The sequence below is a fragment of the Hemiscyllium ocellatum genome, chromosome 26 (assembly GCF_020745735.1).
Source record: "Hemiscyllium ocellatum isolate sHemOce1 chromosome 26, sHemOce1.pat.X.cur, whole genome shotgun sequence".
Taxonomy (NCBI): domain Eukaryota; kingdom Metazoa; phylum Chordata; class Chondrichthyes; order Orectolobiformes; family Hemiscylliidae; genus Hemiscyllium; species Hemiscyllium ocellatum.
The window spans coordinates 10,073,465-10,217,643 of NC_083426.1; the positions used below are offsets into that span (position 1 = coordinate 10,073,465).

Below are 144,179 nucleotides of genomic sequence, written 5' to 3' on the forward strand. Positions count from 1 at the left end.
ACTGTGCCAACCTCAAGGGGTCTGTGATTCACTAAAACATGCAGTTACATCTGGCTAATTAATAGCATTGCAGTTAAACTTTCTGATCTTTAGCCACTGGAGCAGGAGAGAGGAATGTCAGAGAACATTGTGTAAACAGTTGCTTGTAGGTCCAGAATGAGAACGAACTGTACAGAATATCATTCTCATTGTTTGACTCCCTTTCATTGTTTGGGACACATCCAGGTGACTTTGTTGTGGAATTCCGTGAAGTCACAAAATAGGTGGTTCCCACCTTCTTAAGGACAACTCAGGATGTGCAATAAATGCTTGCCCAGCCAATGATGCCAACATCCTGTGGATAAAATTCTTTTAAAAGTAACTCTCACCCATGCTGACTTTAAGCTGGATAGCTGTAAGCATGTGTAGCTGCACGATGGTTGTGTGCATAGTGAGCAGTTAGCATTATCTTCTGGTTCCAGTGGGTGGCACGGTGGCACAGTGGTTAGCACTGCTGCCTCACAACGCCTGAGACCCGGGTTCAATTCCTGACTCAGGCGACTGACTGTGTGGAGTTTGCATGTTCTCCCCGTGTCTGCATGGGTTTCCTCCGGTGCTCCGGTTTCCTCCCACAGTCCAAAGATGTGCGGGTCAGGTGAATTGGCCATGCTAAATTGTCCGTAGTGTAAGGTAAGGGGTAAATGTAGGGGTATGGGTGGGTTGCGCTTCGGCGGGTCGGTGTGGACTTGTTGGGCTGAAGGGCCTGTTTCCACACTGTAAGTAATCTAATCTAATCTAAAGCCATTTCCCACACACAGACTGTGCAGCTGGGAAAGAATATTAGAGGGAATGCTGCTCCCAATATTCGTCAATACCTTTTACCCTGGAACATCACAAAAAACAAATTATTTGATTATTGTCACATAGCTAATTGTGAATTTTGGTGAGCACAAATTAGGTATCACATTCTAACAGTGACTACATTTCAGAGTACTTCATTAACAGTAACACAATTTGTCATGTCTAGTGGTCATCAAAGGTGCTACATAAATGCAACTTTTTAAAAATTCTAATAAATCTCTTCTGTACCCTCTTCAAAGCCTTCATAATTTCCCAAAAATGGTGCCCAGAAACCAAGAACTTTAGTATTTTATATAAATTTGGTATGATTTCCAAATCTATGGACTCCACAGTCAGAATCTTGCACCTACCCCTGTGGCAAATTTGGTGGCAGAAATCTGCATGTGGATACTGTGCCACCTTCCTGCCTCCAATCCAACTAAAGCCCATGGATGACTGTCGTTCCTGCCGATTGAGGCCCTTAGGTGGGAAATTAATGTCTATTCAAGGGCTTCATTCCTCCAATGTTGGTACTAGCCTTGTAACAGGCAGGTCCTTGGCATGTATAAATTACAAAAAAACCAACGCTAGATTCTGAGCATGGAAGTCCCTTATTCAAAGGCATTCAGTGCCTGTAATCTCGGATAGCTCAAGAACCTTTCAAGATATCAGAGCTTCACTAATCCTGACCACAGGAGCAACTCTGATTTTAACCACTCCACTCTTGCTCGTCCTCAGCTGCCTGAAAGGTCCAGTATTCGAGAATTCTCACCTTTAGGAGAAACCTGTGTGGGGGAGCTCAGAGCAGGGGTGCAGCTAAGTGGCTAGTTTTTTCTTTGTAAATCTGAAACAGTGAGTAGAGTGGGTTCTTTTTTGATTCTATGTTCTTATTGAGATCTATCTCTTGATTAAATTTTTAAAATATAAAACATAGATACTAAGTTAGCCTGGAGCAGCATTTTAAGAGCAGTATTTTCTGGGTCTGTGGATTGTTAATTTGGCAAAGATGGCCTTGAGTGGAGTGATGTGCTCCTCCTGTAGGAGGTGGGAGATTAGGGAGACCTTCCATGTTACTGATGATTACATCTTCAGGAAGTGTACTCGGTTGCAAATCCTATAAGATTGCATGGATCGGTTGGAGCGGCAGTTCGAGGCAATGTGGAATTTACAGGAGCAAGAGGGCGTGATGGATGGCAGTTGCAGGCAGGGAGAAAAACTGAAGATAGTCAGGCTGACAGGTGACCTTCAGGAAAGGTAGAAGAAGGAGGCAGGTAGTGCAGGTGTCTCCCATGGCTATCCCCATCTCACACATATATGCTGTTTTGGAAAATGTAGGGGGGTGATGGACTCTCAGGGGAATGTAGCACGAACAGCCAAGTTTCTGGTAATGAGACTTGCTCTAGTGTAACAAAGGGTATGTCAGGTTTCAAGCGATCAATTTTGAGAGGGGACTCTCTAGTCAGAGGCACAGATAGATGTTTCTGCAGCCAAAACAGTGTGAAATCAGAATGATGTATTGGCTCCCTGGTGCCAGGATCAAGGATATCTTGGAGAGGATGCAGAATATTCTCAAAGGCAAAAGGAACTTGCAGGAGGTGATTGTACACCTTGGAACTAATGACAAAGGAAAAGATAAAGACTGGATTCAGATAAGAGAATATAGTAAGTTAGTCATTAATTTAAAAAGGAGGTCTTCAAGGGAAGTAATATCTGGATTTCTCCCGTTGCCACAAGCAAGTGAGAATAGGAATAGGAGATGGATATGTGGCTCAGGAGTTAGTGCAGGGGAGAAGTATTCATATTTTTGGATCATTGGAGTAGCATGGTGGCTCAGTGGTTAGCACTGCTGCCTCACAGCACCAGGGACTCTGGTTCAATTCCAGCCTCGGGCGACTGTCTGTGTGAAGTTTGCACATTCTCCCTGTGTCTGCCCAGGTTTCCTCCAGGTGCTTCAGTTTTCTTCCATAGTCTAAAGATACATAGGCCAGGTGAATTGGCCATGCTAAATTGCCATAGTGCTAGGTGCATTAGTTAAAGAGAAGTGGGTCTGGGTGGGTTACTCTTCAGAAGATCAGTGTGGACAAAGGGCCTGTTTCCACACTGTAGGGAATCTAATTTGATCTTTTTGGGAAGAAGTGAACTGTCTAAGAAGGACAGATTGCATCTGAATTGGAAGAGGACTAATATACTGGCAGAGAGATTTACTAGAGCTGCTCAGGAGGATTTAAAATAGTTGGTTGGGTGGGTGGGTGGGTGGGGGTGGGGGTGCAGGGAGATAGTGAGGAAAGAGAGCAGACTGAGTGATACAGTTGGGAAAAGGAGAAAGTTAAACAATCAGAGCAGGCAGAAACAAAACAGAGAATGATGGTGAGATACTAAATGAGTATTTTGTTTCAGTGTTTTGGAGAAGGATATGGAAGATAGAGAACGTGAGGAAATAAATAGCGACATCTGGAAAAATATCCGAATTACAGAGGAAAAGGTGCTGGATGACTTAAAACGCATAAAAGGTGGATAAATCCCCAGGATCTGATCAAGTATACCCAAGAACTCTGTGGGAAGCTAGGGAAGTGATTGCTGGGCCCCTTGCTGAGATATTTTTATCATCGATACTCACAGGTGAGATGCCGGAAGACTGGAGATTGGCTAACGTGGTGCCACTGTTTAAGAAGGACATAAGGAAGGTGAGCAAGACGTCAGTGGTGGGCAAATTGTTGGAGGGATTCCTGAGGGACAGGGTTTACATTTGGAAAGGCAAGGACTGATTAATGATAGTCAACATGACTTTGTGCATGGGCAATCATGTCTCATTAACTCGACTGAGTTTTCTGAAGAAGTATCAAAAAGGATTGATGAGTGCAGAGCAGTGGTCATGATCTATATGGACCTCAGTAAGACATTCAACAAGATTCCTCATGTAGATAACACAGAATAGAGGAGAACTAGATATTTGGATACAGAACAGGCTTGAAGGTAGAAGACAGAGGGTGCTGATAGAGGGTTGCTTTTCAGACTGGAAGTTTGTGGCCAGTGGTATGCCACAAGGGTTAGTGCTGGGTCCACTGTTTTTTTGTCATTTATATAAATGATCTGGATATGAACACAGAAGGTATGGTTAGTAAGTTTGCAGATGACACTAAAATTGGGAGTAGTTGGGAGAAAGTGATGACTGCAGCTGCTAGAGGGTCAGAGTCAAATATGGGTGGTGCTGAAAAAGCACAGCAGATCAGGCAGCATCCAAGGAGCAGGAGAATTGACGTTTCGGGCATAGGCTCCTCCATCAGTAATCAGGCATCTCACTCCTGATGAAGGGCTTTTGTCCAAAATGTCGACTGTCCTGCTCCTCAGATGCTGCCTGACCTGCTTTACCAATGCCACTCTTTTTGACACCAAAATTGGAGGTGTAGTGGGCAGCGAAGAAGGTCATCTCAGAGTACAACTTGATCAGGTGGGCCAATGGGCTGAGGAATGGTAGATGGAGTTTAACTTAAATAAATATGAGGTGCTGCATTTTGGAAGGCAAATCAGGGTAGAACCTACCAATTAATGGTAAGGTCCTGGGGAGTGTTGCTCAACAAAGGGACCTAGGAGTGCAGGTTCGGAGTTCATTGAAAGTGGAGTTGCAGGTAGATAGGATTGTGAAGAAAGTTTTTGGAATGCTTGCCTTTATTGGTCAGTGCATTGAGTATTGGAGTTGGGAGGGCACTTTGCGGCTGTACAGGGCATTGGTTCAGCCACTTTTGGAGTATTGTGCGCAATTCTGATCTCCCTGCTAGAGGAAGGATATTGTGAAATTTGAAAGAATTCAGAAAATATTTCCGAGGATGTTGCTAGGGTTGGAAGTTTGAGCTATTGGAAAAGGCTGAATAGGCTGGGGTTATGTTCTCTGGTACATCGAAGGTTGAAGTATAAATCATGAGGGGCATGGATAGGGAAAATAGACAAGGTCTTTTTCCCGGAGTAGAAGAGACCAAAACTAGAGGGCATAGGTTTAAGGTGAGTGGGGAAAAAATATAAAAGGGACCCAAGGGGTGCCTTTTTCATGCAGAGGGTGGTGTGTTCATAGAATCAGTTGCTAGAGTAAGTGGTGGAGGCTGGTACGATTACAACATTTATAAGGCATCTGGATGGGGCATATGAATAGGAAAGATTGGAGGGAAATGGGCCAAGTGCTAGCAGATGGGATTAGATTTATATAGTTGAGAGTGTGGCGGTGGAAAACTACAGCGGGTCTGGCAGCAACCAAGGAGCAGGAGAATAGACATTTTGGGCATAAGCCCTTCATCCAGGAAAAATGCCCCAAAACATTGATTTTCCTGCTCCTCAGCTGCTGCCTGACCTGCTGTGTTTTTCCAGCACCACTCTCTCAACTCTCTCAGCACCTGCAGTCCTCACTTTCTCCTTAGATTTATATAGGCTATCTTGTCGGCATGGATGAGTTGGAACAAAGGGTCTGTTTCCATGCTGTAGATCTCTATGACTCATAACCATTCCACAATTATACTTCTTTTTCTTCCTTGAAAATGCATCTTCAAACCTCTCTTGACCATGCTATTGACTATCTTACCTGATATCATCTCACATGTGTCTTGACTGAGAGATCGCGAAGGATTTTCATCAGGGATTTCCCTGATGAAGACCACCTTATGTTAAAAGATTGGAGTGACTGGCCTTGTATACCCTTGAGTTTAGAAGACTGAGAGGGGATCTGATTGAGACATATCAGATTATTAAAGGATTGGACACTCTGGAGGCAGGAAACATGTTTCCGCTGATGGGTGGGTCCTGAACCAGAGGACACTGCTTAAAAATAAGGGGTAGGCCATTTAGGACAGAGATGAGGAGAAACTTCTTCACCCAGAGAGTGGTGGGTGTGTGGAATGCTCTGCCCCAGAAGGCAGTGGAGGCCCAGTCTCTGGATTCGTTTAAGAAAGAGTTGGATAGAGCTCTCAAGGATTGTGGAATCAAGGATTATGGAGATAAGGCAGGAACAGGATACTGATTGAGGATGATCAGCCATGGTCATAATGAATGGAGGTGCAGGCTCGAAGGGCAGAATGGCCTACTCCTGCATCTATTTTACAGGATAGATGAGGAGAGGAAGACGAGAGGGAGGGAATGGAAATGCCAGACGTGGGCATAAGAAACCTCTGCAGTCCAGGATAAAAGTGAGGTCTTTTATCTCTAGGTAAAAGTGAGGACTGCAGATGCTGGAAATCAGATTAGAGTGGTGCTGGTAAAGCACAGCAGGTGAGGCAGCATCCAAGGAGCAGGAAAATCAATGTTTAGGGCAAAAACCCTTCAGCAGGAATGTCAATTTCCCTGCTCCTCGGATGCTGCCTGACCTGCTGTGCTTTTCCAGCACCACTCTAATCTAGACTCTGATTTCTAGGATAAATTCTAGTCAGTTCACAAGGTCAATAAAGGTAACTGTTATAGCAGCAAGCTATCATATTTTAGGCAATAGAGACATATCTGCACTAAAAGCTTTTCCACAAATCTTAAGGATATCTCTTTATGCAGTTAATGGTCTGCAGTGACACCTGCATTTAGACTATTTCAGCTAGATGGATACAACAACCTGCAGTAAATTGCATTCGTGCCCAATGAAAGCTATTTTTGTGGTTAATTCCATCAGTGAAGTGATGGGAATTCACAAATAATCAAATTAAACAGCCTCTGATTGTGCAATGACATACATTGTTTTGCCATGCGGGTGACGATGATGCATAATTGCTAAGAAGGTCATTTTACAGGATCAGAAACCAAATCAAGAGAAAGACAGACTTGCTTTTATATAACTTTTTCATGACCTCCGAGTGTCTCAAAGTGCTTTTTAACCAATGGAATACTTTTAAAGTATAGTTACTGTTGCAAAGCAGAAAACACAGCAAACAATGTGCTCTCAACAAATCTCCACAAACAGCAATATGATAATGGCTGAATAATGTGTTTTTTGTGATGTTAAAAAATACTGGCCACAGCACAAGTGTTAAGGCACATAAATAGAAATTGCTGGAAAAGCTCAATGAGTCTGGCAGCAAATGTGGACAGAAATCAGAGTTAACATTTTGGGTCCAGTGACCCTTCCTTGAAACTAATGATAGCTCGGACATTTTTTAAATGCAGAAGTTAGGGTGAGGGAAGGGAATAAGGAGTAAATGATAGGTGGGATAGAGTCCAAAGAGACTAAATAACAATTAGACAGACAAAGGAGTGGATAACAATCGGGCTGGGAGGATGAATTACTATTAATGGTGACTGTTAGTGGTTAACAATGGGTTGTGTGTAATAGCAATGTTAAAACAAGGCCTGGGATGTGGGGTTGGGTCAGGACATGAGACTGCTCAAGCCTGAAAATTATTGAACTCGTTATTCTGTCCAGAAGGTTGAAGCGTTCCCAAGCTGTTCTTGCAGCTTGCGCTGAACTTCACTGGAGCACTGCAGCAAACCTGAGACAGAGATGTTGGCCAGGGAACAGGGTGGGGTGTTAAAGTGACAGGCAACTGGAAATTCAGGGTCTCTTTTGCGAACAAAACACCCAGTCTACATTTTGTTTCCCCAATGTAGAGAGGAGAGCACATTGTGAGCAGCGAATGCAGTAGGTTAGATTGAGTGAAGTGCAGGTAAAGTGCTGCTTCATCTGGAAGGTGTGTTTGGGCCCTTGGATACTGAGGTGGGAGGAATTGAACAGGTAGATGTTACATGGGGTGGTGGTTGCAAGAAGGTGATCGAAAGGCCCCTCCTTCACTTCCATCATTGATTTTACACCAGCCAAGCAGGCAGATGAGGTCTTTCTTTGACATTTTACTTGAAAGCAAGTACCAGCCAAGCACACATTCAGCCTTGATTTTTATTTTCTTTAAGTCCTGCTGTGGGAATTGAACCTGGAACATCAGAATTCAAAGTTCAACTTTCTAGAGTGTTACCATGTGAACAATGCCCGAAACCCAGTAAGCTCGCTCAGCTAAATTGTATGGGATGGAAGGCTTTGCAACCACAAATAATTTGTCGAGACCAATAGTCCAAAATCAGAGATGGCTCCTCATTCTTTGAAACTCTGAGAGGATCTTCAATTAGTCCAAAAGGAACAGAAACATCGATACCAGGAAAGATACCAAAGAATGAAAAAACGAGAATAGGGACCAGAAAGAAAGGAGAGGAGACAATGTCAGAGCCTTGAAAATTTGCAACAGACAGCATCACTTGTACTCATCAGGTCAGACTAACTGAAGATGATATAGGTAATCAAAATGAGTAATTGTTGTGGGGTTATTTATGTCACACAAAGAAGCCGGTAGATGAGACATGATGCACCTGATTGAAGGCTGACAGGATGTCACATTGTGGCTGAGCGCTCAAACAATCTTCTCAGGAGTCTTGTCACAGAAAGGTGAATTCTTTCAGAGCATCAGAAGCTTACAAAAGAATTTCACCTTAGATCAGAATTGTACAAGAGGATATTTGACTGAGGTGTTTAGAATCATGAAGAGTTTGAACAGAATAGGTAATCTAAGATGGAATTATATCACCGTTCCTTCACCATCAAAATGCTGGAACTTCTTTCCTAACATCAATGTGGTATCCTGACAATACATGGACTATAGTAGTTCTGACTCACTAACACCTCCTCCTGGACACTTAGGAAGGGGCACTAAATATTGGCACAGCTACCAACACCATACAACCTTTTAGTGAATATTCATTTTAAAAAATGAGAAATTGTTTTCTGTCTGAAAGTAATAACCAGAAGGAGCAGGTATAAGATGAATGCTAAAACAATCTGAGCCAGCAAGGCAAAACGTTATTTTACACAATGAGTGATTGGGTTTCAGGAGAAACTGCTTGATAGGGTGGAGAAAACAGAACCACTCAAATGGATTTGAAGAATACTGAAGGACAAAAGTGTGGATATGAGAAAACAGCAGAGTGGTGAACATCACCAAATTACTCTTTGAAGGAACTGGAGAGGAGTTGGCAGACTGAATGGCCTCCTTCTATGCTGTACCATTCTATGATTGCACTATGCAAGTGAGTGGCAGCCTCCAGAATCATCCTAAAGGCCTTTGGGCATTTAAAAACATGAATGTCATAGAGTCATAGAGATATACAGCACAGAATCAGACCCTTTGGTCTAACTCGTCAATGTTGACCAGATATCCTAAACTGATTTAATCCATTTTGCCAGAATTTGGGCCCATATCCCTCTAAACCTACTCATATACCCATCCAGATGCCTTTTAAATGTTGTAATTGTGCCAGCCTCCACCACTTCCCCTAGTGGCTCATTCCAGGCATGCACCACCCTCTGTGTGAAAGTTACCCCTTAGATCCCTTTTAAATCTTTCCCCTCTTACCCAAAACCAATGCCTTCTTGTTTTAGGGAAAAGAGATTGACTATTTACCCTATCCATGCCCCTCATGATTTTATAAACCTCTATAAGGACCCCCCTCAGCCTCTGATGCTCCAGGGAAAATAGCCCCAGTCTATGCAGCCTCTCCCTGTAACTCAAACCCCCGACCATGGCAACATCCTTGTAAATCTTTTCTGAACCCTTTCAAGTTACACTACATCCTTCCTTGAGTAGGGAGACCGGCATTGCACGCAGTATTCCAATAGTGGTTTAACCAATGTCCCGTATAGCTGCAACATGAATGTATTGAAGAATAGTCTGCACAACCTGGCGACCTTATCTGCATGAATACTTGAACCACCCATCAGTCTGGTTTCCAGTAAATACCAGTGAATAGTAACGAAAAATATGGCTTCTATCAACAGTGAGATAATGATTCCATCTTTAAGGTTCCAGCATCAATCTGTTTTGAAACTCAATTGATAGATCCTAGGGCACCCCAATAATGGATTATAAAACATGTGGAGTTAATTTTCATGGTCGTTTTCCTCCCTGAGCCAGGAGACCTGGGTTCAAGTTCCACCTGCTTCAGAGGTGTTTCATTACATGCCTGAACATCTTGATTCAAAATAAAAATTAAATATAAATCGGACAGAGGATCAGGCATGCATGTCACTTTCTCAGATGAGTCATTGTTGGGGAGGTGATAGTGTGAAACAAACCATTTTGGGTTGGGATCCTCAGTGTAATGTAGCTGGTGCACTGCCAATGCAAAATGCACTCTGCAATACAGAACTCATCTATCCGGCAGGGAAAAGGAGGAATTAGGCAGGATGGTTCAATTAGAAAAGAGTACAGCTGTACCTTAGAACATAGAAGCAACAGTGAATGAAGCACTTTTGAAAAAAAAGTCATCTTTTTTTTACAACAGCAAAGTCAATAATTATGGAAACCTATTATATAACATGGTTTTTGTTTCATCCATTTTGTACACACTTTTGTTCTTACTGCAATACAACCTCAAAAATATGGCTTGATTCAGTCTAAGGCACTTTCATTTCTTCATGTTGATTGCAAAATTAGTTCTATTGGTTTTAACGAGCAATTCTGCTACGTATTATTGATTCAGGTAGGTTGAATGATGTTCAACAGCAAATTGTTACTGTGCTATGAAAGATAAAGAAAAAACTTTGTGCATTTATTTTCTCATACTTTTGGATGCTATTCACATTAGGGTAACAAATAAAGAGCTGAAAATGTATTGCTGGAAAAGCGCAGCAGGTCAGGCAGCATCCAAGGAGCAGGAGAATCGACGTTTCGGGCACGAACCCTTCTTCAGGAATGAGCATGAAGAAGGGCTCATGCCCGAAACGTTGATTCTCCTGCTCCTTGGATGCTGCCTGACCTGCTGCGCTTTTCCAGCAACACATTTTCAGCTCTGATCTCCAGCATCTGCAGTCCTCACTTTCTCCTAACAAATAAAGAACCTCTGTTGTCAGGAACTTTTGGATGTTCTCCCTTGATTTCTCATTGGGAACAACGTGGAAAGCAAACGCATTACATGTCTGCTTCCTGCTCTTCAAAGATTTTTCTGCAGCTTGCGTTAGATAGCACTTTTAAAACAGGAAAACATCCCAAGTGCTTCACAAAAACACATAAGAATTGACACCAGACTAACGAAGGAGATAGCTGATCAAAGTGGTAGGTTTTAAGGAGGGAATTTGTGAGATATCTCAAATACTATGCGCAGTTTTGGATTTCTTATTAAAGGAAGAAATATGAATTGGTACAGATGCAGTTCAGAGGAGATCTACTGGACTGATACCTGGAAAGAGTGGGTTATTTTATGAGATTAGGTAGAATACTTTAGGATTATTCCCACTGCAGTTTAGAAGAATGATTGAAGGGTATAAGATCCCGAATAGGTTTGGCAAGGTATATATGGCAAGGATAATTCCTCTTGCAGATCAGAATCAGGCATAGTTTCAAAAGTAGGGATTGCCTTGTCAGGCCAGGGATGAGAATTGTTTTTTCCCACAAGGTTGCATTAATTTGGAATTCTCTGCACCAGAAGGCAGTGGAAGCAGGGTCATACGATATTTTTAAAGACAGGGGTGGTTCGATTCTTGTTAGAGAAGCAAATCAATGGCTATCAACATAGATGAGAATGTGCAATTCAAAATACAAAAGGTCAGCCATGATCTTATTAAATGTCAGAACAGGCTGGAGGAGCCAAATGGTAAACCTTGCCTCCTATGTTGAATGTTCCTAGTTTTGATGAAGGGTCAGGAAGCTGCTGAGTGTCATGGCTCTTTTTTGTGTTTTACACGTGAAAGATGTGCAAGAACTTGTAGCAGTGTGATGAAAGCTGCAGTACATTAGTAGCTGCAATGAAGTAACATTGATTGCACGTGAAACATCCAATGGAAAGCCTGCCAACCAAATTTGTGCTTGACAGGCCTGTACAGTGTAGGTTTACAATGCTAATTCACACTCAGTAGTGTATGAAGCATTGAGTAGACAGTGGTACTGTAGTGCAACATAGCATGCCATCCATCCTCTTACAGCAATGGAACAAGATTCTCTTGAAAAGCTGACTTTTTTGGTCAGAATGTAATCTGTTGTCATTCATAGTGAAAAATATGATTTTTCTCCCCTGGTCAGCCTTCAGGAGAACCTTAAAGGGAGGCTTTGCTGATCTATTTGCCTCTGACATCTCCAGAGGTGAAAGGTGGTGATGAGCAGAGGTTATTATGGACTTTCCCAGAACTATCATTACACTGAACAAGAAAACTCAACGAGTAACAAATCATGACGTTCAGGTAAATCAAAGGAGGGCATTTGCAAGGGTGTCATAATCAGGGGAATTGGGGATCTCAGCTCAGCAGAGCACTAAACGTTCCTCCTGGCCCCACAAAGACTGTTTAAAAGTAACCAACAAACGTGCAAGTCGTTCTGCCATAACGCACGTTTCGTTAATGCAAATTCACTGTAACATGATTGAAGAATTTGGAACACCATTTCTAAAGTGAATATTGGCTACAATGCAATTCTGGTCCCACTAGTGTACGTGAAGCTGTTCTCACGCGACTTTCTTATAACACAGGATTGCATGAGAACAGAACTACCATGTTACAGTAGAACTGACTGCATCAAATTAGGTTTGACTGCTCTGACTCATCTTTCCACTGGGAGTTACTGAGAGAAATAAAACTGTTCTGGAAGTATAAGAACTTTGACTTTTAAATGGTGGGCGGCATAGTGGCACAGTGGTTAGCACTGCTGCCTCACAGCACCTGAGACCCGGGTTCAATTCCCGACTCAGGTGACTGACTGTGCGGAGTTTGCACGTTCTCCCCGTGTCTGCGTGGGTTTCCTCCGGGTGCTCCGGCTTCCTCCCACAGTCCAAAGATGTGCGGCTCAGGTGAATTGGCCATGCTAAATTGCCCGTAGTGTTAGGTAAGGGGTAAATGTATGGGTGGGTTGCGCTTCGGCGGGTCAGTGTGGACTTGTTGGGCCGAAGGGCCTGTTTCCACATTGTAAGTAATCTAATCTAAATGAAAGGGCCATGGATTCCACTTCATGATATATGTTCATGAGACATGGCAAGGCTAGCATTTTGCACCTTACTAACTGCCATTGAGAAGACCATAAGACACAGGAATAGAAATCAGGCCATTCAGCCCAGTGAGTCCGCTCTGCCATTCAATCAAGACTGATAAGTTTCTCAATCCCATTCTCCCACTTTCTCCCCATAGCCCTTGATCCTTTTAATACTCAAGAAACTATCTATCTCAGTCTTAAATCTAGTCAATCACCTGGTCTCCAAAGCCTTCTGTGGCAAAGAATTCCATAGCCTCACCACTCTCTGGTCAAAGAAGTTTTTCCTTATCTCCATTCTAAAAGGTTGTCCCTTTACTCTAAGGCTGTGCCCTCAGGTCCTCATCTCTCCTACAAATGGAAACATTTTCCCAACATCTACTCTGTCCAGGCCATTAAGTATTCTGTATGTTTCAATTAAGTTCCCCTTCATCCTTCTAAACTCCATGGAGTATAAACCCACATCCTGAGATACTCCTCACATGTTAAGCTTTTCATTCCTGGGACCATTTTCATGAACTTCCACTGAACATGCTCCAGGGCCAGTACATCCTTCCTGAGACATTGGGTCCAAATCTGTGCACAATACTCCAAAAGTGGTCTGACCAGAGCCTCAGAAGGACAATCCTGCTTTCATATTAAAGTCCTCTCAAAAATAAGACCATAAGACATAGGAGTGGAAGTAAGGCCATTCGGCCCATCGAGTCCACTCCGCCATTCAATCATGGCTGATGGGCATTTTAACTCCACTTACCAGCATTCTCCCCGTAGTCCTTAATTCCTTGTGACATCAAGAATTTATCAATCTCTGCCTTGAAGACATTTAGCATCCCGGCCTCCACAGCACTCCGCGGCAATGAATTCCAAAGGCCCACCACTCTCTGGCTGAAGAAATGTCTCCGCATTTCTGTTCTGAATTGACCCCCTCTAATTCTAAGGCTGTGTCCACAGGTCCTGGTCTCCTCGCCACCGCATTTCCTAGCGTCCACCCTTTCCAAGCCATGTATTACCTTGTAGGTTTCTATTAAATCTCCCCTTAATCTTCTAAACTCCAATGAATACAATCCCAGGATCCTCAGCCGTTCCTCGTATGTTAGACCAACCATTCCAGGGATCATCCGTGTGAATCTCCGCAGGACAAGCTCCAGTGCCAGTATGTCCTTCCTGAGGTGTGGGGACCAAAACTGGACACAGTACTCCAAATGGGGCCTAACCAGAGCTTTATAAAGTCTCAGTAGCACAACGGGGCTTTTATATTCCAACCCTCTTGAGATAAATGACAACATTGCATTCGCTTTCTTAATCACGGACTCAACCTGCATGTTTACCTTCAGAGAATCCTTGACTAGCACTCCCAGATCCCTTTGTACTTTGGCTTTGTGAATTTTCTCACCATTCAGAAAGTAGTCTACGTTTTTATTCTTTTTTCCAAAGTGCAAGACCTCGCATTTGCTCACGCTGAATTCCATCAGCCATTTCCTGGACCACTCTCCCAAACTGTCAAGATCCTTCTGCAGCCTCCCCACTTCCTCAGTACTACCTGCCTGTCCACCTAACTTCATATCATCTGCAAACTTCGCTAGAATGGCCCAGTCCCTTCATCCAGATCATTAATATATAACGTAAAAATCTGCGGCCCCAACACTGAACCCTGCGGGACACCGCTTGTCACCGGCTGCCATTCCGAAAAAGAACCTTTTATCCCAACTCTCTGCCTTCTATCAGACAGCCAATCCTCAATCCATACCAGTAGCTCACATCGAACACCATGGGCCCTCACCTTGCTCAGCAGCCTCCCGTGTGACACCTTATCAAAGGCCTTTTAGAAGTCTAGATAGACCACATCCACTGGATTTCCCTGGTCTAACCTACTTGTCACCTCTTCAAAAAATTCCAACAGATTTGTCAGACACAACCACCCCTTACTAAATCCATGTTGACTTGTTCTAATCAGATTCTGCTCTTCCAAGAATTTAGAAACCTCATCCTTAATGATGGATTCTAGAATTTTACCAACAACCGAGGTTAGGCTAATTGGCCTATAATTTTCCATCTTTTGTCTTGATCCTTTCTTGAACAAGGGTGTTACAACAGCGATCTTCCAATTATCGGGGACTTTCCCTGACTCCAGTGACATTTGAAAGATCTCAACCAATGCCTCCGCTATTTCCTCAGCCACCTCTCTCAGAACTCTAGGATGTATCCCATCAGGGCCAGGAGATTTATCAATTTTAAGACCTTTTAGCTTTTCTAACACTTTCTCTTTTGTAATGGCAACCATACTCAACTCAGCCCCCTGACTCCCTTTAATTGTTGGGATATTACTCATGTCTTCCACTGTGAAAACTGACACAAAGTACTTGTTAAGTTCTTCTGCTATTTCCTTATCTCCCATCACTAGGCTTCCAGCATCAGTTTGAAGTGGCCTAATGTCTACTTTTGCCTGTCGTTTGTTTCTTATGTATTGAAAGAAACTTTTACTATCACTTTTAATATTACTGGCTAGCCTACCTTCATATTTGATCCTCTCCTTTCTTATTTCTCTCTTTGTTGTCCTCTGTTTGTTTTTGTAGCCTTCCCAATCTTCTGATTTCCCACTGCTCTTGGCCACTTTATAGGATCTCTCTTTTTCTTTAATACATTTCCTGACTTCCTTTGTCAGCCATGGTTGTCTAATCCCTCCCCGGATCATCTTTCTTTTCTTGGGGATGAACCTCTGTACAGTGTCCTCAATTATACCCACAAACTCCTGCCATTTTTGCTCTACTGTCTTCCCCGCGAGGCTCTGCTTCCAGTCTATTTTTGTCAGTTCCTCTCTCATGCTCTCATAATTACCTTCATTTAACTGTAACACCATTACATCCGATTTTGACTTCTCTCTTTCAAACTGCAGACTGAACTCTACCATATTATGATCGCTGCTTCCTAAGTGTTCCCTTACTTTAAGATCTTTTATAAAGTCTGGTTCATTACATAGCACTAGGTCCAGAACAGCCTGCTCCCTTGTGGGCTCCATGACAAGCTGTTCCAAAAAGCCATCCTGTAAGCATTCCAAGAATTCCCTTTCTTTGGATCCACAGGCAACATTATTTACCCTGTTCACCTGCATATTGAAGTCTCCCATGATCACTGTGACCTTGCCTTTCTGACATGCCTTCTCTATTTCCCGGTACATGTTGCATCCCTGGTCCTAACAACTGTTAGGAGGTCTATACATAACTCCCATTATGTTTTTTTTGCCTTTGTGGTTCCTCAACTCCACCCACACAGACTCCACATCATCCGACGCTATGTCATTCAGTGCCACAGATTTAATTTTGTTCTTAACTAACAAGGCAACCCCACCCCCTCTGCCCACCTCCCTATCTTTTCGATGAGTTGCAAATCCTTGGAGGTTTAATTGCCAGTCCTGACCCCCCTGTAACCACGTCTCTGTGATGCCCACCACATTATAATCATTCACTATGATCTGTGCCATTAGTTCATCTGCTTTGTTACAAATGCTACGAGCATTCAGGTAAAGTGCCTTAATGCTAACATTATCATTACAGATATTGGAAGTCATAAGATGTCCTAAGTTATCCTTCCTTTTTGCTGCATTCCCAGTCTGCCTCGAGTTTAAATCCACCTGCACATATGCTATCCTGTTGCTCATCTTTCCATTTAACTCCATACTCCCTGTCACTTTCACTTTCCCTTCTCCCCAACTCAAAATAAATAACATCATTGCATTTGCCTTCCTAACTACTGAGTCAACCTGTAAGTTGACCTTGAGAGAATCCTGAACTAGATCTTCCAAGTCTCTTTGCACTTCAGACTTCTAAATTTTCCCATTTTTAAAGTAGTCCACACCTCTATCCTTCCTACCAAAGTGCATAACCTCACAATTTCCCACGTTGTACTCTATCTGCCACTTCTTTGCCCACTCTCCTAACCTGTCCAAATCTTTCTGCAGCCTCCCCACATCAATGGTTATCTGTCTCTCTGCCTATCTTTGTATTATCTGCAAACTTAGCCAGAATGCCCTCAGTTTCTTCATCTAGATTGTGATTATGTAAAATGAAAAGTTGTGGTCCCAACACTGAGCCTTGTGGAACACCACCTGTCACTGGCTGCCATCCTGAGAAGGGTCCTTTTATCCCCACTCTTTTTTTAGCCAGACAGACAAGCTCCTATCCTTCCTTGTACCTTGCCACAGACACCATGGCCCTTATCTTATTCAGTAGCCTTCTGCGTGGCACCTTGTCAAAGGCCTTCTTGAAGTCCAGGTAGATAACATCCATTGGCTCTCCTTGGTCTAACCTGCTCATTACTTCCTCAAAGAATTCTACCAAATTTATCAGGCGTGACCTCCCCTTGATGACTTTGCCCTATTTTACTATACACTTTCAAGTTTTCAGAAATCTCATCATTCACAATGGATTCCAGAATTTACTCATGACTGAGTTTAGACTAATCGGTCTGTATTTTTCCATTTTTCGCCTTGCTACCTTCTTAAAACGGGGGTGTCACATTAGCGATTTTCCAGAAGATGGTAGCAAGTTCCCTTCTTAAACTACAGCAGCTTGTGTGGGGTTGAAACAATCGTAGTACTGCCTAGTGACAAGTTCTAAGAATGCTTGACACAGTATTGAAGGAATGGTGATATATTTCCAAGTCAGGCTGGTGTGTGACTTGAAGGAGAAATGCTGGCATTTGTGTTCCCAGGTTACCTGAAATATTAACTAATAGAACATTGTCACATCAAATTTATTCGCTGATTCAAGTCTTATCAATGCAACCAAGTACTGAAAACCATTTTGGAAATTGTGTTAAGAGACCTAACATTTTTATATTAGTCAATGTTAAAAATGATGGCAGATGACAAATAGCAGCTGCTGCATCAATCCCACCGAGTTTTCTGTTTAGTTTGTTTGCAACACATTTTTCTAATCTGATTGTTGCAGTGTTGAGGATAGTTAGTAGTTTGTACAGGTGAATTTGCCAATATCCAGAAATTAACTTGTGTCACACTGTTAAACAAAATTGGCCATATTGCTGCAAGTTAATCATGTTACCCCTATGTGTTCTTATGATGTGGTTATCACGAGCAAGGTCAGCATCTGTCTAGTCCTAATTGCCTTTGTGAAGGTGGTGCTGAGCTACTTCCTTAGAATACAGCAATCCATGTGAAGGAACACCCACAGTGTTGTTCGAGAGAGTTCCATTCATCTTGTCAGATCTATGCCAGTTCTCTGCAAGAAAATTTCAGCTTGTCACACTCGCCATCATTTTCCTCATGACACTGCAGAGTTTTTGCCTTCCGATACTTATCAAATTTGCTTATGAAAGCCAAAGTTTGATCTGCCTCCAGATCAAACTAACTAACTCGGCAGGGGCATGGGAACCTGGACTGTAGCTTTAGGGTGCAGGACCTGGAGTGTAGGGAGGTTAGGAACATGGCATCAATCTCGAAGGAGTGTGCCTGTAAACAGGAAGGTGGCTTGAAGTGTGTATACTTCAATGCGAGAAGTATACGAAATAAGGTAGGTGTACTTGCAGCGTGGGTTGGTACCTGGGATTTTGATGTTGTGGCTATTACGGAGACATGGGTGGAACAGGGACAGGAATGGCTGCTGCAGGTGCCAGGGTTAAATGTTTTAGTAGGGTCAGAGGTGGGGGTAAAAGAGGGGGAGGTGTGGCATTGCTTGTCAAGGATAGTATTACAGCAGTGGAAAGGACGATGGATGAAGATTCGCCATCTGAGGTAGTTTGGGCTGAGGTTAGAAATAGGAAAAATGAGGTCACCCTGTTAGGAGTTTTCTACAGGCCTCCTAATAGTCCTAGAGATGTAGAAGAAAGGATTGCGAGGATGATTCAGGAGAAGAGTGAAAGTAATAGGGTGGTTGTTATGGGGGACTTTAACTTTCCAGATATTGATTGGGAAAGCTATAGCTCGAGTACGTTAGATGGGTCGTTGTTTGTCCAATGTGTGCAGGAGGGTTTCCTGACACAATATGTAGACAGGCCAACAAGAGGTGAGGCTATACTGGATTTGGTTCTGGGTAACGAACCAGGCCAGGTGTTAGAATTGGAGGTAGGTGAGCACTTTGGTGACAGTGACCACAATTTGGTGACTTTTACTCTAGTGATGGAGAGGGATAAGTGTGCACTGCAGGGCAAGAGTTATAGCTGGGGGCAGGGAAATTATGATGCGGTGAGGCATGACTTAGGATGCGTGGCTTGGAAAAGTAGGCTTCAAGGGAAGGATACAATCGATATGTGGAGCTTGTTCAAGGAGCAGCTATTGAGTGTTCTTGATTAGTATGTACCTGTCAGGCAGGGAGGAAAGGGTCTTGTGAGGGAGCCGTGGTTTAATAAGGAATTGGAATCCCTCGTTAAAAGGAAGAGGGCAGCCTATGTAAAGATGAGGCGTGAAGGTTCAATTGGGGCGATTGAGAGTTATAAAGTAGCCAGGAAGGATCTAAAGAGCAGCAAGGGGGGGACATGAAAAGTCCTTGGTTGGTAGGATTAGGGAAAACCCAAAGGCTTTCTATAGGTATGTCAGGAATAAAAGAATGACTAGGGTAGGAATAGGTCCAGTCAAGGATAGTAGTGGGAAGTTGTGTGTGGAGGCTGAAGAGATTGGAGAGACACTGAATGAATACTTTTCGTCAGTATTCACTCAGGAACAGGACATTGTTGCCGATGTGAATTATGAGTCACAATTAATTAGAATGGATGGCTTTGAGGTATGTAGGGAAGAGGTGTTGGAAATTCTGGAAAGGGTGAAAATAGATAAGTCCCCTGGGCCTGATGGCATTTATCCTAGGATTCTCTGGGAAGCAAGGGAGGAGATTGCAGAGCCATTGGCCTTGATTTTTAAGTCCTCATTGTCTACAGGAATAGTGCCAGATGACTGGAGGATGGCAAATGTGGTTCCCTTGTTCAAGAAGGGGAGTAGGGATAATCCTTGTAACTATAGGCCGGTGAGTCTCACTTCTGTTGTGGGCAAAGTCTCAGAGAGAATTGTAAGGGATAGGATTTATGAACATCTGGATAGGAAAAATGTGATCAAGGATAGTCAGCATGGTTTTGTGAAGGGCAGGTTGTGCCTCACAAACCCTATTGAATTCTTTAAGAAGGTGACTAAGGAGGTGGACGAGGGTAAAGCGGTGGATGTGGTGTATATGGATTTTAGTAAGGCATTTGATAAGGTTCCCCATGGTAGGCTACTGCAAAAAATACGAAGGTATGGCATTGAGGGTGGGTTAGAGGTTTGGATTAGGAATTGGCTGGCTGGAAGAAGACAGAGGGTAGTAGTTGATGGTAAAGGTTCATCTCGGAGTGCAGTCACTAGCAGTGTTCTGCAAGGATCTGTTTTGGGACCATTGCTGTTTGTCATTTTTATAAATGACCTGGAGGAGGGGCTAGAAGGTTGGGTGAGCAAGTTTGTGGATGATACGAAAGTCGGTGGAGTTGTTGACAGTGAGGAAGGATGTGGCAGGTTACAGCGGGATATAGATAAGCTGCAGAGCTGGGCAGAAAGGTGGCAAATGGAGTTCAATGTAGCTAAGTGTGAAGTGATTCACTTTGATAAGAATAACAAGAAGATGGAGTACTGGACTAATGGTCGGATACTTGGTAGTGTGGATGAGCAGAGGGATCTTGGTGTCCATGTACACAGAGCTCTGAAAGTTGCCACCCAGGTAAATAGTGCTGTGAAGAAGGCATATGGCGTACTGGCTTTTATTGATAGAGGAATTGAGTTCCGGAGTCCTGAGGTCATGTTGCAGTTGTATAATACTCTGGTGCGGTTGTACCTGGAGTATTATGTGTAATTTTGGTCACCATACTTTAGGAAGGATGTGGAGACACTGGAATGGGTGTAGAGGAGGTTTACCAGGATGTTGCCTGGTATGGTAGGAAGATCGTATGAGGAAAAGCTTAGGCACTTGGGGCTGTTTTCATTGGAGAAAAGAAGGTTTAGGGGTGACTTGATAGAGGTGTACAAGATGATTAGGGGTTTAGATAGGGTTGACAATGAGAACCTTTTTCTATGTATGGAGTCAGCTATTACAAGGGGGCATGGCTTTAAATTAAGGGGAGGTAGGTATAGGACAGATGTTAGGGGTAGATTCTTTACTCAGCGAGTCGTGAGTTCATGGAATGCCCTACCAGTAGCAGTGGTGGACTCTCCCTCTTTATGGGCATATAAATGGGCATTGGATAGGCATATGGAGGATAGTGGGCTAGTGTAGGTTAGGTGGGCTTGGGTCGGTGCAACATCGAGGGCCAAAGAACCTGTACTGCGCTGTATTTTTCTATGTTCTATGTTCTACACTTAGCCAAGTGCATGCCAGATCCTGACCACATGCTGTGTGATGAAAGTATTTTCTAATGTCACTTTTTTTTTTAAACGCCAAATCACCTGAAGTCTGTGTCCCCGTGTCTTTTCAGTCACAGGAGTCATTTATTCCTGATTATTTTGAACAACTCTGTCAAATGTCTCAACTTTCCCTTCTCTAAGAACAATTATGCTAGCTTCTTCAATCTATCCTTGGAAATGAAGTTCCCCATCCCAGCAACAATTCTCGGAAAGTTTTCTGTGGCCTCTCTATAGCTTCCCCATCCTTCCTGAAGCTGTTTCCAGAACAGACAACATTCTCCAATTGAGAGTTGACCATTGGTTTACAAAGTTTCACCATAACTTCTTTGCTTTTGTAGTGAACAGTTGGATTTAAATAGCACCACCTGAGAGCGCAAACTGGGCCTAGGTTTATCAACCAAAAGACAGTGCTTCTGACAGTGCAGCAGTACTCAGAATACCATTAGATATGAGCCATTTTGTGCTTATGGGTAAAAAGTGAGGTATGCAGATGCTGGAGATCAGAGCTGAAAACGTGTTGCTGGTTAAAGCACAGCAGGTCAGGCAGCATCCAAGGAACAGGAAATTCGACGTTTCGGGCAAAAGCCCGATGAAGGGCTTTTGCCTGAAACGTCGAATTTCCTGTTCCTTGGATGCTGCCTGACCTGCTGTGCTTTAACCAACAACACATTTTCAGCATTTGGTGCTTATGTCCTGGAGTCCAGGCTTGAAAGAAAATATCATGAATTGGGAACAAGAGTGGTATAACCGAGCCATTTACAGCTGACACACAATAGTGAGATGACAACTCCTATGTTGCCTCCATCCCTATTTCCACACCTACCAGCAATCCTGAAAACTGATTCAAAGTTAGTTAATAATGCTTTTGGTCTCACCCAATACTAAAGTGACAAACTAAATTTTAATGCTGTTCCTCAATTAGAAATCTGGCAGGCCAGAGGGAGAGTCCACCACTGCTACTGGTAGGGCATTCCATGAATTCAAGACTCGCTGAGTAAAGAATCTACACGTGAGGTTCCACTCTCTTTACACAAGATTCCACTTTGACCTGCTCTACAGAGCCTGTAAGGTCAGGCAGCTGCTGGAAACTAGTAGAGACTTATTTATTGCGACTAGGGCTCAGCCGTTATCCAACAACTCGTGTGAGCAGGGAATTCATTTCCACCAAATGAATGTACTGAGAAGAATTAGGGCCATGGCCCAAGTAAATACGACTTTTAAACTTTATTTAAAACACTCCTCTGGATCTGAAAAAAGCAGAGCTTAGATCTCCCAAGATTGCCTCAGACTCTTCAACTCTCAGTGCAAGGCTCTCCCAAAACCCTTTCAATACAATTAACCATTGCTTTGGGCCTGGCTGGTAGGTCACTGCCCACTGGTTTCATGCAGCCAACTTCTATAGAGGGCGTGGAATCAAACCCTGACATTTAAAATTGCATGAGCTTCACCTTGATTAAATAAAATTAATTCACCATCATCAAGGTACGTACCTAGATAGAAGATGTTACTGCAATAGAGAGAGATGAACGGAAGGACATGACAAGGATGAAAATTCTTATTAAGTTCCAAGAAAGACCAGGAGACTGAAGCCTTAAACATCAGGAGCTTTATTAAGGAGGCGTTCACTCTGCTGGCAGCAAAGGTTAGACAGCTGTTTTACCACCCAAATATTATCATGTCATTGGACTTAAAATGACAGTCCTCCATACTTACAAATACACTACAAACTTCCACCTCTACATCAAAGATCCCTGCAACAAAAACAGTTACAACATTTACAATTATATATAAAAATGATATATTTTAAAAAGTCAATAGGTAATATGTTCTAAAGGACATCAGTTTGTGTGTGGCTGATGGTTCACTGCATGTGCATGTTTGTTTTTGTTGTCTTTAACCTCTTCTGTTTTAGGTGTACAAGGAACGTTATCTGTCATCTTTTTCTGAGATGAAGAATGTTCAGCGATTTACACAGTGTTGTTGTATTCTCCACTGCAGTATCAGCTCACTGAAAGGGAGCTGGTTAGCTCAGCTGGCTGGATAACTGGCTTCTGATGCCAGCAGCATAGGTTCAATTCCTGCACCAGCTGGGGTTACCATGAAGGAATCCCCTTTTCAATCTCTCCCTTTGCCTGAGGAATAGTGAACCTCAGGTTAAACTACCACCAGTTGCTCTCTCTAATGAGAAAGCAGTCCAATGGACTGGAAAGACCATTGTGACTTTATCTTACTTTGACTGTCTCACTCAGATGCTTCAGTTACTGATCTGTCCATGTCTCTATCTGGTTCAGTTGTTTTTAGATCTTCAATTAATGGTGTCCCTGTCACAATTGTTCTAGTTGCCAAGAGTTGATCTGCATGTCTTTGCCATACTACTCTTGTTTATATTACATAGGAGACCAGTCCAGTCCATGTTATGGTGATGACTGGTACCCACCTAGATTCATAGTACAGAAGAGGCCTGTCAGACCATTGAGTCTGTACCACCAAGGCTATACTAAATCTGCATTAGGCCCACTAGATTTGAGGTGTTGTCTCAGTTCAGCGTGTGAGTGAGTGAGTCCTGGCTGAGCATATTCCCAAGGTACTGGGGGAGATCAGAGAGGCAACAGCTTCAGCAATAGCAGTAGTATCCGCGACTGCAGTATCAAAAACAGGCAACTGAGGTTTCCCAGAGAGCGAGATAGGAGTATTGAACTTTTAACTTATTCCTTTATTTTCCTATTTTAAATTAAGAAAGATTTTAATGTTAACTATTACTTCATTTCTTTATTTTTCTACTTATTTTACAAAATGCTTTTTATAAGTACTTAACAATTTTAACTCGGTTTCCATTATTACTTTGTATCTAAGTTTTTTTGTACCTGGTGTTATGAAGAGAGGGTCAGCCCCACTCTGACAACTAAAGCCGAAACACTCGGAGAGGCTCATCTCGTCCCAATCTGTTAAAAGAAGTGTGACAAGGGGTATAATCCCCCAAATCTGTTATAAAGGAGTGAATTCCTTTCACTCACTCTATAATCAACAAATAACAGTTTATTTATCTAATTCCAACAGTGTACAAATTAACAGAATGACTAACAAACCAAACAATTCCCCTCTAACTACTAACTATTCCTGATTAAAACATTATTCCAATGGTCTGCTGTTTCAATAAATACAAGTCCCACTTACGCAAATCCAATAAAATTGTCTCTGAAAACTACAGCTAGAATACGTCTTCTGGACCTTTGTGTCCTCTCTGTTGATCTTGTTTCAGGAATGCATCCTCCTTTCGATCCTTGTGCCAGGAACACCTCTCTCCGCCGAATTCTGGTGTTAGGAACATAGCTAAGAGTGCTGCCACACCTTTAGTCAGATGATGGTTACTCAGAGCCAAGAAAGCTAATCTCTTCAGATGGCAGTTTGTTCTCCACTGATTTTCAAATGTCCTCTTCTTTCACACCCTTGATGACCTATTAATTTTATTTTACAATCAGATTGGCTCTAAGTTGTCAAAACCATCAGATTTAAATTTAATTGGTCCTTAGCCTTCAAGCGCCTGGTTTAAATTAATTGGCTAAATTTTAAAATCTGGTGTCTTGGTAAAAATGCTGCTTTGCCTTCTAACAGTATAGCCTTTTGATACAAATGTTTCAATTCAAGCACCTGCAACTGGCAAGTTGCTGCCCATAGACACTTATCTTCAAATTGCTGAGCATAGAAAGAAAATAACCTTTTAAAAGGGACCATGCACTCTTCCCCCCTATCATTTTACAAATATCAAATTCTAACATCCTGTCTTGCAATTCACAAATACTCTACCCAACTTCACAATACTAAGTACCTAACATGATTTGATTGCAACATTACACAGTTTTCACTGTACTCCTGCACTTGAGTACAGGTGACAATAAAATCTAAAATCTAAGTTAAGCATTATGACGTTTCAAGTCCTTATCTGAGAACTTAAAAGTTGTGGGGATGTCTATCTCAACTACCCTTCCAGAACACACAGCCCTTTAAATGAAATGATTTCTTCAAGCACCTTCTAACCCTCCAGCCTTTCACTTTAAAATTATGCCCCCTTGTTATTGAACCTTCATTTGAACATATCTTTGTACCAAACCATTCTGGCTGGCTGAGAAGGGGATGATCAGGTATGTTCAATGCTGCTTTACATAGTCCTTAAATTCATGTGGACCATTTTCACTAAGTTGTTCTAGATAAGCAAACTTCACAAAGATCACCCTCCAACCCTTCAATCGTTTTCTCTGAAAGTGTCAACTTCAGATCATTTAGTATGTGCATTAACCACTATAAAAAGCATTCACTCTTCAAAAGATTCAGCATAGTCAATATGGATTCTTTAGCATGACCTTTCTGGCCATCCGGAAGATCTAATGGCACTAATGGAGGTAGGTTTGAACTCTTGCACAATGTGCAGAGATTCCCACTTTCTTCTGAATTTCAGAGTCTCATCCTGGCCACTAAAATAGGTTCTGGCTTCAGTCTGACAAAACCACTAATCTCATAGAGTCATAGAGATGCACAGCATGAAAACATATCCTTCAGTCCAATTCATCTATGCTACTCAGATATCCCAACCTAATCTAGTCCCATTTTCCAGCACCTGGCCCACAGTGATCTAAACCTTTCCTATTTAAATACCCATCCATCTGCCTTTTAAATATTGCAATTGTACAAGCCTCCACCACTTCCTCTGTCAACTCCTTCCACATATGCACTATCCTCTGTGTGAAAAGGTTTCCCTAAGGTTCCTTTTATATCTTTCCCCTCTCACCCTAAACCTACACCCTCTAGTCTAGACTTCCCCACCCCAGGGAAAAGACTTTGTCAATTCATTCTATCCATGCTCCTCATGATGTTATAAACCTCTACGAGATCACCCCTCAGCTTTCAGCACTCCAGGGAAAACAGCCCCAGCCTATTCAGCCTTTCCCCACAGCTTAAATTCTCCAACCCTGACACAATCCTCGTAAATCTTTTCTGAACCCTTTCAAGTTTCACAACATCTGGTTTGTGGGATGTGGTTTCCTGTGCGCGGGGCCGTGTTGGCTGTCCCTGGTCGGTTCTTGCCTTTCCGGGTGCATGTGCATCCTGCCTCTTGGGATTCAATCTGGCAGCTTGCCCGCCGCCGGCGTCAGGCTTGCTAGTGTGTGGTTCCCTGGCTTGTCCTTCCCACCCTTTTTGGGCGGTGGCGCCGTGTTGGCCGGCCTCCGGTCTTCTGGTGCCTTGTCTGTGGTAATTGGTGGTGCAGGTGTCTCGTCGGGGGGGGCAGCTGGCGGTCGCTTCTCTGGCTTCCTACAGAGTTCTGGGGTACACCTGATCAGCACGAGATGACTTAAAAGCAGAAGGCGTTGTAAAGTTGCAACACCTCTGCAGAAAAGAGCATGTTGGCTTCATGTTTGGCACTGCTGCCAGGGACCTGGGTTCAATTCTAGCCTCGGGTGACTGTCTGTGTGGAGTTTGCACATTCTCCCAGTGTCTATGTGGGTTTCTCCCAGGTGCTCTGGTTTCCTCCCACAATCCAAAAGATGTGCAGGTATGCCCATAGTGTTCAGGGATGTGTAGGTTAGGTGCATTATTCTGCGTTAAATATAGGATAATAGGGTTGGGGAATGGGTCTGAGTGGATAACTCTTCAGAGGGTTGATGTAGACTTGTTGGGCTGAAGGGCCTGTTTCCATGCTTTAAGGATTCTATGATTCTATAACTGAAGAGCAGCAATACTGGAAGCATGTTGCATCGGGGAGAGGGTACAAAGGCCTGGGCACACGCGCCAGCCGGTTTTGCGGCAGTTTCTGCCCTGCTGTTGGAGTGCTGGGTGGACATGCGGGCTCTTGACGTTCGCCTGTGCCTGTGTTTTTGTTTTTGCTGTTGTTTACCTGTTATTTGCTATCTGTGATATTTGTTTATGCGGTCTGCCTGTGTTGCTCGCAGGATGGGGCTTTTCACTGTGTCTCGGTGCATGTGACAGTAAATTCAATTCAATTCAGATCCTGGGGATCTGAAATGAAAACATAAAGTGCCTCTGAAATACAGGCAGTCTGGCAGAGTCTGTGCGGAGAGAAGCAGAGTTGATGCTTCAAGTCCAGTTTGACTTCTGGTTCCGAAACGTTGATTGTGTTTCTCCCTTCACGGGTGTTGCCGGACCTACTGGGTTTTTCTGACACTTTGTTTTATTTAATGTCTTGAGCTTGAATAACATTTTACTTCAGAACATAGGCTTTTCTGAAGAGGAGCTATTTTGGTATTGAGGTGTTAACTCTCTCTTGCCACAGACACTCTCTGATGTTTTTTTCCATTGTCTTTTCATATTTTCATCACCATTCTATACTTTGGTGACATCACCTGCGGAGGGCAGCTTCTACATATCCATTGATATTCGTTCACTACACAAAAAATTCCCAACTCAGGCGACTGACTGTGTGGAGTTTGCACGTTCTCCCCGTGTCTGCGTGGGTTTCCTCCGGGTGCTCCGGTTTCCTCCCACATTCCAAAGGTGTGCGATTCAGGTGAATAGGGGTATGGGTGGGTTGTGCTTCGGCGGGTCGGTGTGGACTTGTTGGGCCGAAGGGCCTGTTTCCACACTAAGTAATCTAATCATCACTTCTAATGCTGGGAAGTTGGTAGTAAATCCTGGCCTCGCCAGTGGAAAAAACAAATAAAAATTGGGTTTATTCAGAAATTGATGCTCAGTTTATTTAAGATCATAGAACATTTATATTTTTCAGAACTGTTAAATGATGCACTGGAGAGAATCTGTCTATTGCATCTGCTGATGTTTTATTTCTTTTCCATGTTGTACTCTTGTGCAAGAGATTCTCGCAGCTAAAAGCAGATGTCAGTTCATGAGTGAGGTGATCAGATCTGTTTGTAGTTAAAATTTCAGCACATCATGTTATACTGAATCCCATATGGGGAACAGCCCAGCATTTCCTCTTTGGTCAAAATATTTTTAGGGATGTTAATGTATAATTTCATTTGCGCTACTTAATCACATGACATGTACAGGATTTTTACGTTAATGCTGTTTTATTAACAATCAAGATATCAAGTGTATTAATTTTATCAGGTAACTTGCTTATTTCTGTGCAGAAGCAGCAATGGTATACACATGCATATTTTTGTAGTTACTTGGCAATGTCTAAATTAATGTGAATGCATCAGTAACTTATTGGGCTTATTAACTGTCCTGACTGTCCTGGGGAGAGTTTCATTCCTGATGAAGGGCTTTTGCCTGAAATATCAACTCTCCTGCTCCGCAGATGGTGTGCATTGGCCGGCCTCCGGTCTTCTGGTGCCTTGCCTGTGGCACCACACTCCAACTTTAATCTCCAGCATTTTCAGTCCTCACTTTTGCCCTGTCCTGAAAAGAGTACTTATTCTTTGACCACTCGCAATTTGGCAGAATGTTCTGCCGAGATCTGTTCTGTGACCTCTGCTCTTTGTGATTTTAATAAATAACTTGGATGAGGAAGTAGAAGGGTGGATTTGTAGGTTTGCCGATGACATGAAGGTTGGTGGAGCTATGTATCTTATGGAGGGCTGTTGTAGGTTGCAGCGGGACGTTGACAGGATGCAGAACTGGGCTGATAAGTTACAAATGCAAAAGTGTGAATTGATGCATTTTGAAAGGCCAAATTTGAATGCAGAATACAGTGTTAAAGGCAGGGGTTCTTGGCAGTGTGGAGTAACAGAGGGATCTTGGGGTCCACATTGATGGATCCCTCAAAGTTGTCACCCAAGTTGATAGGGTTGAAAAGAAAGCATATGGTGTGTTTGCTTTCATTAGCAAGGAGGTTGAGTTTTAAGAGCTGTGAGGTTATGCTGCAGCTTGATGGACCCCTGGTTAGACCATACTTGGAATATTGTGTTCAGTTCTGGTTGCCTCATTATAGGAAGGATGTAAAAGCTTTAGAGAGGGTACAGAGGAGATTTACCAGGATACTTCCTGGACTGGTGGACATGTCATATGAGAAAAGGTTGAGGGAGCTAAGGCTTTTCTCATTGGTGTGAAGAAGGGTGAGAAGTGACTTAATAGAGGTGTACAAGATGATGAGAGGCACAGAGAGAGTGAATATTAAGAGACTTTTTTTTCCTCCATGGCAGAAATGGCTATCATGAGGGGATATAATTTTAGGGTGATTGGAGGAAGGTTTGGGGAGCTGTCAGAGATTAGCTCTTTATACAGAGTTGTGGGTGTGTGAAATACACTTCCAGTGGTGGTAGTAGAGTCAGATACATCAGGGACATTTTGGTTACTCCTGGATAGGCACATAGACGATAGTAAAATGAAGGGTACGTAGGTTAGTTTGATCTTATTGGAGGATAAAAGGTTGGCACAATATCAAGGACTGAAGGGCCTGTACTGTGCTGTACTGTTCTCTCTGTTCTATCCTTCTGAAAGGAAGGAGACCAGAACTGCATGTAGTATTCCAAAAGTGGCCTCACCAACATCCTGTTCAGGCGCAAAATGACTGCCCAACTCCTATACTCAATACTCCGACCAATAAAGGAAAGAATACCAAACGCCTTCTTCATTATCTTATCTACCTGTGACTCTACCTTCAAGGAGTGATGAACCTGCATTCCAAGGTCTCTTTGTTCAGCAACACTCCTAAGGACCTTACTAGTAAGTGCATAAGTTCTGCTCTGATTTGTTTTCCCAAAATGCAGCACCTCACATTTATCTAAATTAAACTCCATCTGCCACTCCTTGTCCCATTGGTCCATCTGATCAAGATCTCCTTGTAATCAGAGGTAACCTTCGCTGTCCACTACATTTCCAATATTCCACCCCCCCCCTCAATGTTCCATCCAAATCATTTATGTAAGTGATGAAAAGTAGTGGACCCATCACCGATCCTTGTGGCACTCCACTGGTCACAGGCCTCCAGTCTGAAAAACAACCCTCCACCACCTCCCTCTGTCTTCTACTTTTGAGCCAGTTCTGCACCCAAATGGCTAGTTCTCCCTATATTCCACGAGAGATAACCTTGCTAACCAGTCTCCCATGAGGAACCTTGTCGAATGCCTTACTGAAGTTCATATTGATCATTTCCACCGCTCTGCCCTCATCAATCCTCTGTTACTATTTCAAAAAAATCAATCAACTTTGTGAGACATGATTTCCCACACACAAAGCCACGCTGACTATCCATAATCAGTCCTTGCCTTTCCAAATGTGTGTAAATCCTGTCCCTCAGGACTCCCTCCAACAACTTGCCCACCACCGACATCAGGCTCACTGGTCTATAGATCCTAGGCTTCTCCTTACCATCTTTCTGAAATAATATCACGTTAGCCAACCTCCAGTCTTCGAGCACCTCACCTGTGACTAGTGATGATACAAATATCTCAGCACAGGCCCAGCAATCAGCTTCCACTTTTCTGCCTGGCTCCCTTTTAGAATAAGAGTTACAATTGCTATTTTCCAATGTATAAGACCCTTGCCTGAATATAATGAGTTTTAGAAAATTAAAACAAATGTATAAACAATCTGACCAGCTACTTTTAATGAAAGCAAAATACCCAGGATGCTAGAAATCTTAAACACAGAGAATGTTGGAGACAATTATATCTGGCAGCATCTGTACTGAGAGAAATAGTTAATGTTACAGACCAGCACTTCAAAACTTGCTACATCTTTTCAGACTCAATAGCAGAGAGTGCTGGAGAAACTTAGGAGGTCTGGCTACAGGGAGAAAAACAGAGTTAAAGTTTTGAGTCCAGTGACTGTTCAAGTTCATTCTGAAGAATAATAGAAGCCCTACAATGCAGATACAGGCCATTGAGCCCATCAGGTCTGCACTGACTGTCTGAAGAGCATCCCACCCAGAACCATCCCCCCACACTATCCCTGCATTTCACATGGCTAATCCACCAGTAGCCTACACACTTTTGGACTGTGGAAGAAAACTGAGCACCTGCAGGAAACCCACACAGACATGGGGAAAACGTACAAACTCCACACAGTCACCCAAGGCTGGAATCAAGCCTTGGCACTGAGGGATGCCACTGTGGGATTTGAATTCATATTGTGAGAAACAGAACTCACTCACAAATCAATCAGCCTGAGACAAAGCCTTGGAAACAAGAACAATTTACTACAGTCTTGCAAGTACCAGACGCTTCTGCAATCAAGCAGAAATGCATGCCAAAACAGAGCCTGTTAGCATTCTTATTTAGTTTACAAGTTGCGGACTCACGCCTCTGTTTCTGCTTCTCGTCTTCCCTTTTCATATACACTTTCTGTGCCTCACATAACAGTTCTTCCATCTGTCTTTCACTTCATCCATCTAATTTCTGTAATTTCTTTTGTATGTCCGGCCATGATTTAGTTACAGACTGGACCTTTAAGAGTCACGGTGCTATCGGATTATCGGGATCCATTCCCGAATACTTCCTTGTGGCTTCCTTGAGCCTTTTAAGAAATGCGGAAGGGGTTTCATCCTTCTCTTGTCGTACTTCAAAGGCCTTAACAAAGTTTTGTGATCTAGGTGCCGCCTTTTTAATTCCTAATATTACCATTTCTTGTAGATCCCGCATTGACTCCCTATCTTCTCTGTCATTATTTTTCCAATGAGGGTCAGCATTTGGGAATTTCTGTTCTGCTGGGGCCCCTTCTTCCCCATCTGGGTGCTTCTTTTCCCATTCCTATAAAGCGACTCTCCTAATCATACCTCGTTTTTCCCCTGAAAATAACGTTCCTAAAATTGCCATCAGTTCTCCCCAGGTATAAAAATTAAGCCCTAGGAATTGATTTAATTGTTCAGCTAGTCCAACCGGATCCTCTATTAAACTTTTCATTTCCTTTTTAAAGGCCCTAACTTCACTGCTAGTTAAGGGAGCATTTACATATCCAATTGTACCTTCCCCAATTGGAACCTCTCTTAAGGGACATAAATTTATATTTTCCATTATCTCTGCCCCTCCTTTACGTGTGGTGACTCGAGTGACCTAGGTTCTGCATCTTTTAGTTCCGAGTCCATTCCCCTTTCTGTGTCTGGACTCGGTTCTACTTCAGGAGCTGTAGGCTCGTTCCGGGGAGTAGGATATGGGGACGGCAAAGGGATCCCATTGTGGCTTCCCTTGTTCATTCTTTCTCTGTTCTTTCCCTGATTCCTCCGTATTCATGGGAGATAATTTTACTCCTGCGCTCCCTATCCAGCAAGCCGCATAATCGGACTCTTTTTGACCGTCCGGTTCTTTTCGATTGACATACATACTAAGATCTTGACACAGCCAATCCTCATCGGACCCATATTTGGGCGAAAAAAATACCAGGCGCCTTAATACTTTCTCTAGTCCAAACGAAACAACAATAGTTTATCATTGTAGCCTTATCTTTCTCCCGCGTCCGGGAGTTGTGTTCCCAAATACCCAACATTTTCCCCAAAGAACTGTCGGGAGGGATATATCCTCTTTAACGTTATTTACAGATCGATCGTTACACATGCAACTCCTCGTGCCTCCCACTGTTGCTAATTTAATTAATCTTAACGAGGTCCGGTGTCACCTTCTTCCACACCCCCTTCAGGGTCCTGACTAGACACCTTACTCGTCCAATTAATCTGACCAATTATATGCTTTTTGAGACTTCAACTGTTCTCCATAAATCACTTTTATGTAAGGATAAAAGAGATTAGTTAGAAACTGATAGTAAGGCAGTCATAACCTGTAAAAAGAACAGGAGTTAACATTTTATTTCATCATCTGTAAAATCCTTAACCTTAAAAGAAATCATATTAAAATTTCCATAGTAGAAATCAGATTCAAAACAGTCCCAGATCTCAAGCTCCAGGGAACAAAGCACAAACATTCAATCACCAACAAACAAATATGCATTCAAACCAAATCATAAGGGGTTAAACTTTCTACTAGCTGTACAGCTCTTTTTCTCTCTCTCTCACACACACACACACACACACCTTGAGCTTCCTGCAACGACTCCTCTAGCTTTTGAATATTCTTCTGGACGTCTGGCCATAAGTTAGTTATGAAGTGCACCCTCAGTAGCCCTTCAGCTACTAGCCCTTCTGACATGGGCTGTTTTCCATTGACATATGCTTAATTTTATATATTGCCAATTCCCCGTACTTTCATACATCCCAACCACCAAGGCAATACTTAGAGGTCTCTTTTCTTACCTTGGTCTGTGCACAGAGTTACCTGGTCATTTTGGTGCGCCCCGTCCCGTGGCAATTCCTGCATCAAATACCGCTGCCCCCGGTTGCCCGGATATATCCTTTAAGATCTTTCCCTACCGGGTCTTGTGCACAAGAGTTGCCCGACCGAACCCGCCGTGTCTGCCTGCCTCATTTCCAGGGTCTCCCAGTCTGGATCGTACTCGCCCAAACCGCGAACGACAAGCAAGGGAGTCGGAGATCACCGAACTCGGTGAGGTGCACTTCCCCCATCGTCCCAAGAGTATCGAGCGGGCAGAGGTTTGGATCCTGGACGAGCCCCCAATTGTGAGAAACAGAACTCACTCACAAATCAATCAGCCTGAGACAAAGCCTTGGAAACAAGAACAATTTATTACAGTCTTGCAAGTACCAGACACTTCTGCAATCAAGCAGAAATGCGCGCGAAAACAGAGCCTGTTAGCATTCTTACTTAGTTTACAAGTTGCGGAATCACGCCTCCCTTTTCCCATCCTATCATAAGCTGGTTACCTCACATTAGTTATTTTCTTATCTGGCCATTCTGCTGTCCTTGTCTGCATTCTTTGTTCCTTGTTTGATACAGCTTGTTCTTTTATCCAGTTTCTCTTATCATTCACTAAGCTTTATTGTGAAATTCCCCTGCTGCTTCTTTTGTGGTCAACTACAACACTTTAAAGTTATTTCCTAGCTTAAAACTATTTTCTTTAAAAGAGCCTTTATATTCATTAAAAGTCTTAGCCTTAAGTATGCTACAAGCTACAAGAATTCCACGACCATTTGTATAATGTTCCCCTTCCCTTTCCCCCCACTACACCCCCTCACCCATCTACAAAAACAACATTTCTAATCTCCCACAATATCACTTAAGTATTAGCTCAGAGTCTCTGCATTTCTAACCCATGGTCATTATTATTATACCAACATCACCCAGAATCACTGGACTCAAAATGTGAACTTTGTTTTTATTTCTCCACAGATGTTGCCAGACCTGCTGAGTTTTTTCCAGCAACTTTCTGGGTTTGTGTCACATTTACAGTATCTGCAGTTATTTATTTGACTTCACTCCTCTTAAGAACCTAACGAAATCCATTTGTACTTGGATACTTGTCAATTTATTAAGTACTGCTTCCCTTTAATGGTAAGTTTTGTAAGTTTCATCGTTAATTTAAATTCCTGATTCACATTTATTTTCAAGATTTGGAGCAGTTTAGGGAAGGCAATAGACCAGTGTATTATCACTAGACTATGAATCCAGAGATCCAGGTAATAGTCTGGGAACCTTGGTTCAAATCCCATCATCCAAGGAACAGGAAAATCGACGTTTCGGGCATAAGGATTCCTGAAGAAGGGCTTATGCCCGAAACATCGAATTTCCTGTTCCTTGGATGCTGCCTGACCTGCTGCGCTTTTCCAGCAACACATTTTCAGCTCTGATCTCCAGCATCATGACAAGCTGTGAAATTTGAATTCCATAAAAAGAATCCAGAATCACGAGACTAACGATGAGGGTGAAACCAATACCAACAGTTAGAAAAACTCATCTAGTCTACCAATGTCTTTTTAGGAAAGGAAACTGCCATCCTCACTTTGTCTAGCCTACATGTGTCTCCAGACCTCAGCAATGTAGATGACTCTTAACTGCCCCCTCAGCAATTGGGAATAGGCAATAAATTATCCTGATGAAGGGCTTATGCCCGAACCGTCGAATTTCCTGTTCCTTGGATGCTGCCCCATGTTGTGGGCGGCACGGTGGCACAGTGGTTAGCACTGCTGCCTCACAGCGCCTGAGACCCGGGTTCAATTCCCGCCTCAGGCGACTGTGTGGAGTTTGCACGTTCTCCCCGTGTCTGCGTGGGTTTCCTCCGGGTGCTCCGGTTTCCTCCCACAGTCCAAAGATGTGCGAGTCAGGTGAATTGGCCATGCTAAATTGCTCGTAGTGTTAGGTAAGGGGTAAATGTAGGGGTATGGGTGGGTTGCGCTTCGGCGGGTCGGTGTGGACTTGTTGGGCCGAAGGGCCTGTTTCCACACTGTAAGTAATCTAATCTAACCTGCTGTGCTTTAACCAGCAACACATTTTCAGAATAGGCAATAAATGCTGGCTCAGCCAGAGACACCAACAAATCTTCACAAACTACCATTCAACAGATGGGGCTTGTCACAAGACACTTTCAAGTGACTTACAGTCTTTCCCATTCCTTTGTTCAAAAGGCATCTGCGGTGGATTTTTCTCGGGTAATTAATTAAAAAAACATGGTAAGTTCAAAAGAAAAAAAAGCAGGCTGCCAGGCAGAAGCCAACACGAACGAAAAAAGAAATTCCATTACCAAGATGGCGGCAGCACCTCACCGGCGTCACATGCCCCTGCAGCGCCAGGGCCCACGTGATCCAAAGGCACCACGTGATTCATACCAGATTTCCTCGAGGAGGCGGACGTGAATGCCGCGCAGGTGCAGTGGTGCGGCTCCCCGCCCCCTCATCGGCGGCCGGACAGCGCATGCGTAGCAAGCGGTTTCGCGAAGGAGAAGGCCGCTCGCAGTTGGTCGCCATCTTGTGCTGCTGTGTTCCTATTCGCCGCCGGGGCATTGTGTTTAATACCGGAGCCAATCAGAGGGGCAAAAGCGCGGGGTAAGTCCGGCAAATTGCTGCCAACAGGCTGCGAGCTGGAGTTGGACAGGAAAATGGGAGTGAGAAGAGGCAGTGATACGGCGTGGGGGTAGCTTCTTATCACACAACTCTCTTTCTCCCCCCCCCCCCCCCCCCCCCCCCCCCACAATCCCGCTTTCCCCCGCCTTCGGGATTGGACAGGACGAAGAAGCGAATACATTCAAGAGGGGGAAAAAAAATCTCCAAGCGGGAAAAGGGGGTTTGGCGGGAAGCGAGCACGGATGCTTAATTTTTTTTCCATTTCTCTTTTTTTAAATTTCGTTCTCCTGCTGCTGCCGTCTCTCTCTGCTTAACCCCTGTCTCTCACTTTTCGGTCCGCTTTGCCGCTCACCCTTCTCGGTCCGCGTTCTCTCACTCCCCCCCTTGTAGAGGGGGTAAAATGGCGGCCGCGTGGGGTCGGGGTAAGGAAATATCTCTCTATCTCCGCCGCCCCGATCGCTTCTTGGGCGGTCTGCCTGCGGTTGGCAGTTTGTGGGTGCTCCAGGATAAGGGTCAATGTGGCTAACGACTTCTTTTTAAAAGAAATCCGAGTGGTGTGCGCACGATATTGTGAAATGGTGGGCGAGACTTTGGGGTCTCGGAATGCACGTTGTAAAGCTCTCACTCCGAAGGTTATCTCTGCGCTACTGACTGGATACATCCTGGGTATTGATCCAGTTGGAAGGAGGTTTTGTTCCACCTTTTACTTCCTTCACCGCTCCTTGCTCTAGGCCGCCTTTTCAATCCACTTGGCCGCCTGTATTCTGGTCTGGGACCTCTTATGCATGTGAGGAGGGCAAGCTATAAGGCCTCGCAAATGTGGACAGTTATCTTCGAAGATGTTACATTTTTTTTATTGAAATGTCAGGAAGTCTAGTCACCGAACATGGCGAAACTTCTTAATCTGTTGATAATTGGGAAACTTCCAGCAAAAATTGCATGTTGGTCTAATGTTTTTAAGACAGATCTAATCGTTCCTAGACAATGTATTAAACTTGTGAAATTAATAGGTTTATTCACTGAAGGAAGTTGTCAATTGTGTAGAACGTGTTTTCAGGTGTGAAAACTTTGTCTTAACGTGCTGTATTTAAATTGTGATACTGCTGGGTTTGTAACTGTGGTTGGATAGGTGTCTGGCTGCAATCATGATCGGTTGAAATGTTATCAATTTGGCATTTAATTTAAATTCCCAGTAGTTTGCTTTTATAACTGACTGACTAGTGTATGTGATGTTTCTTAAAGTTATTCTTCCAATCTTTGAAAGTTTTCACCACTAGTTCTGATTTCTGAAGATTAAAGGTGGGAATCAATATGGATTTTTAACTCTTAGTGACAGCTAATTGAGAGATTATAATGAGGGTGTTAAACTCTGAGTGAAATCAAATTTTTTCTCTTACCTATTATATTTGCTAAAACTGGAAAACTTGAAATTATGGATAATTACCACTTCAAATTTGGGCATGTTACAGAATGCACTTCAGATTGTACAGTGGTTATTGAGGTTTCAAATTAGGATTAACAATCTGTTCTGTCTGCCAGTGATTTTGAAGGATGTTATTGTTTTAAAGTGATTATAGATACAAAAAAACTCTATTCTTGTATTCAAACTCTGAAAAGTGGGTTCTGTGTGAATGTAGAAATTGAAGCTGTCATCCTGCTCCACTCATTTTCATTGGTGCTAAAAATGGATTGATCTTGACCCTTATGGATTCCCTACCTACTTGAGTTGGATTGATATAAGCACTTTGCTTCCAAACGATGTGACCATATGCTTTCCCAGTACAGCTTATCATGATATGCTTAAACATTTAATAAACTTATTTGGATTAATATCTAAATCTATATGCATTTGTTACTTTTTTTAAATTATCAAACAGATTTTCTGTGTGAATTATTTTTTTTTCAGGATCCATCTTTAGGAAAGCCACTATTAACTGCTAATCTTTGGTTTTCCTTGGGACAGTGTTGAGTCATCTTTATGAAACTGTACTGTTTTTAATTGAGATTTCCATAATTCTATAGGCAGCTGTTTCAGCAACAGTGAAGGGATGGTGATCATGTATTCAAGTGACAGTGGGGTATTTCTTGATCTTGGTTTTCTCTGCACCTGTTGTCCTGGTTTGGTATTATTTGCATGAAATGTACTAATGAAGAAGCCTCCATGACTTGCCATGTTGCATTTTATACATACTAAATGCTGCAGCCATGACATAATGTCTGGAATGGACTGCTTGCCCTGGAAAATGTTGAGCATGTGGTGCTAGAAAAGCACAGCAGGTCAGGCAGCATCTGAGGAGCAAGCGAATCAATGTTTCTGGCAAAAGCCCTTCATCGAGAATGAGCACTCTGACTCTAACATCCAGCATCTCCAGTCCTCCCTTTCACCTACTCTCCTGCTCTTCGGATGCTGCCTGACCTGCTGTGCTTTTCCAGTACCACACTCTCAACTTTGATCTGCAGTCTTCACTTTTGCCTGCTTGTCCTGGATAGTGTTGCCTCCAGCCAAACAAGCAAATGCTTAGTACTGGAGTAAGTGAACAGATCTAGCATCTGTGGAGAGAGCAGTTGTTTTTTAAATATTAAATGTAGTTTCTAAAGTTAATGTACAGGATATGTATGTGGATGGAAGGTTGAATGGCATGTGACAAATTGACAAGGCTGTTCAAAAATCCAGGATCTTCAGAATGAAATAGTACAACTAAACATGATCACTCTGTACAGGCAATTGCCAAACCTGCTGAGTTTATTTAAACTAATTACTTCTGTTATGTGATTTGTCTTCATTTCAAAAGTGATTTTCACAAAAATTCTGAGCAGCTCTGTAGTTGCCAAAAAAAGTAGAAGATGCCTTTGTACAGGAAACTTTATTCATTTTGAGCCATTGAGAGGATCCAACAACTAAATGGATCCTTGTTATACTTTGGGGGAGGGGGGGTGGATTTAAGAGGTGATCTTTCCCAACTGTGCCATGGCTGCAGTTGTTTAGGACTTTAGTGCTTCCCTTGGTACAGAAATGGACCGTTTGGTCCAACTCATCCACTTTGACCAGACATCCCAATCTGACCTAGTCCCTTTTTGTCACATTTGGCCTGTGCTCCCCCTCACTACTCCCTATTCATATACCCATCCAGGTGCCCTAAAGTGTTCTAATTCCATCACTTCCTCTGGCTGGTCATTCCATTCACACACCACCCTTTGTTGGGGGGGGAAAAAATTACCCCCTCAGTTGCTTTTTAAATCCTTTCCCTTTTCGTGTTAAACCTATGCCCTTTATTTTTGGAATGTGCCACCCTAGGAAAAGACTAGACTATTCAAACTATCCATGCCCCTCATGATCTTAAATCTCTAAGGTCTCCACTCCAGGGGAAAAATGTCCCAACCTATTCTGCATCTCCTTATAGCTGAAATACTCTAGTCTTTGAGAGTCTTTCCTGAAGCCTCAAGTTTAACAATCCACTTCCTATGAAAGGGTGAATAGAATTGTACGCAGTGTTCCAAAAGCGGCCTCACCAATGTTCTGCACAGCCAGAGCACTGCATTCCAACTCTTTTTTTTTTACTCTGCACTGACCAATGAAGGAAAGTGTGCCAAACACCACCTTCACCACCATCTACCTGCAACTGGGTGACATGGTGAGTCGGTGGTTAGCACTGCTGCCTCGTAATGCTAGCAATCTGGGTTTGATTCCAACCTTGGATTGGAGTTTGCGCATTCTCCTTATGTCTGTGGGTTTCCAGAGGGTGCTCCAGTTTCTTCCCACAGTCCAAAGATGTGCAAGTTAGATGGATTAGCTATCATCACCCTGTGTCTCCTACCTTCAAACCAATATTTTTATCCACTTGGCTGGCTTCCCCCTAGATTCTATACGATCTAACCTTACCAGCTAGTCTATTATGTGGAACAGGGACGAATGCTTTGAAGTTCATAACCAACAATACTTGTGCCTCTGCTTTCACAAATCTTCTTTGTTGTCTCATTAATAAACTTAATCAAGTTAGAGACACTGTTTCCCATGCGTAGCCATGCTTTTCTCCAATTACTTCTTGCCTTTCCAAATGCATGTAAATCCTATCCCTCCGAATCCCCTCCAACAACTTAACCACCACTGAGGCTCACCGGTCTGTAGTTCCTTGGCTTTTTCTTCCAGCCTTTCTTAAGTAGTCCAGGACTCTTTTAGACTGTGCTAGTCTGCAACACTTGTTGAATAATACATCTTTACGATGGAAAACCAATAAGTTTTGGACAGACCAAAGAGTTGAAAAATGTCAGTGGAAAAGCGCAGCAGCTCAGGCAGCATCCAAGGAACAGGAGAATCGACGTTTTGGGCATAAGCCCTTCAGGAATTCCTGAAACATCATTTCTCCTGCTCCTTGGATGCTGACCAGCTCTGATCTCCAGCATCTGCAGTCTTCACTTTTTTTCCACAGACCAAAGAATATCTTTCACTGAGTTCATGGTCCTCCAGGCCCAGTGAATGTTTGTTTCATTGTGCGTCGCAGGGAACAACCTATGGAGCACAGAATCCCGCATCACTGAGTTGCTTAAAATAAACAAGCAAAAACCACTGCGCATCTCTCCGGATCTTCTTTGCTAAGGCACATTCAGAAGGCGATATGTTGTGTACTGATACCTTTTTGTAGGTGAGTAAAAGGATTTAGGAGTTGGTGAGCCACCTAACATTGAATGTTCAGCCTCTGATCTGCTCTAGCTATAGCATTTTCTAAGTTCTAACATGACTGGGCTTAATTGACCGCAGAGTGTTTTCAGAGACCCTAAGGATGTAAAAGCAATCTTTTCTGTTTACAGTTCATCCTTTGCCTGTAATATTCTTAATTATTTTTGTAATTAAATACAAATTTTAACCTTACTTTAAAGCATTTAAAGATTAATTTTTTTGCAGTCAGTAACTTTTTTTTTCTTTGTTTTATAAGCAATTTAATTTAGAACTTTTCATTTGTGCAAACATCCATCTTGTCTGCAACATGTTCCTATTTTGATGTGAGTTCTCTGCCATCAACAAATAAACCCTCTGCCTGTAGTGTTTAGAAAGATCGATTCAACAAAGGAGCAGGCCCAATGGTCCTCCAAGTCTGCCCTAATACATTTTGCCTTTCTACATTAAAACTGCCTTCACTTAACAGGATCTGTCTGCCTCTTCCCTTCCTATTCATCCAGGTGCTTCTTGAATGCTCCTATTGTCTGCTCCTACCACCACCACTTCTGGCACACTGTACCTTTTGTGTGAAAAATGTGCCTTGCACATTTCCTTAAACTTACCCCTATATTAGACTAATGGGTCTCTAGTTTTTTTTAAGATGGTAGGATTATATTTGACACTTTCCAATATGCAGGGAACACTCCAAGGTTGACACAATTTTGAAAGATGACCTCAAACTCCTCAACCATTTCTGCACACTTCTTTCAATGCTGTAGGATGTATGTCCTCCAGTCTAATTGAGTTTACATAATTTAAGTCTCATTAATTTTTCTTGTCTCATTTCTTTTTGTTTAAATTAATCTTGCAGTTCCTTGTTTACACTAGTCCCTAGATTCTCTTATTTATGGAAGGTTTTTGGTGAAGATGTATGCGGCATTTTTTTTTATTTCTATTTTCTCTATTGGAAGTTTTCTTGTCAGCTTGTAATAAAACCACACTTCCTTTTGCTGATCTTCTCAGTTTTACATAACCACAGAAGGTTTTGGTCTGTTTTTACGTATTGTGCTTTACTCTAATTCTGTTTTCTATCTTTTAATTTCTTTTTCTTATTCCTCATTGGGAGCATTTTAGAATTCTGCAATTTTCCAGACTTCTTTTGGCAAATTTACAGGTCCCTTCCTTTGATTTAATGCAATACTTGATTTGTTATTCATAGTTGGATGCTGCCTTTGCTGTCTTTTTAGTCCACTTCTTAAAGGAATGTATTTTTGTCAAATATGGTGTACCAGTTCGCTTTCCATTTCCAGTTGGCAATCGTGCCTTTAATGTCATTTCCCAGTCCACCCTTGCCCCTTTTGCCACTTTGACCCTTAAAGCTTCATGCATTTTTTAAGATTTAAAACACTATTTGGAGTTGAAAGTAACACAATTTAAATCGATGATAGCACTTTACATACTTGCACTTTGGTCTTGGTTCCTTTTGCGACAAATTCTAATTAGCGTTTCGTTGAGCAGTACAAGGTCTAATGTTGCCATTTTCTAGTTGGAAGTTCAAGGTAGTGCTCAAGAAAGCCACTTTGCAAATGTTGCAGAAACATGTCCTTCACAGTTAAAAGCTAATAATTAATGCTGTGTCTTCAGGTTTTCTGCTCTTATGCAAAGTTTTGTGCATTCCACAATTACCTCATTGGTAATACTTCTGAATCAGAATGTTGTCTGAGTGCTTCACTGCTCTTTGCCCCTGAAGACAGCAATCTTGACAACATAAAGTGAATTGGAGTTAACTTTTTAAAATTTCTATAGTGAAATTTAGTCTTAAGACTTCGGGGGCAGGGGGAGGAATCAGCTTCCCTTCTCAAATGCTTCCAGGTGAAGTCGAAGGAGCAGCCCTCCAAAAGCTGGTGACTTCAAATAAACCTATTAGACCACAATTTGGTATTGTGACTTCTGACTTTGTTCACCCTAGTCCAACGCGGTCACCTTGACATCAGCACTATTCTATAAACTAGACTTTTAAACATCAGAACTGGACAGTGTATTCTGGTACAACCTCCACATGGCTTCCCAACTACTACTACAAAAGGAGTGAGCAGTGAAGGCAAGCATGTCAAATGCCTTTAACCACCCTGTCTGTGACACAAACCTCAAAGAATTATGTAACTGCACCCCTAGGTCCCTATGTTCCAGAATACTATCAAAGACCCTGTTATTAACTGTAAGCCCTACCCTTGCATTTTGATATAAGAACAATACCTCCCATTTATTCAGATTGAACTCCATCTGCCATTTATCAGCCCATTGACTCACTCTTTGTAGACAGTGAAGGCTTTCTAAGATTACAATGTCACCAAATTTGGTGTTGTCCACAAACTTACTAACAGTGCATTCTGTATTCTCATCTAAATCATTTACATGAATGAGAGAAGAGGATTCAGGGTGAGCTTGCTAATTGCATAATGTCTTACTGGCAGAAGACTGGGTGATGGTGGAGGTTTGATTTTTTTTTGGATTGGCGGCCTGAGACCAGTGATGTTCCACAGGGATCGGTTCTGGGTCCTCCAGTTCTGATTGTCTAGTTATGGGAAGGACGTGATCAAGCTGGAGCGGGTTCAGAAGAGATTTACCAGGATGTTGCCAGGTGTGGGAGGTTTGAGTTCTAAAGAAAAGCTGGATAGACTCTGATTCTTTTCACTGGAGCATAGGAGGTTGAGTGGCAAGAATAGAAGTTTATAAAATGAGTAGGTAAAATTGTTATTTTTTCCTTTTTAGGATGGATGTTTATTGTGCATTTTTTTGAGGGAGATTTTTAAAATTGCATGAGGCAAATTGTTTATACAGTGTGGTTTGTGTGGGGAATGAACATACTGAGAGAGTGGTGAATGCAGCTACATTTACAGCCACCTTAAAAGGCATTTGGATGGACACATGAATAGAAAGGTTTGGAGGGATATGTGCTAGGAGCATATTTCGGACTAGTTTACGTTTTGATTATGTTCGGCTTGGACTGAAGGATCTGTTTCTGTCCTCGTGATTCTAAGTATGTGTTCCAATTCAATCCAAGGTTTGGTTTTTTTTTGTTTAAACTGTAAGAAAGTTCCAGTACTTGTACCTAAATTGTATATTTTCTAATGTCAGTTTGGATTGGCATAAATGCTGATGAACGCTACCCAACAGAAGTAACGCTTTCCACTTCCAAGCTGGGCTTCTGTCTGTAGGCAGTATTTTGAACTTTTTTTTAGAATAAACTACTAGCAGCGACTGACCCCCCCCCCCCCCCCCCCCCCCCGCCCCCAAAATTCTCTTTCTGCTCTGCCCCTTCCAAGTTAGACATAGCAACAATGGCCCCTCAAGAGTGCTCAGCCAATAAATTTGGTCATGGCTGATTATCAAACTTGGTACCCAAATCTTCTCCCTCCTATTACCCTTTGGTCCCAAGAACAATATGTAATTCTTTCTTGAAAATGTTCACTGTTTTGACCTCTTCTATTTGGGAGAAGGTACTTTTGCCTTTAAAATTATTGAACAGGCCTTTTTTTAAAAAAAAGTCCCAAAGGCTGCTGGTCCCTAAGTGGAAAATTAGATGCTATTCTTCTAGATTTGTGCTGAGCTTTGCTGAAGTACTGCAGCAAATCGGAGACCGATGTTAGTCAGCAACACAAAGCTCAGGGTCACTGCAGACAGAACATAGGTGTTCCACAAAGTGGATGTCATGTCTCTGTTTCGCCTCCATAGTGTAGAAGAAACCACACCTGAGCAGTGAATATGTAGATTAGATTGGCTGAAGTGCAGGTAAATTGCTACTTCACCTTTCCAGATGATTTACCTGCAAAAATGAACCTGAGCTTCCTGTTGTTTGCTTTCTCTCCACAAATTATTTAGGAATCTGCATTTGAAAGACAGATTGTAAACTTGGGAAATGCCAAATCTAGCAAAAGCAAGCTGCAAACTTAGCAAACAGCTATATCATTAAAATGGATTATCAAAATTCTGTGCAACTTAAGTGATGTGAGTACATTTGTTAGGTAGAAAAATATTTCCAGGTTTTCAGAGTGGATTAATTCAGATTGAATGGCAAGCTAAAAAGTATAATGTTTTAAAGTGCAGTTTTGTGAGGAATACCCGGACATTTAGGCCAGACACCTGAAACCATTCAAAGTTTGTGAGAAGATTTGTAGCTCGGGTGCTTGTTGTTGTGGTTCTGTTCACCGATCTGGGAATTTTTGTTGCAAACGTTTCGTCCCCTTTCTAGGTGACATCTTCAGTGCTTGGGAGCCTCCTGTGAAGCGCTTCAGTGCTGATTTCTCCGGCATTTATACTGGTTTGAATCTGCCGCTTCCGGTTGTCAGTTGCTGTCCGCTGCAGTGGCCGGTATATAGGGTCTAGGTCGATGTGTCTGTTGATCGAATTTGTGGATGAGTGCCATGCCTCTAGGAATTCCCTGACTGTTCTCTGTTTGGCCTGCCCTATAATAGTGGTGTTGTCCCAATTGAATTCGTGTTGTTTGTCATCTGAGTGAATGGCTACTAGGGATAGCTGGTTGTGTCGTTTAGTGGTTAGTTGGTGTTCATGGATGCAGGTTGTTAGCTGTCTTCCTGTTTGCCCTATGTAGTGTTTTGTGCAGCCCTTGCATGGGATTTTGTACAGTACGTTGGTTTTGCTCCTGCTGGGTATCAGGTCCTTTGTCCTAGTGAGTTGTTGTCTGAGAGTGGCTGTTGGTTTGTGTGCTGTTATGAGTCCTAGTGGTCGCAGCAATCTGGCTGTCAGGTATACCAACACACACAAACAAAGTTGCATCAGGACGTTATTCAAAAGGGCCTCAACACACTGCAGCGCACCTGAACTACAAAAAGAGGAAGAAGAGCACCTATACAAGGTATTCACCAAGAACGGATACCTGTGCAATTTCATCAACAGATGCCTTGGGGAAAGACAACTAAATGAGGACATGCCACAACCCAAAGGACTGGCCACACTCCCATACATCAGGAGCATTTCTAAACTGACAGCCAGACTGCTGTGACCACTAGGACTCATAATAGCACACAAACCAACAGCCACTCAGACAACAACTCACCAGGACAAAGGACCTGATACCCAGCATGAGCAAAACCAACGTACTGTACAAAATCCCATGCAAGGACTGCACAAAACACTACATAGGACAAACAGTAAGACAGCTAACAACCTGTATCCATGAACACCAACTAACCACTAAACGGACAGCAACTGACAACCGGAAGCGGCAGATTCAAACCAATATAAATGCCGGAGGAATCCGCACTGAAGCGCTTCACAGGAGGCTCCCAAGCACTGAAGATGTCACCTAGAAAGGGGACGAAACGTTTGCAACAAAAATTCCCAGCTCGGCGGACAGAACCACAACAACCTGAAACCATTCAGAAAATGACAGAAGAGGTCAAGTTTAGGAAGTCCACAAATCTGGCAACAAGATTGTGGAGACTGGAGGACGTTTCTGAGGTAAGGACGGGTACGGACATGAGTATTTAAACATGCTGAGGGAACATTTTAAGTTGGACCCTGAACTAATGTAGGTCTGCAAAGTAGCTAGTTGGAACTTAGGTTATAGTGGCAGCTCCGCAAAATAGCACTGTGAATTAAACCTTGAGGGGTGACCTTCTTGGTAGTTAAGGTGAACAGCAAAGGCCTATTACTTAGGTTGGAGGAGTTAAAATATGCCCTCTAGTTTTGAAGGTGAGAGGAGAAAGTTTTAAACTGATGTAATGGGCAACTTTTTTGTGTGTTTGTATGTGGAATAAACTGCCAGAAGAAGTGGTGGATGCAAGTATTGTAGTAATGTTTCCAAGTATTTGGATATATACATGAATAGGAAAGGTTCGTAGGGATACAAGTCAAATGTAAAGAAATGGGATTAGTTTAGATTGGGAACATGGTCAGCGTGGACTAATTGGTCAAAAAGATCTGTTTCGTGCTATGTGACTGATAACTGGTAGAAGATGATCAGCACTCAGATCCTCAAGCATTTTGTCCATTTGTCAATAAACAGAATAATTAATTTTGCTAATTTTTATGACCGAAATTACTTAATTGCTTTACTTCGGTGTGGCCTTTGTTACTGAGCAAGTGCCCAAAATGCAAATCCAACATTAGCAGAGAATCCCTTCATATTCTGTTCGCACATTGTAGCAATGTTGCAAGCATGATAAAAATGTGTATAGATATGATTAATTTTATATAATTAATATAAGACTAAGACAAAATAATGACTGTGTGCGCTTGTGCTATTCAGTGGTAGCTGTAATGCCCTTCAGTCCAATCCGACCATGCTGCCCTGATATCCTAAACTAATCTAGTCCCATCTGCCAGCACTTGTCCCATATCCCTATAAACCCTCCCTATTCATATACCCATCCGGATGGCTTTTAACTGCTGTAATTGTATCGGCTTCCAACACTCCCTCTGGTAGCTCATTCCATACACTCACCGCCCTCTGCATGGAAAAGTCGTCCCTTGGGTCACTTTTTTCAAATTTTTTCCCCCCTCACTGTAAACCTATGCCATCTTTTTTTTTCTTTTCTTTCCCCCCCCCACCCCCACTCTGGGGGGAAAAAGACCGTGACCATTTATCCTATCCATGTCCCTCATGATTTTATCGACCTCTCTCAGGTCACCCCTCAGCCTCCGCTTCAGCGAAAACAGCCCCAGCCTATTCAGTCTCTGAGTAGCTCAAATCCTCCAACATGGTGGTAAAACCTCTCTCTCGCTCTCACCATTTTTAAAGTTGTTTTTTATACTGCTGTAAGAAATCAAGGAAATCGGCTCCAGCTTTGAAAAAGCATCAAACAAAGGAGTAGCTCTTGCCACCGTGATTCTCTCCTGTCCTACAGACGTTTATAAAATCATGACCTGTGTGGATAAAGTGAATAGCCATGGTCTTTTTCTGAAGGTAGAGGAGTCCAACACTAGAGAGCAAAGGTTAAGATGAGCCTTTGAGACATTAAAGGAGCAACCTCAGTGGTGTGTGTATGGAATGAGCTGCCAGAGAAATTGGTGGAGATGGGCACAATTGCAATATTTAAAAGGCACCTGGATGGGTACATAAGAAGGGTTTGCAGAGATATGGGCCAAATGCTGGCAAATGGGTCTAGATTAATTTAGGATGTCAGTGTGGAAGAGTTGGAGCAAAGCGTTTGTTTCTGTACTGCACAACTCTGACTGTGACTAATTCTACAACTGAAGTTGACATGTCACATTCAAAGTCCAACATTATGGCATTTAATGGCATTGCACTCCGAACTGCAATTCAGATGGTGAATCTTTTAAGTTTTTTTATCCAACAAAACTAATTGCTATTTGCCCAATGAGCCATCTGAGTAACTAGCCTGTAATTCTTTAAAAAGGGGGGAAAAAAATACAAATAGGAATTTGGGTCAGAAGACTCGCAATTAATGTTTTAATTGACATCTGTTGATCTGTCTAGGTGTAGTAAATAAGAATGTCACAAAGGATGTGTATTACACAACATTAATTGCAATTTTTCTTGTATCATTTGGATGCCAGTGCTCTACACACACCTCTAAACAATAGTACCATCCCAGATCTTTAGTGCACCAAAAAAGCAGTAATTAATATAAAATTAAAGCTAAATATTCTAAAAAATCATTTCAAGTTTCCAGGATCTACACGATTGTTGCTTTTGGTTATAATGGAATCCAGCTGTGCAGTGGAAAAAAAAGTTGCCCTATTTTAATATTTCAGAACAGAAGGTTCCTGAAATGCATTCATCTGTGACCAGTGCAAACATTTATCATAATTTATAGTCTTTTTTTTGTTCTTAATTTTCTCCCCATGGCTGCAATTGTTACCTCAGTAGCAATGCAGTTTGGATATATTTTGCATTTTCTGGCCCTGTTCCTCACTCCTGAGTCAATTTCGCATCCATTGAAGTGAAATTTATCGGAAACCTTGTGAAGACTACTTTGTTATCTTCCTGAGAAGAATTGTATTGGACTCTCAACCAATGCCACCACAGATGCCAGAGCTGCTGAGTTTCTCCAGAACTGATTATTTTTGTTGCTTCATTCCTACCTGCTTCTCCATTTTCCTGTCAACATATTTCTGAGTTAAAAAATCTGTAAACTAAAATTTGTGGAGGTCTAATTTAATTGCATTTTTTTTACTTGTATTGATTATCACCTACACCAAGCTCTTGAATTTGATACAGTTTTTTCACTACTGGTATAGATTTCCTTCAGATATTTTAACCACATTGATAAACAGGTGCCGTTTCCCATGAAGTCTCTCTTGAAACATTTTCCTGAGGTCTTGCGTGACATGTACAAAGTCTTTGACTTTGAAATGGATGTCATATTCCCATCTGGCTGATTTGAAAGTTTGTTAAACAGTAATGTGACAATTGAATAAGTACTGAACTTACCATGAAACCAAATAACAGTGCAAGCTGGCAATCAGTGGAATAATTATGATTTAATTTCAAATTTGTTTTTGAAAATTGTACTAACTACTAAGCTTCTTTGTTTACATGTCAGATCAGTGTTTTTGTTTTTGATCAGACTTGAATGTATGCTGCTTGAGGCTGGTAGGTTTAAATTTTATATTTTAAAAAAAAATTAATATGAAGTAAGAATTCTGAGCTGTTTCAAGCTTGAGTCTTTTTTAATTCATTTTTGAACACTGATTATATTTACCTAGCAAATCAAAGTGAAAAACAACACAACAACAAATCAAGTCTGAAAGGTGATGTATTGTCTTTCCCATTGCATATAAATGACATCTATCCTCTGATTTCAGACTTTGCATCTGCTCCCCTTAGCCATTCTCCTGAGTTTACCATCATCAATAAGTTAATGTTTATTGTCTTGATCTTGGCATCATGTGATCTCCAATCACCTATGTTCACATGTACCTACATCACATTGACTGCAAAGATTAAGAAGGCAGCTCACCGCCATCATAAGGTGTTCACGTGTTCCTTAGCACATGCCCTCCCTCCTAGTCCCCCTTTCCTCCAGCGCACCATGAAATTATAATTCCATTTCTGAACGCTTGTCCTTAGAAAAGTTTCAGGATTTTTGAACTGCCTTGAATTTGGCCTGATGTTTGCAGCCATATTTGTTCAGTTCATTCTTCCCCAGCTATTTCCAGTCACTATCTTGCACTTATAACTATCTGTTCCCTTCAAAACAGCTGTCATTGCTATTTTTTCAAGTGAGCTACTGTGTCCTTGAAGACCATTTATTCCCTTTTTTTATGATTCTGTAACTCTGATTAAAGTCTCTCCTCTTTTTTTTTTTCCCCCCTTCACTCAGGAGACGTGGGCATTAGCTGGGCTAGCGTTTACTGTATTGCCCATTCCTAGTTCACCTTAGAATCATTGAGATGTACAGCATGGAAGCAGATCATTTGGTCTATCTCATCCATGCCAACCAGATATCCTAACCTAATCTAGTCCTATTTGCCAGCACTTGGCCCATATCCCTCTAAACCCTTCCTATTCATATACACATCCAGATGCCTTTTAAATACTGCCATTGTACCAATGTCCTCCACTTCCTCTAGCATCTCATTCTATATACACACACCACCTTCTGTGTGGAAAAGTTAGATCCCATTTATCTTTCCCCTCTCAGCCTAAACCTATGCCCTCTAGTTCTGGACTCCCTATCCCAACGAAAAGACTGTCTATTTATCCTATCCATATCCCTCATGATTTTATAAACCTCTATAAGGTCACCCCTCAGCCTCTGACGCTCCAGGGAAAACTGTCCTAGCCTATTCAACCTCTCCCTATAGCTCAAAGCCTCCAACCCTGGCAATATCCTTGTAAATCTTTTCTGAACCCTTTCAAGTTTCACAACATCTTTCTGGTAGGAAAGAGACCAGAATTGCACGCAATATTCCAAAAGTGGTCGAACTAATGTCCTGTACAGCTGCAACATGACCTCCCAGTTCCTATACTCAATACACCTGACCAATAAAGTAAAGCATACCAAACACTGCCCTTACTATCAAAGTGCCCTTGGAGTGCAGGTTCATAGCTCCTTGAAAGTGGAGTTGCTGGTGGATAGGATAGTGAAGAAGACGTTTGGTATGCTTTCCTTTATTGGTCAGAGTATTGAGTACAGGAGTTGGGAGGTCATGGTGCGGCTGTACAGGACATTGGTTCACCCACTTTTGGAATATGGTGTGCAATTCTGGTCTACTTCCTATCGGAAAGATGTTGTGAAATTTTGAAAGGGTTCAGAAAAGATTTACCTGCGACTCTACTTTCGAGGAACTGAGTCTGTACTCCGGGGTCTCTTTATTCAGCAACACTCCCTAGGACCTTTTAGACACCTTAATGGTAAGTCCTGGTCTGATTTGCTTTTACAAAATGCTGCACCTCGTATTAATCTAAATTAAACTCCATCTGCAACTCTTCACCCCATTGGCCTATCTGATCAAGAGATAACTTTCTTCATTGTCCATTACACCTCCAATTTTGGTGTAATCTGCAAATGTATTAACAATACCTCCCCTGTTCATATCCACACCATTTATACAAATGATGAAAAGTGGTGGACCCAGCACTGATCCTTGTGGCACTCCACTGGTCTCGGTCCTCAAGCTGAAAAGCAACTTTCCACTACCACCCTCTATCTTCTACCCTTGAGCCAATTCTGTATCCAAATAGCTAGTTTTCCTTATTCCCTGAGAGATAACCTTGCTAACCAGTCTCCCATTGTGTACCTTGTTGAACGCCTTACCAAAGTCCACTTACATCATGTCCTCTGCTCTCATCAATTTTTTGTTACTTCTTCAAAAAACTTTAAGTTCATGAGATATGATTTTTCATGCACATAGCCATGTTGACTATCTCTAATCAGTCCTTGCCTATCCAAATACAAGTAAATCCTGTCCTTCCAACAACTTGCCCACCACCCACATCAAGATCACCAGTCTATATTTCCCTGGCTTTTGCTTACTACCGTTCTTAAATAGTGGTATCACGTTCGACAAGCTTCAGTCTTCCGGACCTTACCTGTGACTATCCATGATTCAAATATCTCAGCAAGGGGTCTGGCAATTATATTCCCAGCTTCCAACAGTTCTAGGGTGTGATGGTGAGTTGCCTGCTAGAAGCATTATAGTCAGTTTGCTGTTGTATATCCACAGTGCTGTTCAGGGAGTTTGACTTTTGGCACAGTGACACTGCAATGTCTTTAATTCACGTCATATTTACTAACAAATGGACAAAACCCTTTTACTTCTACATCTTCAATAGAAGGGGTACTTAGAAAGGAAAATATAACATTGACCTTTTATTGTGAATGGGATGGAAGATAAAACTAGGGAAGCCTTGCTGTGACTTTTGGTGAGATTGCATCTAGTGTAGTGTGTACAGTAAGACTGCCTTCTTTGATATTAGTGACATGACCTGGATTACCTCACATCATCCTGTTGTAATCTTCATTCTTTAGACTTGATGCAACCTCTGGTCTCGTGATATCTTTTGTCTTCCAGAACCCTTTGTCTATCCAAAGTATCCTACTAGTACCAAACCATGTTTAGTGATCATCCTTATTAATAACATGCTTTCAGTTCCTGCCCCTGTAATACTTCCTTTAAATTCTACTGCTTCCAGTGAAATTCTACTTCACTCCTCCTCGCTGCTTATCCTATTCAAGTGATGTTCCTCTATGACAGTATGGATTGCACTGTACAGTTTAGCAAATGCTGAATAAAGTGAAACAGGGCTGTGACTTAGCTCTTTGTCTGTTTAACATCACCTAGTTTATGCTCTTGACCTCCTCGTCTTCCTTGCAGCTTTGGAAGGAGTCCCCTTACATACTAGGCAAGCTCAACAATCTATTAAGGCTGAAAGTGAACAACAAAACACTGCTTTACTTGTCCAAACAGAAATTGATCTACAAAGACCAATACATTATCTTTCCCATGACTGCAACACATTCTCCCTAATTAAGCATCAATAAAACTGTGGTGTAAACTCACAAATGTAGCATCTTTCTCAAAGGCAAAACTCTCAAGTTTGTTAGCACTCATCAAACAAGGGTACTTCATTCACACAAGCACATCTGTAAGATAGAAAGACATTTGTGTGGTGGGATAGACAGTGAGATGACAAGTAGGACATCCAAGATAAAGTGGGGATGTTTTACTTGGGGCAGAGGAGACTTGGCTTGGGGATGTGGAGGGGGAGGTTAGAGAAAGAAGGGAAGAGTCTTGACTGAGCTGTATAAACTTGAAGTGCATACACAGCAAGGAGCCTCTCTCCTTGGAGGGACCAGGGACATAGATTTAAGGTTAGGAGCATATTATGTCTGGGAAATGTGGAAATCTGCAAATCCTCCCTACAAGGATAGTAGAGTCAGAAATCCTCACAACATTTCAGAAGTATTTAGATGCGCATTTGTGAAACCAAAGTGGTATAGTGGCTCAGTGGTTAGCACTGTTGCCTCATAGGGGCAGGGTCCTGGGTTCGATTCCAGCCTCAGGTGACTGACTGTGTGCACATTCTACTGTGTCTGTGTGGATTTGCTGATTTCCTCCTGCAATCACAAAGATGTGCAGGTTGGATGAATTTAGCGCTATGCTAAATTGCCCGTAGTGTTTAGGGATGTGTAGATTAGGTGCATTAGTCACGGATAAATATAGAGTAATAGGTAGGGGAATGGTTCTGGATGGATTGCTGCTCGGAGGGTCATCGTGGACTTGTTTGGCCGAAGGGCCTGTTTCCACACTGTAGGGATTCTTTGATAAAGCATATACAGCTATGGGCCAACTGCTCCAAAATGGGATAGCTTAAAGGCCCTTTTCTGTACCGTTGGTCACTCTACAAAGCATGCTATAACCCCTGAACATAAATTATTATATCTGGGAGATGTAACTGTCAGGAAAAAGCAATATTTCTGTGAGCTGGAATGTACTACTCCTACAACCAATGGTTATAGCAATTGGCAACAGACATCCATGCCAAAAACAACACTGCACAACCACCCTCCTTACCTTTATTTGCACTACTTATGTCAGAACATGCTTTTCAGGTTATAGCACACATTTACTGATGATTGAAAAGCATAAGAAGATATCTCCATCTGAAATAGTGTTTTGCTGCACAAAACTTCATTTGTCATTGAGAGGATGCCATTGAGGTAGAATTCCAGTCATCTACACCCTGCACCCACAATTTGCATAGCCATAAATATTCCCCAAGTTGAGTTTGAGTTGGTGGGTTTTTAAAATCACATAATCTGACATTTTTGATATAGTTAAATAGAATAACTGTCATGAGCTTGGGAAACAGAAGTAGAATTGTCCAACAGGTAGTCCACAGACTTAAATGCAACCCTCTGAGGGGTCCTATTTAAGTCTATGACCTGTGTTTCAAATTCAGATATGTACTTGTAGAAGATTCTACAAGGACATCCCCTCTAATCAGAGATCATTTTTCTGCAGCCTTGACTGTCGCTCGTTAGTGAACCGTTCATCATCAAATCTCAGATGAGAAACAGCCCGTGATGGAGGAGTATTGAGTGATGTGAACATTTCTATCTTAACTCGGAGGCTGGGCAGCAGAATGGTGGCGGGTGTGCAACTGTGCAGGAATATTGTAATTGACAGGATGTCTTCCAGATGCATGGGAGTTGGCAACCAAGTTGGAGTGTTGAACACGTTGGAGGAAGAGCTGTCAAGTTGACCAACAAATCGGGGGTAAAACTAGACTTACTCCCTGCGTCGACTCAGACCCCTTCAACAGCTGGCAGAATGGACCATTTTGAGCGCTGTAAGAGAAATGCAGCAAAGATTAAGGAGAGAGATTAAATGAGGTGGAGAGAGAATGGGTGAAGTAGAGAGGAAATTACTGAGCAGGGAGAAAACGAGTGTGGTTAGCACTGCCTCGCAGTGTCAGAGACCCGGGTTCAATTCCTGCCTCAGGCAACTGACTGTGGGGAGTTTGCACATTCTCCCATAGTCCAAAGATGTGCAGGTCAGATGAATTGGCTATGCTAAATTGCCTGTAGTGTTAGGTGAAGGGGTAATGTATGAGTGAGTTGCGCTTCGGTGGGTCGAAGGATCTGTTTCCACACTAAGTACTCTAAAGTAATCTAATTAATCTAAAGGGAGAGGGTTAGTATGGGAGAAAGAAGGAAGCAGTGATATATGGAATTTGGGAGAGAGTTGAGGGTAGTTGTATGGAAGAAGGAGGGAATGTTTGTGTGGGAGAAAAGTTGAGGGGAAGTGTCATTTTCTTGTCATGTTTGGGATGGAAGGAGAGAGAAAAGTAGTCTGTGTCTGTCGGAGGGAGTGAGAAGAGGAATGTGGAGGTTTGAGTCTGAGGCAGACTGTGTGCGTCTCTAATACGCAGTGAGCCATCTTTTTCCTTTCATCATGTCTCATCAAAAAACTTAGCCAGGAAGCAGATGGGAAAAACTGAGGCTGAAAGGCAGCTGGGAGTCCAGATACAGGACCGTAGTCTAAGGATATGGAATAGGCCATTTAGGACTTGATTGAGGTGAAATGTCTTCACTCTGAGAATGGTGAGCCTACGGAATTCTCTGCTAGTGAAGGCAGTTGAGGTCAAAACATTGAATGTTTTCAATAGAGTTAGATACAGTTCTTGAGGGTAAAGGGATTAAAGAGTATACGAAGCAGGTACAGGTACTGAGTTGGGATGGTCAGCCATGATCGTATTGATAGAGAATACTTGACAGGCCAAATGGCTACTATTGACTATCTCTATGTTTTTACCACACTTCAGTATGAATTAGGCCCAACTCCTTAGCTCAATTCCAGTCTCATTCACATCCCTGGTGATCACCATTTGGGGCTTTTTCTGTCTTTCTTTATAGTCATGCTTCTTGACTGAAAAGGCTAATTGGGGGTTTATATATCAGCTCTTGTGCTTTTTAATTACTCATTTGTTTGAATTTTCAATTTATTCCTTTTGCATTTTATTTGTGTATGTTTACTGTTGTGCTAAACTTTGAAATTTGCTGACGAGCCCAAGTGCAGAAAAAATTGCAATGTAATGCCTTGTGAAAATGTTGTAAAAGGCTGAGTTGCTGTGCGAACATGCTGGGCCTGTAATCCAGAGATCAGTGGATCAAAACTGTACCCTGCTGTTTACCTTCTTGTTTAATACTGATCAAACATATTTCTTAAGGTCTTTTCTGGTGCAGTGATAATGTCCATATCTCTGAGCCAAAAATGTTTAGGTTCAAGTCCCACCTGCTTAGATGTGTAATAACCCAAGTTAATTCAAAGCATTTCTCGAAATTTCTCTAGTTAAGGTGTGCAACTGAAGTGTTACACTGCCACCAATGGGAGCAGGGTATAATTTACATAGTCTGAACTGGGCAATTTCCATATGTATTTGTAATGGAAAAATGTGACAAAAATATCATAAACAGAACTAAAGTTTTATGGATAGCCAGTACAAGACTCAGATTTTGAATACGTTATGTAAGATTATAACATAATACAACTATAATGGATCTATATTCCATGTAGAATATGCCAGTCTTGGCCAAAGCAGATGGAATAAGTGTGACATTTAGCCTTAATACTCTAGGCAAGGAGGGGTAAAATCAAGTAAGAATTCCATTCCTGACTGCTATCCCATAACTCCTACTGGAAAGCACAGATATTTGTAATTAAGGTCAGCTGTGACACACCAAGCCTGGAAAAAGATATCTGCATATTTTATCAGCGGAAATTAATAGTTACTTTTAAATATTGTCATATTTTGATCGGGGACAGCATTGTGTAGAGAACAGGTGTTTTGAATGGTCTCTTTTTGTTAGGATGTTAAGTATCCTGGATTCTGTCTGCATAAATAGTTTTGGGGCATGTAATCTGATCATTCTACTCAACTTGCCTCCCTTTTTAAAAATACTTTGAAACCTTAGAAACACACCAAAAGATTGTCGATAACCCTTTTGTCTCACAGCTGAATGACTGACTTAATACCTGCTGTTATTGATGCCCTTAATTTTAGAGTTACGAGAAGGTGAGGACTGCAGATGCTGGAGATCATAGTTGAGAGTGTGGCGCTGGAAAAGCACCGCAGGTCAGGTAGCACCTGAGGAGCAGGAGAATCAACGTTTTGGGCTTAAGCCCTTCATCAAGAATGACGCTTGTGGGCTGGGGTGGGTGGGGGGTGCGGCGGTGGAGGGTTGCATTGAGAGAGAAATGGGAAGTGGTGGGTTGCGGGGGAAGATAGTTGAGAATACGATAGTAGATTAAGGTAGGGGGGGGGGAAGGTGATAGGTCAGAGAAGAAAATTGATGTTTTGGGCATAAGCCCTTCATCAGGAATGAGGCTTGTGGGCTGGGAGGCTGAGAGATTAATTGGGAGAGGAGTGGGCCATTGCCAAACCCTTACCATCTGATGCCTGGAGGAAGAAACCCTCCTATTCTATCTTGGGACCCTGCAAGTACATGGGATCAATGTGGATTTTACCAGTTTCCTCATTTACTCCCCCACCCCAACATTATTTCAGTCCCCAACCCTCCAACTGGTGCCGCCCTCCTGACCTGTCCATCACCTTTTCCATCTATCTGCTCCACCCTCCTCTCTGACCTATCACCTTCTCCCCCACCTCATCGACCTATCGCATTCTCAGCTACCTTCCCCCCGCCCCCTCCCATTTATTTCTCAGCCCCCTGTCTCACAAGCCTCATTCCTTATGAAGGGCTTATGCCCAAAACATCGAATCTCCTCGGATGCTGCCTGCCCTGCTGTGCTTTTCCAGCACCACACTCAACCTTAATTTTAGAATTGTTTGCATTGTAAATGCAATATGTACAATCTGAGTAATAGATTTCACATATGAGCAAGTTTGAACATGATGGACCTCATTCCATCACAATAAGCCTTTGTTATTTCAGCAAATAAGATGCATATAAAAGATGCCTGAGCCCATAGCTTGAATGGTGATTTCACATTGTCCAAATCTAAATTTTGTACCTCCAAATAGCAATTGAATCATCAGTATTTTTCAACCAATGAAAATGTCTTATTGATTAGCAGAAGCAAAATATTTCTAAATACTGGTGCAGATGAGTACTGTTTTTTCCAATTGGGACAATAGACAAAAAACGTTGAGGTGCTTTACCAAGACCTTTTGTGAGGCAATGCAATTCTTCAGAGCAATGCAGAGTTCCCTCATGTGTTTAAAAGTAAGTACTGCAGGTCTTAACATTATTGAAATTGTCTGGAGTTTATGCTTACATAAAAATTGCTGATAAATATTGTACCTGTTGTCTCCATTTTCTCTCCAACTCCTTATCAAACAATATACATTGTGGCTCAGTAAGGGAACATAATTTTGTTTCAAGAAAATATGAAGGGATGATTAACTAATATTTCTAGATGTCCTTTATTGGATATGTAATAAATATGAGCAAGTTGAAAATCTAAATTAGGTGCTATTTTGGCCTATTTGCATTTTTCTCAATATCTGCTTTCAATTTTAATACTTTGAGGCTTTCTAGCTAATGAGAACACCATCCCAACTTCATTGCTAATGTAACCTGCTGGATCGCAACCACTTGAGACAAACTTGTAAATTGCAATTATGTGGGAAGGAACACAATGAAGAATGGTTCTGTGTTTAACAGCATTTGATTTACTTTAATTTACAACAAAGTTGAATGCAATACAGCATCTTAAAAAGAGAAATATACTTATGTGAAATTTCTTATGCTACATAGAATAACGTTACATTTTTAAATTCTAGAAACATTAAGACTCAAAATGTCACAGCTTTTAATTTCTGATTTTTTTTTTTGCAGTGTTCAAATATCACTTGCTCATGCAATGACAGTTCAGTGTTACTCACTCCTGAACCAGTGGAAGTTGGACTTCCACTTCTCCTCACCCACAATACTAACTGATTGAAACGACATGTCCAAAAATCCAATTAGAATAAGAAGTGAAAGCCTTGCATTTAAAGGCAGCAAATGGAATTTCTGTATGCCACAGTTGCATGTAAACAGGAAATTTTTCCATCTTTAAAAGTACAGGAGGACAAACAGGACCTTAGAAATGGTTATGCTAAGTTTGAAATTGCAATAAAATATGTTGAAAATAAGTGGATAAGGCTGTGTCAGTTTTGTTAAAGCACTGTTGTGATGAATGGGTCAGTTTTCAAAACTGATTTAGAATATCCTTTTCAGGTGAGTTGAAAGATTGTGAATAACTCCTAGGAGATTTATACACCCTGCCCTCAAGTTATTTGCATACTTATGATGAAATAGAACTTGCATTTTATGAGGCCGATATATCATATGTGTTCCATTTAATATACTGACCCAAAGTATATCAAAGTTTAGATTAGTGGTCAAATTAGAAATTATCAGTTTATCAATGAGGAATTTAAATGCTAAATCCCAGAACTTCCTAAGGCAGTTACAATCATCGTCCAGACTGAATGTTGGAGCATATGACTTCTTATTCCCCATAATTGTTAGCCAAATAGTAGATCACTGTAAATTGCAAATTAAGATTAGCATAATTATAATGGATAACATTATTATTGAAACTTATTTTAATGAAGATCATGGATGATATCATTTTTTGGTCATGAACAATAAAGCAAAAATATCCGTGTAACATAGGGACTTTCTTTATTCAGTTTTATTCTGAGGTAGGCATGGATTGGGGTCTGTAAACTGCTTACTTTGACAACGTCAGAGATTTTGGGTGTTTGGTTTAAAAAAAACTTGTGGCTACAGGCTATATGACCATGATTCTGTTGTTTATTCTTTGGCTGCATATGATATGAGGAAGACTATATTTATGATTTTTTTTCGTTGCCCTGAGAAAGCTGTCTTTTTTGACTGACTGCTGGCTTCATTGTGCTTCATAAATGTAAGTTAGAAATACTATATAACATAGCAGAACTCAAAAGTGATAGCATTCCACAATATTTTTGCAGTTGTCTTTCTCAAGGATAGAATTTACACATCTGGGAAGTGATAGCCCCTATCAGTTGATGTGGTGAGCTGCTACTGTATGTCTAATAGCTATTACATACTGTAACAGAACACTGCTAGTGATGGATAGAATAGACCCTGTGTCCAGTGGCAGGGCTATAGATGAAACAGGCAATCCAGACCTTTTATGGTGTCTTACGAAGTTTTGTGGTTGTATTCAGCTAAGAGTAATTTTATCTCACTAAGACAATAGAACTTTTAATGAATCTGTCTAGCCACTCACAAGAGCATCTGAGTTTGTACTGGAATTGCCACTGCATTTGTATGGCTGCCCTGGTTAGACTTGTGAGCAATTGTTGAAATCAGTGCTTCATTGAAGATGATTTTGGAGCTTGTTCGACATGTTTGATTTAGTTAAGTTTGACACTTATCATGCTGATGAGATGAGAATTGCTACCATTAACTTCAAGACAGCATTTGACCAAGTGGGGCAGCAAGAACTCCTAGCAAAATTGAAGTTGGTGGAAATTGGGAAAAACTTTTCTGGTTCGAGTCATACAAAGCACATGGAAGGATGGTTGAGGTAGTTGAAGGTCCTAGGTTATGATTACAGGGACTCTTAAAAGTAAGTTCCTAGGCATAGCGTTGTGCTAGTTCATGAATAACTTTTTTTATTAGCTTAAATCAAGAAGAATGGTCATTGATAATTGCAAATTTAATACCATTCTCACCTTGTAATATTGAAGCAGTTGTGTTCATATGTAGCATGACCTGGACAGCATGTTGATTTGGTCTGATAATTGGTAACCATCATGTATGCTGCAGAAGAACCAGGCAATGACCATCCTCAGCAAGAGAGAATCTGACCATCTCCCCATGACATTCAGTGGCATTGCCATCAATATCCTGAATGCCACCATTGAAGATAAACTAACGTGGAACAGCCTGATTAAATACATGACTACCAAAGCAGATCTGAGGCTGTAAATTTTGCAACAAGAACTCACCTCCTGCCCTCACAAAGCCTGGCTACCGTTTACAAGGCACAGGTCAGGATTGTGATGCATTGGTCACTACTTACCTTTGAGTGTAGTTGCAACAAGATTTAAGCTCAGCACCATCCACGTCAAAGCAACTACCTGATTGGTACCCATCCACCACCTTAAACGTTCGTTTTCTCCACTACTGATAAAATGGTGCAACCATGTGCTACATCTACAAGATGCACTGCAACAAGTTGCTGAGAGTCGCTCAATAGCATGGCCACTATCACCTACAAGAGCAAGAGTGGCCTTGTGCAAGCACTGACACCATCTGTAATTTCCCTTCCAAGCGATTCACCAATCTGACCTGAAGCTATATTGCTGTTTCATTAGTGTCACTGGATCAAAATCCTGGACTTTGCGTCTGAATAGTGGTGTGGGTGAACCACCACAACATAGAATGAAGCAATTAAGAAGACTGCTCACCACCATCTTCTCAAGGGCCAATTAGAAATGGGCAATAAATGCTAGTCTGGCCAGTGATGTCCACACCCATTCAAAATATATTTTTTAAAAATAACTGCAATTTAGCAGCCGTAGCCCGACAATGCTGCAAGCATACATGGCTTCTTTGTTATCTGATAAAGTTTTGAATTGTACTGAGCACTGTCATATAGATGATAAGCAGGCTGAGTGAAGGGAAGCAGACAAAGATTTTCAGGTCAAGCGCACTACTTTGAGGAACTGTTGCTTGCTGGCTGACCTTCAATCGTGACCATTTTTCTATGTTAACTCAATGACTGGAAGGCAAAAAGTAAAGAGATGTAACAATCACATTACGTGTGATTAAATAATACCTTATTTAAATAATACCTTATTTGAATTGAACTTTTGAATTAAGTTTGATCAATCCATTATCAAAATATTTAAAACATCAAGGATGATTGGCAAAATGGACATTTCATAGTATGATCTCCATTGTCAGATTCCTTCAGACAGTTTGTTTGGTTGGGTACATTTGTGCATATTTGTATTTTGTAATTACGAAATTTAAACCTCATCACACCTGTATCTCGATACCTTGCCTGTCTTACTATGTTTATATTGTTTGGAGTGATGTGTTAATTTCAGAGTGTTTGTCGAGAATTATACCAGTGGGTTTGCAAAATGAAGGAGAATTTCATGTCTCACTATTGTTTTTTTTTAGGTTTTGTTCAGTTTTGAACAGTATTCTGCGGCACAATCAAGTTAATAATGGAACAGTACCCAGCAAATAACAGCAATTCAACTGAACAGATAGTGGTTCAGGGACAAATTCAACAACAGGTATTAATCAAATGGGTCAAATGTTTTCATTTATGCACGCGGTTTGCAATTTACACGTATAGATTTACTGCATTGCCAGTCTTTAGGTAGTATGCAGGAATTGCCCAGGATAGCTTGCCTTTTGATGTTTTTCCCTATACTTTCTTAAAATTAACTGCAAGATTGGAAATTCGTTGTTGCACATACCAAACAAAGTTGGGAATTTGGACAGCATTTAGTTTAGGTATATCTTGATTTCAGGACCAATTGTCTTTATGTTCTTCTTGATGATCCAGCCAATTTTCCCTCTGATTGAATACTGAGCACTCCAGAGAGGTTACTTGTTCCTTTCATTCATCAGGAATTGGGATCTTCTGGAGAAAGTGCAAAGGAGAAACTATAACTTCAGCTTCTTACTTGTAGAATACAGGCATTTACTGAAATTTTGTATTTGTAAGACAACACTAATTCTCTGTATTTAGTTTTTTTTTGTTTTCCCTCTCCTAGAGTCAGCCATTAATGGTCCAAGTTAGTGGTGGTCAGTTAATCACATCCACTGGTCAACCAATCATGGTTCAGGCGGTACCTACAGGACAAGGACAGACAATTATGCAGGTTCCTGTCTCTGGAGGGCAAGGTATACAGCAGGTGTGTATATACATTTTTAGGACAAAATCATTTTTTCTTTATATTCCAGTAATTAATGCATTTCAATTGGACTAATGGACAGAGGACTGTCTATAGATGTTATTTATATGGTCTTCGAGATAAAACCTCACATTAGAGAGTATTACCTAACATAGAAGCCTCTGGAATTGAGGGCAAATAATTGGTTGAGAAATTGGTTAAGTGGCAGGCACCAGAAAATAGGGATAATGGGTAGGTACTCAAATTGCGGGATGTGACTAGTGATGTCCCACAAGAATGTGTTAGAGCCTCGGTTATTCATCTTATTAACGACTTGGCTAATGGCATAGAAATTCTTATGCAGAGGAACCACAATTATCCAAATATCAGATTACCCAAAGGGGATTTCAAGGTGCCGATAGAAATATTACATCAGAGAGCTGTTTCAACCCTGATCATGTTTTCTATTTACAGGTACAATGATTAAAAACTAACTTAGCTCACTTAAATGCTGTTGAGAACAGTCCAGGTCCAGTCTCCAAATGATTGACTAACCTCACGTGTGTGTGTGTCTCTCTCGCTCTCGCTCTCGCTCTCGCTCTCGCTCTCTCTCTCTCTCTCTCCCTCCCTCCCCCACCCACACTCTGTCTGTCTCTCTCTCCCCACACTTTGCCTGGAGTTCTAAATAGAGGTGTATCCGAACCCATCTTCCCCAGATATACTCTTCAACATTGTCCTGTTCAGGGCAGAGTGGGAACCTGTCAAAAAGTTGTGTGCGCGTGCGCTATTTGGAGACTTAACCCACAAAGGCAGCAGCAGTCTTACTGTTGGTGTACAGTCCAGCTGCTCCAGAGGGGAGGGAGTGGACGGGGGTCAGGTTGAACAGGGTCGGGGGTGCTTGGTTGGGGGTGGACGGTGTGGGGTGGGAGTGGATGGTGTTGGGGATGGGTGGGGTGGTGTTGGACGGGGTAGGGGGGGTGCAGGTGGGCATGGGGTGCCAGGATGGGAGCAGATGAGGTTGGGCGCAGATGGAGTGGGTAGGACAGGGTTGGGCTCGGTTGGGGTTGCTGACAGGGTTGGGGTGGACGGTGTTGGGGGCTGGCGGGGACCGGGGTCTTGCATGCAGTGTGCTGCTGCCTAGTCTCTTGAACGGGGAGCACAGAAACTCCAAGCCCCAGAGGAAATCAATTAACTTCATAATCAATTATCCGAACCAAGTACTGCCCGGCCATCTCGTTCAGATAATCGAGGTTCCTCTGTATTCAATTTTGCCAATGACACAAAGTTAGGTGACATTGTAGATGCAGATAAACTTATGAAGGGATAATGATAAACTAAATGAATTGATAGATAACCTCACACTTGTTAGTTTATTTTGGACTGTAAAAGGATAAATCAAGGCTATTTTCTAGACGATGTGAAGTTAAACGTAGTGGATGCCCAAAGACACTTGGGTGCATGGTGTGTAAAATCTCACAAACTGGTACAAAAAATAATCAAGAAAACTAATGGAATGTTGCCCTGTATATCCAGAGGACTGGAGTACAAGGATGCAGAAATTGTGCTACAGTTATACAAAATCCTTGTTAGGCTCCAGTTGGTGTACTGTGAGCAGAACTCGGGCATCACCTCTTAAGAAGGATGGCCATGGAGAAAGTATATAAATTTACAAGAATAATACCTATACTTGAATTGAGATATGAGGAGAGATTTATGTGAATTTTAAGCCTACTTTCTCTAAAAGTTAGAAGGTATGGGGTGATCTGATCAAAGTCATCAAGATATTACCAGGAAAAGACAAAGTAGGTAAACTATTTCCATTGGTTGGAGATTCTAGAACTAGGAGACATAACTTGAGAATGAATGGTGGAATATTCAGGAGAGATGTTAGGAAGGATCTCTACACACAGGGTGGTAGATGCTTGGAACTCTCTTCTACAAACTGCAGTGGATGTCAGCCCAGTTGTTAATTTTATATCTGATATGGATTATTTTTTGTTAAGCAAAGGAGTTAAGGGATATGGGCCAAAGGCTACAGTTAGGGAGTTTGGTCACAGGTCAGCTATGATCTAACTCAATAGTAGAACAGGCTCAAGGGGCTGAATGACTATGTAAATGTGACAGTCAAGAAGGCGCATCAATGCCTCTTCTTTCTCAGGCTGCAAAGGAAATTTGGCATGTCCACAATGATCCTCACCAACTTTTACAGAGCACCACTGAAAGTATACTATCCGGATGCATAACGGCCTGGTATGGCAACAGCTCTGCCCGTAAAAAAAAAACTACACAAGGGTGTGTGCACAGCACAGCCCAGACCATGGCTGAAGCCAAGCTTCCATCTGTGGACTCCATTTAAATGGCTCATTGCCGCAGAAAAGCTGCCAATATCATCAAAGACACATCCCACCCTGGTAATGCTCTCCTACAATCTCTTCTGTCAGGCAGAAGATTAAGAAGTTTGAACACATGCACAAGCAGGTTCAAGAACAGCTTCTCTGCCATTATTGGACTAATGAATGAACTGTCTAACTTCAAATAATGCTGATCTTGCTAATGTTGATTTTGCCTAGTGCACACTCTGTGCAATGTAACTTGTATGCCTATGGCCAAGTTTGTCTTTCACCCTATGACTTGTATCTCCTTGCTTACTCTGATCTGCCTGTGCTGCTCGTAAACAAAGCTTTTCACTGTACTTAGGTACACGTGACAATAAATCAAATCACCATCATCATCCTGTTTCTATGCTCAGCTAGCCAAGCCCAGGAATCAAATTTAATAGAAATGGCTTAGTGTCCCCTTTTCTTATTTAGTATAGTACAGTTGGTTTCCACTTCCCCAAAAGTTTAAAATTAGTCGGACTTTGCCATGATCATTTTCACATACCACCTGCTGGGAAATGTACATCTGAATTTTAGGGCAGTAATGATATTTACATGTTGAATAGCTTGAATCTTCAAAATGTAAGCATGACTTTGAGTGCCCATGCCATATATTGAGAACCTTAGTTTGAAACAGCGTAGTCATCAATGGATTGGCCTTTGAGCTAAGGGAATGAGTGGATCAGGCTATCTGCAGTAATGATCTCTTTGATGACTGGAATTACCTTGTTCAATTATATTTTTAGCCTTTTTTTAGAAAATGTCACTGAAAATAAAACAGCTAAATTCATTCTTGTATCCAGTATTAGATTCTGCTCAAAATATTTCCATGAGGAGTATGCCCTGTAGCTTTCTATTTTTAATAAAATTATTTATATAATTTACCAAACGTGAATAATTTACAGGGTTTTCAGTGTGTTCTAATATACAAACATTTAACGCACCTTTCATATAATTTGCAGTTACAAATATGACTGTTTGTGCATTCTTTTCAGATTCAGCTGGTTCAGCCAAGTCAGCTCCAGCTTCAAAGTGGGCAGGCTGTTCAGGTCCAGAACCAACCGGGACAGGCACAACAAATCATTATTCAACAGCCGCAAGCAGCTGTGACAGCAGGACAAACACAGGTAAGGCATGGCCTTTCTTTCTTAAACATCATATCCAACACTTGAGTGTCAGCGTAGATTGTGTGTATAAGTTTGTGTGGTTCTTGAACTTGCATGTTTCAGACTGACAGGCAAGACTGCTACCACTGATCCATGAATTAAATTGGATGACCTTTTGACCTCAAACTAATTTTTTTTGCCTGTGTATCTGATCCATTTTGATTTAATCTTTCATGGGATGTGGGCGTCACTGGGATAAGAACAATATTTGTTACCAATCTCTAATTGCCCTTGAACTGAGTGGTTTGTGACTCTTCAGTGGACAGTCATTGAGTCATAAAAGTAGTACAGACTAATTAAGAATGGCAGATTTCCTTCCCTAAAGAGCGTGTGTCATATGCCATGGTGGGATTTGAACCGAAGTCCCAGACTATTAGCCTGGGACTCTGGATTACTTACTTAGACTTTGTCTGACATGGGACTAGAGAAGCTTTGAACAGGAAGGCTCTGCCTCCAGCCTTAGACAATTGCTCCAACCCAAATGGTCTCCCATTCTTTGAAGATTTTCTGTGACTATACCTCTCCAGGTGCCCTTTGGGCCAGCTTCATCTCCTTTTGCCTCATGGTGTCCATTCAACTGTCGTTCTGGCAGGGCATATACTATAATACTATATCCTGCCAGTCTCCGCTATCTTTCTATCTCAGTGTCCTTTAGGTATCTCTGATCAGCCCTGTGCAGCACTACTTCTGTGGTAATGTTGACTCTCCAAATTATGCTCAGCATCTGAGGCAGCACAGTGGCTAAGTGGTTAGCACTGCTGTCTGACATGACCAGGGACCCGGGTTGAATTCCAACCTAAGGCAACTGCCTGTGTGGAGATTGCACATTCTCCCCGTGTCTGCATGGATTTGCTCTGATGAGGTGAATTGGCCATGCTAGGTTGCCCATTGTTCCCAGGAATGTGTAGATTAGGTGGATTACCTATGGGAAATGCAATGTTACAGGGATAGCATAAAGGGGTGAGTCTGGGTGGAACGCTCTTCCAAGGGTCATGGTGGACTTGATGGGCTGAATGGCCTGCTTCCAGACTGTAGGGATCTTATGATGTTATCTACACAGTGTTTGGGGAGCCCTGAATTACTTGTCAATAATTCCTTGTAACTCAACAAATGTGTAACTCCTGCTTAGGTAGAAGCCAAGTTTCTGAAGTACCACTCCTGACTAACGTGAAAGGTGTCTATGGAAATTGGCAACTCACCATTCCATTTTTGTTGTGTGTTCTTAACCTTATACCTCGAATTACAAATCTAGACCTAATATATTGTGTTGTCATATTTCCATATACTAATGAATCATAGGCTTTTGTCTATTCTAAAATCATGGCTAGTAAATGTTGAAATCGATCATCTTGACAATAACTGACAGCACATCCATTGTATTTTGACAATCGTGTTAGCCATTGAGATTTGACAGTTTTGCATTTGTAATGTTGAATGTTACAATATCAAAGCTGCTTAAATTTCAAGAATATTTCATGACAAAAATAAATATATAACCACTTTACAACCTGATTTTCCTTTTCATTATGTTATCTTAAGGTTTTCATTCTTTTGTTGCTTTTTCTAAACTTTATCTTTTATTTTTGAAAAAATACATTAAAAATAAAGATTTAATGTTAGTTACCATTTTATCTGAACCTTCCAAGTTCCACAGTTCATTTCAAAAAGTGAAAGTTGACTTTCTTCCTGAAATGTTCCAGCTTGACTGAATTGGTGTTACCCTCACCTCTGACTTAGATAATACAGCCAGACCCTCAACCATAAGACAATGAAAACAGAAATTGCTGGAAAATATTAGCAGGTCTTGCTGCCTCTAAGGAGAGGGAAACAGGGTTAATGTTTTAGTTTGTGATCTTTCACCAGAATGCTGGTTCTGATGTTCTGCTGTTAAAACATGTACACACAAATTAGGATAACATTTCATGCAGTTTTGAGTTTTGTGATAGTATTTGCAGAAGAGGTTTGAATTTTCCTAGTATTGGGATCAATGTCCCTCCCTCAACTGCCACTGCTCAGAATGTTTGTAAGAATTTGGTGCATTCAAATACCTGCAACATTTGCTTCCATAATTATAATAATTGCATGTCAGGACCAGGCATCTATAGCTGAAACATTTCACCTGTTTCTGAGAATTGTCGTACTAATACCTGGCATGGAGGAGTTATCTTATGAGCAAAGCTTGAACAAATTGGGACTCTACGTTCATTGGAACTTAGAATGTCAGTTGATCTCGTAAAAACATGTAAGATTCATAAATTCTAGATAAAGGTAAATGCTGAGAGGATGTTTCCCCTCCATGGAGAGCCTAGGACTGGAGGATATTGTCTCAGAATTAAAGAGCACCATTTTAAAACTGAGATATGAAATCTCTTCTCTGAGGGTTGAGAATCTTCAGAATTCTTTGCCACAAAAAGCTGAAGGGCAGCATTCTCGTGCACATTTAAGACTGAGGTTGGTAAATAAATTCTTGTTCAATAGGAGAATCTGGGGTTGTGGGGGGAAAGGGCAGAAACATGACGTGAGGAATGTCAGGATCAGCCATGATTCTATTGAATGGCAGAGCAGGATCAAGGAGCTGAACTCCTGTTTCTATTTTTTTTGGTTTATAAATTACTTCTTTGAAAGTAACCCCAGAGTCTCTTGCTCAGTCAGTTGAGGCATGAAACTCCAAAAATGTACATTGCTTTATTAATACTAAATCTAAATTGATCTTTGCAATTTTCAATTCCCAAAATGTTTCAAGCTTATGTTTTAATGAGTAGATGGGTTGCTGCCAAACTAGCAGTTAGTTATCAGAGCTTTTAGAAAATTACTCCAAGGGGAGGTGGTGGCATCGTGGCAATGTCATTGAACTGGTAATTCAGAAACCCAACTAATGTCTGGGGGACATGGTTCAAATTCTGGCAGATAGTGACATTTTAATTCAATAAAACTTTGAATTACAAACTAGCCTAATGGACTTTTTTCACTGGAGCAGAGTAGGTTGAGCAATGGTCTTTACAGAGGTTTATAAAATCATGAGCATAAATAAGGTGAATAGCAAAGGTTCCTTTTTTTTCTCTCTGCAGTTCGAAAGTAGGGGGCATATTTTTAAGGTGAGCGGAGTAAGATTTAAAATGAATAAGGGGCAAGTTCTTTTTAAATATAGTGGTTCATGTATGGAATGAACTGCCAGAGCAAGTGATGGATGCGGGTACAGTTTCAACATTTAAAAGAAATAGTTTAAGTACATGAATAGAAACAGCTTGGAGGGATATGGGCCAAATGCAGACAGGTGGAATTAGTTTAGTTTGGGAATATGGTCGGTGTGGTCTAGTTGGACACTACTGATTTGTTTCAAAAACTCGTGTGGATCACTAATGTAGGCAGACCCTAAGGATGCCAGGATGTATGGATCTAGACCTGCAGCAAAGTGGTTATGTTTATTCATTCATGGGTGTGGCCAGGGGCAGTGACATCAAGATCCCATGGACAAAAACAGCAAAGTCTATTTGGCTTAGATGATCGAACAACAACAACAACTTATGGTTGAGATAAGTGAATAGCTCATGCGGAGATAGCCCTTAATATTAAATTACACTTCTCAACACTCAGTCTCACCAGTCTTGATGCTGACCATATCAGAAACTTAACCTGACCTTGATGTTAGAAGGAGGAATTCTTTCTGTCAAGTGGAATGCAAAGCTTGAATAGCTGAAACAATTGTGAGTTATAAATATCAATATTAACCTAATATTCTCATTGGGACTGAAACTGAGCCATAAGAAATTCTTTTAATTTGGCTGTCAACTTTAAGCTATTATCAGTGGCTATTCAACACAGTGACAACATCTCCCATTGATGTACTTTACTTACCAGTTTGAAAAGTTTTATTTGTTCATTAACACCACTACAGTTAGAGTTCGTAAAGTCATAAATTAAAAGTGTTTGCTAGATTAGATTCTCTACACTGTCCATAATCCTCTTAAGGCTCACTTTATATTGTATATGCTGAACTGCATTTTATAATCAATGTATAAATATCTATGTTAAACTTGGAAAGTGGCAAAAAATATTTAATTATTTCCATAACTAAATATGGTCAACAGCAAATAGTGCAAGGACAGCAGGTGGCACAGACTGCAGAGGGACAGACAATTGTATACCAACCGGTTAATGCAGACGGCACCGTACTCCAGCAAGGTAACCAGCAAAGTTTATTTGAATTTATTAAAAAAAAGAACTGCAGATGCTGGAAATCTGAAACAAAAACAGAAATTGCTGGAGAAATGTAGCAGGCCTAACAGCATCTATGGAGAGTAAGCAAAGTTAATTTCTCCAGCAATTTCTGTTTTTGTTTGACTTCATGTTTTGATATTACTCAGAATATTAACGGCAAATAGCAGTGATTTAATTAGCTGGTGTTCTCTCCCTCAATTTCCTCCTATTGCTATTGAAATTCTGGTGTGTCACATTTTGCCACATTTCTATTGTATAACTTCATTATTTGAAGATATACGTCTTCTTTCTCCTACAAATGTGCTGCTAATGTAGTGAGATTTTATTTTCTCAACTCCTTTGATAGGGTGACTATCAATAAAGTGCACTTACACCACATACAGGTTCAAAGCTGATTAGGCCCACAAATGCCTGTCCATGGAATAATTGCTTGATCTGTTTTGAAAAATAAATATAGTGTATGACTATATATACATAGAGAGAGAGAGAAGAATATTAGAGTTGATCTTGTCAAAGCATATAAAATTTTGAGGACTGGACACACTGAATATGAGGATGATTGTTCCCCTGTTTGGAGAGTCGCGAACAAGTTGTCAGGATCTCAGAAAATGATGTAGATCTTTTAGGACCTAGGTGAGGAGACATTTCTTCATTCAGAGTGGGGAACTCTTGCAATTCTCTTCTACGTAAGGCTGTAGATGTCAAGTCACTGAATAGATGTAAGAAATAAATAAATAAAATTGTCAAGGGTGTGAGGAGAGCCTCTGTATGAAAGTATGAAATGAAAAACTAGTCATGAACATACTGAATGGCAGAATCAGCTCAATAGGCTGAATAGCCTACTCCAGCTCTTACTTTCTATGTTCTATAATCCTATTTTTGTGTGGGAGACTAAAGACATAATTCTAATGAATAGATTGGATTATAATTTGTCTGTTTTTCAGCTAGACAGTTAAAGTTGCCTCTTTACCCAAGTCCAAAACTAAACCGAGACCAGAGTAAAAACAAAGTCTTGACTTAAGACTTGATGTCTTCTCTCCTGATGCTGAAAATTATTTGAAGATCACAACGATGGCAAAGTATTGCAAAGCAAATAGAAATAGTAGACTTTCGATTTTTAAAAAAACAAATCAAATTTTAAATGGTTTCGGGAAAAGCAACATTGGCTGGTTGTGTTTTTGATGATAGATCACTTAATAGGAGGTATTAATAAAATTAAAATACATGAATGATAAAATGTTAAATTTGATATTTCCCTGCCTCCTTTAGGGATCACCTTCAAAGTAACAATTTAGTATGTTTATAAGCAGCAAGAAATAAATATATAAAATTACACATCAGGAAGGCAATTTGAGTTTATAATAAGTCAACTTTTGGAATTAATAACTAAGTTGGTGCTTGGCTGGATTTCCATCATTGTTCAGTTTTCACTTAAATTCATATTGATTGAATGCGATGGCCAGGTGACAGTTATTTTTCAAATTGCTGCTGTTCAATAAACAATATCTACAGAAGATGCTTAGTCTCACCACGTTCAAATAAGCTAGAGTAGGTTTACTATTAATAGGGATAGAAAATACAGGCTACTAAAGATCTTCTCTAATTTCCGTAAAAATTGCAATCATTGGTGCTGCCCACTATACTCATGAAAGAGCTATCCTTCATTACCAAAACTGTTTGCAAACCAATTTGCTACAAAAGCTGGATATTGATTTGAAGAGCTTCTCTAATGTGCTGCTGCTGCTGCACCTAACTGTGCCAGAGATTTCCCTTTTGTTGTGTCTTATTCTGTAGTGATACCCGACTGGCGCAAATGCGACAAAATTATTCAGGAGGAATATATGTTCAAACAAAGCTTGTCTGATATTATATATTCTTTCTAGAACATCATTGCAAGTGAGGATGGCACAATGCAATGTCTCTGCAGTGCTGCTAGCATAAAATGTTGATTCAAGGCTGGATGTTTTCCTCTGAGTCATACAGCACAGAAGTGTCCTTCAGCCCCATTGAATCACTGCCTGCCTATTTACATGAATCCTGTTTTCCAGCCTCTTATTTTATGATATCAAGTGCTCATCCATGTATATTCAAAAGTTAAGGTTTCCCATGTCAACTGCCTTCTCAGGTATTATTTTCAAGATACCCACCACCCTGTAGGTGTAAAGATTTTACCTCTAATTCCCTGTAAACCTCCTGCCCTTCAACTTAAAACTATGCCCACCCATTATGGACTCTTTGATTAAGGGGAGGAGCTGCTTTCTGTGCACCCTGTCGATGTCTCTCATAATGTTATGCACCTCTGTCAGGTTCCCCGCCCTCCATCTTCTCTGCTCTAAAGAAAACAGCCCAAGCCTATCCAGCCTTTCAAAGATAAAATGCTCCAACTCTAGCACCATCCTGGTGAATCTCCTCTGCACCCCCTCCAGTACAATTACATCATTCCTATTGTATGATGACCAGAACAGCAGACAATGTATCAGCATTGGCCTAATCAAAGTTCTGTACAGTTCCAATTTAATGCAACTTTTCTTATAATCTATGCCTTGATTGATAAAGGCAAATGTCCCGTCTGCTGCCTTAAAAACCCTATTAATCTGTCCTGTCACATTCAGACATGTGTGAAGAAACACTCCAAGATGCCTCTTTCTGAGCTTCCAGATGTCCTGCCATTCATTGAGTAGTCCCTTGACTTTTTACTTTTCCAAGATGTAACACCTCACACTTTCCAAGGTAAATTGCACCTGCTGCTGACTTACCCATCTGACGTATCATTGTTATACCATGGATCTTGGAAGAATCCAGAACAATAAAGCTTGTGAGGTAAAATGGTGAAAGATTAAAAGGTTGGGGTAGGGGGAGAGAAAGAGCTGAAAATGTGTTGCTGAAAAAGCGCAGCAGGTCAGGCAGCATCCAAGGAGCAGGAGAATTGACGTTTCGGGCATGAGCCCTTCTCCAGCATCTGCAGTCCTCACTTTCTCCTAGAGGGGAGAGAAAGTCAGTTTTGTGGTTGTAACCTCCTTGGACCATGCTTCTACAATCATAGACAGTACAACAAGGTGTAAGCAACTTATGCAGCATTAACTACTAGGAGCCTCGGTATGTTGGTGTTCCTCCAGCTTCCATTAGAAGGAAATTCAACATATTAATTGAAATTTAAAATCTTTCAGAAAAAGATTAAGAGATTAGCGTGGCATCTACTGCAGAACATTTAAATGTGGGTTATGCATTATTCAGAGATGCCACTTTGGTAATGGTTAAATATATCTGAAAAAGAGCTACTAAAATGGCCATGAATCAAGCTTCCTGCAGCAAGTCGTTACTCACTTCCTAATATATATAGATATAAACATGTCGATGAGAAAGCAAAAATCACTCCATAGTAAATGGAACTATTAATTTTCATTTAGTAAACTGCATGGATAAAATATAATGTGTTTATAACGTCTCGCTTTAAATTACCACAAAAAATATATTTTGTTTTCTAAGCATTACCTTAGTATTTCTTTGGGTCACACCACAATACTTTTTTATTCAGCAGTGCAAGCAATCTTTTCAAAAGTTTCTACGGCACCATTTTTAGCCAATGGTCAGCATGTGTTCAAGGGTACATCCCCTGTCATTCATATTTTTAAAATTTCCCTTTTTCTGGGAATGTATTTAATTTCAATTCATTACTTCAATCCTGTAGTATGATTGAGTTCAGGAGCTTGCTGCATATGTGAACATAAAAGTAAGCCCCCAAAAGAGTCCTAATTTCTCACAATGTAGTAAATATCTCCAGACTACACCATTACAAAACACACATGGCACCCAGGCATTGAGATCTATGGTAGAGAAAAAGTGGTTCAGCCCATGATGTCTGCAGCAGTCAAAACGACCACCTAATTAATCTGATTTTCCAGCACTTAGCCCATAGCCTTGTAAGCTTTAGTATTGCAAGTGAAATTTAAATACATTTTAAATGTGACAAGGGTTTCTTCCTCTACTATTCTTACAGACAGCGAATTCCAGATTCCCAGCACCCTCTGGACGAAAGTTTTTCCTTCCATCTCTAAACCTTTTGCCTATTGCCTTAAGTCTAAGCTGCCAGTTATTTATTCCTTACATCAAGGGTAAAAGATCCTTCCTGTCAACCTTATCTGTGCCACTCAATTTTATAATCTCAATCATGCTTTCCGCTCCCCCCCCCCCCCCCCCCCCCCCCCCCCCCCCCACCAATCCCCTCTGCTGTAAGGAAACAACCGCAGTCAGTCCAGTCTTCTTAACTGAAAATCTCCAGCCCAATAACATCCTGGTCCATCTCCTTTGGACCCTCTCCAGTGCTATGACATCCACCTATAATGTGGATTCCAAGTTTTGAACTAATGCATCATTCACGCATGAAAACATATTCGCTAAATATTTGGAAATCTGAACTGTTTAATTGCAATGAGCTCTGTTTTGCATTACATTTACACTACTTTTATTTATATAAAAAAAGGTTGTTCTAGTTTGCATAACATTTGGTATGATTTTATTGCAATAATTTAAAGATTAATGCTTTCTTGAAAAGTGAAGGAATTAATCTTGTTCCTTTCATTTTTCTTTTTCCCTCTGTTATCTTGCATCTTTCTGTCAATCACCTTATCTCTATTTTTCACTTTGCCCTCTGTTTGTTTATCTCATTCTTTTCCTGTCTTGTCTTGTCTTACCTTTCTCCTCTTTGTGTTACATGCTAAAGTTGCAGTCCCTGTTACAGGCATGATCACGATTCCTGCTGCCAGTCTTGCTGGGGCTCAAATTGTCCAGACAGGAGCCAGCACAAGCACCACAAATAGCAGCCAGGGCACTGTAACGGTAACACTACCTGTTGCTGGAAGCATGGTCAATGCAGGCGGCATGGTGATGGTAAGTCTCTAGTTTTGAGCAACTTTGTGAATGGATTGCAGCTTACACTAATATTTTGAATCACTGATTATCTCTCTAACGTCTGCGATAATGGTATATTGAATTATAAGATCTAACCATTTGACTAGGCAGTATACTCAGCAAAGAAGTTGTAATATCTCCGGTGTGTCCTTGCACTGGGTCACAATCTGGTTACAAGCTACCAGTCACACTTGACTAAACATTTTAAGAGATAATTGTGATGTAGAGTGATCTACATTCTAATATTCTGGAATCCCAATAAACCAAGCCATTGTGGAACATTTTTCCAGAGACCAGGCTGGTTGATACAGGTGCACAATCCTTTATCTGAAATGCTTGGGACCAGCTGGTCTTCGGAATTCAGAATGTTTTGAATTTCAGACTAAGTGACAGTTTGATGAAATTTTTAAAAGTCTTACTGAAAGAACACACTCACTAAGGGGCCTTGAAACAGAATTGAGGCCTGCCTGTGCTGGGCGAGCTCCCACCCCCATGTCGCATCTGAGTGACATGCATCGAGTGGATGTCGACTTGGGCTAATTGTTTGCACGCCGAGCAACCTTGTTAATGAGAAAAAAAACTTCAGAAAAAAAACCTTCAGACTTTAGAGCTTTTTGGAATTCAAGATTTCGGATAAAGGATTGTCTACCTGTACTTTGCTTTGTTAGTATAAGTTTGTATTTTGCCACTTCGTACTGCTCTACTGAAAAGACTCTTGCTATAGCTTTAGATTTGCTGAGGAAATGATACTGTATTTCTTTAGTTCATTTCTTTATGTTAACACTTTGTTACCAAAGCAGTGTTAAACAATAACTTTGAAGTTTGCTAGTTCATACAGTATATACTAACTTACTAAACCATTAAAATTTTATTATAGCTTATAAAATTAGTAATCTTTTCCATTGGTTTTTTTAATGCTTTTTGATACAGATGGTACCAGGGACTAGTACAGTTCCAGCAATGCAAAGGATCCCTTTACCTGGTGCAGAGCTACTAGAAGAAGAACCGTTATATGTAAATGCCAAACAGTATCACCGAATCTTAAAAAGGCGACAAGCAAGAGCTAAACTTGAGGCAGAAGGTCGGATTCCAAAAGAAAGGAGGGTAAGTGAAACTACTTAAAGTAGTTCTCCTTCCTAAGATGATTGTGTAGCTTTTTTAGATTTTTAACTAAATGTTCTCCTATGGTGGATAAATTATATTCCCTTTTTTGAATCAGTGTGTTCTAGTGATAACATTTCAATAACCAGATTTTGGCACATGGGAACAGAAAATGGGAACTTTGATCTGGGTTAATTTTCTCCACGTATGCCTACATTGCGAATTAGTACCTCAGTGCTACTGGAGACTATCTGTCTATATTTGCTAGAAAAACATTTTCAGCTTTTGATATTTTCATTTATTGGCTGAATGTTGGTTATGTTTTTGAGCAATGAAAATCTCTTCAGCCCTTGAGAATCTGTTTTAATATATGATACTGTTTTAATCTTACATATTCTGACTGCTCAAACTGAAAAGGCCAAAGTTAACTCAGCACAGTATTGTAGTAGAAGAAAAAGAATATTCATTTTGCATTGAGATCAAATCTCATAAAAATGCCATTCACCCCAACTGGTGTATGTTGTAATGTTCGTTCTATATGAGCAAATTTTTATTTGGGAGGAGTCTCTCAATCCAACTAGTAAGCAGAATATTTTTAATTAAGTTGTGGAAACACATGTACAGACAATACATATAAGTACAATTGATTAAATAGCATACCCTGGAAATAGGGAAAGCAACCAAGGTTACAACTGGGCGAATGCATTTTACAATCTGTGGAAAGAGATGTTTGTATGAGTAATAAGACCATCCTTTAAGAGGGTAATGCTGTCGTGTTTTTCTCTGCCATGGTATGTGAAGACAGCCTGCACAACAGGTAGTCTGACTTCTCTCTGCTGTTAAAATAAGCTATCCTTTTGAATTAAAATACTATATTATGATAACACTTATTTAGTTTTGCAACCGTGTATTTTCTTCTCTCTGTAAAGAAATACCTCCATGAGTCACGTCATCGCCACGCAATGCAGCGAAAACGTGGAGAAGGCGGTCGCTTCTTTTCTCCCAAGGAGGGTGATGAGATTGTAAGTTTTGTTTAACTTAATGAAAATGTTATGAAAGAAAGTTTAAACTCAGCAGCAAAGGTTATTGAACTTTTAATGATCCACTTAAAAAGATTCAGAAAACTTTTCTTTACCATGATTTATACATTTGATGCTGACAAAAATTCTTAAAAGATATTTAACCCTTTGCTGGATTTGATCACTTAGAGTCATAGGGATGTACAGCATGGAAACAGACCCTTTGGTCTAACTCGTCCATGCTGACCAGATATTCCAACCTAATGTAGTCCCATTTGTCAGCACTTGGCCCATATCCCTCTAAACCCTTCTATTCATATACTCATCCAGGTGCTTTTTAAATATTGCAATTGTATCAGCCTCTACCACTTTCTCTGACAGCTCATTCCATACATGTACCACCCTCTGCGTGTAAAAGGTTTCCCCTTAGGTCTCTTTTATATCTTTCCCATCTCACCCAAAACCTATGCCCTCTAGTTCTGGACTTGCCCCATCAGGGAAAAGACTTTGTCTATTTATCCTATCCAGGAGATCACTCCTCAGCCTTCGGCGCTCCAGGGAAACCAGCCCCAGCCTACTCAGCCTCTCCCTATAACTCAAATCCACAAACCCTGGCAACATTGGGGAGGTAAGGGGGCTTAGTGGTTAGCACTGCTGCCTCACAGTGCCAGGGACCCGGGTTCGATTCCAGCCTCTGGCAACTGTCTGTGTGGAGTTTGCACATTCTCCTTGTGTCTGCGTGGGTTTCCTCTGGGTGCTCCAGTTTCCTCCCACAGTTCAAAGATGTGTGGGTCAGGTGAATTGGTCATGATAAATTGCCCATAGTGTTGGGTGCATTAGTCAGAGGGAAATGGGTCTGAGTGGGTTACTCTTCAGAGGGTCGGTGTGGGCTTGTTGGGCAAAGGGCCTGTTTCCACACTGTAGGGAATCTTAAATCTTAAAAATTTTTGTAAATCTTTTCTGAACCCTTTCAAGTTTCACAACTTCCTTCCGATAGGAAGGACAAAAGATTGCACACAATATTCCAAAAGAGGCCTACTCAACAGCCTGTACAGCTGCTACATGACCACCCAACTCCTATACTCAATACTTTGACCAAAAGAGGAAAGCATACCCAAACGCCGCCTTCAATATTCTATCTACTTGCGACTCTACTTTCAAAGAGCTATGAACTCGCACTCCAAGGTCTCTTTGTTCAGCAACACTCCCGAGGACCTTACCATTAGCTGTACAAGTCCTGCTAAGATTTGCTTTCCCAAAATGCAGCACCTTGCATTTATCTAAATTAAACTCCATCTGCCACTCCTCAGCCCATTGGGCCATTTGATCAAGATCCCATTGTAATCTGAGGTAACCTTCTTCACTGTCCACTGCATTTCCAATTTTTGCTGTAATCTGCAGACTTACTAACTGTATCTCCTATGTTCACATCCAAATCATTTATATAAATTACAAAAAATAGTAGACCCAGCACCGATCCTTGTGGCACTCCACTGGTCACAGGCCTCCAGTCTGAAAAACAGCCCTCCACCACCACCATCTGCCTTCTACCTTTCAGTCAGTTCTGTATTCAAATGGCTAGTTCTCCCTGTATTCCGTGAGATCTAACCTTGCTAACCAGTCTCGCATGGGGAACCTTGTCGACCGCCTTACTGAAATCCATATAGATCACGTCCACCTCTCTGCCCTCATCAATGCTCTTTGTTAATTTTTTTAAAAACTCAATCAAGTTTGAGAGACATGATTTCCCATGCAGAAAGCCATGTTGACTATCCCATATCAGTCCTTACCTTTCCAAATACATGTAAATCCTGCCCCTCAGGATTCCCTCCAACAATTTGCCCACCACCAACGTCAGGCTCACTGGTCCATAGTTCCCTGGCAGTTCTTGCCACCTTTCTTAAATAATAGTACCACGTTAATCAACCTCCAGTCTTCTGGCACATTACCTGTGACTATCAATGGTACATATATCTCAGCAAGAGGCCCAGCAATCACTTCCCTAACTTTCCACAGAGTGCTAGGGTATACCTGATCAGTTCCTGGGGATTTATCCACCTTTGTGTTTTGAGACATCCAACACTTCCTCCTCTGTAATATAGACATTTTTCAAGATGTCGCCATCTATTTTCCCACATTCTAAATCTTCCATGTCCTTCTCCACCGTAAACACTGATGCAAAATACTCATTTAGTATCTCCCCATCTCCTGCGGCTCAACACAAAGGCTGTCTTGTTGATCTTTGATCTTTGAGGGGCACTATTCGCTCCTTCATTAACCTTTTGTCCTTAATGTATTTGTAAAAACTCTTTGGATTCTCCTTAACCCTATTTGCCAAAGCAATCTCATGTCCCCTTTTTGTCCTCATGATTTCTCTCTTAATTATATGCTTACTACCTTTATACACTTCTAAGGATTCACTCGATCTCTCCTGTCTATACCTGACATATTAAGAAAGAGTGTACATGCTATGAGATTTACAGTAGTTGCTGCAGTTTCTAAATTATAAATCAAACTCAATGACTTTGCAAAGCTTTCCAGATGACGAGGTTGTGTGTTTTCTTTAAAACCTCCTTTAGGTCCTTTTTCACAAATAACCTTAAACTAACCAGTACAGAAATAAACTTTTATTTGGGATATTTAAACTGTGTTGATCGATAATGGGCCATATTTCATTTTTCAATTTGAATCATTGCTACAGAAGATGAATTGAAGCATTTAGCTGTTTACAGTAGAGGACAGTATAGATTGATATAATGAAGACTACCTTGCAACAGTCACAATCTGTGCAACATTTCATAAAGTGCATTATCATTTAGAGAGCTATTTCTGTTGTACCTCAATTGTTTTTGGCATTTTTTTTTGTAATTAATAGATTCTGGATAAATCAGTAATAGATCATTTCACTCAGTAATCATACCACAGTCATTGTAAAAATAATCAATCATTAATCGCTAAAAGCAGCATACTATATTGTAAACATGTTCAGGCATCAAATTATTCAGTGAAATATTTAAAATATCTGTATTTTACAGATGTAGTCTCATTATCAAGATTCTGCCAAAAATTACAATATTAAAAAGAACTCACTGCCCTTGTCATTCCTTTTGGTTTTCTGTCAGTTGTGGTTATTTTCTAAAAACTTTGAATGCTGAAGATATTTCAGGGATTGTAGAAATTGCTGGTTTGAAGGCATTGTTAAACTCACCACTAAAATGCTTAATTCAAAGTAAAACCTGAATTATCATAGAATACTTATGTCAGTTATGTTCGTGAACAATGAAAATCTCACTCAAAGTTAATACAGGAAGTTATCAAACCAGAAGCAGCACATTGGTACACAATAAGGAAGGAATTGCCCTGAGAGTCATCAACATTGACTCTAGACTCTGTGAAGTCCCATAGCATGAGATCAAATATGGACAAGAAACTTGCAGCTCCTTCCCATGTACCTCATCTTCCTTCTTCTCTCCTGTCACCATCCAGATTCAGCTAATAAAGCAGTTGTCGTCCAAACTGAACAGTACTTGAAAAGTTAATCTAATGGTGACCATGTAGCCATTCACAATAGTCGTAAAAGCCCATCTGCTCTTTGGGGGAGAAATCTAGTAACCCTACCTTCTCTAGCCTATGTGTGAATCCAGGCCCACAGCAATGCAGAATGTTGTCTGGGTGGGGAACTTAGCACAGAATCCCTAGAGTGCAGTTTGGTCCATTAAGTCCTTGCTGATCCTCTTAAGAGCATCCCACACAGACCCAGCCCTTTATTGTATCCCATAACCCCACATTTCCCATGGCTAGTCCACCTAGCCTACACATCCCTGAATACTACGGACAGCTTCATCATGGCCAATCCACCTAACCCGCACAATCTTCAAACTGGGATGAAACCCACGAAGATGCAGGGAGAACATGCAAACTCCACACAGTCAGGTAAGGCTGGAATTCAGCCCAAGTGTCTGGTGCTGTGAGAATGTCTACACATCTGTCTGGTACAGATGCATGTGTCTGTGACAGAATCAGTAAGAGTGATCACCTCACAGTCCTTGTGATGTTGAAGGTCAGTCTTCATATTGATGATGCCCTCTATTACATTGTGTGTCACTAAGATCAAGTGAGATTGACTGGCTGAAAATAGATATCTGGGTATCTATGGGGTGTTAGAGCCATCAGCAGAATTGTATTCGTAACACAATCTGCAACCTCATGGTAAGCATATCCTCATTTTTACCATTACTGTCAAGGAGATTAACCCTGGCTCAACAAAGAGTGCAGAAGGGAAAGCCAAGAGCAACAGCAGGCACTCTGAAATGTGTCAGCTTGGCAGAGTTACTGAACAGGCTACTTGCATGCTCAACACCATAACCAGCAAGTGATAAATAGTGCTAAGCTTTCCACAACAAATGTATCAGAATCAAAGACCTGCCACATCCATTTGTGAATAATGGTGGACATTTAACAACTGGGAGAAAATGAGGACTGCAGATGCTGGAGATCAGAGTCAAAAAGTGTGGTGCTAGAAAAGCACAGCCAGGCAGCATCTGAGGAGCAGGAGAGTCGACATTTCGAGCATAAGCTCTTATTCAGGAATGTGTCTGATGAAGAGCTTATACTCAAATCGTCAACTCTCCCACTTCTTGGATGTTGCCTGACTGTCTGTGCTTTTCCAGCACCACACTTTTTGACATTTAACCACTAACTGGAGAGGAAGCTGCACAAATAGCCCCAACCTCAATAATGGGGAAGCCCAACATATAAGTGTAAATGATGAGGCTGGCACATTTTGCAACAACATTCAGCCAGAAGTGTCAAATGGATGATCCATGTCTGCCTCCTCCGGAGATGCCCAGCAGAACAGATGCCAGCCTTCAGCCAATTCAGTTTGGCCCAAGTGAAATGAAAAAGTGTCTGAAGCACTGAATACTGTGAAGGCTCCGGACCCTGACATCATTCCAGCAATAATACTGAACATGTACTCCAGAGGTTGCCACACCCCTAGCCAATCTGTTCCAGTACAGCTACAACACTGATATCTACCCTGCAATATGGAAAATTATCCAGGTTAAGTCCTGTACACAAAAAGCAGGACAAATCCTATCTAACTAATTAATGCCACATCAGTCTGTTTTCTCGTCATCAGTAAAATGGTGGAAGGTGTTATCTACAGAACTATTAACAGCACTTCCTCAGCAGTAATCTGCATACTGACACTCTGCATGGGGTCCACCAGTGTTAAAAAGCTCCTGACTTCATTATAGCTTGATTCATACATGTCCAAAAGAGTTCAATTCCTGAGGTAAGGTGGAAGTGTCTGCCCTTGACATCAAGGCTGGTTTTGACAGTGTGGCATCAAGGAACCCCATCAAAACTAGAGTCAATGAGATTTTGGGTCGGGGCAGAGAAATCCCTCTGCTGGTTGGAGTTCTGTCTAGCACAAAGAAAGATGGTGGAGGTTGTTGGAGGTCAGTTGTCTTGGCTCCAAGACATCTCTGCAAGTGTTCCTCCAGCTAGTACCCTAGGCCCAACCATCTTCAGCTGCTTTATCTGTGACCATCCTCCGTTGTAATGTCAAAAGCAGGGGAGTTCACTGATTCCACAATGATTCAGCACCATTTTGTAACTTCTCAATGCAGCAAGACTTGGACAGTATCCAGGTTTGGGCTGACATGTGGCAAGTAACATTTGTACCACATAGATACCAGTCAGTGACCATCTCCAACTAGAGAAAATCTAACCATTGTCCCATAACATTTAGTGGCATTTCCATCACTGAAATCTGAACTAACAATTTCTGTTGACCAGAAATTGCTTTGTTCTAGCCACATAAATGCTGCAGCTACAATAACAATTCAGAGGCTAGGTATCTGTCCAAGTAACTGACCTCCCAACTCCTCAAAATCTGTCTACCATCTACAAGATACAAATCTGGAGTATGATGGAATATTCCCCAATTGCTGGGCAAATGCAGCTTCAACAACATCAAACTTGACTCCATCCAGTGCAACGTAACCTGCTTGATTGTGCACAAAGCAAGCATTCACTCTCTTCAGTACTGACACTCAGTAGCATGAGTGATACCATCTACTTGGTATACTGTAGAAATTCACAAAGGCTCCTTGGCACATTCCAAACCCACAGCCAGTACCATTTAGAAGAACAAAGGCAGCAGATACATGGGAACATCGCCATTTGCAAATTTCCCTCCATGCCACTCATCATCCTGACTTAGAAATAAATCCTGCCATTTCTGCGTCACTGAGCCAAACTCCTGGAATTTCTTCCCCATTAGCAATGTGAGTCACTGAGTCATAGAGATGTACAGCACGGAAACAAACCCTTCGATCCAACTCGTCTATGCCGACCAGATATCCTAAATTAATTTAGTCTAATTTGTCAGCATTTGGGCCATATCCCACTAAACTCTTCCTATTCATGTTCCCAACCAGATGCTTTTAAAGATTGTAATTGTCCCACCTTCCACTACTTCCTCTGGCAGCTCATTTCCCTCTGTGCAAAAAAAGTAGCCTCTTTTAAATATTTCCTTTCTCACCTTAAACCTATGCCCTCTAGGTTTGGACTCCTCTACCCTGGAATAAAGATTTTGGCTATTCGCCCTATCCGTGCCCCAATTGATTTTATAAACCACCATAGTCACCCCTCAGCCTCTGACACTGGAAATAGCCCTCTCTCTCTAGCTTAAACACTCCAACCCCAGCAACATTCTTGTAAATCTTTTCTGCACCCCTCAAGTTTAACAACATCCTTCTAAAAGCAGGGAGACCAAAATTGAACACAGTATTCCAAAAGTGGCCTAATCAATATCCTGTACATCTGCCACTTGACACCCCAACTCCTATACTCATTGCACTGACCGATTAAAGGCAAGTGTCCCAAATGCCACCTTCATTACCCTTTGGTAAAAACAAGGACTACAGATGCTGGAAACCAGAGTCTAGATTAGAGTGGTGCTGCAAAAGCACAGCAGCACCCAACGAGCAGGAAAATCGACGTTTCGGGCAAAAGCCCTTCATCCGGAACAGAGGACCTTCACTACCCTGTCAACCTGCAACCCTATCTTTAAGGAACTTTCAGCTTACATCCCAATATCTTTGTTCAGCAACACTCTCCAGGACCCCACCTTTAAGTGTCCTGATTTGCCTTACCAAACTGCAATATCTCACATTTATCTAAATTAAACTCCACCTGCCACTCCTCGGTCCATCCTGTCTATACAAGTCTACCTACCCCAGGTTGACTGCACTGATTCACAAGGCAGTTCACCATCTTCTCAAGTGCAACTAGGGGTTGCTGATACACACATCCTGTGAAAGAATTTTTAATACATCTATAAATAGGTATGTCCTAGGATTAATTTATTTCAGGGGTTAGCAGATACTTGCAAATACCATGCTTGCTCCACAGTCAGAAAGTTAGTATTTTTCTTAAGTATAACCTTTGTGATATCTGGTATGTGACAGATACAGTTCAAAACTTTCAAGGCATGGACCCAAATATACTATCAAACAGGTTTTAAAGTCAGCCATAATTATCTGTGATGGTATTTTTGTCTTACATTGTTGACTTATTGTATAAAATTATCCAGATCTGCTTTGAAAAGTTGTGAAGAGTTAGGGTCTGTGACTCTGGTAGTCAATATCTCAATATACCATCTCTATTCTCCCTGACTTTGGCCTTGATATAAAAAGAAAAGAAGTTGCACGTGCTGTCAACCTGAAATAAAAACTAACAATACTGGAAATATACAGCAGGTCCATCAGCATCTGAAATAAAAATAGGTTAACATTTTGGATAGCATCCCTTCGTCAGAATTTAGTTATTTTAAGCAATTAAACTTTTTGATACTTTTTTCTTTTTATAAAGGTCATCTCAGTCAGGCTGTGAAAAGGCGTAAGACAGAGAGAAGGTGAGTAAAACAGCTCATAAATAGAAGGGAGTTCAGTGGAAAATTAATTTTAAAAAGCGTTCGGAAATCAGTAGAGACTGCCCCGTATCTAAAGCCAGCATTTAATATAATGGGTTGTAATTGATTGGAATGTTGTTAAGGTGAAAAACACAAAGTTCAATGTATAGGAGTGTTGTGGCTCCATTTTCTGAAGTGGCATTTGAAACCACAGCTTTGATTCAGGGGAAGTCAGATTACGTAGTAAAACTTGTTGGCAGTGTGAAGCAGAGAAGTTACTCAATCTGCACTTGGTCTCCCTAATGCAGAGGAGATAGAAAATTTTAATATTTAAATATGGCATGCTAGATTTTACAAACCTCATCGAAACCACTGTCTACTGTAGGATGAGTGTTTAGATAGCAACACAGCCAAATAAAGATGTTTATGGATGTTGCATCATGTAAGATCGGCTCAGAAAGAAAAGAAAGACTTGCATTCATAAACATTTACAACACCTTTTGCAACTTTGCAAAGTACCAAAGCAGTTTAGAACAGTAAAGTACCTTTTGAAGTGCAGTCATTGTTGTAATGATATTAATACAGCAACCATTTTGCACGCAACAAGTTCCCACAAGCAGTAATGTGATAATGACCAGATAAACTTTTTATAATTGAAGGAAAAGTATTAGCTAGTATATCTAGGATAAGTCTTCAGTTCCTCTTTTGAATAGTGTTATGGGATCTCCTGTATCCCCTTGAAAGAGAAATTAGGCCTTAGTTTCATGTCTTATTTAAAAGGTAGCTGCAACAAGCAACATTCCCTCAGTAATATGCTGACAGGTTAGCCTACACTTTGAGCTACATTTTCTGATTCAGAGGTGAGCCACAGCATACATTTCAAAATTGAAGTTTCTTGAGAGGAGCTCATTAATCAAGGATGATATAAAAGTGAATGTATAATCGAGGGAAATCTATACTCTTGTTTACATTGTGGTTGGTGGAAAATAATCTAGCAAACATGTCTGTGAACAGAAATGGATATGAGGTCAAGTGAGAGCTTGTCACGGTCATCATTTGGACTTGAAGATAGAAACACACATGATCGTTATTGAGCAATTTAACAACTGCAGCAAAGGAACCCTTGGCAAAGGACCAGGACCTACTCCAAGCATAGAAGAAAACAGAACAAGAATTAGTGTTATTCTTAAACAAGAATACAACTATTAATGGGAAAGCATAGAATAGCACAGAAAGAAGGTGCTTGGCCCATGAAGTTTGTGCCATTGGATTCATGGAAAGTGTTGAATTAACATAGATTCAAGGGTTGAAATTGTGATGGAACTTAATAGAAGTTATAGAACTGAGCTATTGCTAAAAATGAGACCTGCAGCTATTTTAGAGCTCAAGAGTGAGGCCATGAAGCTGGAACAACATAATTGTTGATGTAATAAGAATCAGAATAGGACTAGAACAAGTACATGTTCCACATATACAGAAAGAAATCCAAAATTGGGACTGTCTGGTATTCCATAGTTAGTCACATTGATTTAAAAAATAATTGCTGGGGAAGGCAATTATGATGCAATTAGGCAAGATTTAGGATGCATAGAATGGGGAAGGAAACTGCAGGGGGTGGGCACAATTGAAATGTGGAGCTTATTCAAGGAACAGCTGCTGCGCATCCTTGATAATTATGTACCTGTCAGGCAGGGAGGAAGTTGTCAAGTGAGGGAGCCTTGGTTTACTAAAGAAGTTGAATCTCTTCTCAAGAGGAAGAAGGCTTATGTTAGGATGAGACATGAAGGCTCAGTTAGCGAGTTAGAAGTTAGCCAGGAATGACCGAAAGAGCTAAGAAGAGCCAGGAGGGGACATGAAAAGTCTTCGGCAGATAGGATCAAGGAAATCCCTAAAGCTTTCTATAGGTAGATCAGGAATGAAAAAATGACTAGGGTCAATCAAAGATAGTAGTGGGAAGTTGTGTGTGGAGTCTGAGGAGATAGGGGAAGCGCTAAGTGAATATTCATCATCAGTATTCCTACTAGAAAAAGACAATGTTGTTGAGAATACTGAGATGCAGGCTACTAGACTAGATGGGATTGAGGTTCACGAGGAGGTATTTAGCAATTCTGGAAAGTGTGAAAATAGATAAGCCCCCTGGGCTGATAGGATTTATCCTAGGATTCTCTGGGAAGCCAGGGAGAAGATTGCAGAGCCTTTAGCTTTGATCTTTCTGTTGTCATTGTCTACAGGAATAGTGCCAGAAGACTGGCTGATAGCAAATGCTGTCCTCTTGTTCAAGAAGGGGAGTAGAGACAAGCCTGGTAGCAAGTTCTGATAAAATTTGTTGCTCAGGTTGAGGTTCTGGATATAAGGTTGTTCACTGAGCTGGAAGGTTCATTTTCAGACGTTTCATCACCATACTAGTTAACATCATCAGTGAGCCTCCGATGAAGCACTGGTGTGAGTGACTTGCCTTCTATTTGTGTTTAGGTTTCCTTGGGTTGGTGATGTCATTTCCTGTGGTGTTGTCAGTTCCTGTTCTTTTTTCAGAAGGTGGTAAATGGGATCCAAGTAGCTGTGTTTGTTGATAGAGTTTCAGTTGGAATGCCATGCTTCTAGGAATTCTTGGTGCGTGTCTCTGTTTGGTTTGTCCTCGGATGGATGCGTTGTCCGAGTCGAAGTGGTGTCCTTCATCTGTATGTAATGATACTAGTGAGAGTGGGTCATGTCTTTTTATGGCTAGTTGATGTTCATGTATCCTGATGGCTAGTTTTCTGGCTCTTTGTCCCATGTGGTGTTTGTTGCAAGAACTGTAAAGTATTTTGTAAATGACATTAGTGTTGCTTGTAGTCTGTAAGGGTTTTTTCAAGTTCATTAGCTGCTGTTTTAGTGTGTTGGTGGGTTTGTGGGCTAGCATGATGCCAAGAGGTCTGAGCAATCTGGCAGTCATTTCTGAGATGCCTTTGATGTAGGGAAGAGTAGCTAGTGTTTCTGGGCACATTTTTCTGCTTGTTTGGGACTGTTGCTGAGAAATCTGTGAACTGTGTTTATTGGGTGTCTTCTTTTTGAATACGCTGTATAGGTGATTTTCGTATGCTCTGTGTAGCTCATCTGTGCTGCTCATTGAAGTAATGTTGTAAGGAGCTTAGTTTGTGGTTTTGAGATGATTTCCTTCTGTAGTTCAGTATTTGGTCCGTACGTACAGTAGCACCTCGACTTACGAACTTAGTCCGTTCCGGGACCCGGTTCGCGAACCAAAAAGTTCACGAACTGAATCAATTTTTCCCATTGTACGGATATTTCCGGAGTCTTTTGTCTTTTTTGTCTCTTGGAGGTTGGTGATGCCACAAGAAAACGATGCAGAGAAACTTGTTTATTTCTTTGTTGCAGAATTTTCCAAAAATGGGACATCACATTGTCATTTAAAATGTTCACTGCTGTGTTGGTCACAGTTTTGTTAGGGTGATGCCTCTCAACAAAAGCCTGCACTTCACTCCATTTGTTCGTACCTCGAATTTTGTACGTACGTTGAAGCAAAATTTTACATACAATCCTGTTTGTAAACCGATTTGTTCGTGAACGGGGTCATTTGTGTGACGAGGCGCTACTGTATTGTTTTCCTGTAGACACTGGTTTGAAGTTTCCCCATTGGCTGTTCGTTCTACTGTGACATCAAGGAATGGCAGTTTGTTGTTGTTTTCCTCCTCTTTAGTGAATTTTATGCCAATAACAATATTATTGATTTGTCTTGAAGGTTTCCTCTAATTTGTTTCATTGAGTGATGACAAGGTGTCGTCCGCGTTGCGAATCCAAAGTCTGGGTTGGATGGTTGGCAGAGCTGTTTGTTCAAGTCTCTACATTACTGCCTCTGCTAAGAATCCTGATATCAGAGAGCCCATGTGTTCTGTTGGTTTGTCTGTATTTTGTTATTGAAAGTGAAGTGAGTGGGAAGGTATAGGTCCACTATCTGTCTTAGCAGAGGCAGTAATGTAGAGACTCGAACAAACAGCTCTACTAATTATCCAACCTAAACGTTTGGTCAGCTCCATGGGTGACACCTTTGTCATCACTAAATGACACAAATCAGAGGAAACCTCAAGACCATCAATGATATCGTTATTGGCATAAAATTCATTAAAGAGGAGGAAAACAACAACAGCCTGCCATTCCTTGTCACGGTAGAGCAAACAGCCAGTGGGGAACTTCAAACCAATGTCTACAGGAAAACAACACATACAGACCAAATATTGAACTACAGAAGCAATCACCCCAACATCAAAGGAAGCTGCATTAGAACATTATTTCAACGAGCCACCACATACTGCAGCACCGAGGAACTACGAAAAGCAAAGGAAAATCACCTATACAGCATATTCAAAAGGAACGGGTACCCAATGAACACAGTCCATCGGTTTCACAGCAACAAACCCAAATAAGCAGATAAAGCGCGTCCAGAAACCCTAGCCACTCTCCGTTACGTCAAAGACATCTCGGAAGTGACGGCCAGCCTACTCTACTGCTTGGCATCATGGTAGCCCACAAATCGACCAACACACTAACACAGCAGCTAATGAACTTAGAGTCATAGAGATGTACAGCACAGAGACAGACCCTTCAGTCCAACTCGTCCATTCCGACCAGATATCCCAACCCAATCTAGTCCCATCTGCCAGCACCTGGCCCATATCCCTCCAAACCCTTCCTATTCATATATCCATCCAGATGCCTTTTTAAATGTTGCAATTGTACCAGCCTCCACCACTTCCTCTGGCACCTCATTCCATACAAGTACCACCCTCTGCGTGAAAAGGTTGCCTCGTAGGTCTCTTTTATATCTTCCCCTCACCCTAAACCCTGTAGTACTGGACGCCCCCACCCCAGGGAAAAGACTTTGTCTATTTATCCTAAAAATGCCCCTCATGATTTTATAAATCATAAAGTCACCCCTCAGCCTCCGACGCTCCAGGGAAAACAGCCCTAGCCTATTCAACCTCTCCCCATAGCTCAAATCTTCCAACCCTGGCAACATCCTTGTAAATCTTTTCTGAACCCTTTCAAGTTTCACAACACCCTTCCAATAGGAAGGAGACCAGAATTGCATGCAATATTCCAACATAGTTTAACCAATGGCCTGTACTGCAACAACATGACCTCCCAACTCCTGCACTCAATACTTTGACCAAACACTTTCTTCGCTATCCTATCTATCCGCGACTCCACTTGCAAGGAGCTATGAACCTGCACTCCAAGGTGTCTTTGTTCAGCAACACTCCTCCCTAGGACCTTACCATTAACTGAACAAGTCCTGCTAAGATTTGCTTTCCCAAAATGCAGCACCTCATATTTATCTAAATTAAACTCCATCTACCACTTCTCAGCCCATTGACCCATCTGATCAAGATCCCATTGTAATCTGAGGTAACCTTCTTCACTGTCCACTACATTTACAATTTTTGGTGTCATCAGCAAACTTACTAACTGTACCTCATATGCTCCCATCCAAATCATTTATATAAATGATGACAAGTAGTGGACCCAGCGCCAATCTTTGTGGCTCTCCACTGGTCACAGGTCTCCAGTCTGAAAAACAACCCTCCACCATCAATCCTCTGTCTTCTACCTTTGAGCTAGTTCTGTATCCAAATGGCGAGTTCTCCTTGTATTCCATAAGATCTAACCTTGCTCACCAGTCTCCCATGGGGAACCTTGTCAAATGCCTTACTGAAGTCCATATAGATCACATCTACCGCTCTGTCCTCATCAATCCTCTTTGTTACTTCTTCAAAAAACTCAATCAAGTTTGTGAGACATGACTTCCCATGCATAAAGCCATGTTGACTATCCCTAATCAGTCCTTGCCTTTCCAAATACATGTAAAATTTGTCCCTCAGGATTCCCTCCAACAACTTGCCCACCATAAGTCAGGCTCACTTGTCTATAGTTCCTTGGCTTGTCCCTACCACCTTTCTTAAACAATGGCACCACTTTAGCCAACCTCCAGTCTTCTGGCACCTCACCTGTGAGGTGGAGATAGACAGCACAAGGGGACATAGCTTTAAATTGAGGCGTGATACATATAGGACAGAGGTAGCTTCTTTAGTCAGAAAGAAGTAGGGGCATGGAACACAGTCTGCAACAATAGTAGATTTGCCAACTTTAAGGGCATTTAACTGGCCATTGGATAAACATAGGGATGAAAATGGAACAGTTTAGGACAGATAAGCTTCAGGTTGGTTCCACAGGTCGGCACAACATTAAAGTACTGCACTGTTATGTTCTACGTAGAACTGAAGATAATTTGTTGAGGATATGGCGAGTTAATCTAAGCATAAAAGAATAATGGTAGATGAAAACTAGTGAAGATGCCATTTGAGGAAGAAGTCAGTGGTAGGAAAGGGGCTCTGTATAGGATGGACAGTTAAAGGGACTGGATATTAATTATTGGCAATTGGACCAGAAAATGCAACTTTTTCACAATGAATAAGCATGTCATCAAATGATTGACCCAGAAGGAAGCCATTCAATTTGATGTGTCAGTGCCAGCTTACTTGCAAGAACATCTGGTCCAACTCTCTGCTGCCTTTTCCTCATAACCCTGTAATTGTTTTCTCATCAGTTAATTGTCTATTTAGAAGGCATGATTTAATCTATCTCCAGATCTTAGGCAGCGTAAATTAGCAAGAGAATAAGGGATATCTTCTGATGAGAAGAAACTGTTTCCAGTGATAGCCAAAAAACACACGTGTAAGATATTTGGCAAAACAACAGGAGTAGAGATTAGAGAAACTTCTAATGCCGAATTTATGATGTGGAATATTTATGTATAATAGTGGAGATCGATTCATTATTAACTTTTAAATGGGAATTAGACACATACTCAAATAATTGACGGACTGTGAGAAAGAACAGATTAGCTAGAGTAATTGGAGTCGCTCGTTTTAAAGAAAGATGTATTGAGTGTCAGCTTCCTATTTTACATAATTTTAAGAAAAGAAAATAGACAGAAAATTTAAAAGAAATTGTTCTGCCAGTTTTTCCTGTTTGAAAATTGGAAAAAAAGTACAAGGTGGCAGTTTGGATTGGGGACAGAAATTGGAACAACACTGGGAAAGATATTTAGATGAAATCAGTTATTGCCTGGAAAATAAGGATGTGGTGTTCAATAATAGGGATAGGCTGCAGCTGGATTCGGGAAGAGAAGTCAGATCATTGCAGTTAAGTCAAAGGCAGGTTGATGTCCTTGAGTCTTTTATCAATTCTGAAAAAGAAAATGGTCTTTTAAAAGTTTTACTTTTCCAAATTAGGGTTGTAAAGGTACTTTATTACTTGGCATTATTCTTGTGAAATTAGATCAGGTGACAATGTAAAACTTCAACTGTGCTATGTAACAATCGTATGCTGTGAAGCTGGTTCGTGAACTTTTGAGCTACTAAATTTACTTATCTAGCGTTTTTAAAATTTAATTTGTTATGGTTTGATGTCAGATCCAGTTCTGATTGTTGTACTATAATAGCTGGCTGCTATGAATGAAAACTTCCATGTGATCGTTCTGATTTCACACAAAACACTCCATGTTGTATAAGTGATGCAGAATCACGAAAGAACTCTACTTTCTTCCATCAATTAAAGTTCCAATTTTCTTTAAAGGAATTGAACATAACTTCAGTCCCCTTTTTACTTGGTAGCAATGTCCATTTAACATTGCTGGTCTCCTCAACTCAAATCTTGATCAGAGTAAATGACTAACATTTCATGTGTATGTTTTTAGAGGAAGTAAATTTGATTAGTTGTTTTTAAATTGAGTTTAGTGTCATGCAGACTGAAGTTATGAGTATCTTACGTGGACCTGTGTGCAGTTTAAAATATCAAGTAAGTACAGACAGTGCTGGAGGAACTCAGATCTGGCTGCATCTGTGGAAAGAGAAACAGAGTTAATATTTCAAGTTCAAAAGATTTATTGTGTTCTGGAGAGTTTCTACAGATATTTTAAAAAGAAAAGCTTTGACAAAATGAGTATCCATTCTGTAGAAAGTGAGTCTGAGGAATTAGTAATGGAAAAGAAGGAGAAGGCAGATATTTTGAACAGGTGTTTTGCATCATTTTTCACTTAAGAGGTTACAAGTAACTTTTCAGCAATAGTTGTACATCAGGAAAAGAAAGGAGAGGAACTTAAGAAAATTATAATCACCAGAGAAGTGGTTCTGAGCAAATTATTGGCACTAGGAAAGTCTCCCAATCTTTCATCTTAGAATCTTAAAAGAATTGGCTTTCAAGTTAAATGAGGCATTTGTTTTAATTTCTAAAATTCACTAGATTCAGTCTAAGTTCCATTTGATGAAAATAGTGAATGCAACTTCCTTATTTAAAAAGGAAGGAACACCAATAGTAAGCTACAGGTTAATTGACTGAGCATCTGTCAAAGAGAAGATGTTAGAAGCCATTATTGAAGTTGTCCTTACAGGACATAAGAAAGCTTCAAAGTAAGAAGACAGAGTCAATATGTTTTTGTGAAAGCAAAATTAATAACCAATTTAATCGATTTCTGTAAAGGAATAACAACAACATGCTGTGGATAAAGGGGAACCAATGGAGGTACTGTACTTAGATTTCCAAAAGACATTTGATAAGGAACCACATCAGAGGTTATTGTAGAAGATTCAGTCTCATAGGGGTAATGCTTTGGCATGGATAGAATATTGGCTAGCTAATAGGAGGCAGGAGGCAAATATTGATTATTTTCGGGTTGGCAAGGTGTAATGAGTGGTATGCCACGGGGATCAGTGGTGGGGCCTCAACTCTTAAAACTTAAATGAATTGCACGAATGAAGAAAGAGGTCTGAAGAGGACATAAGAAGGCTACAAAGATATATGCAAGTTAAGTGAGTGGGCAAAGATCTGGCAAATAGATTGTTAGAAAATGTGCAATAATCTATTTTGGCAGGAAGAATTAAAAGAAAATCTAAATTGGGAGAGATGCAGAAAGATCTGGCTGTCCCAGTGTATGAATTATTAAAGGTTAGTATGCAGGTACTGCAAACAGGAAAACTAATAGAATGTTACTGTTTTTTATTTTAGGGGTTTCGGATTACACTTCAGTTATACAGGGCATTGGTGAAATCGCATCTTAACTACTGCATACAGTTTTTGTATTATTTTTATTTTAAGGAATGGTGTTGATATGTTGGAAGCAGTTCAGAGAGATTTATCAGACCAATACTTGAAAAGAGTAGGTTACCTTATGGGTCGGTTTGGAGAGGGAAGGCTTGTATCCATTGGAATTTAAAGGAATATAAGGTGTCTTAATTGACACCTTGAAGGAGAATCTAGGACAAGGGATCACTGTTTCAAACACTGGGTTACCCATTTAAGACTGAGGTAAGAATTTCTTCCTTGCAGAAAGTCATAAGTCATTGGAACTTTGTGTAGGTTTAAAGCACCAAAGGGTGGTAGAAGCAAAGTCCTTGAATATTTTTAAGGCAGCGATATAACCTTCAAACTCGTGTTGATCAAGGATCTTAAGGGTAGGTGGGAATATAGAGTAATCAGATTGATCATATTATTGAAGGGCAGACCATGCTTCAGGGCCAAGTGAGATACTCCTGCTCCTGATTTATGACTTCGTGCCAGAGGTATGTAGCTGTCAACTTAGTGTTATGTAAAGCTTGGGTGTTAATATGTTCTTAAAAGCTTTGTGGTTAGGTGGAGATAAATAACAATCTTAATGGGTTAGTACAGTTGAATCATGTTTTGGAAGTCTTGCATAGTTATTCGATCAGTAAATAGTAAACCTCAGTCAGACTATTGAACAAGCAGCATGGATGTAGGTTTGCTCGCTGAACTGGAAGGTTTGTTTTTCAGATATTTTGAAGGTAACATCTTCAGTGAGCCTAGAATGAAGCACTGGTGGTGTAGCCTACTTTCTATTTGTGTTTGGTATTTCTTGGGTTGGTGATGTAATGTCCTGTGGTGATGTCATTTCCTATTCTTTTTCTCAGAGAGTTGTAAACGGGATCCAAGTCAATATGTTTATTGATAGAACAAGCAACATATTGTGGTCCCATGAGGATTGGAGTCAGCTAGATTGTCCATATTGTTCAGATATTCGGCTTTTCATCAAACCAGTGAACTTGTGACTGTCTGTCTGAAATATGGAACGGCACGACTGCACAAATCCCCAGATGTGATACAATGTGCAGCTGTTATGGAGGCACAAAATGAGTAATTAGTAGTTTAAAGGGAAGTCAAGAGTGCAATCAAAGAAGCTGCAAGACCTGAGCTTGCCACAAATATTTACTACTTCTGTAGAATATGGTAAAAATACTTTACGTAGTCACTGAATGATTAGCAAGGAAGATATATTTTGACTGGCTGATGAAAGGCCATCAGTTATTCGAGGAATGAATTCCTAAATTCATGGTATTTTTGGATTTGGGGCCAAAAATCAAACCAGATATCTTTTTGGAGAAATAACTGGAGAGGAGAGCAATAATAAGAAATTTGCTTCAAAGGCATGTTAGAAAGGCACAATTATAATAATCATGGGAGATTTCAATATGCAGGTATACTGGGAAAATCAGGTTGGTAGTGGAACTCCACAAAGAATATATGGTATCTCTACAAGATTTTGCTTGGAACAGCTTGTGATAGAGTCAAATAGAGAGCAGGTAATTCTGGATTTGGTGGTGTGTAATGAAGCAGACTTGATTAGGCAGCTAAGGTGAAGTAATTCCTTGAAAGCAGAGTCACAGGTAGATAGGATAGTGAAGAAAGCATTTGGCATGGTTGCCTTTATTGGTCAGTGCGTTGAGTATAGGAGTTGGGAAGTCATGTTGCAGCTGTATGGGACATTGATTTGGCCACTTTTCGAGTATTGTGTGCACTTCTGGTCTCCTTACTATAGGAAGGATGTTGTGCAACTTGTAAGGATTCAGAAAAGATTTACAAGGATATTGCCAAGGTTGGAGGGTTTGAGCTATAGGGAGCTGCTGAATAGGCTGGGACTATTTTCCCTGGAGCATCAGAGGCTGAGGGGGGTGACCTTTGTTTATAAAATCATGAGGGGCGTGAATAGGGTGAATAGACAAAGTCTGGATCTATGGTCGGCATGGACGAGTTAGACTGAAGGGTCTGTTTCCATGCTGTACAACTCTATGACTCTATAATCCCTAGGGGTCAGTGACCATAATATGGTAGAATTCACCCTGCAGTTTGAGAAGGAGATGTAGCTGTGTTGCAGTTGAGTAAAGGTAACTACAAAAACGTGCGGGAGGAGCCTAGCAGGGAAGAGCATGGAGCAGCCCTGGCAGGCATTTCCGGGGGTAACTCGGGAGACTCAGCTGAAGTTACTCCCAAGGAAGAAAAAACATGCTAAGGGGAGTTCAAATTGACTATCGGTGATTAGGGAAGTCAGGGATAGCATACAATGTGATGAAGATTATTGGGAAGCTTTAAAACCCGCAGAGGGTAACTATAAAAGCAATAAAGGTGGAGAAGATGAAATAAGAGTAAGCTAGCTAGTAATATCAAAGACGATTGCAAGAGTTTTTATTTAGATACGTGAAAAGTAAGAGAGGCAAGAATAGACATTAGACCACCAGAAAGTGAGGCTGGAGAAGTAGTAATGGGAACAAATAAGTGACAGAGGAACTGAATGGGTACTTGGCATCATTTTTCACAGTAGAAGACACCAACAGCATACCAGAATTTCAAGAGATTCAGGGGCATAGGTGATTGTAATTGCCATCACTAAGGAGAAGGTAAGATTTGATTCCCTACAGTGTGGAAACAGGCTTTTCGGCCCAACAGGTCCACACCGACTCTCCAAAGAGCAACCCACCCAGACCCATTTCCCTCTGACTAATGCATCTAACACTATAGGCAATTTAGCATGGCCAATTCGCCTGGCCTGCACATTTTGGAATATGGGAGGAAACCGGAGCACCCAGAGGAATCCCACGCAGACACGGACAGAATGTGCAAACTCCACACAGACAGCACCTGGGACCCTGGTGCTGTGAGGCAGCAATGCTAACCACTGAGCCACTGTGCTGCCCCAAGCAGTTGTTGTGAGAACGGTGAGCACTCCGCCTCTGGGTGGTTTCGAGCCACCAACCTTTCGGTTAACAACCGAATGTGCTGACTGACTGCGCCACAGACACGGGTGCTGGGAAGCTGAAAGGTCTGAAGGTGGTTAAATCACCCTGACCTAATGCACTACACCTTAGAGTTCTGAAGGAGATAACTAAAGGCTAGTTAGCCTGACCTTGGTAAGGTTTTAGGATCCATTATTAACAGTGAGATTGCAGAATATTTGCAAGTGCATGGTAAAATAGGGCTGAGTCAGCACGGCTTCCTCAAGGGGAGGTCATACCTGATGGATCCATTAGAATTTTTGAGGAGGTAATGAGCAGGTCAGACAAAGAAGAGCCAGTGGACTTGATTTTCAGAAAGCGTTTGACAAGGTGCCACACAGGAGGCTGCTAAATGAGAGCTATGGCGTGAGGGCAAGGTACTGGCATGAAGAGAGGATCGGCTGACTGACCAGAAGGCAGAGAGTAGGGATAAAGAGGTCTTTTTCAGGATGGCAGCTGATGACTCGTGGTGTTCTGAAGTGTTTGTGTTGGGGCCACGACTTTTCATATTGTAAGTATTATTGCTAAGTTTGCAGATGACACAAAGATGGGTAGAAGGACAGGTAGTGTTAAAGAAGTAGGGAGGCTGCAGAAGAACTTGCACAGACAACGAGATGGAATACAGCGTGGGAAAGTGAGAGGTTATGGACTTAGGTAGGCGGAATTAGAGGCAGGAGGAATAGTGGCATAGACTATTTTCTAAAAGTGGAATGACTTCAGAGATCTTACAAAGTCAGAAGTTATACAATGCCAGGTTATGGTCCAATGGGTTTATTTAGAATCATGAGCTTTCAGAGCACCTGACGATAAAGAAGCAACACTCTGAAAGCTTGCGATTTTAAATAAACCTGTTGGACTATAATTTGGTGTCATGTAACTTCTGATATTGTCTACCCCAGTTCAACACTGACATCTCCACAGAAAAGGAAGGCCAACGCAATGTTGGCATTCATTTTCAAGGGGGCTACAATACAAGAGCAGAGATGCACTGCTCAATCAGTGTAAAGCCCTGATCAGACTACATTTGGAATATTTTGAACAGTTTGGACCCAATATCTAAGGCAGGATGTGCTGGAGTTGGAGGGGCTCCATACGATGTTTACAAGAATGATCCCATGGGATGAAGGGCTTGCAGCTGAGGACTCTGGTTCTGTACTCTGAGTTTGGAAGGATGAGTGGGAGGAATCTCATTGAAACTTACAGAATATTGAGAAACATGGATAGAGTGGCCATAGAGAAGATATTTTCACCAGTATATGTCTAGGACCCAAAGGCACAGCCTCGCATTAGGGACATCTCTTTAAAAACTAAGATGAGGAGGAATTTCTTCAGCGAGAGGGTGGTGAATCTGTGAAACTCATTGCCACTGAAGACTGTGGAGGCCAAATCACTTAAGACAGAGGTAGGTTCTCGATTAGCAAGAGGATCAAAGGTTACGGGAGTAGGCAGGAGAATGGGGTTAAGAAACAGATCAGCCATGATTGAATAGCAGAGCTGACTCAATGGGGCTAACTGGCGTATATCTGCTTCTTTTGTCTTGTTGCGGTCTGAAATGGATTATTAGAAAATGATTGGAACCTTAATATCTACTTGTCCTGTGTAGTTACTTTGGACTAGATTAGATTAGATTAGACTTAGTGTGGAAACAGGCCCTTTGGCCCAACAAGTCCACACCGACCCGCCGAAGCGCAACCCACCCATACCCCTACATTTTTACCCCTATCTAACACTACAGCCAATTTAGCATGGCCCGCACATCTTTGGACTGTGGGCGGAAACTGGAGCACCCGGAGGAAACCCACTCAGACACGGGGAGAACGTGCAAACTCTACACAGTCAGTCGCCTGAGTCAGGAATTGAACCCGGGTCTCAGGCGCCGTGAGGCAGCAGTGCTAACCACTGTGCCACCGTGCTGCCCACTAGTAGTGGTTCTGGTAAATTCTTGCTGTTCAAAGCTGTTCATGTGAGTAAGTGATTTTCAAAAATCAAGCTTTACACTGTAGTAATGAAAAGGTGGGTGCTGCTGCCCCAATCCCTCAGCTAATTTCACATGATGCAGTCCTCACTTTCTCCTAATTTCACATGATCCTAATTTTGAGAATCCAAGATAGCTTTGGGGATTTCAAAGAAGGAGAAGAATCAGAAAGGGGTAGTTTAGAATGGGTAAAATGAATGCAGAATTTGGCAACTCTTGGAAAACAGACAATACTAAAGGTTCACAAAGGCTCTGGAAGAATCAGAAGAGAGCACAAAAATAAGACAACAGAAAGAGTTGAGCATTATGTGAGTATTGTAACTTAGTGGTGGCATAAAGAAAACAAATCATTTGGAGTGTTACAGGTGGAAGGTCAGAGTATACTAAAGCTTTGGCAGACGAACATCTGAACAACATTGGGACTAGAAGTCAAAAGGAATCAGAAGAAAGGGAAGAGAGCAGGAGAGTGGCTTGTATCCACTGACCAAATTTGCTTCCTCTTTCTGAAAATGAAAATATGTAATTTACTAAAATTGGCAAAAAGAGATCACCACAGTTTTGTCGACCTTCAAGTACAGGAAAGATATATCAAGATAGACCTCTCCCCTGTTCTGGAGAGATCAATCACAGCACATGTCACCTGCAATGGATAAAGGAGTATGGAAAAATAAATATGTCCTGAATCATCAGTCTTTACCCAAAGCATTAACCCACAATTCACCTTCAGAGCTGACTCATCTGCTGTATATTTCCAAAGTTGTGTGTGTTACCTGATTAATCTGGTCTCTCGTCAGCTGCATGTTGTTAACTCGTTTACAATATTGCTAGAACACTCAGATGTATGTGAGCACGTATGCAATTTGAATAAGGGGAAATCCTATCTCCTAATTCTTCAGAGTATACAATTTTTCTTGTCATGTTTTCCCACCTTTGAATGTAGAAAGGAAAATATTGGAATTTGTACACAGACCATTAATGCAGTTGATTTTCTTCACCCTTGAAGATGTATTCCTGTGAGAAATGAAGATTTTTATAATGCTAGCCCTAAGTATTTATTAAAAACCAACCCTTAAGGTTGTCATCTGTAATTTTTGTGATATTTATTTGTATATTTATATTTATTCAACAGCCTGAATGATTTCTGGGTAGGCTGTAGAAAAAAAAACAAAAAAAAGGTAATGTATTATTCTGTTACATTTTCAGAGTAGTGTGGGGCTGCCACCTTCACTCTGCGCTGACATCCTCCTCAACAAAAGTTCCCCAGCAGTGTAGGTTCAGCCAAGGTGGTATAGGAAACAGGACAGTTAGAGTAACAAACTCTGTTTTTGTACACACTTGACCTTAATATAGCCATTAGGTAATAGAGTATATCTGTTTGACCACAGAAAATTCACACGTTTACTGTCCTGCAGCTATTTGTTCAAAATATGGCACTGTTATCTAGAATCCACAACAATACTGCTCACTTCCCAGAGTTTGGGCAATCTCACTTTTTGTAAACTGAAAATTCCGACTTGTTCTGTTTTGGAATGAAACCACTTTTAACTCCTCTTCAAAAGCCTTGCACTTAACAAAATAACATGTCCAAGTTACCTCTGTAGCATCGCTCCTTCAAACAGTAGTTATGCTTCTACAGCTCATTTTCTTTTTCAGTCTTAATTGTTGTCTGATCAATATTCCTGGGCACTTATCCACTTCAAACAATTTGAACAACCGTAGTAGCATTTCAAGGAGCTTTCCTGACAAGCTAAACAAAAAGCAAAATACTGCAGAAAGTCAAAGTTTAAAAAACAAGACAGCTGGAAATAATCAAGTATGCTAACATTTGCAGAGTAGCAGAAGATGATCAGTCAATATTTCAGATCATTGTTCTTCATTCTGAAAGAAGAGTTTTGCACCTGAAACACTGACTAGTTTCCAGTGCTTCACAACTCTTCCTCAACCTGAGTATTTCTAGATGTTTCTGCTTTTTGTTCTCCCATGTACCATAACAGTTTCTGATTGCATCATCAGTGCACACACTGGAATTGTGCTTATTTGTAGATGTACTGTATTAGTCATTTTGAGTATGTTCTCAATCCATGAATCCATCAACTTTTGAAGTGTTTGATCTGGATAAATATTGCTACACAATAAAATATACTATATCACGGCTGTGAGCATCATCATGTGTTTGAAGGCAGCGAAACCCTTTTAGTACTTTTAATCAGTAAACCAACATTAATGAATAGTTAAGACTTCACAAAGGTTGAAAAAAATTCAAAGAAACCCACCAAATTAAGCAGTTATTGGATGATGCCAAGGTTTGGTTTTAAAAGTCTGAAATTGAGAGCAGATAGGCATTTGGAGAGGAAAGTAGTTGCACAGTTTTGAATAAATTTATGAGATGAATGTGACCAGTCGAGATTGAGACATTTAGTGTGAAGAAATAGCTACCCAATGGTACTGATGCATCTTTAAAGAGATGAGAGAAAAGCTTTGAGCACCGGCCAGAGCAACATTGAAATAAAGGCAGGAGAAGTAAGTTTGAGATAATGTTTAGATGCTGGAGATGGGAAATGGATCACCTATCATATCATAAGATTCATTCGATCCTCCAAGCTATGGAAGTGCTAAAGTCATGGACTGACATAGCCATTATAGAATGTTCAGAGTTTCTGGGAAAAAGGAAAATGTGTTTGGCATGATTAAGGAATCTAGGCTTCCTGGAGGTAGCAACAGAAGTGATAGGGATTTCTGGTGGTTAGTTTTGCCAGAAACATTGAATAGCTATAGAAGAGAGAGATTGATGATGTCAAGTTGGAATCAGCCATTGCACTGTAATAGAGATGGAGATTGTGTTTAGCAAGAAATTACAAAAGAGAAGATTCATCCAGTATGGACTGTTTCCACACTGTAAGTAATTAATCTAATCTAATCTTCAGCGTGTGTGAATAAGCTTTAGTGTGAGGAGGGCACTATGAAAGGGATCAGAGCCAGAAGACAAAGTTGTGAGGAACCCCTGGGTTAATGAAACATGCCAGCTAATCCACTATGAACTACAGCCCAGAGTGTGAGACAAATGGTAAACTCAGGACAAATGATATTTACAATCTAGCTTATTATCTGTCCTTATATCTACTTTTTTCTGTAGTGAATAATTTAAGTCCTTCAATTCAGTTAGAATATATAAACCTTCTGGGTAGCATTTCTCAATAATTATTAGTTTCTGAATTGATTTTACATAGAAATTATGCACATTACATTTTACTGAGGTGTAATCTTGTCCTTTTCTTCCTCTCTGCAGAAACACCAGCAGAATGAAGAAATAGTGGGTCAGGTGATCAGGGTGGCCTAAACCTCTGCCTTATGCAAGTCCTTTGAAACAGACACCTAGTCAAATTGACGGTCTCTCCTCCATCCAGTATTCCTACATTGACTGCCTCGCCTGCATTCCTGAAACAAGTGGAGCTTTACAAAAAAAAAACTGTCTTCTCCAGGGGAAAAAAACTTCTTTTCCTTGAGAATTTAGACTAAATAACATTACTGGAGTGTCAGTAATGAAACTCACTTCAACAGGAAAAGGACTTGGAGTAACTTTTAGTCTAGGTGGAGAAAGCCAATGTTGCAACTGCTTTCAATGGTGATGGTACCTAGTCTGTTAGTTTTGGATGTATGGGGAGAATCACCCTGATGCTTTGTCTACTTTTAGAAAGTCGGCAAAGATCAAAGTGTAGTGTCTTGTAAATTTATCAAAAACCTCTGGGCTTGGGGGAGAGGGTTAAAAGAAACAAATGGAATAGTTATCTTGTAATGAGTGACAGAGGAGAGGAAGGGGTTTACCTGATGCATTTGGTATGTTATTATGAAACTTACATGATTTTGTATTTTTTCCAGTGTTTGTTAATTGAGATAATGTACAAGTGCGTTTTTTTTTATTTTCATTGTGTACCCAATGCAATTACTCAGTAAAATGTAGCAGAAAGACTGCTTCCTGAGAAATGGTAAACCATTTTAGAAAACCATTTATTTTACAGAATTGGTATTACATTGGATGCAATTTCAGTGCTTCAAGTATGGCTGTAATGTAGCAAGAAAATGTTTTTCTTAAAAGAGATGATAGGGTATATTACAAAGTAGTAAGTTAGTGCAGCATGAGGGCCACTACTCAACCATAACATTCAAATATTTCAACTTTAATCATTAGTTCATCCTAAGGTAGGTCAGCCGGGACAACAGTAGATCTTGACCTTGCGCCTTTAAGTTGATTGGGGAAGCCATCACAAAACATTTAAGGTATGGTTGTTGTTTCTCACCATCTTAGCTCCTGTTCAGTACAGATGTCTGGATGTTGAGAGAGGACAACTCAATGAACTCTCCATAGTTCAGTGATGCACCAGTGTTCATTGTCTTGCATGAAACATGACAATTTTTTTGTGGTCAGAGAAATGTATTGCTGTCAACAAGACCTTATTCCAGTATGCATTTATCCTTTTCTGTTGTAAGGGTGAGGGCAGAAAAGTCATGAATTGCAAGAAATTATTATTTTCAAAATGGTTTTGTTTTCTTCTTTTAATATCAGGCTACTTTTCTCCCCCTAGAGAAATGTATGAATTTTCTTCCTACATTTGAAATTAACACTACACTGTAGTAGCACACAAGTGCAGCCTAATTGTAAAATACTATTTCTTCATTTGTTGTGCTTCAATTACAGAGATAGTGTTTTGTTGTTGTTACAAAAAATGGGAGACTCACATTTTAAAAAGCAGCATTTGGCTAACACTTTTTTTTTAGAAAATAATATCCTTTCTCAGCTGTGACTAGTATTCAAATCCAGCCAGGAGAGAGAAAAAAAATTTCTCTTGGGCTTGTGTGATATTTTAAAACAACTTCAGTTTCTGAGGATTGGATTCAGCGGAGTATAATGCCAATATGTTAGACTATCTTGCCACATTTGAGCGGATTAAATAAGAAATGACACTCTGCCCTCCAGGATGTCAGTTAAAGATGCTATGAAAAACATTTGACAGTCTTCATGTAGCACTGGATCTTGACCTGGTTCTTCAGTGTATGTGTTGGAAATGCAGTATTTTTTTTTAATCAGGTATATGAACTTGGTTTCATATCTGACCTAGGCAGGATGAGAGGTATTTTTTCATCTGAGAAAAGTCCTTTCAGATATGGATTCAATTTCAATTCTAACGGCTACAGCAGATGCAAGACTAGGACCCTAAAATGAATTTGGGGCATTCTTTCGTTCACTTTCTAGAAAGCTCAAATCTGCTACAATCCAATATTATGCAGTAATGGGGTAACAAGAGAACCATTGATGTGGGAATAAAAATATCACTGCTCTAAGGATCTATTGGACTTTTCTGAGGATGGATAATTGGTGGAAGCCAGAAAGACTGTAGTGGCCAAATTCTGGCAAATGTACAATTTGGACCAAAACAGCCTTGGAAATTCCAAGCAACTGTGTAACGTCTTCAGTGTTTGGGTAATAAGGAATTTAGCAGAACAGAATTCATGAAACTTTACCATTGGCTGTAACCCACCTTTGTGCTTGAGCAGGAAGTACTTAAAGTATAAATAGGAGAGATCTTTGAACAATCAACAGCAATCAAATTCAGTATATGCTGATTCTGAATGCAATACCTTCCACACATGCACCAGAAGAATCAGTTATCCAGGTAATTGACTTTTTACCCTTGCGTCAATTAACATTACACAGTGACTGAGTAGCACAAAACTCAGCTTTAAGGGCTTTGAATATCAGGTAGAACATTTTAATTGTTGCAGATATTATAAAAGGTCATGCAGATTATAAATATTTCAACCAATGCATTGAAATGAGTGACTTCTTTTTGTATATAGGTTACAGATTTATAATTTTTATATACAGCATTTGGTTTGTAAGCATGAATCTATGAATTTAGCTGTAGAAGAAAAGTACTGTGTACGTGGTTCAGCTAATAAAACCTTACCATTTTAGTATTTTAAAAGAAATTTATTATTTACATTTTGATTACCTTATTGGACTGTCGCTTGACTTAGTTTGACACATGGATGTATGTTATACTTTTAGCGTAGCGCTTGAGAATTTATATTGTTGATGAATGCTTTTGAAGAAGTGGTATTTACTCTCCTGATTGAAACAGTTGGAGCATGCATTCTGTAGAAGCTTGGATGGGAGATTGTCAATATGGTATTCCCCGCTGTTTATATCATTGCTAGACAACTAATGGGATTGTAAACATCATTACAACAGGGGATCATAGGAAATATAACAAAGTACATTGGTCTTGTACTTTCTAGTTGAATGGAATGAATGTTAAATTTTTATCAGCACATAATTAACTTGTCACAGTAAGAGAAACTGTAAAAGACTAATCCTATTTCCTTTTCACATAGTAATGCTGGCCTAACTGGCATGAAGTTGTGGTGTTGTTAAAAGCCCACTCATTACCAGGTTTGATACTTGAAAAATATATTGCATGTTAAAATCAAGTACTATTTTCAATTAGACATGATCCAATAGCTGTTCCAGACTATATTCAGTACAGTCACCATAGTTCTATTGGGCTGCTCTCTAATTAGAGAGGTGTTTGGTGGTGGGGTACCCGAAGGTCAGACGAGGGGAGAGATTGAAAAGGCAAGTCCTTCATGGTAATCTCACTCAGTGTGAGGATTGAACCCATGCTGTTGGAGGCAGTCTGCATTGAAAACTGGATAACCACACATCTAAACATCCCTCATTAACTACATTCCCCACCTCCTCTCTCGTCCAATTCTAGTCCTGTCTTACCACAGAACAATTCCCTACTCACCCAATGTCTGCCAAAGGACCAGCATCCTTGGCACTCTAATCAGCATTTGGATTTTAAAGTTATCCAGTTCAGATGGAATCAACACATTTCAGCAAATGGGAAGACGGCACAATGGTTCTCTGACAAGGAATTGGAGGTCTAGGTGGAGGGGATAGTGTAAAGGAGAAGTGAAGTAGGTCAGCCCACGAGATCTTGCCAGACTTATGAGGCGACCACCACAATGATGCAGAGGGACAATTAGCAGTGCTGTGAGAAGGTCATTGACCTTTCCACTTCACAAAAGTGCCACACTCCCTTCTGCTACCTCTTAGACTCTTTGTAATGCTGCATCCGTCTTCCACCAGGCTCATGCTCTACCACGCTCACTATTCCATGCAACATCTTTACTCACTCACTGTTTAATAGAAACAAAGTAGGAACAGGGGTAGGGCATTCAGCCCTTTTTAAGCCTGCTCCATCATTTCAATGTGATCATGACCAAGTATTTGAATACCCCGTTCCCACATTTTCCCCATACCCTTTGATCCCTTTATCTTCAAGAACAATATCTAATTCCTTAAATGTTCAATGTTTGGACATCAACTCTCTCTGACAGGGAATTCTACTGGGTGAAGAAATTATTTCTTGTCTCAGTCCTAAATGGCCTAGAACAAGGAAGAACAAAGAAAATTTACAGCCCAGGAACAGGCCATTCAGCCCTCCAAGCCTGAGGCAGTCCAAATACATTGTCTAAACTTGTCACCCAATTCCTAAGCACCCTCTGCTCCTCACCGACTCATGCATCTGTCCAGACCCAACTTAAATAAATCTACCATGCCTACCTCTGTGGGCAACGCATTCCAGGCACCTACTACCCTCTGTGTGAAGTACTTGCGTGTGTATCCCCCTTAAACTTTTCACCTCTCACCTTGAAAGCATAACTTTTCATTATTGAATCCTGGGAAAAAGCTTACCTCCATCTACCCTGTCTATATCCTTCATGATTTGTAGACCTCAATCAGGTCACCCCCACCTCCTTTTTTTTCTAATGAATACAATCCTAACCTACTCAACCTCTCTTCATAACTAGCACCTTCCATACCAGGCAACATCATCGTAAACCACCTTTGCACCCTCTCCAAAGTGTCCACATCCTTTTGGTAATGTGACCAGAATTGTACACAGTATTTTAATGTGGCCGACCCAATGTCTTTTACAATTTTAACATGGACTGTCAGCTCTTATACTCAATACCCCATCTGATGAAGGCAAGCATATCAAACGCCTTCTTGACCACTCTATCCACCTGTGCAGCAACCTTCAGGTACAATGGATCTGAACTCCCAGATCTCTCTGCTTCTCAACTTTTCCCAAGGCTCTTCTGTTAACTGTATAAATTGGTCTAGAATTAGACTTCCCAAAATGTATCACCTCACCTTGGCCTATCCTATATCCTTGAAATGTGACCCATTTTTGGATGTCATCAGAAACTTCCTTCCTGCGTTATAACTATCTAGTCATGTTAAAATTTTACAGGTTTCTAGGAGATCCCTCTTCATTCTTCTAAAGTACAGTGAATATAATCCCAACCAATCTAGTCTCATGTCATATGTCAGTCCTGTCATTCTAGGAAACAGTCTGGTAAACCCTTGCTACATTCTGTTCCATTGTCAGAACACTCATGAAACCAACACTCCAGGCATGGTCTCACCAATAACCTGTGCAATCGAAACATGACATCTCTGCTGCTATACTGAAACCCTCTCATTATGAAGGCCAACATACCATTTGCCGCCTTCACCACTTGCATGCTTTCAGTGACTGGTATACAAGGACCTTGTTGCACCTATCCCTTTCCCAATCTATCACCATTCAGATAATAACTTGCCTTTCTCCTTTTTTCTTTGGAGGAGAGTCCTTGTATACACACACACACACACACACACACACACGTACGTCCAACTCCCTCAGTCTTTCTCTTTTTGTTACTTAACATCTCATTTTGCACATCATACTTTATCTACTCCACTTGTAAATCATATTGAAGCATCTCTGCATTCTCCTCACAGTTCATCCTCCAACCTGGATTTGAAATCTGCAAATTAGAGAGATTATGTCAATATATTGATTTAGATGAGGGAAGTTTTGTCAATAGCTGGGGTCCAAGTACTGATCCCACTAGTTACTGGCTACCAGTCAAATGAACTGGTTTTTTTTCCCCCACTGCAGATGCTGGAAGTCAGAGTCAGTAAAATGTGGAACTGTAAAGATGCAGGAGAGTCAAAGATGAAGTGTCCTGACCTGAATCCGTTTCTTATCAGCCAACTAGTTTTCAATCCATGTCAGTATACCATTTGTAATCCCATTCACTGTTAATTTTACATGCTAATCTCTTATGCAAGATCTCTCACCCCAACCTTCTATGCTACTAACCCCATGTGGCCTTTTTGATGTCTCCTCACCTAACAAGAAAGTCTCATCACCTTTATTATACCTGCAGTAACATGAATAGTTGAAACGTAATAGGTCCTGCTGACAGCCTTGCATATTGTCCCACAACATCCCCTAAGTACCCTATGATCAGTGTATTTTTGAAAGTAAGGTTTTGTCTCAGATAAAGTGAAGAGAAGTCTTCAAATGAAGGTGAACAAGATGACAATAGTCATCCAGCATCATATTATACTATGCCCATTGGCCAAAAAGTTTTAGACAATTTATTGTCTGAAAATTACATGCCCCTTGATATACAAGTGCAAGGAGCAGAGGGCAGTTCTGAGTTTTCATTAGACAGAACTCTTAGGCAGTAATTCTCATCAAACAATTCATGAAGAACAGTCTTTATTGATTAGTCCTCACCAGGATGATGGGCCAGGAAGAGAGAAGGAATACCCATGAAAGAATTCGAGCATAAAGAATAGAAAAATACAGCACAGAACAGGCCCTTTGGCCTACAATGTTCTGCTGAGCATTAATCCTGATGTATAAAAAAAACTTTACCTACACACCCCTCAATTCACTGCTGTCCACGTGCATGTCCAGCAGGTGCTTAAATGGCCCCAATGACTCTGCTTCCACCATCACTGCTGGCAATGCATTCTTAACTCCTTGCATAAAGAACCTACCTCTGACGTCTCCTCTATACTTCTTCCTAATATCTTTAAACTATGACCCCTTTTCCCAGTCAATCCTGCCCTGGGGAAGAGTCGCTGGCTATTGACTCTATCCATGCCTTTCATTAACTTGTATACCTTGATCAGGTCATCTCTCTTCCTCCTCTCCAGAGAGAAAAGTCCAAGCTTAGTCAACCTCTCTTCGTAAGACAAGCTCTCCAGTCCAGGCAGCATCCTGGTAAACCTTCTTTGCACCCTCTCCAAAGCCTCTGTATCTTTCCTATAGTAGGGCAACCAGAACTAGACACAATATTCCAAGTGTGGTCTCACCAGGAATTTGTAGAACTATAGCAAAACCTCGCAGCTCTTAAATTCAATTCCCCTGTTAATGAAAACCAAAATACCATATGCTTTCTTAACAACCCTATCCACTTGGGTGACAACTTTGAGGGATCTATGTACTTGCACACCCAAATCCCTCTGTTCCTCCACACTGCCAAGAATGCTGTGTTTAATCCTATATTGAACATTCAAGTTCGACCTTCCAGAATGCATCATTTCACATTTATCCAGGTTGAACTCCATCTGCTATCTCTCAGCCCAGGTCTGCATCCTGTCTATGTCATGCTGCAGCCTGCCATAGCCCTTAATACTATCAATGGCACCTCCAACTTTTGTGTCGTCTGCAAATTTACTAACCCACCCCTCAATCTCTTCATCCAAGTCTATTATCTCAGCTAGAAAGCTGTCCCCATTTTTTTGAATGAGAATGAAACATTTCAGATAGTCTTTTTGTACTCTGGTATCAGTGAACCATTCCCAATTGTCACTGCTGTATATTTGCTTGATCTAAATATCATATCTAAAACACTGCTTCTTAACAAACTCAAACTATCAGAAACTTACCTGTAAATCATCAACTGCCTATATTAAGTAAGTGATTGTAAGGGATTTACAATCAATAATAGGCAGTTGACAAATATCAGACACCGATGCCTGTGTACAAGAGGTACATGTGCTAGTGCTCATTACTCAGCATCTCTGGGCATGCTCAATGTAGATACTGATTGGTGAGTGGAAGTTAAGTACCTTTGTTATTCCACGTTGAGAATTCTCAAAAGTTAGCTTGTTTGGTGGGTTAATAGATAGAAAATTTGCATATTAATGTAAGTTGTAGTGTTAAAATGGTAGGCATTTAATCCCCTAAATTGGTAACTTACTGCTGCAATAACAAAATCATAATCAGAGCTGTACGGTAGAGAAATCCCCAATGTTCCAACTCTCATGCTGACCAGATATCCTAAATTGATCTAGTCCCATTTGCCAACGTTTGGCCATATATATCTCAACCCTTCTTAGTCATATACCCATCCAGATTCCATTTAAATGCTGTAATTGTACAAGCCTGCACCACCTCCTCTGGCAGCTCATTTGATACACACACCATCCATTGCATGAAAATGTTGCCTGTTAGACCCCTTTTTAGGATCTTACCCCTTTCACATTAAACCTGTGCCCTCAAGTTTTGGATTCCCCTGGCCCAGTGAAAACACCCTCCAACCTTGGCAACAACCTCAGAAATCTTTTAACCCTTTCTAGTTTTACCACATCCTTCCTATAGCAAGGAGACCAGAATTGTACAGTTTTCCAAAAGTGGTTGAACCAATGTCCCGTACAGGTACCTGCCAATAATCACACATTAAAGCCAACTTGGTGATGTAACTGGCTTGTCCGACTTTGTTGATACAGTCCTCCAATCGAGGAATTGGATATGAGTCCAATTTTGTAACAATGATGACCTTCCAATCATCCACACAGAATCATTGAGTCCTGTCCGGTTTGGGAACTAAAACGATCGACGAACTCCACTCGCTCTGGCTTGGTTCAATGATGTCCTTGTCGGGCATAGCCTCCACCTCCACCTGGACCTGTCTGGCTTTGAAAGGATTAAGCCGATAGGGATGTTGTTTTATCAGTGCAGAATTCCCTACGTCGACTTCATGTACAATAGCATTAGTCCTCCCCGTCTGATTCTTACATATGTCCTTATACTGCAGTAACAAATCTTTTAATTGCGTTCTATACTCCTGAGACAGATAGTTACTAACCTATGCCACTCCTTAAGGACCTCTTCATTTTTAAATCTATTTTGGAGGCACATCAAAATCCATGGCATCCGGATATGATTTCTCACTCTGCAGGGCAGTAACTAACACCTGTTTCTTCAGACCTTTCTCTCGAGCATAATATGATTTCAACATGTTTACATGACATATCTGATTTTATTTTCTAACTGGCATCTTTACTAGACAGTCCACTTGACTTAACTTTTTCTCAATTTGATAGAGACCACTAAACCTGACTTTGAAGGGATCTCCTGTCACTGGTAACAGTACTAATGTGCCATCCTCTCAGGAAAATGTGAGTCTCGGAGCTTTTATCTACCATCTGCTTCATTCTATACTGTGCCCTCTTTAGGAACTGTTTAGCTAACTCACCCATCGTTTAATCTGTCCCTCACCTCTGATTCATAATCTAAGTATGAGATCTCCAACTTTGATCCTGTCAATTTTTCTTTGAAATTAATTAAAGGGCTTCTCACTTCATGCCTGAATATTAACTCAACGGAATTAAACGGAGTAGATTTGTTTTGGGCTTCTCTAATGGCAAGGTTCTTCAAATGCGGGAGTTGGCAACAAAGGTAATGGTTGTATTACCACCTTTAGCTTACCCACCATTTGGCAAGTTGACCACATCCAGGCTAATAAAAATGTTTTTGTACCTTAGCCCGAGTCTTTCGTACCCCTAGGTGACCTCTTACAGGTAGTACATGTACTACCCATAACACCCGTCTGTATGCTACTGGTAACACAATATGGTGCACTTCAGTCACCTCTGCAATAACCTGTCATGGTCTCCATTTCCGTCTGAGGATTCTATCTTCTAGATAATAACCCTGTAGAGTATTCACTGTCTCCTTTTCGGAATAGACATCCACATATATCTTTTATTATCTTGTTTTGTTGTTGCAAGTCTCTTAGCCTTTCAGAACTAAACACTTCTATCTAGCCCTCTGTCTGTTCAGGTTTTTCCTGCACCATTACATCAAACAGGGTATCCACTAACTGAACCTCAACTCCTTCATCTTTCTCTTTACTGTTTGCTTAATGCTGTGACTTATAATAGTGGGATTTACCACACAGTCTGGGAAAATACCAGAATATTTCTGTTTAAACTCTTCAATTTCTTGGTCTTCCTCAGGCTTCTCTACAACAAAGGTTGTCACTCCCACCTTGGATCCTGTTAAATCATTCCCAACAATAAACTGAATTCCTGGAACTGACACTCTGTCAATCACTCCCACTGTAACTTCCCCAGTCTTGAGTAGGCACTTAAACCTGATCTTACATAGGGAACACTAAATTTCCGTCCAACTATCCCACAAATTACCACACTCGCAGGTAACAAACCAGAAAGAGTGCGTACTTGCTCATCCCTTACTATCAGCGACTGGTTAGATCCTGTATCTTGAAATTTTAATGTCTTAGAACATAGAACATAGAAAGATACAGCGCAGTACAGGCTCTTCGGCCCTCGATGTTGCGCCGACCGAATCCTACCTAACCTACACTAGCCCAATAACTTCCAAATGCCTATCCAATGCCCGCTTAAATGACCATAAAGAAGGAGAGTTCACCACTGCTACTGGCAGGGCATTCCATGAACTCACAACCCGCTGTGTAAAGAATCTACCCCTAACATCTGTCCTATACCTACCACCCCTTAATTTAAAGCTGTGTCCCCTAGAACACCTGACTCCATTAGCGGTAAAAGGTTCTCAGTGTCGACCCTATCTAAACCCCTAATCATCTTATACACCTCTATCAAATCTCCCCTAAACCTTCTCTTCTCCAATGAGAACAGCCCCAAGTGCCTCAGCCTTTCCTCATAAGATTTTCCTACCATTCCAGGCAACATCCTGGTAAACCTCCTCTGCACTCGTTCCAATGCCTCCACATCCTTCCTACAGTATGGCGACCAAAACTGCACACAATACTCCAGATGAGGCCGCACCAGAGTCTTATACAGTTGCAACATGACCTCAGGACTCCGGAACTCAATTCCTCTACCAATAAAGCCCAGTACACCATATGCCTTCCTCACAGCACTATTTACCTGGGTGGCAACTTTCAGAGATCTGTGTACATGGACACCAAGATCCCTCTGCTCATCCACACTACCAAGTAGCCTACCATTAGCCCAGTAATCCATCATCTTGTTACTCCTACCAAAGTGAATGACTTCACACTTAGCTACATTGAATTCCATTTGCCACCTTTCTGCCCAGCTCTGCAACTTATCTATATCCCGCTGTAACCTACCACTTCCTTCCTCACTATCCACAACTCCACCGACTTTTGTGTCATCCGCAAACTTGCTTACCCAGCTTTCAAGCCCTTCCTCTAGATCATTTATAAAGATAACAAAAAGCAATGGTCCCAAAACAGATCCTTGTGGTACACCGCTAGTAACTGCACTCCAAGATGAACTTAGTCCATCAACTACTACCCTCTGTCTCCTTCCAGCCAGCCAATTCCTAATCCAAACCTCTAATGTATCCTCAATGCCATACCTCCGTAGTTTTAGCATTAGCCTACCATGGGGAACCTTATCGAACGCCTTACTAAAATCCATATACACAACATCTACTGCTTTACCCTCGTCCACTTCCTTAGTCACCTTCTCAAAGAACTCAATAAGGTTTGTGAGGCACGACCTGCCCTTCACAAAACCATGCTGGCTATCCTTGATCACGTTATTCCTATCCAGATGTTCATAAATCTTATCCCTTACCATTCTCTCTAAGACTTTGCCCACCACTGAAGTCAGACTCACTGGCCTATAGTTACTAGGGCTATCCCTACTCCCTTTCTTGAACAAGGGGACCACATTCGCTATCCTCCAGTCCTCTGGTACTATTCCCGATGACAATGACGACATAAAAATCCAGGCCAATGGCTCTGCTATCTCCTCCCTAGCTTCCCATAGGATCCTAGGGTAAATGCCATCAGGCCCAGGAGACTTATCTATTTTCATCCTCTCCAATATTCCCAGAACCTCTTCCCTGCATATTTCCAGGCCATCCATTCTAATCATTTGTGACTCCATATTCACGTCAGCAACAGTGTCCTGTTCCTGAGTGAATACTGATGAAAAGTATTGATTTAGTGTCTCTCCAATCTCCTCCGCCTCCACACACAACTTCCCACTACTATCCTTGACTGGACCAATACCTACCCTAGTCATCCTTTTATTCCTGACATACCTGTAGAAAGCCTTTGGGTTTTCCCTAATCCTACCAGCTAAAGACTTTTCATGTCCCCTTCTCGCTTCTCTTAGCTCTCTCTTTAGATTCTTCCTGGCTACCTTATAACTCTCTATCGCCCCAACTGAACCTTCACGCCTCATCTTTACATATGCCGCCTTCTTCCCTTTCACAAGGGATTCCAATTCCTTACTAAACCACGGCTGCCTCACAAGGCCCTTTACACCATGCCTGACTGGTACATACTTATCGAGGACACGTAGTAGCTGCTCCTTGAACAATCCCCACATCTCATTAGTGTTCTTCTCTTGAAGCCTGTTTTTCCAATCCACACATCCTAAGTCATGCCTCACTGCATCATAATTTCCCTGCCCCCAGCTATAACTCTTGCCCTGCGGCGCACACTTATCCCTCTCCATCACTAAAGTAAAAGTCACCGAGTTGTGGTCACTGTCCCCGAAGTGCTCACCTACCTCCAAGTCTAACACCTGGCCTGGTTCATTACCTAGAACCAAATCCAGTATAGCCTCACCTCTTGTTGGCCTGTCTACATATTGTGTCAGGAAACCCTCCTGCACACATTGGACAAACACCGACCCATCTAATGAACTCGAGCTATAGCTCTCCCAGTCAATATCTGGGAAGTTAAAGTCCCCCATAACAACCACCCTGCTACCTTCACTCTTTTCCTGAATCATCCTCGCAATATTATCCTCTACTTCTCTAGGACTATTAGGAGGCCTGTAGAAAACACCTAACAGGGTGACCTCACCTTTCCTATTTCTAACCTCAGCCCAAACTACCTCAGATGGCAAGTCCTCTTCCATCGTCCATTCCACTGCTGTAATACTATCTTTGACAAGTAATGCCACACCTCCCCCTTTTTTACCCCCATGTCTGATCCTACTAAAACATTTAAACCCTGGAACCTGCAACAGCCATTCTTGTCCCTGTTCTACGCACGTCTCTGTAATGGCCACAACATCGAAGTCCCAGGTACCAACCCACGCTGCAAGTTCACCTACCTTATTCCTTATACTTCTGGCATTGAAGTATACACACTTCAATCCACCCTTCTGTTTACAGGCACCCTCCTTCGAGATCGCTGCATTATTCATAACCTCCCTACACTCAAGGTCCTGTACCCTAAAGCTACAGTCCAGGTTCCCATGCCCCGGCGGAGTTAGTTTAAACCCTCCCAAAGAGCACTAGCAAACCTCCCCCCAAGGATACTGGTGCCCCTCAGGTTCAGGTGTAGACCATCCTTTTTATAGAGGTCCCACCTTCCCCAGAAAGAACCCCAGTTGTCCAGAAAACGGAATCCCTCCCTCCTGCACCATCCCTGTAGCCACGCATTCAACTGCTCTCTCTCCCTATTCCTCGACTCTCTATCACGTGGCACAGGTAACAAACCAGAGACAACAACTCTGTTCGTTCTAACTCTGAGCTTCCAACCTAGCTCCCTGAAAGCCTGTCTGACATCCTCACCCCTCTTCCTACCTATATCGTTGGTGCCAACGTGGACCACGATCTGGGGCTGCTCCCCCTCCCCCTTAAGGACCCGGAAAACACGATCAGCGACATCACGTACCCTTGCACCTGGGAGGCAACATACCAAACGTGAGTCACTGTCGCCCCCACAAAACCGTCTGTCTGTACCCCTCACTATCGAGTCCCCAAGAACTATCACTCTACCTTTCTCCACCCTTCCCTTCTGAGCAACGGGGCCAGGCTCCGTGCCAGAGGCCTGAACCTCGTTGCTTGCCCCTGGTAAGTCATCCCCCCCACAAGTATCCAAAACGGTATACTTGTTCTTGAGGGGAATGACCGAAGGGGGTCCCTGCACTGGCTTCCTCCTCCCACTCCCCCTCACTGTCACCCATCTATCTTGAACTTTCGGAGTAACTACTTCCCTAAAGCTCTGATCTATGACCCTCTCTGCCTCCCAAATGATCCGCAGTTCATCCAAATCCAGCTCCAGTTCCCTAACACGGGCTTGGAGGAGCTGGAGATGGGTGCACTTCTTGCAAGTGTACTCAGCAGGGACGCTAATGGCTTCCCTCACCTCATACATGTTGCAAGAGGAACATTGCACTGCCATCCCTCTAAAAAGCTAGCTTTCTTTAAAAAAAAACTAAATGTAAAGAAACCAAAACAAGCAAAACGCAGCACTTACCTGCTTGCCGCAACGGGTCTTATTATTTAGGTTAGAGGAGGAGGGAGGGTGGGAGGCTCTTCTGCCGAAGTGCCTCGGGTTACTCGCCTGCGTGTTTAAATAGAGAAAAAACCCTACCCAGGTAACGTAGCAACACAAGCCTCCGGGTCTACCCGGCGTTTTTTAAAAAAAACTTTTTAAACTTTTTTTAACTTTTTTAAACTAAAAATTAAGTACTGGAACTTTCAACTTAAATTTTTAGTTTTTAAAACAAAAGAAAAACTAAGAACTGGAACTCACCCTGGACTTCGAACCGGACAAACAGCCGTCACGTGATCCTCCGAGAAACTGAGGCCTACAGCTCGCCTGCGCGTTTAAATAGAGAAAAAACCCTACCCAGGTAGGGGTCCTTCTCCCCCAGTTCTTTGAGTAAACTTTACCCACAGAGGTGAATTCTTTGTAGAGATCAGGTACTAACTCCATACCAAACCCCTGCCTCGGCTGTGCACTCTCCTGCAGCTCCTGTGTTCTTCTTGGGGTCTCCTTTACTACCTTCACTAATGCCGCTGTCTTTGCTTCTTTTACCACATCTTTTCGCAAAGCACCTCTAATGACCAGCACTGTATTTTTAAGTGTCCCACTTTACCACAGTGGAAACACCTGAGGCCTTTCACCTCTTTTCCACCCCCTTGGGCTTCTTTTTCATCCCGTCATAAATTCTTACCAGTGTTCTCTACTCTTGGTTTCATAGTGTAGGATCTCCCAGCTACTATCCCTCACCGGATGAAATTCTGGCCAGAAGCTTGTCTTATGCACCAAGATGTACTCATCTGCTGACCTTCGCTACTTCCTGAACTTTGTTCCTCCATGTGAATTCTTAGCATCTCTGAAAGTGAGTTTTTAAACTCCTCCAGCAGAGTAATCTCTTACAGCTTCAAAGGGCCTATCTATTTTCAAAGAACGTACCGGTCGATCAAAATGACTATGTCTAATTCTTTCAAACTCAACATAAGTCTGACCTGGTTCCTTCGTGTTTCTGGTACCAATTCATAAGCACTTAAAATAGCCTGATTAACCTCTTCATAATCTCTTGACCCCTCATCTGACAGTGTGACAAATACCTCACTAGCTCTGCCTACGAGCTTAGTCTGAATTAGCATTACCCATAAATTCTCAGACTACTCCATCTGCCTCACCAATTTTCAAATAAAATAAATAAAGCTTCAATATCTTTCTCAAAATGTGACAGAGTTTCATATTTGTATATCCATTATCCCCTCTCAATTTCCATCCTGCTAACTTACCTTTGCTGACTAAGTCGCAACTTCAAGTTCAAATTCTCTCGGTCTCTCCCTTTCTTTTATCTCTCTATGGTCAGCTAAAAACCTTCTCTCTTTTTCCTCTCTCTCTGTTTATCTTCAACTACAATTGAGAAAATGGAATTAGAAGAGCAGTAGAGGTAGAAAAAAAAGTCTGTTTTTCCTGACACACCCAAGTGTTTGAGTAATTCCTTTAAATTTCAGCTTTACTTTTATCCTTGGTTAAACCCAAATTAACTTATTTGCTAATTCTAAAAGTATGGCCTTTTTTCTTTCCTTCTAAGTTTTCTTGGCAAATTTGAGTATCATCTTCGAATCCCAGAACCTCTTTAGCAATTTTAAAAGAGCCATATCTCTCACTTTTAATTTCGATGAGTTGTACTTGGTTAAATTAAACGAATTGTCTCATCTATGTTTTATTTAAAGATCTAGGACACTAACCTGCAAGTGTTTAAATCTGCTGGGATTTTTCATACCCCCAAATCTATGCAAATCTGTCTAAACCAGTTCAAATCACAAATCCTAGCCCCAAACTGTTCAAATCGTGGACAAAAGCCCCCAAACTGTTCAACTCCCAATGACGAGACCCCAAACTGTTACAACATAGGGTAAACCCTCTTGCTTAATTTAAACCAGCAACACAAGATTTATCCCATGCAGTAATCTGTGAAAATTCGAGGTCAAGAACTAGGTAAAGTAATAAAAGTAACAACTTTATTTCTGAAAAGTATGAACAGAATAATTAACTACTATTTACAACTCCTTCCGCTAACCTATCTTTTATCTTCCCTTTCTACAATACCAGTCCGATAAAACTCCCAGATTAAGATTTATCAAAATTCAGCTTTTCAAAAACCAGGCAGATGTCAAATCATCTTTTCTTCTTAGGGATTTCTGCTTTGCAGGTTACTGATCGATAAAGGTACCTTTAAAGAGAGCTATTCTCTGGACAGTATGCAGATGTCATTGAACAGTTGGGAGGAGAACTGCCAAGCCAAATTTCCCCAGTCTTACACCTCCCAAAGCATCGGATTGTGTCATTGACAAACTTAAAAGCAAATATATAAAATACAAACTTGACTGGAGTTTGGTATTTTTCAGGGTATAGTTTAAACTGATTGGCCTAATTCAAATCTGTTTTGTCGTTTCCGGGCAAGCAGCTAATCCAGCCTTTAACCAAGTGTGATATAACTACCTTATTCAGAACACTTGGTGCTATATCAGGTATTCTGCGAGCTTTTATCTCGCAAAAAGGCACAGTGCACCCACATCTTCATAACAAGTCTTTTTAAAATCTATTGGAAGTCCCTAAGAAATATTAACAGGATTTCAAAGAATTCATTTAAATGCAGAGAACACCAGCTAATCACCCATTCTAAAATGTCAACACTCTTCAAAAGCATCGATAGCTACTGGGCAATAATGACAGCAAACTGATATGTCCAAATTATTTTCAAGTTGGTTTTAAGGAGGTTGTTGATTATCCATAAACTATGTAGAATAATTTGGTTACCAATTTCCATTTTCCTCTATATTATAAACTTCACTGTATAAGCATAAAGTATACTAAAACTAAACAAAAAAAGCTCTTTCAAAATATTTTTATTAAACATTATTCAGGATGGAGCAGTTGCCAAGTCCTGCATCTGAATCTACATACAATATGAACTTCAAGATCTAGTTGCCAATTATCTGCCTTTATTCCACATCTACATTTTTGTCTGGGTGTTCTTGGAGAGGAAGCACATTGCATCCACCAGTACTTCCTTTTAGAGAAAGTAGAACAACAGGGAATAGTTCCCACTCTCCGCTTCCAAGTTCAGTTTGTTTTAGGCTCCTTCCTCTCCCTACATTTCTCTCACTGCAGGCAACATTGCATTTCCCTTACTGGGCTCTACGCTAATTAATTTGACACAAGTGGTTAACAAATGGTGGATTATTGATGGAAAAAGTACCATTCCTAATTCAGCAATGCGAAGGAAAAATGTGTGTAATAACAAAACTGAGGCAGTTTAAAGAGTTGGTTCTCCAAATTCCCATATTGCAGGTTGTTAGCATATTTATAGCTGCAACAGGATCATATGCCTATTCCATAGGGCTCTTGAGGTACAGTTATCCTTACCCTCTCTGTCCAAAGGAGGTCTCAGTTCAAGTTACATCTACCCCAGATAATGTGTTAAAATATCTGAACTTCGGATCATTTGGGAGACAGAGGGGGTTATTGAGAGGAATTACAGGGAGGTAGTCACTCCTCAGGTACAAGTGAAAGGCAGATGGATTACAGTCAGGGGATGGAAAGGAAACCGGCAGGCAGTGCAGGGATCCCCTGTGGCCATTCCCCTCAACAATAAGTATACCGTTTTGGGAGGGGGGTGGGGGGGGGGGGGGGGGGGGGGGGGAGAAAGGGAAGACGACACGACTTACCAGGGAAAAGCAAATGTGGCACAGGGCTCTGGCACAGTCTGTCCCTGCTGTTCAGAAGGGAAGGGGGAAAGAGGAGCAGAGCAGTAGTCATTGGAGACTGCATAGTTGGGACAGATAGGAGATTCTGTGGGGATGAGAGAGACTCAGTTAATGTGTTGCCTCCCAGGTGCCAGGGTACATGATGTCTCTGATAATGTTTTTGGGATCCTTGACGGGGAGGGGGAGCAGCCCCACGTAGTGGTCCACATAGGCACCAACGGCATAGGTTGGAAGAGAAATGGGTATTTAAGGCAGAAATTCAGAGAGCTAGGACAGACAGTTGTCATCTCTGGTTTGTTGCCTGTGCCACACGCTAGTGAGGCAAGGAATAGGGAGAGAAGAGTTGAACACATGGCTATAGGGATTGGTACAGGAGGGAGGGTTTTAGATTCTTCGATAATTGGGGCTCTTTTTGGGGTAGGTGGGACCTCTACAAGTAGGATGGTCTTCATCTGAACCAGAGGGGTACCAATGGCCGGTGGGGGGGGGGGGGGGGGGGAAGAAATTCACTAAGGCTATTGGGGTGGGTTTAAACTAATCCAGCAGGGGGATGGGAACCAATATTATAGTTAGAGTGTTGAAAAGGTTAGAGAGTAGGGAGGTCCAAAATCAAGTTTCAGGGACACAAGATGGCACCGACAAACAAGACGTTGAAGTAGACACACTTCAAATCAACGCCAGGAGCATCCAGAATAAGGTGGGCAAACTTGCAACATGGGTTGGTACCTGGGACTTCGATGTTGTGGCCATTTTGGAGACATGGATAGAGAAGGGACAGGAATGGTTGTTGCAGGTTCCAGGCTTTAGATGTTTCAGTAAGAACAGAGAAGATGGTAAAAGAGGGGGAGGTGTGGCATTGTTGAGCCCAGCCAGGTGTTAGACTAGGAAGTAGGTGAGCACTTTGGTGATAGCAATCACAATTCTGCTATGTTTACTTTAGTGATAAAAAAGGGATAGGTGTATACCACTGGACAAGAGTTACAGCTGGGGGAAAGGCAATTATGATGCGATTAGGCAAGATTTAGGAAGCATAGGATGGGGAAGGAAACTGAAGGGAGATGGGCACATTAGAAATGTGGAGCTTATTCAAGGAAAAGCTCCTGTGTCCTAGATAAGTATGTACCTGTCAGTCAGGGAGGAAGCTGTAGAGCGCAGGAGCTGTGGTTTATGAAGGAAGTGGAATCTCTGGTCAAGCGGAAGAAGGCTGCTTATGTTAGGATGAGATGTGAAGGCTCAGTTAGGGCGCTTGAGGGTTACAAGGTAGCCAGGAAAGACCTAAAGAACTCAGAAGAGCCAGGAAGAGACATGAGAAGTTGTTGGCGGATAGGATCAGGATAAACCCTGAGGCTTTCTATAGGTATTTAAGGAATAAAAGAATGACGAAAGTAAGATTAGGGCCAATCAAGGATAGTGGTGGGAAGTTGTGTGTGGAGTCAGAGGAGATAGGGAAAGCACTAAAATGAATACTTTGACAGTATTCATTCTAGAAAACGACAATGTTGTCGAGAATACTGAGATACAGGCTACTAGACTAGGTAGGATTGAGGTTCACAAGGAAGAGGCATTAGAAATAGATAAAAGTCCCGTAGGCCGGATGGGATTTATCCTAGGATCCTCTGGGAAGCCAAAGAGGAGATTGCCGAGCCTTTGGCATTGATCTTTAAATCATCATTGTCTACAGGAATAGTGCCAGAAGACTGGAGGATAGCAAATGTGGTTCCCCTGTTCAAGAAGGGGAGTAGAGACAACCCTGGCAATTATAGACCAGTGAGCCTTACTTCAGTTGTTGGTAAAGTCTTGAAAAAGGTTATAAGAGATAGGATTTATAATCATCTAGAAAAGAATACTTTAATTAGGGATAGTCAGCATGCTTTTGTGAAGGGTAGGTCGTGCCTCACAAACCTTATGAGTTCTTTGAGAAGGTAACCAAACAGGTAGACGAGAGTAAACTGGTTATGGTGTATATGGATTTCAGCAAGGCATTCAATAAGGGTTCTTACAGTAGGCTAATGTACAAATGGCGGAGGAATGGGATTGTGGGAGAGATAGCAGTTTGGATCAGTAATTGGCTTGCTGAAAGAAGACAGATGGTGGTGGTTGATGGTAAATGTTCATCCTGGAGTCCAGTTACTAGTGGTGTATCGCAAGGGTCAGTGTTGGGTCCACTGCTGTTCGTCATTTTTATAAACGACCTGGATGAGGGTGTAGAAGGGTGGGTTAGTAAGTTTGCAGATGACACAAAGGTTGGTGGAGTTGTGGATAGTGACGAAGGTTGCAGAGATATACATAAGCTGCAGAGTTGGGCTGAGGGGTGGCAAATGGAGTTTAATGCAGACAAGTATGAGGGGATTCACTTTGGTTAGAGTAACGGAATGCAAAATGGTAAGATTCTTAGTCATGTCGATGAGCAGAGAGATCTGGGTGTCCAGGAACACAGATCCTTGAAAAGTTGCCACCCAGGTTGACGGGGTTAAGGCAGCACACGGTGTTTTAGCTTTTATTAATGGAGGGATCGAGTTCCAGAACCAGGAGGTTATGCTGCAGCCGCACTGGTGTACACTTGTTGTGTACAGTTCTGGTCACCGCATTGAGGAGGATGTGGAAGCTTTGGAAAGGGTGCAGAGAGGATTTACTAGGATGTTGCCTGGTATGGAGGGAAGGTCTTATGAGGAAAGGCTGAGGGACTTGAGGCTGTTTTCGTTAGAGAGAAGGTGGAGAGATGACTTAATAAAGACATAAGATAATCAAGAGGGTTATATGGGGTGGACAGGGAGAGCCTTTTTCTAAGTATGGTGACAGAGAGCATGAGGGGGCATAGCTTTAAATGGAAGAGTGATAGATATAGGACAGATGTCAGAGGTAGTTTCTTTACTCAGTAGTAAGGGTATGGAATGCTTTGCCTGCAATAGTAGTAGATTCGCCAACTTGAAGTACATTTAAGTCATTATTGGACAAGCAAATGGACATACATGGAATAGTGTATGTTAGATGGGCTTCAGATTGGTATGACAGGTCAGCGCAACAGAGGGCCGAAGGGCCTGTACTGTGCTGTAATGTTCTATGTTCTATGAAACTGGTTAGAAAAGCAGATTAGTTGAGAAAAAGTCTAAAAGAATGAATGACATTAACGTGTTATAAAGCAGACCCATAAGAAATTAATCAAACATCCATTAACTATTCTGGAACAATTTAAAAATCTATGACAAAGTCAATCCAAGACACTTTAGACAACTCCCATTACCAAAACATATGAATATCTACAAATCAGGGTGCAAGATTTCTGCCACTCAAAACAGGAGAATGTTGATTTCAGTTCAATGCAAAAAACATTTAAAAAAAGAGGCACTACTTGCAGATTATTTAAGCAAGTTAGTCAATTTATTTATTACTACAGCTGACATGAGTCTTCAGTGCTATTTTCACCAAATTGGTGTTTACTCATTACATATCAGTTGGTGCATTTAATTCTTTTACTCATTTCACCTGTACAAGGAGGTCTCTGAATAGAATGCAATTCACCTCAAATTGTTGCAAGTATTGCCCATTAAGTACACTACATAACTTTGTGCACCATAATTAGTTACAAGCTGTGGAGTGAATGGACATAATACAGTTTAGTCCACGAGTGAAAATGTTGAGTTTATCACAGCAAAGTTTTGTTTGACCTACCACATGCCAGAAAAACATCAGCTTGACAATGTTACAGAGATGGAACGATAGAACAGCAAGTTTGAACCCCGTTAGTCCAAGAGAAGCAAACTAAAACATTTAACACCACCATTATAACAGCAATTTGTATAATGTGCTTTTCAAGTTTAATTTGGCATTAAATAGGTATGTTTAAAATTTAAAAGGTTCAAATAAAGATTGCAAATAGAGCTGAAAATAATGTCGGGAGAATATAGCAAGTAAATCACAAAATAATATCTGCTTATTGGATACACATTTCTGAGTGACGTACACTCTCTGAATTGGTAAAGGCACAAACTCCATCAGTGAGATAAATGACAAAGTTACACTTTCGATGAGACACCTTATTTGCACTTCAGTTTAACGGAAGCACTTTTAAAGAATGTAGCGTGTCTTGCTTAACCCATCATTAGCAGGATAATGTCTTTTATTCAGCTTTAAATAGCACGTGGTTTGGCACAGCAAGTCACATGAAAATAGGAGGGCGAAAGAACAAAAAAAGAGTGCACTAACAAGAAAGCAATTGGAAATATTACACATGACATGTCTGTCACAAGTGCTGACAGCTTAATCACATTGCCACCATGTATTACCACCAACAGCAAAGTGGGATTTTAATGGTTAAATCTGAATAGCTCTCTTTCCCGTTCCCTGCACCCCCCCCTCCCCCAGTTAATTGCATGTGCAAAAGATAGGAATGATATCTAACCAAAGCAACATAAATACCTATGAATGTCAGAAATGTTTGTTTTGCTGCATGTGAAAAATAAAATTCCACATATCACCAAGTTGCTCTAATGCAATTCAATGTCTGAATGAAAAGTTGGTTATTACATTTAAAAATGCTGAGATATTGAAACAGTAGATGAAACGCAGCAACTATTTTATCTCAAATAGCCAGGTGGTTTGAATCAAATTCGATTTATTTTTATTTTTAAAGAAACTGAAGATAAGTCAAAATTATAGTTCACTACAATCATCAGGAAAAAAAAACATCTTTCAGAAAGATTGTAGCAACTAATTTAATACATTTACTCAGCCCAACAGTGCACTCAAATAGCACTTGTCTACCAAGGAAATTGCTTAACCTGTATGCACAACACATTTCAGTTAAATAATGACAGCAAGGTATATCCATGCTATTTTCCAGTAACAGTATCCCATTCTGTAACATCTTCACGAAAAGGGGTTTGTTCACTTCGGCAGATATAGATTTAGTTGACCACAAGTGTGGTGGCCGGTTTCCCCAGGTTCATATTGAGAAGAATATTTTGAACACAATTTATGACACACGAGAGAGAGAAAGAGAGTGAGTGTGTGTGTTTTGTGTGGTGAGTGTATGAGACCCCTTTGAAAGCAAAATGTAACACCTTTCAACAGGAATAGAACATGTAAGCATAATTAATACCAACACAAGCCAGCTCTATAGGTAGTGTGCTAGAAGATAAAGCAAGGTGGTACTGGTGCAATAAGAGAGTCTGAGGTGGAACAGCATTGTTTCTAGCAACTTACCAATGTGGGAAGACATCCATAGAACATTTTGTTTTTTAAAAAACAAAAACAGTTTTGCTAGATTCTTGCCACATCAGCTTGTGTCTGGTTAGGAACATTGGGTGGGGGTGGGGAAAATTGCAGTAGCAGCACAGTTAGTAGGACAATCTTCACTTTCATTGAGGAGCATCAGTGCCTTTACCAGAGCACCACATCACCAGCTATATGTGTAGTGTGCCACTCGCTGTGGGCAAGCAGTCACAAAGGATTGCACTGGAGTCATGCCCAACTGTTAGCATATTGATAGATGGCATACACTGGCATGATGTGTTCTTTACATAGGAGCTGTACATAAATGTACATGACCATCGTTCAAATTAAATCCTGCCTTGCGTGATCTTTTGAGTCATCATTCAATCCAATTCTCAAGAGCCTTTTACTTCCGACAGAAGTCATTTTTTCCCTCAAGATTTAATTTTTCCTATATAAGTAATTACAACCCTCAGCTAGAAACAGAAAATCTCAAGTTTTCCAGCTACTCAGTATGGATACTTGGAAGACCACAAATGGCACCTCTAGGCAGTTAACCCTGCTGCTTGTTAACCGAAGTCCTCTCACATCCAATGCCCAATGGTCACAACAGTCTTACATTTTGTGCATAGTGGCGGATTTTGAAGGGTTTTACTTTAAGAACCAGAGCAACAGCCTCCATTGGTTAGTGGCTGTGGTTCGTCATCAATGATCTGTACACCCCGTCGTGTGTTAGCTGCCCGACTGGGATCATTCTCTCTTGCAGCTTCCTCAGCTTGGGCAACTTCAAGCATCTCTGAAATAGCAAAAAGGAAGAACATAAACTTCTCAGTTACTTCAATTACTGACCATGTCCCATACAGAGTTTGAAAATCCTGAGGCAGAGTGAGAAGGAAAAAATACCTTCATGACCCTTAGGACATACTCCCTCCCAAAAAAAAGGGTCAAATCCAAAGCAAGTGCAGTGTCTTTTATAAAATGGCAAAAATGTAGCAGCTGAATAGATGCACAAAAAGCTCCACATACAGTACGTTGTGGAATAAATCTGGCGATGGCGCTGTTCACTGGGACGTTACATCACAGACGAGAAAGACTTGAAAACACTCACTTTTACAGACATCGAGAAAGAGTTCCTCAATGCCTTTATTCACTTTAGCAGAAGTATGGAAGTGCTTTGCTCCTACAGACGCTGCATAGCTATTGGGAAGCAATTAAAACAAAGTTTAGTAAGTCAAAAGAAAGGGGATGTTCAACTTTCAAGCACCCAAAACACAGAAAAAGTCTAAATCTCAGAACATAGCACTGTGCAATCACTATACACAGCTGTACAATTGAGATGGAAACAACATTAATCAGGTGGAGGTGACAAGGTTATACTCATTCAAACACCCTACTAACCAAATATATTTGTTGCTGGCTACACCATTGGTTCCTCTCAGCCAGGCAAGGCATAAAAATACAACCATGGAGTGCAAAGAAAAACTACAAAAAAAAAATGCATGTCATGCTTTTTAAGCAAACAACATAATGACTCAAAAGACTTGCATCAGTTCTTCAACAAAATTCAGAACAATTCCTAAACAGTATCATACAAAGATCTAACAACAAGTCAAGTCGTAGACTCCCTATAATGTGGAAGCAAGCCATTCAGCCCATCGCATCCACACCAACCCTCCAAACAGCATCCTACTCAGAACCAGTTCCCTTGGCTAATCTACCTAGACTGCACATCTTTGGACTGTGGGACAAAACCAGAGCACCTGGGGAGAACCCATGCAGACACAGGGAAAAAATACAAATTCCACACAGATGATGGAACTGAACCTGGGCCCCTGGCACAGAGACAGTGCTAACCACTGAGCCACCATGCCACCCTGAACAGTGCATATAGTGCCAACTGCCAGTCTTTTGTTAGCAAGTTGAGAAGTTTTGTAGCTCAGGTTGAGGTTCTGGATGTAGGTTTGCTCGCTGAATTGAAATGAAACTTCCAGCTCAGCGAGCAAACCTACATCCAGTCTTTTGCTATTTAAAAAGATCTTAAAAGTTCTAAAGGATTTACACAAGCAATATTCAAATAAAGTTTCTAAAGCCAGGACAACCCACTGCTATAGTCAAATGGAAGAGGACATTACATTCTAAGCAAATTGAGTACAATAATTTCAGACACCAGAGAAGAAAGCAAACTATTCACAGCAGTTAGTACATAGTGTTTTAACTGGACTTTAGCAATAAACATCCTTGTTTGGAGAAACAACCAACTTATTGTGTGCATTTCCATTGTACAAGTGCATACATACAACAAGCAAGAAATGCACACAAATACTTACCACCTAATTGCCAAGATAAAGTCTTTCCTCAACAGTATAATTAATCACTTTGCCCTTGCAATACATCCTCTCTCAATTGAATATCTCATACATGTACTGTTGTTCTGGTTGCCAAGTAGGAAAACCCAGAAAACTGGGTAACAATGGAATTCCCTACCAACACAGCACAAAGATCTCCAACTGGGCATTGATTGTTATGTCCTGATTCACAGATAGAAACAGTTACACTTAGTACAAATTTGAATGATCTACTTCTGAATAATCTTATTCTTCCAATAGCATGGATCTTATTTTGTGGAATTCTGGTCTTCAGTAACACTGTAGTTTGAGTAACTTTGCAAATGTAAAACTATATGTTTGAACAGACCTCACTGTTCAAACAGTTCAGTAGTTCTGGGCCAGTGGGTAACCAAAGCATGTGAGACAGATCAGCAATCGCTTTGTCTGTAACAGAATTAATGAACTAAGCAACCAGTTGTAACAATGGGTGACCTGATGAGCCACAAAAAACAGGAAGCCAGAGTTGAGGTTGGTAAGTACAAAAATTGAACTTGGAGAGTTCAATATTTTGGTAACTGAAAAAAAGGTGTTTGCAAACACTTAGAAGTCAAGACAGCAGCGGGTGTGCAGGAGGCATGAACACTGACTGCAGCTCTAACATTTCTGGGTCTAAGGGATATTGCATGCTATTCTGTCCAGTGACCTCAAAGGATAATAACTAATTGTACTGCAAGCCACTGCTCCATAGGAACAGTAGGAAGCCATTCAGCCCCTCAAGGTTATTTCACCATCCAATGAGATCACGGCTGATCCAAGGCCTGAACCCATATACCTGCCTTGGACCATATCCCTTAATACCTTTGCTTAACAAAAAAATCTTAAGACTTCAATCACCCCTAACTTTCTAAATTCTAGAGCAAAAAACAAAGGCCAGGTTTGAACGGTCCCTCCTCAGGAGGTTAATCCCCGAAGTCTGAATATTATTTTTGTAAACCTACACTGTACTACCTCTAAAAAAAAAGGTAAATATCCTTCATAAGGCATGGTGCCCAAATTTGCTCACGGTATTCCAAGTGATTCTAAGCAGACTTTTGTAATGATTACAGTATAACAGCTACATCCTTATCCTCCAGCCCTTTAGATTCAAAGGCCAGCATTCCATTAGTCTGCCTGATATTTTCTGCACTTGTTTGTGGCAATTCAAAAACCGTGCAGTGTTGCACCGATTTCTGCCATTTACCTAATCAAAGCCAAGACATCAATTGGGATCAGGCCAAATCTCAAAGTAAAATTTGGACCATACTTACGCCTCTGCTTCTTGAACAGACACATTCCTATCCTTCTCCAAGTCAGTTTTATTTCCTGCAGTTTCAAAACAAAAAGAAAGTGTTATTAGGAATGATATCTACCAAGCCCTACCACCAGACAAGGTGGCAAAAATTGAAATTGATCTTACACTTAAAAAAAAATTAGGATGTCAACCTATCACTAGTGGAGTACTCCAGGGATCAGAACTGGTGGCACAGTTATTTACAATATATATTAATGACTTCAGTGAGGGAGGTGAGTATGCTATCGCAGTGTGTAGTTGACAAACTTTAAAGGGAAAACAAGTGTTGAGGGGCCAAACTTTACAGAGGAATTATAGAGGGGTTGGTGATTGTGCAAAAACAAACTTGGATTCTAATGGAGAAAAGTGGAATGCTATTCTTCCTGCAAAAGTGCAGAGTGGAATGTTACTTGAAAGGAGAAAGACTGCAGAAGGCTACAGAAAAGAGGAGTCTTCATGCATAATTAAAAAAAATCATAGAAAGCAAGCATCTAAATTCAGCAGGTAGAACATAGAAAAATAAGCACAGTACAGGCTCTTCGGCCCTCGATGTTGTGCCGACCCAAGCCCACCTAACCTACACTAGCCCACTATCCTCCATATGTCTATCCAATGCCCATTTAAATGCCCATAAAGAGGGAGAGTCCACCACTGCTACTGGCAGGGTATTCCATGAACTCACGACTCGCTGAGTAAAGAATCTACCCCTAACATCTGTCCTATACCTACCTCCCTTAATTTAAAGCCACGGCCCCTCGTAATAGCTGACTCCATGTGGAAAAAAGGTTCTCATTGTCAACCCTATCTAAACCCCTAATCATCTTGTACACCTCTATCAAGTCACCCCTAAACCTTCTTTTCTCCAATGAAAACAGCCCCAATTGCCTCAGCCTTTCCTCATATGATCTTCCTACCATACCAGGCAACATCCTGGTAAACCTCCTCTGCACCCGTTCCAGTGCCTCCACATCCTTCCTATGGTATGGCAACCAAAACTTCACAATACTCCAGATGCGTCCGCACCAGAGTCTTATACAACTGCAACATGACCTCAAGACTCTGGAACTCAATTCCTCTACCAATAAAAGCCAGTATGCCATATGCCTTCTTCACAGCACTATTTACCTGGGTGGCAACTTTCAGAGATCTGTGTACATGGAAACCAAGATCCCTCTGCTCATCCACACTACCAAGTATCTGACCATTAGCCCAGTAATCCATCTTCTTGTTGCTCTTACCAAAGTGAATCACTTCACACTTACCTATATTGAACTCCATTTGCCACCTTTCTGCCCAGTTCTGCAGCTTCTCTATATCCCGCTGTAACCGGCCACATCCTTCCTCACGGTCAACAACTCCACCAACTTTCGTATCATCCGCAAACTTGCTCACCCAACCTTCTAGCCCCTCCTCCAGGTCATTTATAAAAATGACAAACAGGTAATAGGGATGTTGTCCTTTATTTCAAAAGGGAATATAAAAATTGGAAACTCTTGCTGGGAGTCGTCGTCGTCGGTTTGGTCTGTGCTCAAGAGAGTTCAGAAGAAAGAGGGGAGACTTTATTTGACACAAACTTTAAAAAGGGGCTTGATGGGATAGGGAAGCAATCTCTCACTGTCTATGTGGAAGCGACCAGTACCAGAGGGCATAACTGCTTAGTAAGGGGTTGCCTATTTAGGATGAACACAAGGACCTTTTTCATTCCTGATGAAGAGCTTATGCTCGAAACGTCAATTGTCCTGCTTCTCAGGTGAAAATGTGTTGCTGGTCAAAGCACAGCAGGCCAGGCAGCATCTCAGGAATAGAGAATTCGACGTTTCGAGCATAAGCCCTTCATCAGGAATGATGCTTCTCAGGTGCTGCCTGACTTGCTGTGCTTTTCCAGTACCACAGTCTCGACTCTGATCTCCAGCACCTGCAGTCCTCACTGTCTCCAAAGCAAAGCAACAAAAGCTACCAGTGTTCACTTGTAGGTACAGGAATAAGAAAGCACGGTTTTGGGATTTTAAGCAGTGAGATGGGTAAACAGTGTTTAGAAGTGACATACCTACAATACAGAGACAGATTTCACTGCCGAGCATCTTCCTCAGTTCTTTCACCCAGTTCTTCACCTGCAGAATTTAAAAGCAGATTAATTTACCTTTACAGATCAGAAGCCACACGGGCAAACTCACAGATTAATAAAGGATGGAGGAAATGGGTTATATACTATTCAAACAATTCAACAGGGGTGAATTGGGCAATTCAACTCCTCAAACTAGTTCTCAGTCATTAACTGCATTTATGACTAACCGTACCTCAAATTCTATTTATTAGTCTGTGTCCTTACTAACCAGAAATCTACTGACTAAAAACCAAAATACCATAGATGCTGGAGATCGGAATTTTTAAAAAAGTTAACCAATGTCAATATGACGTGTTCAGATTTGAAGTGTTAACTGTTGCTGTCTCCACAGAAACTAAGTTTCCCCAGCATTCTCAATTTTCAGGAGAAATCTACTGACCTTCGAGTTTTGAGATCAGTTAACCCAGCACCTGAAGACATGTAACACAATACAGCTGCAGCTCAACACTATAAAATTAATACTTTGAGAAATTTCAAATCTGTGGGGTGATGGCAGGTGGGAAGTAAGACTCAATTTGCAGGCATGAGGCAGCTTGGAAAGAATATGGATTGAGCTGGAAATCAATGGAGGAAAAACAAAGAACCGCACTTATTTAGCATTTTTCAGTACCACAGCATCTATCCATGCACTTCATAACCAATAAGTGTAAACACTGCTGTAATGTAAGAAATGAGGCAGCTAATCTGCATTCAGCAACTCAAACAGTAATGCAATAATGGCCAGATAATCAGTTTTTGGATTATTTCTGTCCAACACAAGCATGGAAACAAAACGTCATTTTAAAGCCAGGTCTGAAAGGAACATAACCTCTAACTGTGCTGCTCTCCCGCAGTCCTGCAATGGAACATCAGTCTCCATTTTCCTGCTCAGGTTGATGAGTGGGAGCTGAAGGTCAAATCATTGTGACGTGGAGGCAGAGGTGGGGAGGTGGGGGGGTGGGGGGGTTCTTCACTACACAGTATCCAGAGCTACAAAAATACAGACTTACTGTTTTCAGCTTTAAAAGAAAACAAAACATAAATGGTCATAATTTTAAATAATATTTATGGAGGTCCTCAAGAATGTTGTTAAGTTACCCACCTTCTGAAACGAGTCTTCGTCAGTGATGTCATACACTAAAATGGCTCCATTAGAATCTCTGTAGTAAATGGGACCCAAGGCATGAAAGCGCTCCTGTCCAGCTGTGTCCTGTACAGGGCAGAGAACTTCAGATGTTTAATTCTGAAGGTAGGGGGAAAAACTCAAGGACACCAAGAATTACAAGCAACTGTCAAGCTCATGAGGTGGTGGTGGCACAGTCGTGATGTTACTGGACTAGTAATCTGAACCCAAGGCTAATGTTCTTGGGCCATCCATTCAAATCTTGCCACATCAGATGATGAAATTTGAAGTCAGTATTGACTAAAATGCTAGTCTAATGGCCATTATTGGTGACTGTCTTTTTTTTAAAATGCCAGTCAGAAACGTACAGCATGAAAATAAACCCTTTGGTCCAACTCGTCCATGCCGACTAGAAATCCTAACCTAATCTGGTCCCATTTGCCAGCACTTGTCCAATATCCCTCTAAACCCTTCCTATTCATATACCCATCCAGATGCCTTATAAAATGTTGTAATTGTACCAGCCTCCACCACTTCCTCTGGCAGCTCATTCCATACACACACACACACACACACACACACACCACCCTCTGCGTGAAAATCTTGCCCCTTGGACACCTCATTCACTGAGCAAAACAAAAACAAAAGAACTGTAGATGATGGTAATAAGAACCAAAAACAAATGGCTGGAAAAACTCAGCAGGTGTGGCAGCATTCATAGAGAGAAAGCAGAGTTAACATTATGGATCCCGTAACCCTTCATCAAAAGTGCTGAGGTTCTGTAGAAGGGTCACTAGATCCGAAACATTAATTCTGATTTCTCTCCACAAATACAACCAGACCTGCTGAGTTTCTCCAGCACTGTTTTCACAATAGATCAGATGATCTCAGCTAATCACCAGGGCTGGAAGAAAGCTTTTTCGTCAAGCTCCTTCATTGTTGCCACCAACAGAAGATATGCCTATCCCTGATTGCGCACGTGTCTACAATCCCAAAGGGAAGGATGAGCTTTAACAAGGATTCCCTGGAGCTTCAGTAACGTTGAGACACTTCCATCCTTGCTTAAGCAAGGATAATCAAAGCAACACCGACTGGGGCAAATCCTACCCCCAACAGGATAGACCATCGTCTGAGCGCAAATCAGTTTTAGTCCCAATTTTGCATCAGTTCCTTTTTCCAACCATCTAGTTTTCTAAAACATCATGGTATGGATGAAATGTTAAGCAACAGTCTGCTTTAGAGTAAGAGATTATTTTAATGACTGGTGTGTCACCAGTCTATGGACTCTTCAATATCCCTTATATCACAGCATTTGAAACTCAGTTTATGAATAATCATTACAATTTCTGTTGCATGACCCAATTCATTATATTTCTGCACAGGATTAGACATCACCGGCACGGTTATATTTATCATCCTTGACCAAACTACTCTGAGAGGTGGTGGTGGTGGGGACCTATCTTGAACCACTACAATCCATTTGGTGCAGGGCACCCACAGTGCAGTTAGCAAGGGACTGCAGGATTTTGACCCAGTGACACTGAAGGAACAGTGATATATTTCCAAGTCTGCAGAGTATGCAGCTTGAAATGGAACACGCGAGTAGCAGTGCTCCAATGTGTCGGCTGCCACGGTCCTCCTTGGTGGTAGAGAACGTGGGTTTGGAAGATACGGTCTGAGGAGATTTGGCAGGTTTAGCAAACATTCCAAAGCAAAGTTCAGTACTGCCCTATAATAGGGATTCCAATCGGTTTGTGTACTACCCAATGGACGAGTAGCCCGTGGTCTTAACTTGACCAGCTCCTCACTAATGCAGGTGAAGACATTCTGACAGCAAGATGCAAGGATTCCCTACAGCTTCATTCACTTCATGGTTTTGCGTGCAGCATTGTCTAACACGTGACTCTGACATTGAGTGTTATTGATATCCTATTACTGAGGCCACAGCAGAAGGAAACGTGTCCATTACTCACCCATATTGCAAGGTTCACTCGCTTTCCACTGATGTTCAACTTCTTGGTCAAGAAAGAGGCCTAAAAATGAGAACTATTTAATTAGTGGAGCAGCTCACATTCCAGACAATCTTTTACATTGAAAAAAATCCCAAAACCTCACGATGGCTATTTCATGTATTGAACAACAACAAAAAGAGGTGTGTTTATAATGTCCAGCTGACTGCAATGAAAAGTGTGTCAGAGTCAGAGGCGTACAGCATGGAAACAGACCCTTTGGTCCAACCCGTCCATGCCGACCAGATATCCCAACCCAACCTAGTCCCACCTGCCAGCACCCGGCCCATATCCCTCCAAACCCTTTCTATTCATATACCCATCCAAATGCCTTTTAAATGTTGCAATTGTATCAGCCTCCACCACTTCCTCTGGCAGCTCATTCCATACGTGTACCACCCGCTGTGTGAAAAAGTTGCCCCTTAGGTCTCTTTTTATATCTTTCCCCTCTCACCCTAAACCTCTAGTTCTGGAGTCACCGACCCAGGGAAAAGACTTTGCCTAGTTATCCTATCCATGCCCCTCAATTTTGTCAACCTCTATAAAGGTCACCCCTCAGCCTACAACACTTTCAGATTTAAAAAGTCCTCTTCATTTCTTTCCTAAATAAAGGTAATCCACATGCTATTTTAATTAAGCCATATCTCTTGGTGTCAGAGCACTTTAAAAATGTTGGCATGCCCAGCCCTGGACAGCATTAAGGAGCAGAGTGTGGTTGTGTTGTTTAAGGGCATATCAGCCTACAAAGTTCTTTCAGCAAACATTGTGACAGTGACAAAGGAGGAAGGGCCAAAGACTTCTGAGAACCAAAAGTTAAACCATATACTGGACTTGGAAATATTAAGCTTTCTTAGAAGTGCTTTGTTCCCACTCAAATATGGGAATTACCAAGCACTGAGATTAGGGACAGGCCGAAGGAAATTTTGTTTTTGTTTTAACTCATCCAGAAGGAACAAAGATTGTATTGTGCATTCTGCATTAATCTTTTGCATTTGAAACTTCATTACAAAAATAGTACTCGAGAGAATTTCTGAAAGGCAACTACTTTCTGAATGTGAACTAATCTTTCTCCTTCAGGTTACTGTTTTAAAACTTCATGCATCAAATTTGAACATCACTGGCAAGATCAGTTTTTATTGGCAATTATTTGCTCTGTACTGCACAGGGCAAGGTTACAGAAGTCTTACCTCTCAACCCCTTCCCTAATCTGAGATGTGGTGACGCTCCGGTTAAACCACACTCGTCATCTCTACTGAAAGGGTAGCCCCATGGCCTGGTAGGACTGTGCCACTGTTTTACTTGCAGTTACTCTGCAATACTCAGGCAAGAATATTGTTGCACATCTCTGAAGCACTTTGGATTTGCTTTGCATTGCGATGTTAGAAAGTTGCTGCAGAAATGCAGATGGCTGTCACATCACAGGACACTTTTGTTTGGGTAGGCTGGTAAAACAGGACAGGCAAAGAGGGGGTCTGTGTCTGTCTGTGAGAGACAATTCAGAAGACAGTTCTTAAGAATGGTTTTTAAAAAAACCATGAACAGAGAAAGGAATAGAAATTTATTTTGACAGGCTTTCACGAGGTTTGGCGGGGAAAACAGTATATAAACAGCAGCATGGACCAGATTACCTGTACCCCATACTGCAAGCTCTATGTACACTTGCAAATGTTACAATTATTATGGTGCATTGCATCATGGGAGTTACCACACCAGTGCACGTTGATTAGTGGTTTCCCATAGAGGATTATTTCTATTGCAAGAACTGACTTCACAATTCACCAGACGACAACAGAAAAAAAAATTTAAGAAAAGGTGCCAACCACCAAAAACAAACAGCTCAAAATCCATGAATAATAACTCACAGCCCACCCTCTCCACATCTGACAGAAATCATTTGTATCCCTCCTCTCTCCTTCCACAAACCAACACCACCCAAACCGCACGGCCAGCTCCTCCACAGATGTTCAATAGAACAGTAATGGTTCAGAAATAAAGACAATATTGGAGAAACTCAGCAAGTCTGGTATCATTTGTGGAGAGTCAGACAGAATTAGTGCAAGTCTCATTAGACTCCTTTGAAGAGTCATATCAAAATTGAAACATTTAACTTGTTATCTGTGGCAAGAGAAACACTATTAATATTTCAAGTCTGATATGGCTTCTTCAAAGAATGTGTGAAATAAGACTCACTGGACTCAACACTAATTTTGTTTCGCACTCCACAGGTACAATCAGACCTGCAAAGATTCTTCAGCATCCATAGTAATGTTTTATTTCCATTAATACAGTGCCTTTCATAACATTTGACTGCATAATGCATTGTGATGTACTGAAGAAGCCATTATGTTATAATTAACACATGCCATAGTTAAGTGCACTGGAAACCTACTGCAAGAGGTCAAATGGTCACCGACGTGCATTTACTTTGAGCTCATTTTACTTGACTCTGGCCACTTGTTTCTTTCATTGGATGAAACAACACTTCAACTGTTACAGCAATACAATTCAATGGCTCACAAGTTGGTGGGTGGAACTCAAATAAACTTGAAAAGGTTATTGGGACCATCACTCATGTACATTGAGAGAACTGGTTGCATTTTTTTAAAAAAAGGTTCATGGCCAATCTGTTATTTCAAACGTGCACTGGAGTTAGTCTAATTCTAGAGTCTTTGGTAGAACACAAATACCAAACTGGACTCCTTTATACAAATTGACTTACATGCTACAGGGTACCCAACACTATTTGGTCACTAACTGGAAAGCAGTTTATTTTTCATTATTTGTACTCAAATTCATTTAAAAAAAAGGATTTCTGCTCGGCCTAAATTAAGAACCAACAGATAGCTTTCTATACCATCCAAATGGGACCCAGAAGATGAAGATCATAGGTAGTCAGAAAGTGCTCCTTGAAGATATGACAGTATTCAATCAGGTATGAATGTTTTGAAAGTGGGTTTTCAGACAAATCAAATATTAATCCCTGCATTAAAAACTCCATCTCCTCTCCAACCTATGCCTTGAATTACAGGTAGAATCAGAATCCTCACGGCATGAAAACAGGCCATTCAGCTAGAGTCCACATTGACTTTCCGAAGAACATCTCGTCTCCTCCCCTTCACCTTCACCAACACCACCACCACCACCCACCACCCCCCCCCCCCCACCAAAAACCATATTCCTTAACCCTGCATTTCCCATGGCTAATCCACCTAGCTTAGTCATCCCTGGACACTGCTGGCAACTTAGCAAGGCCAATCCACCTAACCTGTACAACTTTGGACAGTGGATGGAGACACTGAGAATATGCAAACTCCATCCGATGGTGGAGTCAGACCCAGGTCCCTGGCATAGAGGCACTGTGCTGCCTTGAGCTTTCGATTCTATTTGTAGTGATCCATGACTTTAAATGCTTCCAGTATTGAGACACTAAATATCTTCCTTTCAACAAGAATGATTTATTCAGCATATGTAATGGGGAGATGGTGGTGCCTTGGTCATGTCAGCTAGGTTCAAACCCTATCACAGCAACTGGCAGAAATTCTATATAATGAATAAATCTAAAGTATATAGCCAGCCTCAGTTTCATAAGTACCATGACTTAATTGATGATTAAACTCCATCTAGTTCACTGATCGCCTTTGGTAAAGTAAATCTGCTACAGTTAATCAGTCTGGACTACACATGGTAGTCCAGACTGGTTAAATAGTTCTGAAGGAGAGCCATTGTACCCAAACACATTAACTTGACTTTCACTTGGAATTTTTCCACCAATTTATTTCATTTCATTTCGTTTTTGAAGTCAACCTTCTCACACATGTTATGATAACTCCAAGTCAGAAAGGTCTTGAACCCTGATGTTCTGGCCCAGAGGTATGGACATTGCCACTTCACCAGGAAAGCCTCTTTTGTTTAAACTGCATCCTCTAGACAATGATAAAACAAAGATTGGCAAATACTGGAGACCTGAAAAAAATACAAATAGGGCCCCCACTGGACTCAAAACATTAACTCTGCTTTCTCTGCATTCCTGATGAAGGGCTTATGCTCGAAACGTCGAATTCCCTATTCCTGAGATGCTGCCTGGCCTGCTGTGCTTTGACCAGCAACACATTTTCTGCTTTCTCTACCAGGAAGCTGACATACGAGAGAGTTTCTCCAGTAATTTCTGTTTTTGTTTGTTCCTATAGGCAGGTTGTGATTGGCCTGCTAGGGGTTAAGCCAATCAATTAGAGGAACAATTATGCAACAAATGCTGGTCTAGCCAGTGACACCCATTCCCTGAAAGCCTGAAGAAATTTGATTCCTTAGCAAATTAAGTCCACCATAAAAATCTCTTACCATAGTTAGTGTTCAGGGATTTACATATTGATGATGAACTGAAACCTGCAACCCATTCAAGAAAAAACGTAAAACTTAACAGCAACCCAGGTTTGTTCAATATATCGTATCAGTTGCATGACACTAATCTTTTGCTATAAATCTGTCTTATGATTCTGTTCCACAGCTACCTGATGAAGCAGTGCTCCAAAAGCCAATACTTCTAAATAAACCTGTTGGACTGTAACCAGGTAATGGGTGATTTTTAAACTTTGTCCACCCCAGTCTAACACCTGTTTCTCCACATCATGGTTACCATAGATAGCATTACTGCCAGTTTGTAAACAGAAACCAGATCTTGTTGCATGGTGGCTACCTATGAGCTAGGAATCCGGTGTTCCCATCCCACCTGCCCCAGAGGTGTGGCACATTACATCAGAATGAAAACAAACTTCACAAGATGAAGACTTCACTCTTTTGCAGCACAAGTAAAATCAAATAAATCTGACCTACACTCGTCTATGTTCTGCCACAAAAACATTCACTTGTGCTACGATATCAGTAAACAACCGGAACTGAACAGAGTCCGATGTACAGCATGGAAACAGACCCTTCGGTCCAACCCGTCCATGCCGTGCAGATATCCCAACCCAATCTCATCCCACCTGCCAGCACCCAGCCCTTATCCCCCAAACTCTTCCTTATTCATATACCCATCCGGATGCTTTTTAAATATTGTAATTATACCAGTCTCCACCACTTCCTCTGGCAGCTGATTCCAAACACAACACCCTGCATGAAAATGTCACCCCTTAGGTCTCTTTTATATCTTTCCCCTCTCACCCTAAACCTATTACCTCTAGTTCTGGACTCCCCCAACACAAGGAAAATACATTGAATAGGGTAAATAGACATGCCCATAATCTTATAAACCTCAGACTCCAACGCTCCAGAGAAAACAGCCCCAGCCTGTTCAGCCTCTCCCTATAGCTCAAATCCTCCAACCCTACAACATCCTTGTAAATCTTTTCTGAACCCTTTCAAGTTTCACATCTTTCTGATAGGAAGGAGAACAGAAATGCACACAATATTCCAATAGTGGCCTAACCAATGTCCTGCACAGCTGCAACATGACCTCCCAACTCCTGTACTCAACACTCCGACCAATAAAGGAAGCTTAGCTTAAATGAAGACATTTGCAGCGTTTAACAATAAAGTTAGGTGAAAACAACTGATCGATTTTTTTAAAGTAATTGCGCATTTATTCACACAGAAGAGGCGTTCATAACTGAAACCCGAACCGACATTAAATTACAGCCTTTTCTATCACACAATTCATTTAAAAACATTCGAAGCATCATGTTTTAGTCACGTTAGCAACTAGCGTTATTTTAATTTCCTTAGAGAGGGAATTAAATAGAGTAGATTGTCTAACCAGTAATTCTGACTAGACTTGTTTTTTTAAAAAAAAGCACATGATTCAGAAATGGGATCCTGGCAATTCTGAGAGCCCAGACTGGAGCTGAAAACTGCCGGCTGGTGGGTGGGCAGTAGGACATCTGGGGTCAACAGCTCCATGGTGTGAATTCCAATGTAACCATGTCACAATCTTGCCTTTTAAACACACACAAAAAAACAAAAATACTTCGGTTATCTCCGCGTGTTTATAAAACCAAGGAGTAGTCAGTATAACCGGCTGCCACATTAAACAGAGAGCTGTGTCATTTGGTAATTACCGAACACAGCCCGGCCAGCAACATCTGCACCTACCCTCTCGAAAAGCTGCACTGGGAACACGTCAACCTCCCAAATAATTCAAAAGGATGAGGCAGACTTGTTTTTTAATTCCCCAAAAAAGTTTCCGCCAAATCTTGTCAGTAACCTCATTAGGAGAGAGCTTAACGACTGACAAAACCAGCAGGATTAGCTGAAGCCCAGAAACGCTGTAAGTTTCCTCCAGTCTTGAACAGCACTCGGGGGTTTTGTTATTTTTTTGAATGAAATCAGTGTAGCCCTTGTCAATTTCATTTGCTACATTGTATCCGGCTGCTACAATGTAGCCAGTCAGTATCAGGGCGCTCTTGGTCATTTCCTCTGCCCCACTCACCTGTAACGTGGTGATATGCTTATCACTGAATTTATTCTCACAATATCTCAACACCAGGGAGGTTTTCCCCACGCAGCCTTCCCCTAACAGCACGACTTTGAAGCAGTAGCTCTTGCCAGCGGCTGCCGCCATAATAACAAGAGAAACAGCAGCTTTACAGAAAGCAGTCTCATCAGAGCGGGAGGGGTCTTGTTTCTGTACGCATGTACCAGCTCCTGTCGATGCTGAACTGCCGGGCGCTTATTTTATTTTACCTTTCAGGAGGCAAATTGCAACAGAACATTTTAAGATGGCGCCCTCCTCCTTCCCAAACCGAGGGGAGGATCAGCTCATGTACAGAGAGGGCAATAAATGTAGCAGTGCCACACCCCCCACACTCCTCACCATCCCCACCCCTTCCTCCGCCCCCTCCAGCTCTGACAGCCCATATCACATGGGCTAGAGGGAGGAGACACCGCCTCTGTTTGCATACACAGGGTTCATTACGTGGGATCTTAGCGTCAGGATTCTGTAGCTGGTGTTAATCACCTTCTGATTCAGAGTCAGGAATTCAAATCCCCCAGTAGTCTGGGAACAATGGTAGTTTTTGGTAAATATTGACAATGCGTCTGGCGGAATGCCCACATCAAAATCCGCCTGGGAAAATAGTGGCCATCAGGAAGGAAATCTTCCATCTAGTCCTGATCTGATCTACGTGCGACTCCAGACCCACATCAGTCCTCAAATATAGTGTTAAAAATCACACAACACCAGGTTATAGTCCCAACAGGTTTATTTGGCAGTACAAGCTTAATCTTGTATTTTCTGTTGGTCTATAAACTGGTGTTGTGTGATTTTTACCTTTGTCCACCCCAGTACAACATCAAGGCACAGAATTTATAGCAAAAATTTATAGTGCGATGTAACTAAAATTATACATTGAAAAATACCTCTCCTCCACTTCCCGCTCTCCACTGCATCTCCTCTACTTCCCGCTCTCCACCGCATCTCCTCTACTTCCCGCTCTCCACCGCATCTCCTCCACTTCCCGCTCTCCACCGCATCTCCTCTACTTCCCGCTCTCCACCACATCTCCTCCACTTCCCGCACTCCACCGCATCTCCTCCACTTCCCACGCTCCACCGCATCTCCTCCACTTCCCGCTCCTCCGCCCTTGAGCCCCGCTCCTCCAACTGCCACCAAGACAGAACCCCACTGGTTCTCACCTACCACCCCACCAACCTCCGTATACAACGTATCATCCGCCGTCATTTCCGCCACCTCCAAACGGACCCCACCACCAGGGATATATTTCCCTCCCCTCCCGTATCAGCGTTCCGCAAAGACCACTCCCTTCGTGACTCCCTCGTCAGGTCCACACCCCCCACCAACCCAACCTCCACTCCCGGCACCTTCCCCTGCAACCGCAGGAAGTGTAAAACTTGCGCCCACACCTCCTCCCTCACTTCCCTCCAAGGCCCCAAGGGATCATTCCATATCCGCCACAAGTTCACCTGTACCTCCACACACATCATCTATTTCATCCGTTGCACCCGATGTGGCCTCCTCTATATTGGGGAGACGGGCCGCCTACTTGCGGAACGCTTCAGAGAACACCTCTGGGACGCCCGGACCAACCAACCCAACCACCCTGTGGCTCAACACTTTAACTCTCCCTCCCACTCCACCGAGGACATGCAGGTCCTTGGACTCCTCCACCGGCAGAACATAACAACACGACGGCTGGAGGAGGAGCGCCTCATCTTCCGCCTGGGAACCCTCCAACCACAAGGAATGAACTCAGATTTCTCCAGTTTCCTCATTTCCCCTCCCCCCACCTTGTCTCAGTCGGTTCCCTCAACTCAGCACCGCCCTCCTAACCTGCAATCTTCTTCCTGACCTCTCCGCCCCCACTCCACTCCGGCCTATCACCCTCACCGTGACCTCCTTCCACCTATCACATCTCCATCGCCCCTCCCCCAAGTCCCTCCTCCCTACCTTTTATCTTAGCCTACTTGGCACACTCTCCTCATTCCTGATGAAGGGCTTATGCCCGAAACGTCGAATTTCCTATTCCTTGGATGCTGCCTGACCTGCTGTGCTTTAACCAGCAACACATTTTCAGCGAAAATACCTTGATTGTCTATCGAGTCTTTCATCTGTTCAAATACCATGATAGTTTCACTTCTTTCATGTGTAAATCGGAAAACCTTTTTTTAAAAGTTGCATTCTCAGCTTAGTTGTAACAATGAGTGTTAGCTAGACAATATGTTGAAGGTGTGAGCCCCCTGTGTTCTCTGTTCCACGTGAATTCATGTTTAACATGAATTCTCTGAATTCATGTAAAACTCTGAGTTCAAAAACTGCATAAATTCATGTAAAACTCTGTTATCTTACTTTTTAGATTAGAATCAATTTAAACATCATGGCATAGACAGAGAACACGGGGGCTAACACCTTCAACATATTGTCTAGCTATCACCATTGTTAACAGCTAACCCGAGAATGCAACTTTTTAAAAAAGGTTTTGTGATTTTCACATGAAAGAAGTAAAACTATCACGGTATTCGAACAGATGAAAGACTCAACAGACAATCAAGGTATTTTTCAATGTATAATTTCAGTTACATCACACTATAAATTTTTGCTATAAATTCTGTGCCTTAGATTTGAGCCCTCCACAATCACCTGATGAAGGAGCGGCGCTCTGAAGGCTAGTGTGCTTCCAATTAAACCTGTTGGACTATAACCTGGTGTTCTGTGATTTCTTAACTTTGTATACCTCAGTCCAACACCGGCATCTCCAAATCACGACATGTGGGTCAGACCAGGTAAGGATGGCCCGAGGGACATCGGTCAACCAGCCTGGGTTTTCCAACAGTTGACAACAGTTTCATGGTCTTCATTACATTCTTAATTCCAGATTTTTATTGAATTCATGTGCTACCATCTGCTGTGGCAGGATTCAAAACTGGGCTTGCAGGACATTAGCTGGGTTTCTGGATTAATAGTCTAGTGATAATACCAGATGACTAATACCTTTGTAATCTGAGCAACACCTCAGTAATAGTCTAGCAAGCCATGTAGTTGATTCAACATGGAGGTTCTTACCTTCTCAAAAAACCTTCTCCAGGGATATGTCATAAATGCTAGCCAATGATACATGTCCACATCCCGTGAATGAGTCATAAATATTCATCAATTTTGTGAGATGAATAAAGACTAAAGTCTATTTAGTTTAACATTTAA

General features: G+C 41.4%; 2 protein-coding genes across 5 annotated transcripts; one reads left to right on the plus strand and one right to left on the minus strand.

Moving 5' to 3' along the window:
* Window positions 1-35,813: 35,813 nt before the first annotated feature.
* Window positions 35,814-105,222, plus strand: LOC132828143 (nuclear transcription factor Y subunit alpha-like). 4 transcript variants are annotated; one of them, XM_060845063.1, is made up of 11 exons: window positions 35,814-35,938; window positions 61,742-61,860; window positions 62,347-62,487; window positions 65,840-65,971; window positions 70,099-70,192; window positions 74,949-75,115; window positions 76,067-76,240; window positions 77,167-77,259; window positions 85,138-85,180; window positions 100,395-100,440; window positions 102,552-105,222. In XM_060845063.1, the coding sequence occupies exons 2-9, from the start codon at window positions 61,789-61,791 to the stop codon at window positions 85,156-85,158; spliced, it is 894 nt and encodes a 297-aa protein (XP_060701046.1). In that variant the 5' UTR covers window positions 35,814-35,938; window positions 61,742-61,788; the 3' UTR covers window positions 85,159-85,180; window positions 100,395-100,440; window positions 102,552-105,222. The 4 variants fall into 4 exon arrangements, with proteins under 4 accessions (XP_060701046.1, XP_060701050.1, XP_060701047.1 ...); XM_060845067.1 differs by having other exon boundaries at window positions 74,967-75,115; XM_060845064.1 differs by lacking the exon at window positions 100,395-100,440.
* Window positions 105,223-123,779: 18,557 nt separating this feature from the next.
* LOC132828144 (ras-related protein Rab-21-like) lies at window positions 123,780-141,303 on the minus strand. The gene is made up of 7 exons (XM_060845068.1): window positions 140,952-141,303; window positions 134,492-134,551; window positions 132,498-132,605; window positions 131,339-131,402; window positions 129,269-129,323; window positions 126,743-126,831; window positions 123,780-126,430 (listed from the first exon to the last, which is right to left on the minus strand). The coding sequence occupies exons 1-7, from the start codon at window positions 141,081-141,083 to the stop codon at window positions 126,291-126,293; spliced, it is 648 nt and encodes a 215-aa protein (XP_060701051.1). The 5' UTR covers window positions 141,084-141,303; the 3' UTR covers window positions 123,780-126,290.
* Between the last annotated feature and the right edge of the window lie 2,876 nt (window positions 141,304-144,179).

Excerpts from the sequence above, each read along its gene's own strand:
- LOC132828143 (XM_060845063.1), top strand. The coding sequence starts at position 61,789 with ATGGAACAGTACCCAGCAAATAACAGCAATTCAACTGAACAGATAGTG. Across the intron at positions 62,488-65,839 it reads GAGGGCAAGGTATACAGCAG|ATTCAGCTGGTTCAGCCAAG; the intron begins GTGTGTATATAC and ends CATTCTTTTCAG. Across the intron at positions 76,241-77,166 it reads GGATTCCAAAAGAAAGGAGG|AAATACCTCCATGAGTCACG; the intron begins GTAAGTGAAACT and ends CTCTCTGTAAAG.
- LOC132828144 (XM_060845068.1), bottom strand. The coding sequence starts at position 141,083 with ATGGCGGCAGCCGCTGGCAAGAGCTACTGCTTCAAAGTCGTGCTGTTA. Across the intron at positions 134,552-140,951 it reads AGCATATCACCACGTTACAG|GCCTCTTTCTTGACCAAGAA; the intron begins GTGAGTGGGGCA and ends TCTCATTTTTAG. Across the intron at positions 126,832-129,268 it reads TCTGTTCAAGAAGCAGAGGC|CTATGCAGCGTCTGTAGGAG; the intron begins GTAAGTATGGTC and ends GCTTCCCAATAG.